The 103,054-nt window shown below is 38.0% G+C and overlaps 3 protein-coding genes across 3 annotated transcripts; 1 reads left to right on the top strand and 2 right to left on the bottom strand.

Moving 5' to 3' along the window:
* Positions 1-30,555: 30,555 nt before the first annotated feature.
* LOC140236369 (protein lin-9 homolog) lies at positions 30,556-69,664 on the bottom strand. The gene is made up of 14 exons (XM_072316325.1): positions 69,617-69,664; positions 66,952-67,067; positions 65,955-66,071; positions 64,345-64,574; positions 63,649-63,774; positions 61,680-61,843; positions 60,782-60,915; positions 60,259-60,341; positions 58,069-58,204; positions 56,862-56,942; positions 54,562-54,687; positions 33,745-33,924; positions 31,881-31,975; positions 30,556-31,101 (listed from the first exon to the last, which is right to left on the bottom strand). Exons 1-14 carry the CDS (start codon positions 69,636-69,638, stop codon positions 30,999-31,001), a joined length of 1,713 nt encoding a protein of 570 aa, XP_072172426.1. The 5' UTR covers positions 69,639-69,664; the 3' UTR covers positions 30,556-30,998.
* Positions 69,665-70,178: 514 nt separating this feature from the next.
* LOC140236141 (uncharacterized) lies at positions 70,179-77,567 on the top strand. Its single transcript, XM_072316111.1, has 6 exons — positions 70,179-70,249; positions 71,446-71,569; positions 73,376-74,632; positions 75,240-75,411; positions 76,207-76,284; positions 77,375-77,567. Exons 1-6 carry the CDS (start codon positions 70,190-70,192, stop codon positions 77,463-77,465), a joined length of 1,782 nt encoding a protein of 593 aa, XP_072172212.1. The 5' UTR covers positions 70,179-70,189; the 3' UTR covers positions 77,466-77,567.
* Positions 77,568-84,174: 6,607 nt separating this feature from the next.
* LOC140235647 (uncharacterized) lies at positions 84,175-93,660 on the bottom strand. The gene is made up of 6 exons (XM_072315657.1): positions 93,548-93,660; positions 91,141-91,577; positions 88,629-88,781; positions 87,744-87,974; positions 86,928-87,002; positions 84,175-86,034 (listed from the first exon to the last, which is right to left on the bottom strand). Exons 1-6 carry the CDS (start codon positions 93,556-93,558, stop codon positions 85,856-85,858), a joined length of 1,086 nt encoding a protein of 361 aa, XP_072171758.1. The 5' UTR covers positions 93,559-93,660; the 3' UTR covers positions 84,175-85,855.
* Between the last annotated feature and the right edge of the window lie 9,394 nt (positions 93,661-103,054).

Below are 103,054 nucleotides of genomic sequence, written 5' to 3' on the forward strand. Positions count from 1 at the left end.
TAAAAGGATATAATCATTCTCAGAAGTTACAGGAGTAAATCATTGTAGTTTGATGGTAAAGGGGTGTGACAGATTTAGAGAAGACCTCAGACTTGTTTCCCCACATATGTCTACGTGATATTGCAGAAATCGAGGACATTTTGATGAAAAAGTGGAGCCTTCAAGACAAAAGTTGGGATGTTGTCAGATTCAGATGTTTGGAAGTCTGGAGTGTAGTAATTGTTTTTTGGAATCCCTCTATAATGGAGAATGGTCCAGTTTTGGTAGGAAGAGTGTCATATAGTACTTCGTGGGTGATGTTTCATTCAGGACGAACTATATAGAAGATTGTGAAACTATTTAAATCGGTAGTCCTATCCTTTCACATGTGAGTCTCCTTTTTAATATTGTGTACTCATGAAATTGTGGACTGTATAATCTTTCTTAGGACTTCGAAGCTTCTGTATGCTTGTAAGTATTAGTTAAACTCAGCTGTCTTAGCCTTTGATCTCTGGCCATGTCTAGGGAATCATGTTTGATCAACAGCAGCTTTTACGGATTCATAAGGCATATGATACGTGTTTCTCTGATGGGTACGTATTGTATTGCACCTCTCTGAAACCTTTTTCAGTGTCTCTCTGGAATGGTTCACTCTCCCACTTCATGCTGCTACATTAGAATTTTCTTACTTTTATTTGGCAGCATTGTAAGAGCAACATCTTGATTAGCTGTAACTAATATATCATACGGTGCATAGTATTGTCCTGATATAAGATATACGAGAACGCGCCTTCAGAACCCTGGCGCCAAAACACGTCTATGGAACTCCATCACCCATGCTACGCATTAAATACAAACAAACAAAACCTCTCCGCTATACTATTCTAAACATTTCAAGAAACAGCACTATTTACTACTCATTTGTTTGATACTGCTAATATTTATGGTTAGTAATATCAGCTAGTGTACTAGTTTAAAGGGGAAGGCTAGTAACTGATCAGTGGGAATCACTGGAAATGCTGGGAGATGATTGTGGCAATCCTTATGGGATTCATTCAAGAGTTCATTGTATATCTATTGTCGTGTGAAAATGATTTGCTTCAGAATGGTCTCATATTCAAGTAATGTGCAGTTTAATGCTTCCAGGTTAGCGTCCCTGGTCAGTGACGGAGCATTAATCTGCACATTACTTGAATATGAGACCGTTCTGAAGCAAATCATTTTCACACAACAATAGATATGCAATGAACTCTTGAATGAATCCCATAATTATTGCCGATATCATCTCCCAGCATTTCCACGGATTCCCACTGATCAGTTACTAGCCTTCCCCTTTAATATTAGTGTAGCTGTAAACACGTGTAAGTATTTCGTGAAGACTTATCCATGTACCGTTGTTATAGAGTCAGGTAATTATGTAAAGAGCATAGAGATTACAAATATTGAGCGTTTAATGTAGTATATCAAAGTGTGATGTCATTGCCATTCATCTACAATAAAATTTGGTTGTAAGCAACCTCACCTGGCCCGAATTTTAATGTCAAAACCGAGCAAAGCATTTGCAAAAGACTGTTACATCATATCTTTGATACTTTAAGACACACCTCGATACGTTGTTATTGCACTTTATTCTTATGTTTATGTTATGATTAAATGAATATCATTATTGAACAGCGCAATATGAAATATCATAGAAGGTGTTAAGGTAATACGAAATGTATTCTACTTTGACTTACCTGTATTATATCTGTATCGTCCTGAAATGACGTATCATCCACAAAGCGTTAGTGAACAGCATCTACAATATATATGTAGCACACCGATCCTAACTCCCTGATAGTAAAGGTGCTATGTGAAATATGAAATCTGGTTTTCTACTAGGACTTTCACGATATCGTCTTCCCAAAATGGCGGATCATCCTCTGCTGCCCTCTACCACATCTTCTACATCACCATCTACAGTAGATGACATCATGTACTTTAATAGTAGACCCTTTGCCAAGTGCGGTCGCGTGACAGATGAACTTCCTGCTTAACATAATGTATGCCTCGCCTGGCTGTGTATAACTCCATGGTGATTGGCCCTACAAACAATGTAATGTTGTGGCCCGATGCATGTCATGACAGCGGCCGCGGCAGCGATTCCATGTGAAGGGGTGCGCGTTTTCAACCCATCACGGGTAATTTTGCCAATAGTATTTTGCCCGCCTGCACTGGATGCATCATTGGCGTCGACGGATGCATGCACGAACACTGATCTCCAGAAATCAGCATGCACGACACGCGCCTCATCCGCTCAGTGCGAAGTCACAATTATTTGATATACACTGATACAAGCAGGTTTATTGCAATTTCTCTAAGAATAACCCCTGCTAGGTTGAAAAACGTAAACGCGCCAGCAGGTCACTCGCATACGCGTTGAAAGTCTCTTCCTTTCACACTTGAAACTGTCTCTTTCTTTTATACAAAAACGCACACACTCAGACGTAGACAAACATACACACATACAGAGTCACACACGTGCACGCAAACACTCCAACAGACACACATATTATGCACTGTGTCCCCGAGCACTTTTTACCCGAACAATGGCGCAGGGCTCCTTCATATCAACAGCGCTGAACTAGCCCTGCTAGAGGGGATGTGTCCAAAAAGTCATTTGTTTGAAGAAAGGAGAGATGCCGATATCTTATTTTCATGATTGCTTTGTTACAATAAAAAACTCAAAGTACATTTTGATCTGTCAAAGTTTTCTAAAGGTCTTGTCTTTGCCAATTTCATGAGAGCTGGCAGCAGTAGCATAGAATTCGATAAATGCTTTAATCCTTTTTTCATCTGTTCTGCTCTTTCCACTTGAAAAAAAAGTTTGATTCTCGAAAAGCTTTTTTTTTTTTTAAGGCAGATCAAATAATTAGAGAATAAGAATCTCTGTTTATGTCTACAAACATAATCATATATATAAACAGGAGTTAAATAAATTTAAAAAGTACGCATATCAAGCACTCGCGTGATATAACTTCACTCTGATCTCACAAGTATTGTCCAACTCGTGTATACACTTTGCAAAAAAAAAAGAAGAAAGAAAACACTTTTTCAAGTTAACATTTCTCATAGGATTTCTGGCTAAAAGTGAATGTATTCATATGAAATGTAAATCCACTTGCTAGCAACCTGGTGTGTCAATAAAAAAGGAAGCTTGTATGCATACGTGAATACCTTTGTTTTTCTCCTCAATGGCCCAGAAGTAAGATCGCAATTAATGCGTAAGTGCGCTTTTATGTAACAATAAAAACAAAATACAAATTCAGGACAACAAATAACCTTTGTTGCAAAAATAAGTGTAGGATCTCTTTAAAACCCAAAAGATCAATTAAGGCTATAATGTAAGAAAATAAAAAATCTTCTGTCAAATCCAAAGTCAGGAAAACTGTAATATGTGTTTCTCTAATTTGTCTCATGAAACACTTAAGAGAATGATATAAAAATATTTTCTTCATTAAATCATCTTTGTGCCCTTACCCTCTCTGTCATTTGAAGTTTTAGCCGTCCCCCCCCCCTCAAAAAAAAAAAAAAAATCTTATTTTCCCCTTTAGTTTCCCACTTTGATTTTGTTTGAGGTTATAAAGAGATAAAGAAAACGAGATTTTTTTTTTGGTTATTTCATTTGCGTTTTTAATTGTTTAAGCTAGTCTTTGTTACCATTGTTATCTTGAAGGGAGATCAAATGAAAGACAACGTGTCAATGTTCACTTTTGTGCCCTGGAGGACAAAAAGAATGTGTTCACTCATGTGTAAAGTTGTTTCCCTTTATATTGACCTGCCAGGTTGATAGCCAATTGAATAATCTTTAAAGGGGTATTTATAATTCAGTGATTTTCATCAAAAGCTCCTACGGAAAAACATGAACTCGAAAAAGTGTTTACTTTCGGGTTTTTTTTTTTTTTTCTAAGCGTACATTGAGAAAGCGAGGAGCACCCACATTGCCATAATCATGTTTGTTTAGGTCATGTTTCATCATTGAAACAAAAACAAAAATGTATTCGTGAACAAAATCGTACAGTGCCCTGTAGTTTTCATTGAATTAGTCATCAATGACAAATTATTAGTAATAATGTTAGGAATGTGTTTTATTGTTGTCGATTGTTGTCGAAATGTTAACATTGACTTGCTCAAAATGCTCCGTATCAGCACTTATTCTCTTATTCAAATTCATGAAATTCTTCGATCGAGATGTTTTTATTGCAACTGATCGACAAATTGCCCTTCACGGACGTAAATAAGCACTGAATTGATCAGTGTTTTCAATTCAATTCAATTCAATTCAATCATAGTTTATTTCCAATCAACGAAAATCCAAAAAAAAAAAAAAAAACATAGTACAAAGTATACATGTGATGAAATATTGTTCAAACGTTTGCAAAAGATTCATGTAATATATATACGAGACAAGTTATAGAACAACATATAACATGTACAATATTTAGGAAAACACTGCATAAATACTTCGTGGGAGAGCGGAAAATTAATTCGATTATGGAAAATAGTGATCCACTAAAAAGCATAGCTTGTCGGACGTGGATCGCTAGACAAATAATGAGTAAATTATATACTATTCTATAACAATATACATGTAATTATTTTGAGATACACCGGTTGGGAAAAAAATATAGAATACCAATGCTAGTGCCCGGACACTGCTCACTGAACCACGTGTACCGGGAAAATATGACAAGGACAACACGTTCGTACACACATTCGATTACCCACACGTATACACTGTTTTAGTAGAAGCCATGATAAAAAATCATGGGCATACATACTCAATCAGGGTTCGAACTTACGACCTCCTGATCTCCGGACAGGCGTCATCTCCACTAGACCACCGAGTTTTCGCCCCACAGCAAAGTAACCCAATTTCTTCATTCATGACTGAAGTTTGCAACTTGTCATAATACTGATCTAACATTAATCATATACAGTCAAACAGTTTTTCCTCTCTCCCACTTTCTCTTCATCAAAGACCATGACATCTTTAAAATTCACCCATTCTACACTGTTTGAGAGAGCTTTTTTATCAGATACAGATCTAAATTTTATTTTTCTATGCTATTATTTGCAATATTACTCACTGTCTTCTTCAATTTTGATAAAATATTGGAGGTGATACATAATTATTCATGCCACTCATACAAAATGAAATAGGAAGTACTTTAAGATTCGTTTAAACAATACAAATCTCGTTACATTTGATTTAAAAATATGCATTTCACTGTTCAGGCGTTCGTAGGTGACATATCAAACATAATCTGTATATAGGCCTTAACTATGAACTCTTTTACGAGTCCTATGATCTCTGAAAATACCAAGGCACTTGGGTTATGGAAAGTTTCATGCCTGCTGTCAGAGAAATTATATCTAAGAGTCCACACAAAACTTCCAAATAATACAAATTGTGTTTGTTAATTCAAAGCAATAAAAACACCTTTGTTCCATACACGGTGAACCTTGCAAACATTGAAACATTACATAACACTGAGGTAAACAAAAGGCTCTCTATTTCATGCCACTTGTTATTTTCTATTAAACTAAAATTTCGATGAAACTATTAGGTCCCAGTAACGTTGACTAAAACAATTTTGCTGGTACATGTTCTTTATCGTTGTGATATACATTGATATACTACAGCGCATATTAACTATAAACGCTATTTAACATGGTAACGAGAAAAAAAATAAGGCACGCTATATCAACTGTATGCAGCCATTCAACATCAATTCAATTGTATGTAGTTAAAACCGATAAGTCCATTTTTGAAGATTTTGAAGTACGGTCTCTGTCATAAAGCACAAAATAATACCTTTTAAATGAGATATTGTTCACTACATATAAAGGTATATTTTTGAAGTTATGGACAAAAGAAGCAAACTTTTCTTATTATTCTCTTTATTTTTCTTGACCTTTAATCGCAAATATCTCCATTTGACAAATATGGACTTATCGGTTTTTACAAACAAACTCTTCATATGTCGATGAAGTTACGTTAAAAAATATGAATTATGGTTTGGTCACTAAGACTGGAAATTTAAAAATAAAAAAGAGAATTTCAGAATAAAATCACAGAAGAAATCAAGAATGCAATCAATTGACATAGCATGGCAGTCTGTTAGCCATATCCTGTTGTACTTACAATGATGTTAACAAATATGCAAAGACAAAAGACAAATTTTACAGAGTGTTGCGTATCATTATTTCGTCTTTATCCCTCCAGTTTTCATAACACCAAGTTATTATTACTACACGGTTCCACGATTATAAAAGATAATCGTTTCAGTTTACCTGGCTAACGAACCCTTATTCTCGGGTACAAAAAAAAAAAAAATTGAAAAGTCTTTGTCCTTTTCGGGAAAAAAAAAATTGTATTGAATTGAATTTGAACTGAAGGTTTGTCAGAGTGTCCTTTAGAAACTTCACTGATGTTATATCATCTTGCTGCATTCATCCGAACCGTAATATAATACAGTTGAGCTTCATTTCCCGTCAGACACAATTCATCATGACAGCATGATTTCTTCCCCTGCTAACAGTCACTAATCCTTTTGTGTCAAATCCAATCTCAAATGGTACGCGAAACGCAACCATAATAATCTCGTAATTCTTCAAAATATAACTAAACTAGGGGGAAAAAAATCAACCACATTTTGCCGCATGTCTCCAGAGTCGGCTCGCCCATTCCGAACATCACCTCATTACAGGAAACTTATATCCCTTCATCTGAAAGGGTATTACTTCTTGTTCATTTGATCAAGTTCTTTTGTATCGTTTTGATAATTTACTTTGCCTTATTTGTATAAAGTATCGTCATGTTTTCATAAATTTATGTATACAACTGAATGCCTTTGGTTAATTCGTTACTTTGCATCTTTAAATCAAACCGTTGCCTTCGTATAAAAGTATCATGTTACATCAGGCTTAACTTTAGCACAATTTATAGAGACTCATTCTCACTAAATTAATACTTCTAACTCACAATACTACATGATATGGACTCCTGTCCCCAGACATTAATTCATGGAAGCATTATTATTAAACAGAATGGATAAAATATGGTGACGATACCAACTGATCTATCTAAAGTACTACGCGGTTCTACACTGGATGAAGACCTGGAAAGCTGCTTGGAGTAAAACAGGCTGACGTTTTAATATTAGCAACGTCAATCATACAGTCTTTTAATGGACCTATCATTTTATAATATAAAATGAAATTTTATGTCATTTCAAATGAAATTTGTTCATACACATAACAAGCCGGATTCCGGCTTTTTACGTGCATTAACAAACATACATTCAATACAATGTGTACAAAGAAAAAAAACTAGGAATAAAATATTTGCCTTAAAAATGCTTCGTGAGAAGACGTCACGTAAGGCTCATTTTCTTTGTTCACGGTCGAGCACAAAGTGCACGTTCTTTTTTACGAGCATGTATTCAGATCACAATTGTGCATTTTTGCAAATTATTGTCTGGAATACTTTGATGGCACTGAGATATTACAGAAGTCCATCTATGTACAATGTATTATAACAGCTTTGCTTGGTTTCTAGACTTTTTCATTTGAAAAACTATACATTGGTTAAAGTAGGTACAGAGTTTTAAATCTTATCATAATTAGGATGAGAAATATGGCATCGCAGTTTTACATAAGTGATAAGAAAGCAAAGTTTGGTACTCAAGGAAACAAAAAAAAAGTATGCATAAAATTTACATGGGTGAACTTATTACGCAACTGGTATTGTGATGGACGGACATTGTTACATTTTTGGAATATGTGAGCCTCCTATGTAATCATCCTTGGTTAGTGTAGTATGTTTTGGATTTACAGAGTGTTGGCTTATCTGGTCAAAGACCATTAATACCCCACAAAGTTATTCATGGCACTATCGATTCATGTCCTACATCATGTGAAATTATACAAATCTCTGAAATGCTCCCTCTAGTTCTACTAAGTTACCTGTTACTATAGTTTTGCACTGTGACAGTTCCGAGGCGATTGTTTTGTACGGCTGTTTGTTTGTTTGTTTGCTTGTTTGTTTGTTTGTTTTGGTTGCATGTTTGTTTGTTTTTTAACTCTATTTATTTTGCTTAAATGAGTAGCACTTACATTTAAAAGTCGTTTTTCGTATATTATTATTTCTGAACTTTCCCAATGCATGATTGCACGTTCTACCAGACCTTTTGGAATGATTTCGAAGATATTTCAATGGACTCGGTATTGGATAGTTTTGATAAAGGAGAAATGTCTACTTCACAAAGGCAAGCAATTCTCATTCTGATTAAAAAGGAAGGTATAGATAAAAGGGAGTTAAAGAATTGAAGACCGATATATCTGTTGAATGTGGATGTGAAAATTGTAACTTAAGTTTTTGCCAAACGAATGTGTAACTTTATAAATGAATTGATCAGTGTTTGTCAGACCTTTTTTTTTGTCAAGGGCAGATATATAGGTGAATCCATTAGAGTTATTATAGACATTATGTTTTATACTTGAATGCATAATATAGCAGGATTATTATTTTTTTTAGACTATGAGAAAGCCTTTGATTCTTTAGAGTGGGATTTTATGATGAAAGTGTTTGGCAGATTTGGGTTTGGACCCAAGTTCCAGAGTTATATCAAACATTCAAGAATATAAGCAGTTGTGTTTGCAGTAATGGTCACACTTCTGGTTATTGATTTTGGTCTGAGTCGAGGAGTAAGACAGGGGGACCCTACATCTCCATACTTGTATATACTTTGTGTAGTAATACTTGCAAGTGCTATACGTCAAAATAAACAAATTAGAGGTATGAAATTGATGGATATGCAGTAAACATAGTACAATACGCAGATGATACCACTTTGGTTTTGGCTGATTTAGAATCCGCAAAGGAAGCGTTTGGTATGATTGAAGATTTTGCTTTTTTTCTCAAGTCTTAGAATTAATAAAAGCAAAACTAATGCTATGTGTTTGGGATCAAGAAGAAATTGTAAACTTAAACCTGTTGATATTGATTTACCATCTGAACCCTTTCGGGTATTGGGCATATTATTGTCTTCCGATATGGAACAGATGATATCATTGAACTTTGAGAAATGTTTAGTAGATGTGAAAGTTATGCTTAATGTTTGGAGAAAAAGGAATTTGAGTGTGATAGGGAAAATACAAATAGTAAAAACATTTGCTATATCAAAATCTGTTTATTGTGGGTCAGTTTTGCCAATACCAAGTTATATACTGAAACAATTAGAGAATGTTATTAAAGATTTTGTATGGAATGGAAAAAATAGATATGTTAAAAAATTAACCCTAATTGGTTCGTATGAACAAGGTGGTTTAAATATGATACATATCCCTTCCTTTTTCAATGCATTGAAGGTAAAATGGATTTCAAGGTTTTTGAATGAAAGTAGCTCTCTGTGGTCAGTTATGTTTAGGTATTTCATGAAGAAATTTGGAGGTCATTTTATCTTATATTGCAATTTGTCCAAAAATAGTTGTAAAACAATGGGCTAGTTCCCAAGTTCTTACAGGGATAGGCCCTATACTGAGTGCCTATTTTGATCTTCGACTTTCAGATTCAAAACATAAAGAAAAAAGTGAGATTATCGTATAGAATAATGAATTTGTTAGAGTAAATAGTAGAACTGTGTTTTTTGCAGAATTTTTTAGGGCTGGTTTATGGTATATTTCAGATTTGTTTGATAGAGAAGGCAGATTGACAGATTTCAACACATGGGTGAGGAGGGGAGTTGGAAAGCAATGTGTATGAAACGGTGCTCAAAACAATTGAAGTTGAGATGCCTTTCCAATCGGGAAACGATACCAGCCTTAAAACTCAGTTGTGTTTTTAAGGGCAAAGATGTAGACTTTGGGAAGCTCACAACGCAGATTATTAATTGTATTTTGAAAGGCAAAAATTTCGAAACTCCAACATCGGAAATCTATAGGAGCAATAGATATGCGGTAGATGATATAACATGGAAGCTTATATACAAAATGCCTTTTGTGTGTTTAGCTGATGCCAAGAGCAGAACATTCCAATATAAAAGTAATACAAAAACACTTCTTTTGAAGAAAAAATTACACAAAATGAAAATTGTTGACTCTGAATTGTGTACCCTTTGTAAGCAAGTGGAGGAAACACCAGAACATATTCGCTGAATGTCAACATGCATGTGATTTTTGGGAAGAGTTTTTGAAATGGTGGCATACAAGGTTTGACATAAATCTACAAGTGAAGGAAGAAGAGATCTTGTTTGGTGTATTTGGTGGAAGCCTGAATAGGCCCCTTTGAATCACTGTATGGTTATAGCCAAACAGATAATATATGCATGTAGACATTTGGGTATTTTGCCATCATTTGAACTCTTCTGGTCAAAGCTAAAAATTATATGTGACTGAGAAGCAAATTAGTTTTCAAAATAGACAACTACGTAAATTTGAAAAGAAGTGGATAAATCTGCATGCCTCCTTGACATGACATTCTGGCTGTTACTTTTCTTTGGTATGTGATATGGATAGCATAATTCAATGTTATATCTGAGATTTAAAAAAGCACAAACTTGTGTGCACCTGCTAATTTTTTTTTCTCCTCTTTTTTTTTGTCTGTTTTTGGTTTTGTTATGTATAATTATGTACAATTATTATTGTTTTTGTGAAAGGATGGAAATAGAAATAATGAAAGATAAATAAAGATGATTGCACGTTCGCAAGTCTGCAATAAACCTAATAAAATAACATTACTTAATACAATCTGAAAGTCAAAGCTTATAAGATCAATGTATCCTCTGATAACATTCAGTAAACTCAATCTTTCCGTTATTAAAGGGCCTAACTATAGTTAAACAATTTGAGTCCAACAAATGTCTTAAATAGGGTTGCCATTTCATGTTTTGCTGTGTTCATTAAGTTTGTATTAACGCTGCTAAATGTTTAACTCTTTATATGCTATTCGGATCATTTCGGGACTATTCGTAAACCTGTCGATTTACCCTGTCCTCATTTGAAAGTGCTCTGGTGTTGACCTCTCGTTTGTTTGGTCATATTTCCGTCCTCTCCGCCCTATGATCCAGAGTTTTTCGTGACCCTGAACATGCTTAAAGACACAGGTGAATCTTTTCTTAAAGCTATAAAACATGACGGCTAATATCACCAAAAAGGCAAAGTTTAATATTGGTGCCAAGACAGATACATATAAATGTTGTCCATTGTTACTAAGGCCTTCTGTGTATGGCAATGTTTGCGGATTGCTTGTAGACTGCTTCAAGTTGTTTCTCCTCCTGTCTGAGAATCATTCATCAGTAGACATCGATGCAGTTCCTCTAGAATATGTCAGTCAGACCGCAGCACGTATGCTAATGAGTCAGTCAGACCGCAGCACGTATGCTAATGAGCCGATCCGGCAAGATTTATTCAGCACTCTCGTTGACGATCTTTGCGTTCGAAAGGTGTCTCGTCGTGCGAGATTTTGCGAGAGTTTGACAGGGCTATGGTTTTCACAGTGTAGCGACTTGTTCATACATTCTTCATGGCTACAAGTTACGGTAAATTGTTCTCCAGACTTTGATCTTTATTTTCATACTAAATTTGCGTATAATATCGGATCTTATCGTGACGATATAATCAGGTGACCGTGCATCACAAAACGAACAAAAAGTCGCACACACTGATTTTGTGTGAGGACTGAAAATAGGTGAAGTGGGTCAACCTAGCCGATCTTGACTTTTTCATATTTTCTGAAAGAGCAAGTCCTCTTCTACATTATGCTAAAATTTGGGATCATAAAACGGGCAGGAAAGTGTGTTTTTAAGCAGTTTATCTCGAACATTTCTTTTTTTTGCAGAATAGTGAAATTAGGTGTCCCCTTTTCATTTCTTAAAAACCTTGTACACACTCTTCACTTTCAACTCTAATAACTTTTTGAAAAGATGATGCTGCTGCTTTGAACGTTGGCATTAATTATGGACAGAATGTGTTAATAGAGCATGCTTAATTTCAGTTTAATCTGATAATTCCTTCATTGTTGCTACTCCAGTGGTTTACATCCTATTTTTTGTCCCATTCATCGCAGCGCCAGCACGACTTGGTAAAGATTAAGCGCTTGAATAGACACTGTACGTCAGAGCCTCTTTTCTCAGTTCACACTTTTCCAGAGTGTGTGCTTTCTTTCCAATATTTAGATAGGTTAGGAGAGTTCATTTCATTTGAGTAATACATTATTTTAAAGCTTAGAGTCTGCTCTTTCAGCATCTGCCCTTAACTAAAAATCCATGTCTGGCGACTTTGTGTTTGCTTTGTGGTACTGGGTCACAATTGTTCTCCAGACTTTGATCTTTATTTTGACACTAAATCTGTGTATAATATCGGATCTTATCATGACGATATAATCAGTTGAATTTGTAAAATTTTACCTGCTTTTCACGGAATATTTTGTCGTCTAAAAACTGTTGTTTCTGATTTTGGCTTTTTCGTACAGAGGAAACTTAGATGCTCATCATATATTGGAGTCAAGGAGACGCAAGCATGATTTATACTAGTTTCTCCGTTTTGAAATGTCTGTAAAATTCACTCCTAAGCCGGAAGTATGCTCCACACAAAGTGTACAGTGGCGCGAAAGAGCTCTCTCAATGGACAGTGCTTGCATTCAGCGCTTGAACTACACGCGTGCCAAGAAACCGCAAGTAGCATGAAACCGTTATGTAGCAGCGTAATGACGTAATGCAAGCGCTGAATGCAAGCGCTGTCCAATGAGAGAGCTTACTTTTAAGATTGCACGATTTCAAGCTGATCAGCACTGACATCGATGTATATTCTACTGGTTCTGACCGGATTAAGCAACAAATTGTCAAGATATTTACATGGATACAAAGATTAAGAGATGGACTACCAAATAATGCATTTTCATTGAGACGCAAGGTGAATTTGGTATTCTTTTGGCGTTTTGAACGTGTACTGCACAAATCACTTTTTTCATCATTTTTCAAGCTCAAATTACGCTATGATATTTTTCATTCACAATAATTTGAGTAACATGTGACGATAGTTTATATATTTTCCTTGAATTTGATACCAAATTTGTGAATATACGGTGTATTTTTGTTGCCGAAAGACAAAGGACAAAATCCCCTTACGCAGCTCATTACGTATGCAAGCCTCGAGCGGGCTTGCATACGAGTTGAATAAATACGAGCGAATTATCGGGTGCTGCGGTCTGACTGATGTGAAGTCGAATGAGTGGACCTATTTCAGGACCACATGCATAATCAAGAATAAAAAATATGAATGACCATAATATTGTCATATTCATAATGCACCATGCATATGTGTTCTGTGGATGTATCATCGCTGCCATTGGGAAATATGATTTTATTTACATCTTGTATTTTTTTTTTATATGATAGACTCATGATACTGATCATTAATGGGAACTTTGACGTATTGTGGTGCTTTTGACTTCTCTCCTTTACTGGGGTTGTTTCCATTCTGCGATTTAGGGTTTTTTGTATGACCCTCACTGGCAAAGTACGATCTCTTCACAAAGATATAAACAATGACAACCAAAAATACAAAGAAGACAGTGATTGATATTGGTGCCAAGACAGCTCTATAGAAATGTTGTCTATTGTTACCAAGGCCTTCTGTGTATATCACCGTGAGCAAACTGGTTGTAGACTGCTGCAAAGTCGTTTCTCCACCCGTCTGAGGGTCATTCTCGCTAGACGACATTGATGCAGTCCCTCTGGCATATGTGAAGTCGAGACATGTTTCAGAAGCTTTCTCACACTGCGGTGAAAATGAACAGCAGCTGATAAAAGAATCAACGTCCATCCAGAAGACAGCTTGGATGTGATCCACCGAGTGCTGAAGTTTACTAAGATATGGCGCCTTTTTGCCATTTTGGAAACAGGCGATAGATCCTTGTGGATCTGAATTCATTCCTAACAAAGCAGAGCAGTGTACCTCGATCCAGTCCGGGGAATATGATGACGTCACATTCTCACACTGAGCCGGTCCAGGTGGAGCGATGACGTTAATGTGAGCATCTATGACGTCATTATGCCTCTCACCGTCTCTGTCTTCTGAGATAAGAAGTATGTATTTTCCTTCATCTTCTTTCCGCACATCTCTTACAGTCAGAGTCACCATCAGCTCATCCTCTGTGTTGTTTGCAGTCACTTTGAAACGATTCGCCTGTCCAGGTTTAAGACAATTTTCCCCGATCGCTTCTCCATTTGTATAGAATAAGCAGACAAAATGCCCAGAGTACAAATCATAACAATAATCTGAATCATTTCGAAATGGGAAGCGGAAAATGATATCATTGTCTGTTTCCAAACAGACGCTGTAAACCTGGGTTGCAGCTGATGGATGGCAACTCAAAACCATCAAGATGATCAACTTCAAACGAAGCAGGCGGACCTTCTTGACGGGAGACATTGTATATCCTTTCGGTAAGCTGTGTCGTTGTGTCTGGCAAATGTAGCAGTCTGTGACAGCTCACTGAATTTAAACAAACAAACACAACAAAAGAAGATATATTTGTTATTATTATTTTTAAACTTAATAACAGGGAGGACAATGTTTTGTTAAAACATTGGTCTAATGCTGGGGTAATATCATTTAACAAGGTGGAAAAGTGGTTGTTGTATCGTTTGTTTAACGTTGTCATAACGTCATAACAAGGTTGAAAAGTGTTTACTAGAATAATTCTCTAACTTTGAGGTAACGTCAAAACGAGTAAGAAAGGTATACTTTTAAATAAACACTGTTTACACGCTTTTCCAATGTCAGTCTTTCACCGTTGAGACAACGTAAGTCCGATAGCCTAAAGGATGTTGTGCTAACGTCATATTTCTGACGTTGACTCAACGTACACACACTATACTGAGACAACGTTGGCCAACGTATATTAAAACTATAACTTCGAAGTTGCATTAACAAATCTTTAGATGTCTTAATCGCCATAAGCTTGATTTGCTTGATTTTGGAAAGCTCATACTGACCATTCATCTAAACTGTTGTTATGAAATACGAGAGAAATAAATTTGATATCACTGTCTGATTGGTACTATGCATTCTGTCCTAATAGAGGTATTCTCTGGTCAGATTCATGATTTTGTCATTCAAGTTCATATTCCGAGCATTCAATTCACGCATTTCACGCTAGCAGCATTTTAGTCAGCTGTGAAAGGGATGGTACAGTATTGGTGGAGGTGAAAATTGGGCTTTTAACTTTTTGCGAGGTACCAAGAAAACACCATTTTAAGAAGAATTCAAAAATTATTTGATGAAAATCGGGTTTGGAATGACTGAAACATCAAAAAACGAAGTAAAACAAAGCGATCGTAATAAAAGGTGGTACCCACACTTTATAAGAATCATTCGGTTTTGGATATCTCAGCCATTTCAAAACTAATTTTCATCAAATAAACGTTGAATGATAATATCATCATGGAATTACATACTCTTTCATATTTCATAAGAGTTTTCTCATTATATCACCAAAAAAAAAAAATGTAAAAAACCTGAAATTAGGTCTCAACCAAAACTATACGATCCCTTTAATACGCTTCTAAACTCAACCACTTAATTCCACTATTCAATCCATCAATAATTAAAAGCATTTAAATTCATCTCAAACCAAAAAGCAATTCTTTATTGATATAGGTCATTTACATTCGCGAAAAGGCAACGGCATGCCCTTATGAGACTTTATATCCAAATATAAAGTCTCATCAGTGCATTCATTTTAAAGGAAATTAACATGAAGCTTGAGGTATTTGCGGGTTGTTGTTTTTTCGCTTTATTTCTAAATAATTTGACATCACCGCCAATACAAATGCATGAGGATATCTCACATCATACACATGATACTGCAATTCATGCATTACATGCATTACAATATAAAACGATAAAGGTCATCGACAGTATAAGGAGTACAGATAGAATAAAACATGTTGAAACAGGTACGAACCCAACGGATATAAAGTTGCCATTAATATCAAAGGCACACACACACACACAAAATAAAACACAGAGTACCTAAGCAAGCACAAAAACAAGTCGAAGAACATCAAAACGAGATATCAAACGAAGCTACATAATACAGGTGTTAAAAGTTTGAAATATAGCATTGCCAGTTGAAGCACATATGGAGGACATAATAACATGATTCAATTTGAATTTGACGGATAACCTTTGATAAATAAAAATGAAGACGATTAAAAAAATTTACTCGAAACTTTGTATAGAGGCAGTTTCTTCAGATTATTAGGTATTCCATCACAGTAAAGGGTTGCAAGTATAAGACTATAATAAATGCTGAGAAACAAGATAGAAAACATTATTATTAAGTTGATGCTGGGTGTTCTTAGTTCTCTTAGAGTAGATGGTCATTGTGACATTTGAAATAATAAGTGGAAGCATGTGGGAGTTTAAAGTGATTGATTTTATGCATGACAATATCTGTCTTATACGAGGGTAAATCAGACAGGCTTTTGGTGATTCAAGGCGTCTACCTATTTCTCTGTTTCGTCTTAGTGCTTTGCTGCATGAATCTCTTTCACTATTCCACCATATTTCTGCTATCTAAGATTTTTTTTCTTTTCCTGGGAAGCATATCATCTAAAACAGTCTATAGAATGATCAATGCAGGATATGATATTATTTCTCACCTTCTCCTTCTTCTAATCATTATTATTATTATTATTTTTATTATTATTATTATCATTATCATTGTTATTATCATTACTCATTCGGCATTTTCAAGTCAACACAAGTTAAAACAGATAAACAAACCAAAAAAGCAAAATACAAGAATACACAATTTCAGGCTTTCCCTCGTGAGTTGCCGGGTTGGGAAAAAAAAAAAAAAAGCAATCAAAATCAATGTGGCCCTTGGGCCTCTCCAACCAATTTTTACTTTAAAAGGGAATGGCTAGTAACTGATCAGTGGGAATTAGTGGGAATGCTGGGGGATGATTGTTCCAATCCTTGTGGGATCATTTAAGAGTACATTATATATCTATTGTTGTGTGAAAATGATTTGCTTCAGTATGGTCTCATATTCAAGTAATGTGCAGTTTAATGTTTCCAGGTTTGCATGCCTGTACAGTGTCGGGGCGATTGTTAACGGCCCGTTAACGATCGCCCCGACACTGTACAGGCATGCTATCCTGGACGCATTGAACTGCACATAACCGTCAACGATAACCGTCAACTCTTAAACGAATCCCACAAGGATTGGAACAATCATCCCCAGCATTCCCACTGATTCCCACTGATCAGGTACTAGCCATCCCCTTTAAGGAAGCACATCAGGGAGTAACTGAACACACATGCACACACATAGATTCCATACAAACAATGCATATAATATGATATGATATAAAATGCAATGACGTAATATGACATTAAAACCAGGCTTACTACTATACGCCTTCTGAGCCATGATGCCAACACTCTGGGAATCCCTGTGAGTTCAGAATAACAAAGCCCCTTCGTTATACTCCAAAGAATATTTTTGGAATCTGCTTTGAATAAAACTGTTACTATAATATATACCATCTTAAGTAGGGAGCACTGGTAATAAGTCGTACACTTTTGTTTATACAACCCTAGTAATTGTGTGTCCATGTACCTCGTATGTAAATCATTGTATAGATTACCAATATTACGCACTATTCATAGAGTATCAATGTGTGATGTCATAGCCATTCATCACCATGGAATTCTGGCCCGAGTGGACATTGTGTCTGCCCTGGGTTCCAACAAAAGATTTGACAACGTAATATGGCATTATCACTTTGATAGAATCTGTAAAATATATACCTCTTTACGTTGCTATAAGATTATATCCCAGTATTCATGTCACATATGAATAGTTTATTCATCATTGAATAGAACAACATGAAGTATAGAAAATGTTATGTTGAGGGTATACTTTATTGACTTACCTGTATCGTTCAAAAATGATGTACCATCCACTCCTGACTAATGCATTTGGCAAGCCGCTGCTTTCAGTACAGCCTCCTGTGTTAATAGTGAACGACTCTGCAGTAGATGTTGACACACCGATCGCTGCCGCCTCTCTCCTGCTGAAGTATTAATGACAGAATGTGCTCTTCAGTGCATACTACCAATCTCAACGGTAACGCACTGTACCTTATTATAATGTGTATGATGCATTGCTTTTGTTGCACGGGGGGGGGGGGGGAGGTGTAGAGCTAACTTCTTATGTCAAAATCTATCACTAATGTCCAAATAACCACAAATGTCATAACACGTCAACCACAAAATGTCAAAATGGAGGTATGTACTACTTGTAATGACTTACCTGTATGACTTACCTGAGGCCTCCATCCATTTCAAGCTTAATCGCTTACGATGGTGGTCTCCTGCATTCAGTGATCTCTGTTGTTTACTGAAAAATACTGTATATCTTATTTTATGTTTCTGTGTCTTTACATTGCTCGATGCAATCACTTATGTGTATCTATTTATGTACTGTTATCGATTTATTTCACTGCACTTGTTATTCTTTATCTTTCTACTTTTTGAAGTTTGTATTCAAATTGTATTTGATTGAATGCAGAAATAAAAACAAACAAACAAACAAACAAACCTGTATTGTTCTAAAATGGCGTATCATCCACTCCTGACTAAAGCCCCGGTCACACAGCACTCCACGTCCAAATCACATATAAAAAGTTATGAAAATCTGGTGGACGTGGTCGTAAGTGGTAATTTTTTGGTTAATTTTGGTTTGTCCGTCCTTTGTACGGGGTATGGCCGTTGGCGGCTGTTCAACTGCTGAACCACTGCCTAAGCACGGCTAACCATGTCCAGCCACGTGTGTGTACGCGGAAAAATCCATTTGTCAGCGATAAGCGGCTAAACACACGCTATTTCCTGTGATACCAACGCGTAATACGCGTCAGATGACCGTGCTCTGCCCGTGACAGACCGCTAAACTTTCGCGTCCTTACTGCGTCTCCCCAAATTTTAATCACCGCCGGAACACGGATTATCACGTGTGTTTCACGTGTGTTGCACGTCTTTACCACGTGTGCCGCCCGTGGTTGTCTGCGGAATAAAATTTTGTTCTGTCACGTCTACAAATCGATCGTAGCTCGTCTTAAACTCGACATCAACCCGAACAACTTCGTCTGCTTCACGGGAGACCACTTTTTGACGTGTTTTGGCCGTGATTAAGCCGTAAAGCGCTATGTGACCGGGGTTTAATATGCATTGGGCAAGCCGCGGCTACTTTCAGCGGGTGAACGGCATCATTCTGTCGTTAAGGTGAATGGCATCTGCAGTATGCCTCATATAAAGGACTTATGGATATGCTGTGCTATTCTATACGTGCATAATGTAAAGTACCAGGGCAGGAAAGTGGTGGCACACGGTCTTGATTCACATTTATTTCCCGAATTACATAATTATTTTACTTTAACAATGTCACAAATGTAATACCAACTGTGTGTTTAGTATACTCCTATACTCATCGCCCGTCTTGATTCTATCAGCTTTTAGATCAACAGATTATATCTTAACAGAATGAAATTCATCTAAAAAACTTTAATCACATTATTGAGAAAATACATCCCGTTCAGAGCTGCTTTTCCACTTTTTCCCTTTGAAGTTCAATTAAAAAAAAAAAGAATTACAACAAGAATGAATACAGAGTATTCGACAAGAATTAACAGAGAGAAAAATGACCCCAAAAATACAGAGAAGGAAAAGCAAAAAAAAAAATAATAACGAGATAAAGCCCATGAGAGAACAAAAAAGGAGAAAATAGAAGAGAGAAAACACCTAGTGAGAATGAAAGAAACATAAAAGAAATGAAGGAAACAGAAAATAAAAAGGGATCGTGTAGAAAGGAAACGAGAGGCAAAGCCTGTCGGAAAGAAAATGGGTTAGGGAAACATAATGGGTAAGGTATATGTATTAACTCTTCCTGTGCCTTGTTGGGTAATTTTGTATTGGTATAGGGGTGCTGTGTCTCTGTGACCCCTCCCCACCATGCTCGATGGATACAGAGCATTGAGGAATGCGAAATATGTTTGAATGCTTATGTCCAATGGCAATCATTCATTCAACATATTGGTCAGCAAGGGATAAGTGGACGTTATAGCTGTGCACATTGGTTTGTTTTTGGCTGATTAATAGGGCAGGGCATTGTCAATTACTTAGACCCCGTTGACCTCGCATCACATCCCCATCAAAACCATTCCTAAAAAAAAAAACAAAAACAAATAAATCCGCGAACATCTCATGACATCAAACGGAATCTATCTCTAGCATGTGAAATTTCGGTTTTAAAAGGTACTACATCCACGAAAATATAAACATTATTAATTCATCATGAAATAAGTATATGAACCTTGATTTGCCTATAGAGAGTGTTTTAGTGTTGTATCATATTGCAGTCACTGGCAGTATAACATGGGAAAATATAATTCCACTCAGAGGTTGCTAAATAGCATCAAGATGTTCACAGAACTTGAAATTATGGATATAGTACCTTTTGAAACCGAACTCTTCATGTAACGTAAGTATCTTGTGTATCCATGTACCTCGTATGTACATCTTTATTATAGACCACCAATTATGACGTGATGTCATAGCCATTTGTCGCATGAAATTCTGGCCAGAGTGCTGCTTATGCCTGCCCTGGGTTCCACTCAAAGTTTGGACAACATAATAAGGCCTTATCAGTCACAGTCAGTTTGCTAATATGTAGTGTAAGATATATACATGAATATGATTATATAAAATAATGTTGAATGTATGATGCGTAAACGGATAGAGTATACTATCCATTTTTTTTTCACTCATCAATCCACAGTCAAAACATATCAGCAGTAATACCGATTCTCTTCCGTATTTGAGATTCATCCTCACATGCTTTTTTTTTGTCATGTCGTAATTTGAGGCCTTGCTGTTATTTAATTTCTTCTTTTGTGTCTAAAACAAGCTTATCACGGTTTGTATACCTTTTCCATGCTCTTTGCATAATCAATGGTATGTATATTTTTAATATTGTATGTACAATGTTTGTATTCTTAACTTGTATGTGTGGACCCCTATGAAAACCAGCCTTTGGCTGAGGAGGGTGTTCCACCCTATGAGTGGAAAATAAAAATTGAATTAATTATATACCTCTATACGTTACTATGAGAATAGGAACAGTATATATGTCACTCATGAATATCATCCTTGAATAGCGCAACATAATATATAGTAAATGCTCTATTGAAAGTACGAATGACTCACCTGTATCTTAAAATGACGTATACCATCCACTTCTGACTATCAAAATAAAAGAATGTGTATTCGGCAAATGCGTTACTGCGCCGCTGCTTTCAGTACAGCATTTGTGAACGGCATCTGTTGTAGATATAGACTCCTCGATCGCTGCCGCCTCTCTCCCTTTGAAGTATTAACATAATGACGTGCTCCTCAATGCATACACCCAATCTCCATGGTAATACATATTACAATGTATGATGCATTAATGTTGCAGCACGGCGGGGGGGGGGGGGGCGTGGAGGAGCATGAACACTGAGAGCGAATTAAATGTACACGTGTACTAGTAATTATACCGTCGCGGAAAGCGCCCGAAGATAAGAATCATACTGGTAGACGCAGGAATATTCTGGTTGCAAGAGTGATGGCGTTCAAGAGGGGAATGGGGGAGGAGGCGGAGACACGCAAACAAAAGAAGCCGCTCCTCCGCCATAACACGAGATGGCATTTGCATAGCATACTTACAAGTTAAGCGATCTGGCGCACATTTTCGATGGAAGTTTTTGGAAATTTTTCAGTCACAAAATAAAAGAAAATTAATAGGACACTATAAGTGGCTGAAACGTGTATCTGTCATTTCTTGACCCGTGTGGTCGTCTTTGAATTTGTTCTTGTAGAGGTCTCTGGAAGTGGACAGAGGGAAAGTCGGGTATGGGAGGGGCCTTCCCTCACCGGGAACGTTCGGCAGATTGTATGATCGCAAATCGGGGGGGGGGGGGGGAGGGGGAAGGGGAACACACAAGCCAGGAAACCCCCCCCCCCCTGCCACACGAGGGAGCATGATTTGCACTCTTAATGGTGAAATTCATCAATCTGTTGCACGCTCTTGATGAACGTTTGTTTTTTTTTTTCCTGTCACAAAAATTACGAAACATGAATGAGACAGGAAACGGCTCAAAAAGTAGAATCTGTCCCCGCTTGATCCGCAATGTGCGTCTTCCTATGTCTGCATGTCTTTATGTACGTAAACTGAGCGAGAGACTGGTATTGGGATTTTGTAGGCCACTATGCCCTCCTATATCATTTCCTCTCTTAGCCTTAATCTAGGCGGAGGATGCAGAAGTTGTCTTTGCTTTTACGAAAGACGCCTGATTAAAAAAATTCAAAATAATGCGCCGAGACTACAAACAAAGGATTCGCAGAAGGTATCTGCCGCGCAAAACGTGCACTGTTCGTAATCTCGCAGAGGCCGCATCATCAGACGTCATCGCTTAGCAAAGACAATACTCACCTCATACATCAGACTTTAGCGTTGCACCTAAAACAACAGCTGCATCTTCCACCTAGAAAGGCAACAACTCTCTCCATCTCCCCCCCCCCCGTCATCTCAGCTTCTTATCTCATCTATTCCCTCTCTTTCGTGCTATCCTCTCCTCTTATCTCTCTCCCTTTCTTTCTCATAATGTGGATATGATTCGATTCTATTTTTTGTTTTGGTTCTTTATGACTTTAGTATAATTCTGTTTATTTTTGTATGTGTCCCATTATGATGTGGTGTGTTTTTTTTTTTCTTTTTTTTTCTGTCTCTTTCGGGGCCCTAGGTTATACAAGCTATATCTTTGATATTGGATCTCCCACGTTGGTTTTTTCGACTACTACCATTTGTTGGAAGTGATGTCATTAGTATTATTGTTTCCGTTATTTTTGTACATAAAAAGAGACAAAATATCATTGCGTAGTAATAATGTTAATCATTATTGTAACTCAGTTATGCTATATCCATGCTTTTATGAACACAAAGCGGAAATAATTCAAATCAGCCATGCAATCCCACACGATGAAGTTCTGGATCTGTAGAGTTACAATTCAACGATCTTGTGCAGACTTTAGGATAAGTATTTGGAAAATGTTTGATCAAAGAACATTTTGTTTCTATCACATTAACATTTTGAATAGGTGACTGTGCAAATAGAATAGTGTTATTGAAGCCACTAATAAACTAATGATTGTGTTCGCCTGTAATAATAGATTTCGGTACACAATTAGAAGCGATTAGTACCTTTAACAATCATCGCCAGCTGGATATATCTATACATGACTATTGTATAATGATTTTATTTTCTTTCTTTCTATAATTTCGCTTTTGGTTTTGTTGTTGCTGTTTCCGTAGTGAAGAACTCCGACGGGATAAGGATTTTCATGGTTGAAGTAGGTCACTTCCAACGCTCTCTAACAATCAATGAACACGAAATTATTTGTAGAGATTATATTCAAAGTTGAATTGAGGTAAAACACGTCATATTTCACCACACACGAAATGATAATAGGCCCTACCTTGTATTTTTCTTTTTCTTTATTTTTTTTCTTTATTTTGCATTTTCCCCTCCAACCTACTAAAGTAAAGGCTGGTAAACAAGTGCAACGCCCCGCAATGTTGATCGCCAACATGTCCAGACCCCTTGCGGCACCCCACTGAACATGCCCACGATGCAGCGCCCTCTAGCGTCGGGGTATTGAATCCTCGACGTAGGCACAGACGTGAGTTAGCCTGATTGTTAATTGTAGGCTGCGGCTGTCGACGTGCAAGTAAGCATTCGCTAATGACTACTGTACATGTTGATAGTTAACCAAATCCCTGCAGGCTGCTGCTCACTGCTTTAGATTTTAACGGATCCCCCGAAGTGTCAGATTTGCTATGATTCCTTTTTCTCGTTTCTCATTCTTCCAAGAGGTTCCCCTCCCCCACGAAACAAACTTGATTGTGTGCGTGTGTGTGTGTGGGGGGGGGGGGGGACAGGGTGGGTGGAGGGCCTCTGCATAATATCATTGCTCCTAATATCAGTTGTTGGGTTTGGGGTTTTTATTTTTTTCAATTGGGGTGAGGGGGTAATTTTTTTTTTTTATTGACCTATTAAAAAGGTTTCCATCGCTCAGTAACTTTCTACTTCCTATTTGATTTTGATGACAGCCATCCATCATCGTTTTAACCGAATATATTTCATTATGCTTATTAACTCCAGCTTGATATACGGGAAGTTCATGCCATTTCAAATGCAGTGGACGGCCTCTTTGTATAAAATTCAGATGACACAATTATACATAAAATGATGACCAATACGATTCATTATCACAAGTTCTCTTTGGGGGTTTTAACTATATAGGCTAAAAATACATCTATTTTTTTTTCACTTTTTTTTTTGTCTCTCTCTCTCTCTCTTCTCTCCCTTCCGTGTACAATCAACTGATTTCCAAGTACATAATACCCGCTACTTTTATACATGACAAGAATTCATTGTTTCTGACATGGAAAGGTCTTTTTGCCTCCTGAAATTTGGCGTACAGTTGACATCAATGTTTGAACAAACCTTCATGATCACTTTTACAACTCAAACATGTACTGCTAAAACTTCAACCTGCATCAGTAGCTTCTACTCACTTTGTCACTGCAGAAAAACAATCAATTAACCTTGGGGGTACTTCATAAAGCTGTTCTTAGTGTTGGGAATGACTTAAGAACGACTGGTGATAGGTTCTTGTGCTGAATTATGGACATTCTGATAAGTATAGCACATACGAACTGATTGCCAGTCATTCTTAAGTCGTTGGTAACTTTAAGAACAGCTTTATGAAACGACCCCATATCTCAATCAAATCACACTTAGGTTTTTCATGTTAGATGTGACTTACCAAATGTAGCCACCCAACATTGCAAATAATCCATGAGGAATGCCAGTCATTCTTAAGTCGTTGGTAACTTTAAGAACAGCTTTATGAAACGACCCCATATCTCAATCAAATCACACTTAGGTTTTTCATGTTAGATGTGACTTACCAAATGTAGCCACCCAACATTGCAAATAATCCATGAGGAATGCGTGTTTCTGGAATTTTTCAGAAATAGTGGATTTATTTTTGTAAGAAACTCCATGAATCATCTTACACTATGTACAAGTTTACATCAAATATACAAACATTTAACATATTATATCACTCATGACAATTCAAAGCAATAAAAAGCATGACATTCATTTCAACAACAAAGATGAAGAAAACTTACCAAAGATATGTATGCAATTAGCAATTTATAATCAAAATAAGCTTGACAGATAGCACAAAATGGCACAATCCCACGTTCAAGTGTTTGATTCCTCATTATCTGCACCCCAAGACATTTTGCACTACATATCTAAATTACTTAACCGAAGATGTGACGTACTAAACATCCTCCCCACAGACACAAACTAATATTGACCTGTCATGCAATATTCACCCTATTGCATCAAAGTTTGCCTCCGTTGGTTTTCTGCACAAAACTGAAACATTGAAATTCTTGTTGAGGGAACAGTATGGGGACAACTGCAACTTGCACATTGTTTAGTATATCCACATGAGGATTGTAACCCCGTGTGCTAGTAAAGTATTCGGACATTGTAAGCAGTTGGTAAATTACAGATCGTGAAGTTTCTTCACTTCTAAACTTTTTGAACACCTTCCGAAATAAGGTGATACAATGTATGCGGCGTCATTTTCTTTTTACAGCCATATGTAATTCGCTGGAGTAGCAGTATGTATGTAAATGCAAGGACTGAACAATAATCACTCATAGGCTATTGATGATAAAATAATTGTATCAACCATTCACAGAAGGCTGTACACAGATTCTCACAAAATTTGTTACATTTCAGACGACTTTCACAAGCTTCATACTGAGGTATAATATCAATCAACAAGAGTGACTCAAAAATGGTGAAAAATGGAAAGAAACATACAAAAATATTTTATTAGACAGATATCATCCAGGTACAAAGTGTCAACCTGCCAGAGTAATTTTAAAAAACTGAAAACAAACTGACTAGCAAATGACTAGTGGACAGACACCTTCAAATGCAAGTACAGTGTCTCCCTCACAAAATTAATTGTCGGAATGAAAGGACTACAAGCCTACTTGAAAATGAAACTTAATGTTCTACTAACTGTCCTGACTTGGGTCTTTCTAAAAGTCTAAACTCCCGAGTCTTTTGTGTATATCTGAGCAAATGTTACTAAGACCCCGTTTACAGTGCGAGGCCGGGCTCGGCCGCGGCTCGGCCGCGGCCGAAACCGGCCTCAATTGCGCGGCCGAGCCTCGCAATTTTGTCCGTTTACACTGCTGGGCTCGGCCGCGCTTTCGATTCAAACCTTTCATTATTTGGTCGTAGTGGCGCTCTGCTTGTAAACTAACGCAATTTGGTATTGTCTGGTTTTCAGACCCTTTGCCAACTGAATTCCGTGGCGACGAAGTCGTCGTTCGGGCAAAGGCCTTTGCCGAAGGAAAAAATCCTTTGCAGGACAAAACCACCTTAAACTATACTAGTTTTCGACGTTGAGGGGGTTAATATCCTGAACAGCGAAAGATACAGGCAGAGGGTTTGGAAGCCAGACTAAAACTGGCCGCGCAATTGGCCGCGCATTTGGCCCAGTTTCCGTTTACACCAAGAGAAGGCCGGGCTCGGCCGCGGCTCGGCCGCGGCCGAGACCACCTCCAGAGCGAGGCCAAATGCGAGGCCAATTTTGGCCTCGCATTTGGCCTTTTGCGCGTTTACACTGAAGCGGGGCTGGACTCGGCCGCGGCCGAGCCGCGGCCGAGCCTCGCACTGTAAACGGGGTCCAAGAATACCATACACAATAGGAGGTTAAAGACATCCATGGTAGCATATTCAAATCACTGCAGGTGACTTCTAAATATATCTTTGTAGCAGAAGTCCGTAACTGCAATACCAATAAAGATTGACCAATTCATAATTTTTTTTGAGCAAGTGAATCCTTTCTCTTGCTTCAGTTCACCAATCAGACTTAAAAAAATGATTCTCAACATCCTAAGCTAATTTTTCCCAACACAAGGTATGATAACATGAGATAATCTCATATTCTTCATCAGTGCTTGATATAACCAAAGAATATAAAATTCATTTTTGTTCTTTCTTTTTTGGGGGGGGGGGGGGGTGGGGGCATTTACCTGTCAGTTTGGCTAGCCAAAGCATCTACTGATCTATGGGTATCAGTGAAATGAGCTTTTCAAACAATATGACGGGCTTAATTATTTTCATATCTAAAGTTACATTAAAATGATATTGGGGACAGGTCAATTTTGGTATAACACACATTTCCCATAGAAGGACATCACACTGTGGTTTATTCCCAAAGGCATTGGTAGGCTTCTACTGAGTATCAAGTATGCTCATTTTTACATTTTTTTTTTTCTGTGCTTTATCTAATTCACAATCTTGCTGGTAATCTCGTATATGTGATGTATTTCCTTCTTTTGATAATATGGCAGAAGATGAACTTTAAAAAAAAGGTAGCTAATACACCATTTATAACTCAATCAAATCCAATAATAGAAATTGTACAGTCATTACTCTATGTAACATATCTTCCTCAATAAGTATAATAAATATTATGTATATATATATCTATATATAGACTCTCTTTCTCGCGTTTTCCCTCTCTCTCTTTTTTCTTGACAGTCGCGTCAACTTTGTTCCTACCAGAGCAGGGCTAATCTATCACTCTAGCCATAACATGGGAGGACTCAAGAAAGTTGGTAAAGATACAGGTTCCTCATTTCATTAAAAAAAAAAAAAGTTATTACAATGTATCTTATAATAGCTAGCTCTTGCTCCGCAGCACAGGCAAGTGTCATGGTAATGACAAAAATTGTGCTGTCGACTGGATGTTGTGACGAGAAGTTGCCATTTTATAAAATGAGGGGGGGGGGGCAGACATCACACTTGTCTAGTCTGACACCTACCAACATAATCTTGTACAAGTAAACCAAAATGACTACAATATGCTGTAGAGATATAAAACTTAGACAGAGCAGAATTATCATGGTCAACCACCAAAATAAACATTGCTGAGACCTCTTGCATACCAGGTTACACTCACATGCAAGTGTAGCAATTGTGAATAAAAATATGAAGCAGAATTCTGACTGGCTGAATGTCAAATAATGTCACATTAAATTTTCGCATTATTTGATTTTGACGGGCCCACTTTCGCCTGACACTACAAGCCATCCCTGATGGGCGCATAAATAGTCAAACTGGTGCAAGTCAAATCAATTTGGATCGGAAAGAAAATTTGATTCATAGGGATTAAAATCAAGAGAATTTAACACAAGAGGACTTGAAAAGACCTTCGACTTAGGCAATTATTTGACTTATGCGAGAAGCATGGTTGACTGCTAAACATTCCTACCTGCTGTCACAGTTTGGAGAAACAGTGGAATCTTGTTATAAAGTGGTCGGATACTGCAGACACCCTGACATGACAAGGTAATTCTGAAGGTCCCATTCCTACTTCTATTCTTTTGTTCCAATCCCTAATATTACAAGATACCCAATATTACAAACTTTTTCAAGCTATTGTCATGGCCTTTATCAAAATGGAAAGTAAACCAAATGAAAGTGAATGAATATCTGCATTTTCAAAGTGTTGTGGAAAAAAAAATGACAGTGCACTGTATTCTATCTAGTATATTTTTGAGGTTTTTATTGCTTTTGTTTTAGTAGGGTTTTGGCAGTTGTCAATCCTCTCTAAGCAGAAAAGGACGCCCTCTATAGTACAATATATATGTCCCAATCACCTTTAAGCATTTGTTGTGTAACTCTACACATAACTCATGTTCAGGACGTTTAACTATCGTATCCCCTCCTTCCCCTTGGAAAATACAAACTATAATCTTACTCAGAAGCCATGTGTAATTGAACTAAGGGTTTAGTACTCTCACTTCGACGACAAAAAGATAAGATCAAATCTCACCGGTATTTAAGCAGAGTTCTGATCCCCATGGAAAATACTTCGAACTGAGTTGGTCTAGCATTTATTTTTTTACACGAGTGATGCTAAACAACTTTTTTTTTCTCTTTTTTTTTGCCAACATACTATGATGCCTTTCCCCAAAAACATAATTTCCTTTGTATGACGTACATTTATCACATGGACTAATTACGAGCACCTCCAGTCGGACTCGTGTCTAGATACAGTAATGTTTTTAAGACCTGGTAGTGTGGGGATTTATGGGTGGTATGCTTGATTTGCTGACCATCAGGGTACATTTAAAAAAAAAACAGGAACAGCACTGGTGAGTGAGTGTATGTGCATGGAGGTGTACACTCATTAGTGGCCAACATTGGTCAAGATTCTTTGGATATGTGTGTGTACTTACACAGAGTACAAGAGGGAAGTCGAGTGTTCTTTTGTTACGCGAGAAAAGTGAAAATATGTTGAATTTTCTTTATTTCGTTGTACTCATGTGGACAAAAGGACAAATCCACCTTCATATAAACGTGGATTGAGTGAATGCAGCAATATTAGTAGAACACATCAGTGAGAGTTTGAGGAAAATCGGACAATCCGTTGAAAAGTTATGAATTTGTGAAGTTTCTGCTCAGCGCGTCACGACGGGATGACAAGACTTCTACAGCTTGTAACGTCACATGAGTACAACAAAATAAAAAAAGTACAAAGAAAATTCAACATATTTCCATTTTTCTCGCATAACAAAAGAACACTCGACTTCTCTCTATCAGAAGGCAGAGGGAATAATATTACCCTTAACATACGTCAGTAACAAGTCAGAGAAATGTGCACTTTATTAAAAAAGTAAAGTTTTGTGAAATTCCCTTTTTATTTTCCTTATATCGTTGTACGCATGTGACATCATACACTGTAGTAGTCTTTTCATCCAGCAGTGACTGCACAGATACTTTAAAAAAAAATCATAACTTTTGAACGGATTGTCCGATTTTCCCCAAACTTGCACTGATGTCTTCTACTACTGTAGTATTGTTGTCTTCACTCGATCCACATGTCTTTGAAGGTGGACTTGTGGGTACACAACACTATAAGACACGATATTCTTGTGCCATTTAAGTTTTCACAAATGTGAACCAACGGCCTTACTTGCACAATGATTTTTTCGCTAGTTGCCTCTAACATTCAACGCACATAGTGTCGACAAGATCTTTAGCGTGCATTCTAATTTCACGAAACTTGGCTCTCGAGAAATTTGCAGAATTAAAATGCACGCATACATTCCTCATTTTACAGTATGTTATCAGGATTCTCAAGTTGGGCTAGTCTTCTCACTCCATGGTGCAGTGCACTCCCGTTATAATGAACATGGTTGTAAAATTCTGGTTACAACAAAGTAAAAATTCGAGCTGCAACATTATCGGCTCTATGTTTTGTATTGTTTATTAATTCGGCTATAACAAAATTTCAATCTAATGAAAGAAAACTGCTGGTCCCGAGGACTTCGTTATATTAACAGGAGTCCACGGTATCCCCATTCTACCAGGTCTTTATGATGTAACAACAAGTCTCCTCCATCGCTGTGAATTCCTCAGGTTCTCCTCTGAAGACTACCGTTCCTGGCCGTCACATTGCAGATGCGGGCATGCCGCCTTTAACCTTTACCGTACCAGCGACTTTGGACAGTGTGTACAGAGCTACGGGGTTTTCTCTGCCAATGGGCACTCAGCGGGTTAATTGAGGCTAGTTGTGCCTCAAAGGAGACAAACCAGCCAATCCCCTTGCCATCCCAGTTTGTACATTGCCAAACAGCCGTGGCTAAGCCATCATTTACATTACAGATGGAGTGCAGCATCCAATAACCAGACTGGTGAATGATCCCATCTCTGCACCAATCCCAGGCAGTCTGTGTACCTTCCATGTGGCATTCAGTACGGTACGTGGCGTTCTGAGAAAGCATGTAGGTTACCCATCTGGCTCATACCACTCTGTATGTGGGCGATGTGTACCTCCACGTTGTTCTGAAAGCACCTATAAGAAGGGGATCCAAGAGACAACATTTCATTAAAGGCACTGTTTCACAATCTACCCAGTCTGGAAAATCTGAGATGAGGGTATGAAGTTGCATGTACGCCAGCAAAGTCTCTGATACTGCATAACTACTATGATCCTTTGATGAAACTAGGGTTGGAAATGAATACTGAAAGGCAAGAGTGACCATATTTGCTGAACTCAATTTTCCCCATTAATAGCAGTGCCAGAAGTAAACTACTCCACAAGCACTTTATTAGCATGATGATGTTTGTTAATATATCCCTTGGGAGTAAACGGCTCAATTCTCAAGAAGGATTATATGATAGCATTCTGATAAGGCATAAATTTACGCATCATAATGCCAGTCAGTCAGTAAAGTTCAATTTTTGTTTTGTTTGTTTTTGTTTAAATAAATTGAACAACCAAAATGTTTGACAATGTCTCTGGCCGTTTTACTATGACTAATGGTTATACATACCGACCTGATTTTTTTCCCTAAGTGTGAATTAATCCTCCTCTGTTCGTAAGCCAAGCAGCTGCTGGTATTTAAATTTAATGAGTTTAGGACCAGTGTCTTTATAATCAAGAATGCTACTGAGTTTGAATTATGTTATGACAGGAATTCTGTTATGCGAAGCAAGTTGTATTTTAACAGATGCTGCACAAACTAAATGTCCTTTTGTTATAATCATAACAGACGAATACATTTTACTATCATCAGAACAAATGAACAGCGTGTCATACTGAGCATGCATGCCTGAATAGCAAACACTCACTTGAGGTTCGAAGGATGAATCTTCCTCTTCAGATCAGCGATGGATTCGTTCAGGGAGCTGTAGCCGACGGAATTCATGTCGCCTTTGGCCAGAGACTGAAAGACAAAAGAAGACGAAAAAAAAGGGAAACTTTTGAATGTTGTTCTCCTTGAGCAATGGACTGAAACAAGCAAAGTTCACGGCGGAGAGAAGACAAACAAGTGTGAAGGTTTCTGGTTGGTTTGCATGCTTTGAAATGTCTTTTTGTCTTTCCTTTCCTCCTCCTCCTCGATATTTGAATCTTTTGAAAAGCCTACAGACTTTCATGTAGCTGGAGCATTAAAAAAAAAAAAAAAAATCTGATAGTTGCATAAACATCAAGCTATTATAATTCAGCAAAAAACAAGCTCAAAGTTTAATAACATGACCTCCAGACATAATATTGTAGATTTCACAAACACCAACATATTCAGTTTTATGCTTTTTTTTGTTGAATATCTTTCTAATTTGAAATAAATTGGCTAGAATGCACTGAATGCTTGGTTGCAATTATGAAAAATGTGGTTATTGCAGGATAATAAATGTTGTACTTGTCTACAGACCTCAACATTAGTAAGATATGAAGAGTTTGTTTGCAAAAACCGATAAGTCCATTTTTGAAGATTTTGAAATATGGTCTCTGTCATAAAGTACAAAATAATACCTTTTAAATGATATATTGGTCACTACATATAAAGGTACATTTTTGAAGTTATGGTCAAAAGAAGCAAAAATTTTCTAATTATTCTCTTTATTTTTCTTGACCTTTAATCGCAAATATCTCCATTTGGCAAATATGGACTTATCGGTTTTTGTAAAAAAACTCTTCATATTTATCTGTCTGAGTTTGGGAAGTGTATAAGAATAGCATCACTGGGATGTGTAGGCCATTGTGCACTCAGTGTTCATGAACACAATCAATGCAAAATTGTGAGGGTGATGACATCCTTAACCCAGGATTTGCAGACTAGTATTCATATTGATGCTTCAAGCATTTCTTCTTTTTTTTTTAACCTGTTCCTTTCACAATTCTCTAAATACCTTCAATGTCCCCAAACGAGATTCTTTTTGCCCGTCGACAGAGAACGGACATGTTGGTAATCCACCTGTGCGAAAGCAGTCAAGCAGTGCATACATCCCCTCCCTACGGTCAACTACATGTGCCCTTGAACAATTGAATTATCGATCGGGTGCGATGTATGAATAGAGCGTGCGCTGATGGGCTCACAAACTCATGTGATGACTGGGGTCAGCAAACACAGATGTCTACTGTGATCAGCTGTGACTGCTAATGTAGATGTTCATACGAGTTTTGTAGCAGAGCAAGGGCAAACTAAATCAGAACAAAGGTAAAAAAAAAAATACTGTGATATACGAATTCTTCCAACAGAAAGAGAACAACTGCTGATAAAATAAACTCTAACTTTTTATCAAACCCATTTTGGGGACTTTATAACACAAAGAGACATGAATTTAGGCCACGAAAGCAGGCACTCTTGTCTTCATCTTGGGAACCTGGTATACCAGGTTCCCGTAAGGAACGGGTTAAATTAGAAAAACTTGACAACTTTATAACTTTCATCAGAACACGCCCGTCATGTCTGACACTGCCTGATAGTAGTTGACTAACACAAGTGAGCTAGATTCATCAGACTGTTTCTGCCACCCTTCGGTGGATGGCCGAAAAAAATTTGCTCCCAACAAGTGACCAGTAAGGAAAAGTCTCTGTGGAATGGTGGTATTATGCTTGTAAAATGTTACTCTTTCTTTTCAGACTAAATTTACACTGGTTCAGAATTTCCCTCTAAAGATTGGTGCGAAATTTCCCTTTACAGTGCACCCATACCTTGATTTGCAGCATGAGTGAGGTAAGGCTAGCAATGAGGTCGTTTAGTCTTGGACTCTTGATGGACCGGTCTCCCAGAACAAGGTTAGCATCGTGCACCATCTGACTGGCCTCCTGCTCGCATCGCATCCTCTCCTCCGAAGGCTGGGTCAGTGGAGGCAGGCCCTGCTCAGGGGCAATCTGGACGGGGAGAACAAGACCAGAGACAGCCTGGAATGAAGACTAGTCCTTACTAAACAACTTGATGCAGAGCCTGCACAACGTACTGAGCTGGGTTGACTTTAAATACAACATAAACGGGACAAGAACTGGCTTGAACACGTCAAGTTGTGTAAAACTAGAAATGTTCGCTTGCTTGAAACTTTCATGAATTTTGCGAGGAGCCAAGATTCACAAAGGTAAACTGCATGCATTGTCTATACAGAATGCATTGAAAGCCAGCCTGACATCTTGCAAAGGTTTCATGGCGCGAAAAATGCCATTGGCTCCAATTCGCAAAATTTTTGTGCCACAAATGTTTCCAGTTTTAAAACAATGACTGCAAAATGGAAATAGAATAACAAAGGCTAATGATATTCTAGATAAGACATCCAAGACAGAGACTGATTTGATGAAATTGTTAAATGTTTATAAAGAAAACAACAACTTCATTCTTATAGGCATCACCTAGGGAATGCAGATTCCTCTTGAACAAAACAGAAAAAACAATGACAAACACTGAAACAACAAAACGAGTCGATATCAGTACTTTTTTAAAAATATGTACAGAATCTTTGGAACTCTTCCTTTCTTCTATTTTAGTTTTTTCATACTTGTCTATATATATATATATTTATATATATACATATATATCTTTCAACACATTTGACAGTGAAGCTATAAAACACTTCAAACAAAAATTGCCAACCTCGTTCCAGACATGTTATTCCTTTTTTTTCTTCTTTTTTTTGCAACTGAAGGTGGTAAACATTGTCCCACTCCCACACAGTTCTAAACGTTAACATCAAGCTCTCTCAGGTAGCAGAAATGGTTGGGAGATTTGCAGATTTGTTTGCTCAGGGTGGCCAATGAATTACAGTAAATGTCAATCTCGACAACAATTTCAAAAAAAAATGTCTAATCAACCATCCATAACATATTCTGAATCAGTCTCTATTGAAATACAATTAAATGTACCCTTTAATCAACAGGTGTGGCAATGACAAGGCAGTACGGCATTCATCCAATCAAATGTGAAATTCCACTGAAGCTGTTTGCCATTGTCGGAGCTCAACTGAACAATCGCAGCTTAGCATTTATTTGTCAAGTGCTACAAGCAGTATTTGAATTAGGCTGTATACATCATAACTCTATAAACTTGGACCTTAACTTTACTAAACTAAATTTTAACCAAAAAAAAAAAAAGAAAAAAAATTAAATAGCTCTCATCTTTTTTTCAAATAACTTACCATTGTTATGTTTTTTTGTTTTTTTTTTCAGGCAGGTATATTTTGATACATATGATATATTCATATTTATTATAGAAGGTTCATTTTTCTTTATAAACTCAGTCAATAAGTTGGATTTTTTTTTCATCCTGGTTGCAAACTGATACATTTAGTCTCATTCCTTATTTTCTCATTTTCATGAACAGTTCTGTTCTGTATGATGTACAACCTACAAATGTATTGTGTAATGGGTCAATCCACGTCAAATCATCCAATTTTCAGAAAAGTTGTCACCCGACCCCTTCCGATTTTCTTAAAAATCGCACCAAATGTTCCCCAAAGTGTCTGACGGAAAATCCCAAAATATTTTGCCCCAAGGTCAATTGGTTGCTAAGATACAGCCTCACATAGCAACCGGTGCGCATTCCAAAAAATTAGTTAAAAGAAAATTAGGCATTTTTGATTGACTGTTTTAGCTTGGATATTTATGCAAAAGTGTTCATTATCTGGAAATTGAGAGAACTTTATAGTCTTTGCAAGAAAAACTGACTGTAACGCAAAATTGACTTTTCGTTAACGTGCACGAGGTCACCAAAAATGGTGTTAAATGTTAATTTTGAAAATTTTATTGCATATTTAGAAGCTAATATCTTCCACATTTCATCACCTTAGGTTCTAAAATATTATGCTGTTGAAGGCTTTGACTTGCTCAGTAATTTTGAAAAAAATCGGCGCATTCATGATCACCGTTTTTATGGAGAGCGCCCTCAAAGTTGACAAAAATGTAAAATGTGCCAAATTCAAGGTCATGGATCACCCTTCGTCCCACCTAGGAATAGCATCAATTTTTGTATGTTGATAGACATTTACCTATATTATCTTGGGTTACCAAAGAAATTTTGCTCCCGAAATGTTCAATGGCAAATTCACCCCACCGAAAATGGTCGTAAACGGCCAAATTCCCACGTAATATCACATATTGGGTTTAGAGGACATTTCAAATATCCACGCTTTCAAAATGAAAAGCACTAGCCCTGTGATATTTGCAGTAGGGATAGTCTGTTATACATATTTTAGTAATGTATACCACAAAACACTTTTATTACATAATAATAACCTTGAAATTTAACCCAAAATTTGATAAAAAACAATAAATCGCTCCATTTTCCTCATTGCACTGCATGTAAATGTGTTTTGAAAGACTTTTCACAGAGCAATATTTCAAGAATTATGAAAGCTGACAGCCTACAATATTAAGGTTCTAAAGTATTTGTGCTCTTCTTTCAGATTTTGTGTCAATTTGATCATGAATATTATACCTTGACCTTGAAGTACTTCTAAAAATAGCTGTAAATTTGTAAACTACAAAGTACACACACGACAGGTGTTTTATGGCATGATACACTTATGATTCTTCCACAAACACAAAAGCTTTTTATAGTGTGAATGTTATATACTGGAATTAATCTATACATGCTTGCAAGATATGTTCCAATCAATTGCTTTGTTCTGACAATGACCCTCAATTTATGACCTTCAAAATCATGAGAAATGCCTATTCCTCTCCATAAAGACCTGTATTAAAGTACGTACGCTGTAATAATAATTGATAATATTATGGACATTAAAAAATTCGTATTCTAGCCTGTGAAACGCACATTAAAAGGACTGAGAGTCTTCTTTTCGGGGAAGTTGTTCTGTCCCTAATGAAAACTTTCAAAATCATTTCAATTTTTATGTATTTTCTTGTTTTTGAAATTTCTTATTTATTTCTTTGTTTTTATTTTCTGCAGCATAACCATGTTTTTTTTATTGGAAATTGTCACAGCCCACTTTTCTACCATAACTAGAATAGAATTAACCAATTAAATTGATAGATAGTAAAAATGGTCAAGTTTTTATGAGTTTCACCACAAAAAGCACTGTTTTCCATAGGAAATGCACACAAAATCACAAAATATTACCATCCCCATTTTTGATTGAAATTGAGGGTCATTGTCAGAACAAAGTAATTAATTGTAACATATCTCGCAAACACGTATAGATTAATTCCAGTATATAACATTTACATCATAAAAAGCTTCTGTGTTTGTGGAAGAATATCAAGTATAATCATGCCATAAAACACCTGTTGTGTGTGTAATTTGTAGTTAACAAATTTACAGCTATTTTTAGAAGCACTTCAAGGTCAAAGATATAACATTCATGATCAAATTGACACTAAATCTGGAAGATGAGCAGAAATAGTTTAGCACCCTAATATGGTAGAATGTCAGCTTTCATAATTCTTGAAATATTGCTCTGTGAAAAGTCTTTCAAAACACATTTACATGCAGTGCAATGAGGAAAATGGAGCGATTTATTGTTTTTTATCAAAGTTTGGATTAAATTTCAAGGTCATTATTATGTAATAAAAGTGTTTTGTGGTATATATTACTAAAATATGTATAACAGACTATCCCTACTGCAAATATCACAGGGCTAGTGCTTTTCATTTTGAAAGCGTGGACATTTGAAATGTCCTCTAAGCCCAATATGTGATATTACGTGGGAATTTGGCCGTTTACGACCATTTTCAGTGGGGTAAATTTGCCATTGAACATTTCGGGAGCAAAATTTCTTTGGTAACCCAAGATAATATAGGTAAATGTCTATCAATATACAAAAATTGATGCTATTCCTAGGTGGGACGAAGGGTGATCCGTGACTTTGAATTTGGCACATTTTTCATTTTTGTCAACTTTGAGGGCGCTCTCCGTAAAAACGGTGATCATGAATGCGCCGATTTTTTTCAAAATTACTGAGCACGTCAAAGCCTTCAACGGCATAATATTTTAGAACCTAAGGTGATGAAATGTGGAAGATATTAGCTTCTAAATATGCATTAAAATTTTCAAAATTAACATTTAACACCATTTTCGGTGACCTTGTGCACGTTAACGAAAAGTCAATTTCGCGTCACAGTCAGTTTTTCTTGCAAAGACTATAAAGTTCTCTCAATTTGCAGATAATGAACACTTTTGCATAAATATACAAGCTAAAACAGTCAATCAAAAATGCCTAATTTTCTTTTAACTAATTTTTTGGAATGCGCACCGGTTGCTATGTGAGGCTGTATCTTAGCAACCAATTGACCTTGGGGCAAAATATTGTGGGATTTTCCGTCAGACACTTTGGGGAACATTTGGTGCGATTTTTAAGAAAATCGGAGGGGGTCGGGTGACAAGCACTGGATGATTTGACATGGATTGACCCTAATATGTTAATATTATTTGTTGTGATTGTTATCTTGCAGAGTATGTGTTTACAGAGCCCCCTGGAAAACAGTACTTGATTACTGACGAGGCCACCCTGTATAATGTATGTATATAAAACGAAATAATAATAATAATAATAATAATTATAATTATAATAATAACTAGACAGGCAAAGAGAAATCTTACATTGTAGGAAGACAACACGGGGGGGGGGGGAATTATTCAAAACATTGAAACAGAAACAAATAAAAAGATAAAGAAAGAAAGCATCTCAGTCAGGCATGTGAACACCTCCACACAAGCACCGCGCGGTACTGAATCAGTTAACTCTTTATGTGCCATGGTGGAAACCCCCTTTGTGCCATGTTATTTTGAGACAGGAAGGTAGTCATGCTTTGAGAAAGAATTCTGTTTTTCCAATTCGTATAACTTCTACAAATTTCTGCTAAGATGGGCATAATAGTAGGCAAAATTAAAGCGGAATGCCAAGCTTTGTTTTTCGATATAAATTGTATGACGAATTATCTATTTTAAATTTTTCTTTTGAATGACCAGTTGCTACATTGTACATTACTGTAAAGGCATGACTTTTGAACATAAAACCGTGACAAAAACTTAGAATGTTCGAGCAAATCTCGTTGGGAACACTGCTTGATAGTCAATCACCACATAGAATGCAAGCCGTATATGAGAGGAACAAAACACGAGAAACGCTTTCATTGTGCCGCCGGATTAGCAGCGATTAGTGATTTATCGATCGGTTTTGGCGGCTTTGTTTGTTGAGCAGAATATGCGAAGTTGGCACGCCGTCGACTGAGTCGGACGTGCGAACGTGGCACATAAAGAGTTAACTGAAGACGATGCTGTTCAAAGCGACTGCTGGGCAATCAAACACAAAAATAAATATTCCCTACGCATGTTGTCTTTAGGACACCATTCAAAAGCAAGCTTCTAAAATGCATGTAGCAATGTACTGTCATTCAATTATATTAAATGGGTTTAAATACCGGTTAGTGATTGGCTAATAGTAAACACAGTCACGTGATGGAGGTACATTCGTTATGTTCGCCCATGGGCGAACATTCTTGTAATGTTTTCCCATGGGAAAACATTTTCACGTAACAAATGACAGAAGGCCTAGGACCACGCGCGCAAAGTGAATTTGGCTCTGCGCGAGCGAGCAATCGAGTGCGTTGTGCATGCTGGTGGTTAAGACGTTGACGTATTTGACGTATTTGACTAACCCATATAATATAACAGATGATGACTTTTATTGTCTGGAACATGTACCAAACGTTCCACCCTCAGGGTTTGAAATGCTATTTCGGGAGGCACCAAGTCCCTCAACTTTGTCTCGGGACTTATAACCTCCCTCAATAGCATTTCAAACCCTTCGGGTGGAACATTCGGTATGTTCCCTCCCCCGCCAGTCATCATCTATATAATGTACCACTTGCATCTGTACTCTCAATGTTTGTGGCATGATTTATGGTTTGGCTTCACCTTGGCTTTCCTTGGATTTAGGCCAGGATGCTGCAGAAATTAACTACAGTCACCTTAGCCCGACCAGACGCCGTGCTAGGCGTCTGACGGTGTGTGATACACATATCTACTAAACCCCTCGAACAAGGCCACACAACAAAACGTGAAAATTTCTACATTCTTATCACAAATTTTACGAATCACTCACATGATTTTGTGCAAGTTGTGAAATATGTATGTCAATATCAATAGCTGAAAACAGTAGCTAAATAGATAAAGTTTACATCTTATGTAGTCTTAGTAACAAATATGGCGCAGTAAATTCAAAATAGAGTCGGCGCCCCAGAATTATAAGATTACGTTGTGTCCACATGGTACAGCCCTGTCGCGACTTACACTTGTGTACAGCGACGGGGCTGTGTATTGTTACAGTCACCTAAACTTTCGTGTTCGTGGCTACTTTCGACCCACACAAATCTATGACTGGATATGAATTGAAATACATTAATCAATGTCAACCGCCTGAATATGATCCAAAGGGATGTTTTTCTGCTTGGCTTGATTTGATATTCACCATCAAACATTGTTTGCAAATATTTTTAAAATACTTGTCGAGCATGTATGCATGCAATCCTCAGAAATGTTCCCACTGCTTAGTGTTGTGCATTGAACAGGCCTGCTGCACACTTAAAGTGTGAAGAACAAGATTTTGTCTACAAAGTAAAGAAAGTCTCTTTGAGAGAAATCGGGTGGATTCACGCAAATTTGGAATTTTGTTTATCTTACAGTAGCATGAGTTTAATCCAGCTAGAATGGTGCTACATAAAGCGTGCTCGATTGCCTGGGGCAAGTGAATTCTAAGTTGGGCAAATGTTTTGAACAATAATGAGGAAGAGTACTTGCCCTAAGCAATCAAAAAGTTTTGAAGTCACTCTGTTTTTCACTTGTCCCGCCTTCAAGCCAATGAAGTCAACCATACATAAGCCCAAAGATAATGACTGCGCAGTGATGCAACACATACTGTATTTTCCCTCAGCAATTTTCCAACACTTACATGAAGATGCCTCAATGCAATACAACAACACTCAATCCCAGCTAACATTTGGACGTTTTCTGAACGTTCTTGAAACGTTATTTGGACGTTTTGTCACGTTTTCAGAACATCATTTTTGTGGAAGGTTTTCGACGTATTAAAACGTTTCAAATGGACGTTATAAAAATGTTTTTTTAACATTAAAAAAAAAGAATATATTAAAAAACCTTTTGGAATTTTTAAGGACCTGCAGAAAACGTTTTGGACGTTATAGACGTCAGTAAAACCTTTTAAGAATATTCAAAACATTCTGTGGACATTCTGCGGACGTCCAGAAAACCTTTGAAAACCAACTAGAATGTTCAAAAAAAAGTTTTAAGAACGTCTAAAAAGTCTTATGACCCGTTCCAGAACGTTAAGAGAACCTTTCATATCCGTCTAGAACGTCCAGAAAACCTTTTAAGAATGTCTAATGTTTATCTTTTATTGGGTATTTAAAAAAATTTAGTTATGAGATTATACAGGCACAATCTGGGATTAATGCACCCTAATCCTAATCCTATATAATCCTATCCTAACCTGTTTCTAATGTCCTACCACCTATACTGTACCTATACTACATTCTATTCCCAATTGATGAATCTGTATCACATTCTTTTATGTAAGGAAAGCAAAATGTTGCAATGCATGAAGACATGGTTACTAAAATTGCCTATTAATGAAAATACCTCTTCATAACACAATTTGAAATTGTGAATAACTGAACAATAACTAAGATAAGTTTATTTTTAAGACAGAAAGTTTGAACCCAGCATAAATCTTTAGATTTCAATGATTTTTATCTATTTCCACTAGTTTTCTAATTTTATTTGAATATTCATAATAGGTATGAATATTCATGATAAAGAAACCAATGACGAACACATAGCACACTAAATAAAAAGGTTTTTTAAACGTTCACTAAAGATGAAGTCGACATAGCAGACCTAATAAAAACGTTTTGTGGACGTTCGTGAAGGACGAAGACGTAGCAGACATAATAAAAACGTTTGTAACGTCCATTGACGTTTTTAAAACGTTTTCCAAAAAACCTGTGCTTTGCAGTAAATGCTAAGTCCCAACTTTGACTTTGTACGTATGTTTAAAAATGTCCATTTTAGAAGACGTACGGAACCTCAAAAAAATGTTTGGGAAACGTTCTGAAAACGTTATGTGCTTGCTGGGATCACCAAGTTTGTTACTCCATTAAGCATGTGTATCAACATAAAGTGTGCTGTTTATTCAAATGATTGTGTTCTATCAAGCCCTTGACATTCAAGCAATTTTCTATAGGATCTGTAATTTTGTAAAATATTTTTGGACCCTGTCTTCCAGCAAAGTTAAATTCAAATTCATGCAGGTACAGCAATTTGAAAATCTGCTTGCCCAACTGGGCACAAGGTAAAAAAAAAAAAAAAAAGTTATGTAGCACCTGGCTAGTATGGAGGGTGCTGTGATTTCATTTCATTATGCAATAAAAATTTACAATCATTATCAACAACAAGTCTTGTAAAAATAGATAAACAAATAAAAAAGAAAAAAAAAAGGCCAACTTCGGGTCTGTGACACCCTCTATTTGTATTAGCCTTTTTTTCGCTAGTCTTCTTTTTTTTTTTTTTTTTTTTTTTTTTGGGGGGGGGGGGGGTAACAAGGACAGTAGGGGTAAATTGACAATGTGTAGACAATATTAAAAAAAAAAATAGGTTCATAGAAAATTATAGTGATCAAATCATTAAAGCTGTCAATATTAAGCTAACAGTACAATGCATTTACAGGCACATTGTGCAGCAGGGATATTACACATAACCTGACAGGCATGCCAAAGAAGCAGGAGAAAAAAAAATAATAATTTGAATGATATGCACTCATTTCCCTAAACAGACCTTGAATTGTGCAAATTTGAAAGAAAAAAAAAATCATCTACAACATGCCTGTTACTAAGTGATTCATCCCATTTTATATCATAATCCATAATGACGCAAGAGCAGGTTTCTTGGCTATTTTCCAAATGAACGAAAGAAACTACATTCCACGACATAAAGGACAAAATAAATATGCAAAGTTGGCTGTCCACGCACGAATGAAGAGATTATTATTTCATGAGTCAATCACATTTGGAGAGCATGACCAATTTTGATTGGCTATCACCCAAATGCACAAATTGTGAATCTGTTTCCTGATTGGCTGATGGGGTTGAGGGCAGCGCAGGTGGCAAAGGGAAACTAATTATGCATCCGATTCTGATTTGACAATACGCGAACGAGCAGCGAGCTTGTTTAATTCTGATTGGTCCAATCCAAAATCACATGACCAACAACAGCTACAATTTTGACATGGAAAATTATGATTGGGCTACTTCAGGGCCGAGAATGATGCTCGCGCCTAATTAGCATTTCTCGGCATAATTCCTGACACAAAGGATCGCGCGGAAGTCGACCGCGCCTTTGCAGTGGTGCCACGTTTTGAATTTAAAGGGCCATTTGCATAAAACATTTGATCGCAAAACCCGACGCCAAGATTTCGAAGGCATCTACTAATCCTTCGCAGTCGACCACAATCCTGACCGAGATATTGGGAGCGAAAGATGTAAATCGAGGGAAAATCCAACGTTTAAATTTGGTATTTAGCTCGTAAAATCGCCGTCCAGGTTTCCGGTTTATTTCGAAGACGTTAGTTCATTGCATTGTTCGTCACATAAACTACACTGCACAGTGCAGTGAATGCCCGACAGCGACAGAAAAAAAAAAATGTCGTTAGTTTACTAATGCCACAGGAATTCGCAGGAGACGGGGTCATTTTATTCATCTGGTGTGAAAATGCGTTTCAAAAATATCTTTAACTATAAAATCACCGAAAAATAACATTATTTTTTTCAACTATCAAAGTTCTCTTCACATAAACAAACATGAAATATAACATATGGGACTACGCTCGACCGACTCGAACAGCAACGAGATGCGGGCTTTGCGTTAATTTGCACAAGCAAATTTGTGATACAAAGAAAATTACGGAACAACTGATATGAAATTTCCGTACAGAATTGAGCATTTTCGTCAGATAATTACCACATTTATGGAATAGTCATCACTTTGATCGGATTCAAAGCCATTTTCGTCGATCTCGAGTTCAGCTCGCGAGATCTTCACGGGCCGGTAGTCCTTGCGCGAGGATTTCCGCGAACGCTTCTTCACTGCCTGGCCCATGGCATATCCACGACAATCGTCGCGCGATATGCTCGTCGACTGCCACGATTTGCCTCCGTTTTCGCACTCAGCTGAAACATTCGCTACCTCGGAATGAAACTGAGACTCAACTTCCATAATACATCCACAGACATGGTCATTATCTCCCGCCAAATTGAAGCTCAAAGCACGAAACGGTCATCATAACATGTACGAATCGCAGACGATGCGGTGGACTCTCGCACGACGGCCCACCACACTGCTGCGGTAAACGCCAAGCTAGCAAAACACAAAGCCAATTTTGATCGATCTGACGGAATAGGGGGCGGGACTTGTACGAAGTCTTATCATCGACTGTAAGCGCGTTATTCAAAAAGGCCTCATACCGAACTAAGCATGTACGTGTTGCAAAAAAGAATACATTTGATCATTCCTTACTTTAAATTCTTCTCATTATTTGCTTGTAAGTACGGCGAATGGCTAATATTCTTATTCTCTACATGCATCCCGAAAGAAACCCCATAGAGCTTGCACATAAAATAACACGTGCAGACCAATTCAGAGACTGAGAAAGTAATATTCAAGGAGGAAAAATAAAAACCAATTACACGTATGACAATGTTCCTTTGTCAAAACAATTAAGAGAATACTTCGTACCTGCAGGTGACCACAATAAAAAGCTGAAACAAAGTACTGAAGGCCTACTGTATGCACTGCATCGTATTTGGTGAATGTGTTTTGGGAAACGATTACGCCTGCTACACATGTATTTAAAAGCGTAGGTTTATGTTATCAGAAAAAAAGTGTACACTGTAGTTTGGTTATATAGTACGATTCTAAGATAAATCTTTGTTTCTCCTATCCTCCCTCCCTCCCCTCCCCCCATAAAAAAACACAACATGGAAATAAAAATCTAAAATGCCTACAGTACATATAAAAACACACAAACACAAACATACTATAAGAACATACAAAAATAGGCCTTGGATATATATTTCCTTGTTACTTTCCCTATTACTAAGTATCTGTTTTGTAGATGGTGTCTTTCATTAAAAAGTTATTTCCAAAAATATTTGAATGTAATTATTATTTTTTTTTTGTGCAACAGTTCAGATGAGCCTGGAATTCATGAAATCTCCTCACCAAAATACATTCTTCTTCTTTCTCTTCAAGTTAATGGGTACAGACCACCATTGGCATATTATCGTACTTGTGCTTGTCAAGTGCCCAGATGTTATCATTTTGCAAAGAACGTTCATCTTCGTCACCATTTGCTCAAATGCAAGCTCACTCCATTTTCACTTTGACTGTCATATTCTTGTAAATAGCAAAACAGTGAGAGTTTAAGTGACATCAAACGCAAATACAATGTGAACAGTTATGGCATCTTTAAAGATTTTTGCACTGTCCACGAACAGTCACACTGGTTCAGCACATGCAGTATGCAAACTAGATTGAGTTAGAATGTAATGGTTTCAAAGAGAATGGAACCTCTACACACATTATGTCACTGGTTTCTAAAAAAAAAAAAAAAACATTCTCAATATGTTTTGTCAGATCTGCATTAAACCTTACTGATCTATTTTTTTATTCCATTTTTTTTTTTTACGTCTCCTCTATACAAGGAAGCTTGAACTTTAAAGTGGATTTAAATTTTGATCACACAGTGGCAATGATTATTCGGGAAAGCACAAGACCATCACACATGACCATCCACTGGTCTGCTCATGCCTGAATTTAAAAAAAAAAAAAAAGAGAAGTCACAGCCTTGAGAAATTACCAGTTTTCTAACTACATGTACACTCACAACTCCAAACTCCATGCATTTCAAGATGTATCAAACCATGTGACATGTTGCCATGAATTGTTACAAAAGGGCAATTCCATGAGATGGGTGTCATGGGGTGAAAAAATAAATCGTTATGTTGAAACTTGTCACATATTTTATTTTGTAGCAAAATATTTTATTTTGTTGAATATACTTCTGGGCATGTGGAACAGCCATTTTTGGAATCTGAATACCTGCAGAATAGCAGATATTACGCTTTGAAGTTAACTTACATTCTCATTGAGAATTACATTGAAAATGCACTTGAATGTTTGAGATGAATCCATAGAATATAAAAGAATGGTAAGTAATTGATTTGTTGTTTTTATGATGTATTGGGTATTAGTTACTGTTGTCAGTACGAAAGAAATGGTCTGCATTCTCATGAATTGATAGAAAGCATGCTGCCAAACCCCTTAAACTAATGTAACGTGAGTAACGAAAATAATGAAATAATTTCATATCTTAATATTCCCTTGGATTTAAAATGTGCCAATGGAAATTCTCTTCTTACTGCCTCTACCCAACATGAAAAATGGTGAAAGAATTGTGTACATGCAATTGTATTATGATGATTGAGGCACAAAAATTGTAACGTGAGTAACAATGTAACGTGACTAACAAGGGTGTAATGTGAGTAACGACCAAAAAAAAAAAAAAAAATCAGGAAATACAAATATATTTTCTAAACTAATGAAAGCAAATAATTTTTTGTGTGACTTGAGTAAACTGAGGGGGCATAAAGAGAGTATGGTCTTTTAGATAACCTTTCATGACCTTGCTTGAATTGGTTGTTATCTAATAGGCTAAACACTTATTGCTATCCAAAGAAAAGCTTGATTGGCAAACTAGACAAACCAGATGTGGCCAATAATAGTGGACATTTGGATTTTTTTTTTTTTTTTGGGGGGGGGGGGGGTTGTTTTGTTAAGTTCTTAGCTGGTTACATTACATATCTTTTCAGTTATCAGCTATGCATAACTTTAAATCCTTTTTATAGCCAGCTTGACTGCTTTTGTTTTTTTTTTTTTACTTGTACAATTTTGGTAATTGGGTAGTGGTGTAATCATAAGACAGATGGAAATATACTGTTGCATCTCGATACAATTTAAAAAAGAAAGCATAATAGATTAACCAAAATCTGTATATATCTCTGATGTAACCTTGAGCAAGAGTTGGCATTTTCTCTTTTTACAATGCCATTTTTTTTAAACAAGTATCATTTCCTGTCAGCTGGTGGTGCACGTACATGTGCCTATAAGAACTGTCAGTGTTACAGTTCTTTATACATTACTCTTTGAGATTATCAACCCAAAATAATAACAAGTGCTTAACTACAATCCAAGCTTACTCAAATTGTTAAAATTCATCATTACCAGAAGATACAAGAATAAGTTAAATTAGGTCGAGAGGTGGATTGCTGTATATGAAGAGTTTGTTTGCAAAAACCGATCAGTCCATTTTTGAAGATTTTGAAGTACGGTCTCTGTCATAAAGTACAAAATAATACCTTTTAAATGATATATTGGTCACTACATATAAAGGTATATTTTTGAAGTTATTGTCAAAAGAAGCAAAAATTTTCTTATTATTCTCCTTAATTTTCTTGACCTTTAATCGCAAATATCTCCATTTGACAAATATGGACTTATCGGTTTTTGCAAACAAACTCTTCATATGTACATAGCAGGGCTGCCAAACTAGAGTGAGAGTTTGGAGTGAAGTGTAAGGGAGCAAGCGACTGATCGAAGTGACAATGGTGGGGAGGGTGGTTGGGGATGATGTGGAAGGGGAGTGTCTCTCCCCCCCCCCCCCCCCCCTTTCCACTGGAGTGAAGTTCATCAATTTTACATTTTAATTGGTGCATACTTTAGTAAAGTTTTCAACACAGGCTGTAGAAAAAGTGTGCCTGTGGGAATATCTCAGAAGTTTGGGCTTGGGCATATTGCACGTTCGGATAATTAGGGATTTTAAGGGTAATTTCTTTTCTTTCTTTTACATACTGTTATTTGGGGATAAGTGTGAGAACTCTTTCATCAGAATAGTTAAAATTTGGTGAATTGTGTGAGTCTCATGCTAATTGCATGAGTAGAGTTGGCAGCCCTGACATAGTGGAAAGTCCACACTAGTAACAGTAGCTGCCTGTAATCCCATGTACATGTACATGTATGTTGTTTTATATGAAAGTAGTTTACAATTTATAAAATCAAGTGTTTCACTCACGATTAAAACCAAGTACATTTAAGTTCCTGTGAAAGGGAATAGACGGAGAATACTTTATTACACTGCATGAACTAGCATCTACAACTTTATATTTCTTGCATTCAGTTTATAGTAGTAGTACTTGGATTCTGGAAAGTAAAATATGTGCCATATGGCCTTATGACAGCACTTGGGGAAAGTATGAAAGAGTGCCAACATTGTTTTATTTTAGGGACAACATATCTATAGAGGTTAAATAGATTTAAGATCATTTAGTTTCCAGCTAATTCCTATGGTCAGTTATGTGATAGTGATTATGAGCTAATATGTAATGTGAGTATGGTGTAACATGAGTAACGACGATTTTGGTGTAGCTATCTAATATTTCCAATGCTCTCAAAATTTTAACCCCCTATGTTTGTGTACCACAATATGAGTTATATAAATCATACAACAGTTGTTTGAAATACTTCCCAGTATGAGGACACTTTTTGAATAAAGGCATGTAGGCTTTTTATGTCGTCCCAAAAAATGGAATATGAGTAACGAAAGTTTTTTGTCTAGATCTATTTCCTATATGGATGTGACTAGTAAAGTTCTATTAATATTACATGGTAGACTAAGGACTTGTAGATCTATTGTAGAACAGAGAGTCTGTCAAACCTTCCAGTACAAAAAATATGGCAATTACAATATGCAGAGACGCCCAAAATGTGTAACGTGAGTAACGTGGAATTGCCCAAATGACTGTGAATTATATATAATCATAACAATTCAAACATAATCATCATACCGTTGGTACCTTCACATTCAAACATCTGACTTTAGCTGACATTATGTATTTTATGATTAAAATGAAATCATATAATTCTATTACTGGAAACTACAATGTACATGAACTGATATTCTATGCAGGCTAGTAAATTTCTGGGGAAAAAAAAAAAAAAAAGAAAAGCTACTCCTATAAATAACGTTGAGATTTTAGTATTTGAATGACTAGCACATTATACCAGGACATTATCATTATGCAACTCAAAGAAGTGAGCAGGAACTCAGTTGATAGATAAATAATTTAAGAAATAATTCAAATAAATTGGTGTCCATCATGTAAACAGATTATATAAACATTTATATTTCAGTCTGTAAAACACTTGACAAAGGACACAGTGCCCCCCCCCCTCCAAAAAAAAATAAAATAAAAAGAATTGTGAATTAAAATAAACTGTTGATGCACAGCATGAAAAATTTCAGGAGTTATTTCTTTCTCCTCTTTGAAGTAATTTAAGTGTATTTTATAAATGTTAAAAAATGACTACTACTATAGCACACTAATTTGAATCAAAAGTGATAAGGCAAAAAAAAAAAAAATCTTGTTTCTCAATCAGATGTAATGGAAATCTTGCACTAAACATGAGCCTGAGCAGAACTTGTGTAGAAATTTTAGATTTTAACAAGAATGGAGTCATTTCTTTGATATTGTGTTCTAGGTCACTCAGCCATTTTATGAAAAAAAAAAAGGAAAAAGGAGAAAAAAATGCTAGAGGTCAATGACTTACTATCCCTACAAAGAAAAGAAATTTGTTGTTATATGAAATACTGTATACACTAGTAAATTCATAGTGAGTCCATGGGGGATTTAGGGTTAAATATGATAATGATGTAAGCACGTGTGGTGGTGGGGGGGGGGGGGGGGGACAGAAAATTATCTCCGAAAGATGTGTTTGAGGTTAGGAATGAGAATAGGAGAAGATAAACTGTGTGTAATTGAACACAAAACAAAACAAAACACTCAATAAAACAATCTTCACACACCACACAAGCCATTACAAGCATACAAATTAAAGGGATCATACAGTTTTGGTTGAGACCTAATTTCAGGTTTCTAACTTTTTTTGGTGTGATAATGAGAAACCTCTTATGAAATACGAAAGAGCATGTAATCCTATGAGGAATTCAACGTTTATTTGATGAAGATTGGTTGTGAAATGGTTGAGATAACCAAAAAAGAACGATTCTAAAAGTGTGGGACCCACACTTCATTACGATTGCTTTGTTTTACTTTGTTTTTGGATGTTTCAGTAATTCCAGACCTGATTTTCATCAAATAAACTTTGAATTCCTCTTAAAATGGTATGCTCTGTACTATATCATAAGTGTTTTCTTGGTATCTCGCAAAAAGTTAAAAGCCCAATTCTCATCTCCACCAATACTGTACCATCCCTTTAACTGTGATTCATGACTCACCTAGGAGCTGACTAATTGCAACATGCAATACCAATAACTCACCCTCAAGCTTCCTTTCAACATCATCACCACACAAATTTCTAAAGAACCTTTAATTTTTCACACTTTTCCCCCTTGATTCTTCACCATCATTTAATGCTCTTTATTTTGCAGACCTTTAAACCCAACACACATCACAGTCTGCCTTAAGACAGACCGAGTGTTGTTCTTCGCTGCTGGCTGGTTTTAAAAGAGACTCCAACACCAAGAATCTCTTCAACTGGAGAATTTCTTGTCTAGATCCCCTAGCAAACTGGAGACTGTGATCACAGGGGTCTAGCAATCCATTGTCCTTGCATCCTTGGTCCAGCTCTTTGGTTTACGAACCTCTCTTTTGCTACCTTAGCCTCATTTTTTATATTCAACTATACGATGACAAAACTAAAGTTAGATGAAGAAAAATCTAAATGTTACGCCAGAGAAAATAATGGCTGGTAGAAATCATCAACTTGACCTTTTTCACTGCAAAATGCAAACACAAGGATTTCTTGTGGCCTAGTAGATAAGACTATAAACTGCCAATTATGAGGCCCCAGGTTAAAGTCTTATAGCTACTTTATCCTCATTGCCTAGGAGACTTAAAGGGGAAGGCTAGTAACTGATCAGTGGGAATCAGTGGAAATGCTGGGAGATGACTGTTCCAATCCTTACGAGATTCATTCAAGAGTTCATTGTATATCTATTGTTGTGTGAAAATGATTTGCTTCAGAATGGTCTCATATTCAAGTAATGTGCAGTTTAATGCTTCCAGGTTAGCGTCCCTGGTCAGTGACGGAGCATTAATCTGCACATTACTTGAATATGAGACCGTTCTGAAGCATATCATTTTCACACAACAATAGATATACAATGAACTCTTGAATGCATCCCATAAGGATTGGAACAATCATCTCCCAGCATTTCCACTGATTCCCACTGATCAGTTACTAGCCTTCCCCTTTAAAGCCATCTGTCACTGTGGTTGCTTGCTTTCATATAAACATTCAATGCTTCATCAGCAGTGAAGTGAAACAAAATCATTTCTGAAGCATTTCAAAGAAAAAAAAAATCAAATATGTGTACATGTACACACACCAACATTCACACACAAACAAATAAATATGAGAGATAGTACAAATGTATGTTACATCTTACCTGTACAGCAGCACATTCTAATCATGTGTAAGGTTTGTTAGCTTCCATACAATGTATTTTTTATTTTCCTCTGACCACACCTGTACGCACTCATCTCGTAAGCACATCAAAATCTTATCTCTGAATATATTGCTTATGTGTTGATTGTAATATGGGTTTAAACATGTAGCCAATTAGAAATGCTCAAGTGAAACATGTGTGCTCAATCTATTTTTTCTATGACGCAGGGGAATGCAAAGAGTATGCTGCAAATATGAATAGCTGCATTGCTTGTTATCCTACAGCAAATTACCAACTGCTCCAGGCAGAAGGCCGTGCTTTCGGTACGAACCAGCAAAATCACTTTGATTCACACAGCTGTCTGCACGGCCTATCACAGAGTGGCCCCATTGCATTAAAATGCAAAGTTTTACAAGCTGATGCCATAGTTGACAGTCCCATTTTATAAAACAAATAATGCACATGTTTAAGGTCGTGATGTTAGATAAGACACAGCCCACTATCAGGTATTGGGTATTCACAATGTTGTGTACATGGCACCATTATACCCTAGAGTGTGCTGCATCTTCATTATAAATGTACTTTCTCTTCTGCATTATTTGCATAATTGTAAATTTCATGAATGCATTGATTCACCCTCTCCAAGCTAAAAGCTGTTCATGATGTGATATTCCACCTGACATCAGCAATACCTTTCTCCTCCCTATTAAAGCAGCTGTTAACCCTTTTGTATGCTTTGTTGAGTGCCATTTAGCACAGACACCCCATAGCATTGTACACACAGTCTTGAGTCCCCAGTGGGAAAAGATCGATATTCATTCAACGTCTCACAGGTATACAGCGACGTATGTTACCTCATAGCTACTGTATGCTATTTAAATACATTTGCCACTTTGTGAGTCGACTTACATTTTCAATATTAGTGAAGTCCTCAAGAGGGTATCTCACTGAGCTGCGAATGTTTACGAGCGCAGCGAATTCTAGGGAATTTCAGGGTTCATTACAGTTGCAATAAGCCAGTTCGGAGTTAGCTCATGGGCACATTGGTACGAATGACCTTTCTTTTTTCTCAGTTGGTTAGGGGCACTTCACTCGTTTTCAAAGCGACATAATGCATAAGCTTTACGTAACAATTTATGGGATTCATCAATCCCGTTCAAACAAAGAATAAACTTGCGTAGACCAGATGAGCAGAATGATCTGTCAATTCACACTTGAGAAAGCATCCATTTCATTATTTTGCATTGGATGTATTGACAATCTCTTTCTATTGATATTGCCGAATACCACTTTTGCTGTCAGGTGGATGTGCTGGCAAGTGGCATTTATAAGGATTACATGAATAACCATTACATGACAGATGCTTATCCCAGTAAATTTAAAAACCAACATGCCTGTTGGTCCGAATGACCTTGTTTCTGCTCATGCGCAAAGTGGAACTCCGAACTGGCTTATTCAAACAAACAGTTCTTCTCATTGCAAAGAAATTTTGAACATGTTCAAAATTCATTGCGATGAGAAAAAACGTTTACAAACCCTGGTGAAATCTAAAATTCCCTAGAATTCGCTATGATCACAAACATTCGCCACTCAGTGAGAAAATCCCTTTAACATTTCCTCCCCACCTTGCAAAGTAGTGTCTCTTGGCTGAGCAAATCAGTGACTTAGTTTCTCAAAAAAGGATTTTTTTTTTCTAATTCTTCCATTGTCATTCTCAATCATAAATTCAACAAATTGCAAAATTGTATAAATAAATCCAAACTGTAAAATAAATGTTGATATAATATCAACAGATATTTTACAATATAGTATTACATGTAGCTGTTTAGAATTTGTTCATGCAATGAGTATTTTGAGATGTTTGTATGTCGAAGTATGGCTATGTTTGTGATACATTAGTACACCTAAGCACAATCTCTCACAATGAAAGCAGTGTGTGTCAGTGTACGTTTACTTTGTGTATGTCTGGAAATGAATTTAACATGTTATCCCGTCATTTGACAAATTTAATTTATAGCATGTCTACCTCTTGTGTGCTGTATTTGAACATCCGGCACCATTCACGGCTTGCCATATTCGTGCATTATGCTCAAATGCACAATTTTGAACAGACCGATCGATAAGTCACATTTTATGCCACATATCACACGGAAAGGGTCATGGGCCATTATAGTCTTCACACCTAAAAGCATTTACGTCACAGAAAAGTATGCAATTTTCTCTACAACTTTGCATTTTGGCATTTCTAGCATGAAAACTTCTATAAACAGTTACATGGCTTTAAAAAAAAAAGAATGTTTTCCAAAAATATTCAAGAGCAGCGTCTCAGAATATTACTGAAAGGGGAGACAAAGTTCTTCAATCTCATTGGTTAAAAGCTGTGTGTGTGTGTGTGTGTGTGTGTTTTCTTGTTCACTGGCCACAAACTGCCTCATTGACAATAGCCTTTGCAAACATGTTACCATGCACTTGCAGCAAGTGTTTGCGCACTCAGTAAGAGATGCCTATTGGCCAGCAAAGCGTGCATCCAGTTACATATCGAATGCACAGCTGGAATTACTGGATGCACGGTACAACTAGCCATGTACCTATGGCAAGCAAAAATGAAATGCATACAGTAAATTTGGCATACGTCAGTAATTATCGGACATATGATTCTACAAATAGATTTCTGTCTAAAATTTGTCTATCATTCTACTAAACAGATGATGCACATGTTTTTTCATGCATGAGGAGATGTAGTGTGCATACATGTGGCAACTGTGGAATCTCGTCTAAACCCTTTGGTTTTGCACTGTGGGTAAAACAATTCCGTGGTCATCTTATGCACACAATTCCATCTAAAGTGCTAAGACCTGTGCATCATTTGCATAATGTGCCTCATAAAAAGTTTACGCCACAGCACACAAAGAGTAAAAGATCTTTTTTTTTTTCCCCTTCCATACAGTACCTCTTGACAGTATTTCTGGACACCCTGTAGATATTTGTTCAAATCCTTGTTGAGGCGGTCGACCTGTAACACGATGACGGCGTATCTCTGCTGGAAATCCTCTGTGAATGGCTGTCCTATCGATTTCTACAGCACAAAGGAAGCATCATTTGCACGCACAATTTAGACGTCCTGGCATCCCCAAATTCCATATTTGATTCAGCAATGAACTGTACTTAATGTTTCTGACGAGTTGCATGTACAGTGAAACTCTTGTTATAATGAAGTCCTCGGGACCAGCAATTTTTCTTTCGTTGTATCAAAATTTTTTGTTATAACTGAACAAAGAAACAATAAAAGACATAGAGCGGATAATGTTGCAGCCTAAATTTATATTTCGTTGTAACCGGAATTTCGTTCTAACCGTGTTCATTATAACAGGAGTGCATCGTAGTAACAAGTGTATAATATTTTCATGCAATCCTAGTTAGAGCACAATTACGGAGCTGTAAACATTCAGACATCAAATTAGGAAGATTCAAAAGCATAATATGGAGATACAATCCACCTCACCCACATTGCATCCAAAGGGATCGCAGGAAATTCTTCCAACTTCCGTTAATGTCAAATCATCCGTACACAATAAACTTTAAACCCTAACTTACCTGGGAGGGGGGGCCATAATGCCCCCCCCCCCTTCGACGAATTCCGCGACCATTCCGCCGTGCAAAATCTTTTGACCCCGCCGCTCGCTGACTTTTTACTTTCAAGTCTCGCGCAACTTTTGAGACCAAATTTGTTGCGCCTGGGCATACTGTTCCGAAGCCACTCCCCTTCAAAAAATTTTTGTCAACCCCAAAATTGCTCAAAAACGTGGTTTTGTGTACAAAGTCAATACAAATTGTGTTTTTTCAATTAATTCATATAAAGATTCATATTTTTTATTTTAATGGCTGAAATAAATTTATTTTAGTATAATTATGCTTCTAAAGATGTGTATGAAAAATTCTGCTGAAAAAAAACAACAAAAACAAAAGTTCGAAAAAAACAACAAAAACAAAAGTTCGAAAAAAACAATGAAATACATTAAAAAATTGATAAAACAATAAAAAACATAAGAAATTAATTTTGATACTGATTTTCTTTTTTACGCACAAATGTTCGGAATGTCACTAAGAATATTTACACAAAAAATCAGCATTCCATAAGCTTTTATAAGCCAATCACAGACGAAAATGAGGTTTTTTGCATATATTTGCATAATTAATTAATTTAAAATAGAAAATGCAAATTTTTTGAAAATTTAACTGAACAGCCTTGTAGATTACTTCCGGTTTTATGTTAATGCAAAATTTTGCGGCGATCGCGCGATCAACAGCCGGGATCTGAAGGGGGGGCCATAATGCCCCCCAGGAATTCAAGCCTGCTAAATAGCCCAGGTACTGTATACGCCATATATTTCGCGAGTCTAAATTTTCGCGAATCGGGAATTCCCAACGATTTCGCGAGTGGTTAAATTCGCGATTGTGAAGTCCTGTACTGAACGCAGAAGTGTACACGCGTACGTCACATTCACAGCGGGATAAGAGTCAATATTTTCGCGTGTCTTTAATTTTGCAAATAGCACCTAACTCGCGAAATTCGTGAAAATAAAAACCTCGCGAAATATGCGGCGTATACAGTAAGTTAGGGTTAACAAATCTCTATATCCATCTGCGGTGGAGGTTTTCTTCAACTTAGTTAATACATCAACTAGTGCAAGCTTGACTTAGGTGAGATTGACTGTGCTTGTGACTTACATGCATCTCAACAGGAAGAAATAAATCCCTAATCAGAGAAGATTTCATATTCCCTTTCCAGGACATGAAAAGATAACTAAATAATTCTGCAGGATACTGTACGAGCTGAAATTTTCGCGTACAGATATTTTCGCGAATTGCTACTTGGAGGACATTTTCGCGTGTTGTTAATTTCGCGGTTTCGAGGGTCTAACTGAACTTACTTATTTGCGCGTTGTTATTTTCGCGTGTTGTTATTTTCGCGGTTCAAAGGCGATTCGCGAAAATCGCGAAAATAAAACCACCGCGAAAATTTCAGCTCGTACAGTACCTCTTGGCAAATCAGGGAGAACTGCCAGCTGTGATCATGGTCGGGTCTTCCCATTGATGCAAGAAGTTTGGGAGAACTTACTAAGAAAATGATAATATACATCGCCTCTAATCTTACATTATAAATGTAGCAAATCTTTTGATGAAGGTATTAAAAGGACAGTTGCTCAAATATTAAGAATAAAAAGAAAAATTGATTACTGATTTGTTTACCATTCTTTCTGCTTCTGTGTTCATCTCCTTCAGTTGTTGAATCAAGTCCTTCTTGTAGCCAAGGATTTTAGACAGCTTCGTCTGCAAAAAAGAAAAAAAAAGAAAAAGCAAAATGAAAAAAAAAAGAAAACAAAAAATGATGAGTGACATATATTTGCTATGAAGTCTTGCAATTTAGAGTTGATACTTCCACACACACTGACACCTGTTTTGAGATTTACACTAACACTCATTGTAACACTAACAGTCACCCTCATCCTTCCCATGATTCTTGACTGACATTGATATTGACACTGACATTGACACTGACACTAACACTAACACTTGTTCCACCACTCACACAACGTTGTACTTTGCAGGACATTCTGGTGTCAAGAAAACGAGCTCTACTCTGTACGAAGTATCACTGATCAGGGGGAAGGGAAGGAGGGGAGAAGGGGGACGAAGGGAAGGAGGAGGGGGAGGAGGAGGGGGAGGAGGAGGAAGAGGGGGAAGAAGAAGAAAAGGAATGGGAGGAGAAAAGAGAAGCAGAGGAGGAGAAGGAGGGGAAAAGGAAGGGGAAGGGCAGGAGGAAAAGGAGGGATAGGAGCAGAAGGAGAAGGGGAAGGAGGGGAAGAGGAGGAGGAGGGGAGGAGATGAAGGAGAATGGGGAGGAGAGGAGGAGGAAGAGGAGAGGAGGAGAAGGAGGAGAAGGGGAATTGAAAGGAGGATGAAGAGAAGGGATAGGAAGAAGGAGAAGGGGAAGGAGGTGAAGGAGGGGAAGAGGGGGAGGAGGAAGAGTAGAAGGGGAAGGGGAAGGAGGAAAGGGGAAGGGCAGGAGACAGAGGAGGAATAGGAGGAGGAGGAGAAAGGGAGAGGAGAAGGAGGAGGAAAAGGGGGGAGAAAGAAAAGGAGGAAAAAAAGGAGAAGGGGAAGAAGAGGAGGAGGAGGAGGAGGAAGAAGAGGAAGTGGGGAGGAGAAGGGGTAGGGCAGGAAGAAGAGAAAGGATAGGAGGAGAGGGGAAAGGAGAGGAAGAGGAGAAAGAGAGAGGAAAGGAGAGGAAGGGGAGGAAGAGGAAGAGGATGGGAAGGACAAGAGGAATGTAAAAATAGGGGTGAAGAAAGAAGGGAGGAGGAGATGAAAAAGGAGAAGGAGGAGGGTGAAAGAGGAAGAGGATAATTTTTGGTCTGGGGAAACGTAAGAAGTATGAAAAATAACTTAAACTTACCACATGGATGAGGAAGGAGACGGGGAATCCCCCAAGGGTCTGCTCCTCCCCACCCTGGAGTTTGCCCCTGAGTGGGGAAAGTCCCAACATGGGGTCGTGCTCCAGGCCCGGTGACAGCATCCCGCCAGGACCGGTTCTGTTGGGAGAGAAGGGGGCACGGGTTGCAGACTTCAGGATTGAAATAGTGGATGTGGATACCCTCATTTGATGTCATTGATATGAAATGAGTATAACTACACTTAACTGAATTGATCTGAATCACACTTCACTGAACTAATTGTGTCTATTGTCCATTTGGAAATCTGCTTCAAACATGTTCTGTTGTGATCTATACAAGATACATACAGGAAACGACAACACACACTTGCATGCAGAACCATGACAGATTCAAGCCAGTATAAAGGCACGACTCATAAACTCATACAATCATTCGATCCTTTACAGTCGGCTTATCGCCCTCACCATAGTGTGGAGACCCTTTTGATAAATGTTTCTAGTTATATTTTAAGGGAAATGGATTCCGGATCCGTCACAGCAATGGTTTTGTTGGATCTGTCTTTGGCCTTCGACACTGTAGATCACAGAATTCTTGTCAATACACTTAGAAGTTTGGGTATCCAGGGACAAGCTCTCGAATGGTTTAAATCATACCTATCACACCATTCACAGTCTGTTCTTTTGAATGGTGTCACATCGTCTTCAAAGCTATTAAGCTGTGGTGTACCTCAAGGCTCTGTTGGCGGGCCCACCCTTTTTTCTATCTATTTGATCGGTCTGCGGAAAATATTTCAAAGGCATTCTGTTTGGTATCATCTATATGCAGACGACATACAAGTTTTTGTATCTTTTCCACCACATCAAATCCAAGCATCTCATGCACTGCGCTGTCTAGAAAATTACATCATTGATATTGATGCTTGGATGAGGTCTAACTCATTGTTTCTAAACCACAGCAAGTGTGAATTTATCCTTTCTGGTTCTAAATCTCACTTGAATAAGTTGGATATTAATTGTATTTCGATTGTAGGTAATGATATTCCTCTGTCAAAGTCATGTCGCAATCTGAGTGTTATGTTTGACTCTCACATGGCTATGTCCGATCAAATCACCAACATTTCTAAATCAGTCTGTTATCAATTGCGCAATATTGGTTTTATTCGCAAGTATTTGACTCGCTCTGCCACGGAAAAACTTGTTCATGCACTTATTTCTTCACACCTTGATTTCGGTAATGGTTTGTTTTTCAATCTACCAAACTCGCAAATTGCCCAATTACAAAAGCTACAAAATGCCGCTGCACGTATTGTTTCTTTGTCAAGTAAACGCAGTCATATCACACCTATCCTGAAGAGTCTTCATTGGTTGCCTGTACAGGAGCGTATTCGGTTTAAGATACTTCTTTTGGTTTATCATGTTATTGAGGGAACAGCTCCTGATTACAATGTTTGTTTGTTTCGTCAATACCAACCTTCACGAACTCTTCGATCCTCAACTTCAGGTCTCTTACATATTCCGTTTTCTAGGAAATCTTGGGGGGAACGAGCTTTCGCTCACGCTGGACCAACACTGTGGAATTCACTTCCTCGTGAGCTGAAAGACTCAAGCTCTATAACATCTTTCAGGAGTAATTTAAAATCCTATCTGCTTAGCAGTGCATTTTGAAGACCAGTGTCTTTTGAAGACAGACTTTCATGTCTTTTTTTTTTCTGCTTCTTCATCTTCTTCTATTACTGTGATGTACTTGTATTTTCAATCTGTTTGCTTTGATGTACAATTGTAAAGCGCCTTGAGCATTTAATCAAAGTGGAGAACGGCGCTATAGAAATTGTATGTATTATTATTATTATTAAGACAATAAATATCAGATTTATAATAAATGTCCCTCACTAGCTCACGAGTGCAGGAGGGGCATTGTAAAATATTGCAATTTTTGTTGCTGTTATCAAATGGGTAGAATGTACATTAACACATTAAAGAACACTTTGTATGGTTTCTTTTGAATTTTTTTTTAATTTCATTTCTCAATAATTGAAACAAATTTTCAAGCAATATGTTCTTGAAAAGTTCTTTGTACAACATGAAGCAATACCGTCATTGCTACATATGTTTACATACTGAAATCGAATGCACAGCTGATCTAATGATGTAACAATACCATTTTCATTTTGGTGGCAAAAAGCAGTAACTCACCTGCGAGGGGTGAAGAATGTGGGTCTGGGTCTGTGTTTCTGCAAGAAGGACGATAGTGGCACTGTCTCCTGTACTTCGGTGCTCTGTATGAAAAATATTACAAACAAAAAAAACCAGAAAGAATAGTAAGAACACTGCTCAGCATCTCAAATATTTTTTTCTTCTTCATTACGGTTAACACTAAGTCTCTGCAATATATTTTTTTTTACTCTGTATGTATTACATATTATAAATATGGACATTTTTGCATATTTTGTGCTCCAAAGGACTAGCATGAAATTAAGAATATTCAGATATATATTTGTTGGATATATCAGAATATTTACAACAATATTTTCATCTACAAAGCTGTAAACAAGTGATGCTCTAATATTGAAAGTGGTCCAACATAAAAAATGATATATCTACAAAACCTCCCATTTTTTTAAAATGCAGTTGAATGGGCATCAAGCACTGAAAAAAAAAACAAAATGTGTACATAGTTTTCACTGCCAATCATTTCATATTTAAAATGAATACTCACAAGTACTTCAGTGTCCGGGACAGATTTTGTGCCAAACTGCTGCCGGTCAAAGGTCACTCGATAGGATGCGTCCACAGGGTCCAAAGCATCAATTTGACCAGTAAACAGACCGTCAGTGGGGCTTCGAACTCGGGCTGTTGATAAAAACACGAAATACATCCATCAGTATTCATATTTTTCTGAGTTTAAACAAAAAATGCGGCATATTAGAGCTCCAACAAAATGTAACATTCTTCAAAACATAAGCCATTAACCCGTTGAAGATTAGCCCAGAGTATACTCGAGCAGGTGTCAATAGGTTCTGTGGCTGTATAGCTGATGAAGTAAAACAGATTAACCCCATTCTAGGGCGGAGGGAGGGAAGCACTCAGAGGCCCCCCCCCCCCCCCTTGACATTCTGTGCTTAGTTACTCAATTAGTAATGGTGGACCTTGCGCTCAACTGACATTTTTTCAATGGGTATTTGAACTTTTGAACTTATGCAAGATTACGCCTTCTTGGATTTGACTGCTCCTCAGTTGCTCGTATGTTAACATAATATTACTGTAAAACAAGATATTTTCGCAGCATGAAATTTTCGCCAACTGGAGCCTACGGCCTTTTTCCTGGCATGAAATTTTTGCAAGTGCATCTAACATTCAATGCATATTGTGTAGACAAGAACTTTCGCATGCATTTTAATTTCGCGAATCTTGGCCCTCGCGAAATTAAAATGCACACAAACATTCCTCGTTTTACAGTACATTGTTATCATATATTGAAGTTCTTTGGTGACTGAGGGGAGGCGTGGGGAGGAAGTGTTACCTGTGACCCTTGTCCGAATACAGAGTGGGATGGGGAGGAAGTGTTACCTGTGACCTTTGTCCCAGTACAGAGTGAAATTGGAAGGAAGTGTTACCTGTGACCTTTGTTCCAATACAGAGCGGGATGGGGATCTCGTCCGGCAGGTCCTTGACCTCACTCTCGTCCAGCTCTTGACCCTTCCGGTGCTGCAGCATCCGAACCTTCTGACGACGGTCCTCAAGCGCGGCCCGCTCCTCCTCAAAGAACGCTGGTGAACACCTGACCCGTGAAAGACGAGGCAAAACAAGAAGTCTTTACGTCTGGAAACTTACTGACATATATTCGCCGATCATTGACATAAATAAGCGCTGCATGAGTTGTAGATGAAGGGCATTTTGTCAATCATTTGCAATAAAAATATCTGAAATCAAAGTACAGTTCAACCTCAATTATCCGGCCATGTCAGGACCGGCGCTCATCTGGATAAGCTAATTGGCTGGATATCTACTTGCACTAGTCGTCACTGAGTGAACTCCACATGTGCCTAGATCTTGATAAGGCTGGGATGTATATCTTTAAAACTCTGGTCCCCTACAGTGCGAATTCTATCTGAAATCAAAGTACAGTTCGACCTCGATTATCCGGCCATGTCGGGACCGGCGCTCATCCGGATAAGCGAATTGGCCGGATATCTACTCGCACTAGACGTCACTGAGTGAACTCCACATGTGCCTAGATCTTGATAAGGCTGGGATGTATATCTTTAAAACTCTGGTCCCCTACAGTGCAAATTCTATCTGAAATCAAAGTACAGTTCGACCTCGATTATCCAGCCATGTTGGGACCGGCGCTCATCCGGATAAGCGAATTGGCCGGATATCTACTCGCACTAGTCGTCACTGAGTGAACTCCACATGTGCCTAGATCTTGATAAGGCTGGGATGTATATCTTTAAAACTCTGGTCCCCTACAGTGCGAATTCTATCTGAAATCAAAGTACAGTTCGACCTCGATTATCCAGCCATGTCGGGACCGGCGCTCATCCGGATAAGCGAATTGGCCGGATATGGGAGACAAAATGTTAATGTATATAGCTGCCGTCCAAGTGCACTGGCAGCTAGGCAAGTAGCGTACCCCGCAACTGTGGTGTAATCTATGCTAGCCTGCGCAAAATTGTAGTCCCTTCTTCAGAAAAATAAAGTATATGTTTATGTGAAAATCATACATGTTTTACCTCATTAGATATTGGCAAACCTATCATGCACATCTTATGAAATTAGTGAATAGATTTATGAAAGTCACTGTTTTTTCTCAATTTTTGGATGAAAAAAAGAAGTCCTTCACTGCGTGAACGCGTCCGGATAATAGACATTTCCAGATAGAAGGAGGCCGGATAATCGAGGTCGATCCCTGTAGATGCATTGAAGCTGACTATATGAAATTCTAGATACGATAAGTCAAAAGCTGCTGTAATAACAGAAACATGTGCAGCATGAAACTTTCACAAATTGGAGACCAAAGCCTTTTTCATGGCATGAAACTATCATGAATTGCCACTGGCATTTAGTGCACTGTGGAGACACAAACCTTTGCAAGCATTTTACTTTAAAGGTTGTGTACAGTTCTGGTTGAGGTGAGGATTTAGCTTTTAACGTTTTGCGATATATTCAGAAACCACTCTATGAGATGTCAAAGAGCATGCAATTCTAAGGGGTATCAAAAGTCTTATTTGATGGAAATCGGTTCTGAAATGGCTGAGATATCCAAAAACAAGGTGAAACAAAGAGATCCTAATAGAAGGCATGGCCTGTCGCCTTTTATTATTATCACTTTTTTTTTATATCTCAGCCACTTGAAAACCAATTTTCATCAAATAAATGTTGAATCCTTCTTAAAATTACAAGCTCTTTCATATTTCATAAGAGGTTTCTCATTATCTCACTTAGAAAAGTTCAAAACATAAATCCCCACCTCAACCAGTACTGTACAGTCCCTTTAACGCATCTTGGCTCCTCACAAAATTCTCGAAAGTTTCATGCACTGGAAAGGTTCTGGTTGTACAGTGTGTTACATGGAAAACAAACCTGCGGGGTTTTCCCATCAGCCTCCGGATGATGCACCATTCAACCCTGGTCAAGCGTCGCTGCTTCAGCTGGGGAAATGACTCACGGAGACAGATGTTGAAGTCGTTCTCGCCTTCAAATAATGCTCTGCAGAAACACAGCATGGCCATAAGATTACATTTCAGAATACCTGCAAGCTTGAAGTAAACAGACTCACATATAAGGGACAGAAGATCCATGTTGAATATCAAGTCAAATCCTAGAGCCACTTTAGAACCCAACCATTGTAGATTAATATACATACTGATACACAGTAAAAACCCAAAAATGAAACAAAACAAAACAAAAACAAACATTGTTCTAAGGCAAAAATCATATTCTGGTTTGAAAATGGACCAAGTGCATAAACAATGCATCCCAAATCACAATTTCTTGAAGAAAAAAAACATACACATATTTCTTTTTAAATAAAAAAAAGACTTACTTTCTAAATTTTGTTGAAAAAAAAACAACAAATAATATAAATTATGCATATTAGATGGCAGCTCAGTTTTTGTAAGGTTAACAAGTAAATCTGACGATTTGGACTGATATTCGATTAAAGGGGAACTTTTATGAGGCAAGAATTATTCTCCAATGTCTTGACAAGATCTCGGTCAAGTGATCCTTAGACGTTGTAGAAATATTAATTTTTAGAGAAAGTTACAGAAAACTTACTTGTCAATGTTGGAGTAAAACCACTCATAAGTGCACCATTTGTAGGCTTTGGGTAGTTTGAGGAGGTTCTTGAGCCGAACACCAAGCTTCTGAGACGACTTCTTGACAGGCGTCGGCCACGAGGAGCTCGACTTGGAAGAGTGGGGCGAGGCGTGGGAGGATGTGGATTTGGAGCTGCTGGCCCGGGGTGAGGAAACCAGGGTGGATGTGGAGATATTCAACTTGGTTGGCTGCGGCAGAATGGACAAATGGTTACCATGGGAACAGATGAGTAAACACAGGAATGTCAACCTTGTAAAGAGCATTGCAGTATTTCGAGTGCTGGAAAGCCATATATTTGGTGGAAAAGTAAATTTTATCCTTTCATGCAATAGACATGTATAGTATTAAATTTGGCTGGCTGGCTGTGGAAAATGCACAAATAGTTACCATGGGGACAGATAGGTAATCACAGGAATTGCAATCTTGTGAAGAGCACTGCTGCATTCTCTGTTTAGCCATTAGGCATAATCTTCGTGGAGACGCATTTTTACCTTTCCTGCTATAGACATGTATAGTATAAAATCTGGAAAAAACAGTATTTTTCATGAAACCTGCAGTATTTTTGGCAAAAAAGAAATTATACAAAAACAAAACAAAACAAAAACAGATATTGTACGAGCTGAAATTTTCGCGGTGGTTTTATTTTCGCAAATTTCGCGAATCGCCTTTGAACCGCGAAAATAACAACACGCAAAAAAAACAACGCGCCAATATTTACCTTCAGTTAGACCGTTGCAACCGCGAAATGAACAACACGCGCAAATGTCCTCCAAGTAGCAATTCGCGAAAATATCTGTACGCGAAAATTTCAGCTCGTACAGTAAAATACTACAAAAAAAGAAGCAACAGTTGGCATCTCTGTGTATAGTAAGGAAGTCAAAGAAATGAGACTTTTGGGGGAAATAGCCATGATAACTTGCAGAACGGTTCTCTGTGTGACATGTCATGCCAGCATAGTTGTTTTGATGGAATAACTCTCATGGGTTATTTTGATATCGAAATGAATCATAATCGACATCAATGATATTGCCTATTATCATGGTGACTTTATTGATAAATCACTCAATGACTGCATACAGAATGTAGCTCAGAGCTGTGAGCCTCATTTCTTAGAAAAATACAGGGATTATGTTACACATATATTTCTTTTTTCATAGTGGTCATTTAACCATCCCCCCCCCCCCATTCAAACCAACCAACCAACCAAACAGACAAGCAATGATACTTTTTTTAGAACTCGCTCATACTCAATATGACATAACTTAGCTAATGGAAAGCACCAAATTATATCTCTATATAAAAACTTCTTCAACAATGCTTTGACGCACATTCAGGCATGAGAATAAACTTCAGGGCTAAGATTGTGAAATTTAATGTTGTACATTTCACTTTACATTCATCTAGTATAAGGAAAGAGTAACTGACTTGCCCCTTTACTAAAAGCAGGGGGAATAGCAACACTTGTGGAATATGTTCATGACAAGTCTGAGGAATGTGTACTTTTCATAAAATATCTTCACTCATTCTTATCAAGGGACACTTCCCCTTCAGGAAAAATATGAACTTACAGTTCTTGTTGATGGTGACATCTTGACCTTTTTACTTGGAGATGAACGAATGGGAGACATTGACGTATCCTCATCATCATTGAATATCCTGCGGTTTTTCTTTCTGATTCGTGTCGGCTGTCACAAGATAAATGTACACAAGAAATATTTTTTAAAAATCAATTCCTTCCTGGAAAGCTACATGTACGATTTACCTTTCAGTTTAATCGTACTGGTTTGGAATATGCTCCCTGAAATATCTTCAGGCACAATTCCATGCTATATTGGCCTTAACATCCACTTTGATTCTAAGTTTTATGTGGGAACTATTGCTCAGCAAACAATAAATGTGGCTATTTAAAAAAAAAAAAAAATGACAACAACACCATGTTGCCATTTGTTTGTTGATTTGAAGGGAGAAAGTTCAGAAACTTTCTACTCACTGATATTCATTAAAAATCGTAGAATAATCAACTTTATCATGTCTACATTCTTTCCCTTCATGGTACTCCATTTGCCACAGTTTATCAAATATTGTACATGCTTCACATCTCTAGGAACAGATAGATGTACAATTTGTATGGTTTTAATAATAAGCATTTCTTTTACTTTCCCAATATGAACATTTGGAAAAGGTCCTATACATTTCAAGTAGCCATTCATATGACTTGCCTCCTTTTTTTAGTTCTCCAGGTTAGGCCAGCAAGCAGACATGCGGGATTGTTTCATCCTAGATTATATGAATACCACTTGAGAATACTGGAATGAGATGCACACTGTACAGTCGACATCCGATATAATGAAGTCCTCGGGACCGGCAGTTTTCTTTCGTTTTAATTAAAGCGAACAAATAAACAATAAAAAACATACAGTGGATGATGTTGGAGCCTAAATTTTTACTTTCTTTTAACCTGAACTCCATTATAATCGTGTTCATCATAACAGAAGTGCACTGCATATTGAATCAAGTACTAGTCCCAATTAGTGACACGGTCTTGGTGCGCCAGTTTGTACTCACATGACCCCTGCGAGGTACAGAGGGGGTGGTGCGGGACGGAGACGCCTTGCTGGGGGACGGAGTTCCCTGGATCTTCTTCCCCGCACTCCTCAAGCTCATCAGCGCCTCCGCAGAACCTGTAACCATGGAAACGAAAGACAGAGAGATAAAAAGAGACAGGTGAAAATAGTGAGAGAGACAGAGAGATAGAAAGAGATGGAGATAGATAAAAACAAAGAGAGAAAGAGATAGAGGAATAGATAAACAAAGAAAAATGTCAATGAAACATTAAGATATGGATGTAACAACTGCAGCATTGAAAACAATACAATTGTAAATAAACCTTCCCATTATCACATCTTCTAATATGCCAAGAGAAAGAGACAGGAAACAGAGACATAAAACTCTATGACAGCTTTTTGTGGGAAATCTCCCACAAAGAGGCCTTTTACGCAAAATCTCTCACTCTACCGCTTGAGTTTGAATTTCTCCCTCTCTCGCTGCGTGTCTCACTTTAAAGACATATTTTCTCCCAATCCAAATGTAACTATTCCCCATCCATCTTCAGTTTTGTCATATTCAATAATTAGGGTATGATCAGCACCAGAGAGCCACGGGGATGTTACGCTACACACTCATAATATTGTGCACTATGCGCTTATAATATTGCCCACAGGTTCGTGGGATCAAAGTCCTCAGTTGCAAGGAGGTCCAGAAAAGCGAATTCCTAATGTACTTGATTTAAATGTATAGATGTTTTGGGTTGGAGTCTGACTCTGAGGACAGAGCGACAGATGGAAAACTAGAAAAGCACTCACAGAGCGCAGACCTCTGCCAAGCCAGGAGCTCATTTCCACCAAAACACGCATGCAATTTCCCAATATAGAAGTATTTTGTTAAGTACATTGTCAGCTTCCAGCTGCACGGCGCCTTGTCCAAGCAGCTTTAGTGCACGTACAGTATGCAAACCTCCACTCCAGTCTGAGCAGCTTGGACTCCAAATTCATTGACCCTAGATTTCTACATCATACATGCCAAAAGATCAAGAATCCTTTAAAAATCTAAACAATTCTGAAATCACTACTAAACTTTAATCATCTGTTGTGTCATTATCAACTTTCCCTGCAAGTTTCATTCAAATCTGATAACAACTTTTTGATTTACTTTGCAAACAGACATTAACAAACCAACATTGATGAAAACTTCTCCCTACATTGATGGCAGAGGTATTGTAGTTTCTAATGTCTGTGCATGTGAGACAGTACTGGTAACATCTCTTCTAATAAGTTCTACATGTCATAAAATGATCTTTCTAGAAGTCTAAATTTCACTACACATTTTTCTGGATACTTTTTTTTTTTTTTTGGATAGATACTTGATTTTCTGCAAATCAATGTACATACCCGTACATAAGTTACTACACAAACTTATGACAAAGTATCGATACTTTAACACAAGAGTTGTTTGACTTGCATAAACAACAATATAAAAGAAAATTAATGATATAATATACATTGTACAGTATGCATGTCTCTTCAGCAGGGATTACAATTTCAATTGTAGTTAAGAAGCGATTATGCAGCTCAGAGGGCCGCCATAAAAGCATTGTCTAAAAGGCATAGAACTTAAGAGAAGGAAGAGAAGGAAAAAATACTAGAACTTAAGAGAAGGAAGTTAAAAAAGACCATAAAATAAACACTTCACAATCTGTTCTAAATGTGTAAATTTTCAGGCACCCTTTTGATCACTGATTAAAAAAAAAAAAAAAAAAAAAACAACCAAAAAAGAAAACAACACTAGACCATGTAGACAGACACCACATCAGGCAGATGATTCAACAAAGATTTTTTTTTTTTTTTTTTGTAGCAAGCTCCTTAAGTCATTAGAATTTACATAGGCCTACTACCGACTACACATGGCCATATTTATAACACCGTTAACAGCCTCATCCCATCCATGCCATCCATGTTTCTAACGTTATTGTCGTTACTCAGTCATACTGCTCATGTTACTTGTATGAGCTCGCATGTCATGTGTCCACTTGACTTGTCCTGTAAAGTGTAAATTGTAGACGGTCTAGTCAGTCTAGTGTAAACGTTTAAGTGTAACATTATTATTTTGTAAAACCTTCATCGTTCAACAGAACGATTGACCAGCCCGGCAGCCGTCAGCATGAAACTGAAAAGTGATCAAGACAATGCCACATAAAAATAGATCTCGATCTACCACAAGGCCAGGTAAATGTGGATCTTTACAAGTAAAATACATGATAAATGCAAGTTCAGTGCACTTGCTGTGAGAGTACTGATGCCTGGCTGCAGAAATAGTAGGCCTACGGATTACGCGCGCGTAACACTGCTACTCAACGCAGATGTTTCTTGTAGACCTACGCTGCGAGCTACGTGCGTGTGGCTGTAGGGTAGACTCTACTCTACGCGAAAACTAGCTGCACACAACTTATTTTCTCACACATGGGACTAATAGAAAACTAACCAACCGGGGAATGTTGGAAAAATGCGTGTCACTATGTGCTGACATTTGGCATAACCAAGGCAAAAATTGTGGTAACACTTCTTTTATTAGGTAGATTCATGTTACTTTACTCTACACACTTAACAAAAAATGGCTTTAGAAAGATATATCTGCATCACGAGCTTGTACAAAGTTGCCGAAGTTTCATACGTACTTTCAAGTGCAGTGTCCGCCATCTTGACGCGCCTCTTTTTGAAGAAACGAGCTGCATTGTGGGATATGAAAGTTTACGACTGACGACATAACACGAGAAACGCGAACAAGCTAGCTACACACTGCGACACTCTACACAAGCTGGAGTAGGCCTACAGGGCTGGCATACATAAAACATAGAGCTAATTATTTCTTCAAAAGACAAACTTCCTCGCACACCTTTACCAATTGCATAGAATTTAAGGAAAAACAGTGATTGTATCATAAGTTTCTATCAATCAGTGTGATGAACTGGAAGAAATCTACGGAATAATATTTGTTTTTCATGCTGTGGTGCGTGGGAAAGACAACATTTCCGGAATTTCCCGAAGACCGACGATCCTTCCACTACACACACATGAGTCAAGTGGTACACACAATACAAGTAGCACCGTGCATAGTGTAATGGCATTTTGTAATTAATTATTTTTAGATCAGCGATCGCGATCCGGAATGTTCCTGTGAGTGGACACTCGGCAGAATGGTTTTCTGTTACGCTCTTAAGTGACTACGTCTACAAAAGGAGGCACGGAAAATGGACTTCCAGAATATTCTTCAACTTGCTGCCAAGAACCAGAAAGTGGCAGAAAAGAAGGTTCGTTGAAGGAATATAATGGGAAGTGAAGAGCTGTAGGCCTGATTTGATGTGATGCTGACAAGAGTAATTTAACAGTCCCATATGCTGATTTCCACGTTTGTGAATTTTAAATTGTACTGAGGCTTTACAAACCCTTCTTAGCTTATTAGGCATGTTAGGCCTTTCTTTACCATGTTTACTATGATATAAAATATGTAACTAACTGTGTCTTGAACTGACGTGAGGAGTGGTGAGCGATTAGCGAATCAGTATCAATGCAATGTAGGCTACCCTACATAGAAATAAGCGTAAACATTAGTTTAGTCTAGATAAACATCTAATAGGTATCTATTTTAAGTCAATTCTAACTCGGTCCTCCTGGTAAACATTAATTATTTATTCATTATCCTCGTCCACAATTTACCTGTTTTAATTACCTTTTGTCCTTGCATCAGTTCTTCATCATGTTTTGCAAACATACTTTTCACTTTCTGGTTTTCAATTATCCAGGACTGCAACAGTATGGAAAGCATTCTACTTTCATATTGATTACTGTGCAGCTGTGTGGTGTGTTTTTTCCTGTTGCTCTTTTTTTTTTTTCTTTTTTTTTAATGCAGAATACATGATGGATGAGACATGCAACATTCTTCCTGGAGCTGGGCTTGTAACGATTGATTTGTTCCTTGTTTGTAGGAGCCTATAATCTTTGTGCCAAGAGTGTGCTAGCCCTAACACACTCTTGCCACAAAGATAACAAAACCCACAAGCTGTTTTGCCATAGATAAATTTCTACTCATAGTCTCTGTACCAAGTAACACTGTACAGTACTGGTTGAGGTGAGGATTCAGCTTACAACATTTTGCGAGTCATTTAGAAACCACTCCATGAAGAAATGTTGAGAATAAAGAGCGTTCGATTCTAAGGGGAATCAAAAGTTTATTTGATGAAAATCTGTTTTGAAATGACTGAGATCTCTAAAAACAAGGTGAAACAAAGAGATCCCAATGAAAGTCATGGTCTCCCAATCTTATTTCAAGGCCAATTTTCATCAAATAAAGGTTGAATCCTTGAAATTTTAATGCTCTTTCATATTTCATAAGAGGTTTCTCATCATCTCACCAAAAATGTTATAAACTTGAATCCTCACCTCAACCTGTGCTGTGCAGTCCCTTTAAGTTCATATCTCTGTATTATATCTGATTTCTACTTGACAGCTGACTGTAACAAAGCGATACAGCACCAAGGTTCCCCCGGCCAAGAAGGAACCCCGCCCCCAAGTCGACCCCAATGCCATCCGTGCCAGAGTGGAACAGAAGGAGAGGGAGAAGCAGCAACGAGGTGGGTGTGGATCAGAGCACCTGAGATGGGTTGGGGAGGGGATGGGGGAGAGAGGGTGAGTGGGGGAGGGGTTGGCTAGGGTAGGGGATGAGTCAGGAAGGGGGTGGCTGGGGTAGGGGGAGAATGGGGGTGGCTGGGATAGGGGTTGGGTCAAAGCACCTGAGATGGGTTTTGGGAGGGGATGGGAGAGAGGGTGATTTGGGGAGGGGTACAATCGGGTGTCCAGTTTTTGTTTGTTTGGGGGGGGGGGGGGGGGGTTTCCGAGCGCTGTAGCTGGGGGAGGGAGTGAGTGAGGAAGGGATTGACTGGGAGAGGGGGTGGCTGGTGGAGGGTTGGTTGAGGGGGTGAGTGGGAGGGGGGATGGCTAGGGGAGAAGTGGCTCGGGGAAGGGGTGGCTGGGGAGGGGTTGAGTAAAAGAGGGGATGGCTAGGGTAGGGAATGAGTTGGGGAGGGGTTGGCTGGGGTGGGGAGAATGGGGAAGGGGTGGCTGGGATAGGGGTTAGTTGGGTAGGGGATGAGTGAGAGAGGGGATGGCTGGAGGAGGAGTGGCTCGGGGAAGGGGTGACAGGGGAGGGGTAGCTGGGGAGTGGTACCTGAGAGAGGTTTTGGGTGGGTCTGGCGTATGGATAGTGGAAGTCGGCAGTTCTGTGCATTGTGCAAAATATGTATGTATTTTACATGTAGTATGATCTCTGATAATAAAGATCATGAAATCAATTGTTAAGGGGGGAAGTATATTTATGAATTGTAGAATTTTTTTACTGGATTGCAAGGGCTCCTTTATGCTGTTTTGCTGCACTGTACTACATGTAAATATAAATAATTTGCATTTATGCAAGTGTGTATACCATGTTCATTCAAATAATTTGCATTTTGATACCTCTATAAGTCACATATAAACAACTGTAGATTTGTAGCAGGATTAAATTAAGATACAAAGTAGGAAGCAAATATTTTATGTCAAAAAGACAAGTTGAAGGCGTGCTGGTAATATTGAATTAAAAAAAAAAATGCTGTTATACTATTAAATGTATGCACATCATAAAGAATGTTGAAGAGAAACAAAATTCTCAAAATTTCTGTCACCGATCAGTCATGATGCAGTGCAATCTTACATACTATGATTATATGAGCTATTTGACAAGGCTCGGCAGGGTGTAAGATAAATGTTGTGTGCATTTGTGTACATTTGTGAGTATAGTAGCTGCGCTATACAAATTTGTCTTATTATTATTTTTTTTTAAATCCTTTTTTTGCTGGTCACAATATCGGAACAAACACTTTAAACAGCTCACTGCTGCTACAGCGTCTAAGTGTTGTGGCAGCACATGCATCGGTAGAAGGGACGTAGTCCACATTACATAATCAAATTGACTCATACACTGTACTACGACAGTAGTGAAAATGGAGAAACCTACATTGTATGAATAGCATTCTATGAAGAAAACTGCAATGTACAAATAACACAGCAGTTATAACCCTGCAATATACAATGTACCTTCCTTCATTATAAATCCATTTATAAACACATAAAATATATTATGTACCAAACAGAAAATTTGTGCACTTTAATTTTTGCACTACCTTCATGTTGCATGAAATACACAAAACAAATATCCACCCTGAACCTTGATGGGATACTCCCCTAAGCAGTTCTTTTCAAGTTTAACTGGAATGGGATATGATGTGCCAGTAGGTGATGGTGCAGTCTATATTGTAGCCCTGCAAATTTGTCTACTTTTACAGTAAATATCAACTTATCTTTTTTTTCTTCTTCTTCTTCTTCTTTTCTTTTCTGTCTTTCAGAGGTAGAAGAAGAGCGTAAAAGGAAAGAAGCCTTGAAGAGACTGGAGGAGGCTGAGAAGCAGAAGAAGATTAGATCAACCTCCAAGTCGGCCAAGTCCCCCGCCCAGAGATCAAAAGTTGCTGAACAATGCCCAAATGAGAAGTCAGAACCAAAGGAGACGTCGCAATCAAAAGATGGAAGCCGACAATACAAAGACAGAGACCATGAGAAGGTCCACAAAGCCTTCATGCATAAAGTAGAAAAGCAGGCGGAGAAGGTCAGGAATAAAGAGAGAAGGGAGGAGGAGCGGAAGCCAGCCAAGGCGAAGCCCGGTAAGAAAGCGGCGCCCGCCCCCAAGAAGCCCATGAGCTACGAGGAACTCCTGAAGTTTGCGGAGCAACAGAAGAAGGGCATCGTGCCGAAGATGGATGACAGGAGGTCTGCAGCAGAGAAGGAGGAGGAGGAGGAGGATGATGAGGATGACTATGATGAGGAAGATGATTATGACGATCGTCGGAAAGCGAGAGATAGGATGCACAACGACAGAATTCATGTGGGCAAAAACCACGCAAGGTTAAAAGATAACAGACATGGGAGGCCCGAGATTGGGAACCATGTCAAAGATAGAACTCAAGTTGCAAAACATTCTGTTCCCAGGTTGCACACTCAAGAAAGAGCTCACAGCAAACCTGTTTCCTCATCCCACCCTAAAGATTACAGGAATGCGAGGCCGGATGACAAACGGAAAGTGCAAGAGGGGAATGTGATACATAGAAGTAGCAATGGTAAAAGTCCCTCTGCCCAGGTATCCAAAGATAAGTCATCTATGAAGCAGGCTGAAAAAAGGAGAATGCCAAATGGCAGTGCGGGGAAAGTCTCCGATCAGCGTGCAGAGATGAAGAAGGGCAGTATGCCATGCACCAGTGCACACAGGAGTAATGAAAAGCTGAAGAGTGGTGGTATCCGCCCAGAGAATGGGAGAGTGGTTGCATCCAGCAGTGGTAGAACCGAGAGTCAGCCAAAACATAGACCGGACAAACCCAGCGTCAAACAGCCGACTAGACCCAGTGACAGACCAGTTATAAGGCCAGGTGATAGACCCCAGAGTAAACCCATGGACAAGTCCCAGAATAGACCAATGAATAGACCAGCTGCTAGACCAGTCAGTGGACCAAGTGACAGGCCTAGACCAAGACCGCAGGACCATGACAGGGAAAGGGCCAGGTCTTCACAAATGGGTCCGCCGCAGAGCGCACATGTCGTCAGAAAAAGACCAGGTATGAAGAGACTTCTTGTGGACTCAACCATTTTGATTACAACTTAAATTTATCATCAGTCATTGGTCATTTTAAATACAAAATTTAGCAATATTTTGCAACTTTTTGAATAAGAATCATTTTGATATCTTAAATTAAATGGTTACTTGAAGAAAGATGGCTCATTCTATTTCTCAAAAGAACTTTGTTTTACTGTTTCTTCAGGCCTCCGCCTGTGATAGTAATCCTCTTCTCATACATCTGCTCTGCTGCAATGATCTTGTGGTCTATAGGAGATGTAACACACGAAAACATGAATACATTAGGACTGCCCAGATAGATTTGCACATCATCTTTATCTTTTCTCGTCATTCCTTGTTTGATTCCTTGTTTTCATTTTGCTACAACACGCATTTCCCATTGACACTTGCCCGGATATACTCAGGACTCGTCCTCTTTGGGTTACGGCAACAATTGAGGTTTTGTCAGAAATAATTTTCTTTGCTCTAATTGATCATATTTACTGTAAAATTTAAAAAGAAAAAATGACACTTAACCTACACTTACAATCAAAGTCTTAATTTAGTGATGATGTTTCTGACGAAGGTGTACCCTTTCATTTTCGCAGCACCCAGACCTCCGAACATGAAGCTCAAGAGAGGGCGCCTTCTCAGCAGCGACAGCGAGGAGAGCGACTATGACGACGGTGACGGATTCATCGACGACAGCCCGCTGGAGGAGATGGAGTGCAGCGATGTCTCCAGCTACATCAAGGAGATCTTTGGATACGACAAGTCTAAGTGAGTCATCGAGAAATGGGGGAAAGTGGGGGGGGGGAAGGGGAGGTGGTGTGGGGAGTGAAAAGTGGGGGTGAGGAAGTAAGAAGTGGGGATAGGAAGGCGAGAAGCAGGGGTGGGAAGTGGGGACAGGGAAGGTAGAATTAGGGGTGGGGTGAGGAAGTGGTATCGGGAGTGAGGAGGGGGAGTGATGTGGGGAAAAGATGAGGATAGGGAGTCAGAAATGATTACAGGGATGCGAGAAGCGGGAATGGGGTGGTGAGAAATGGATGGGAAGTAAGGGGTGGGGAAGTATGGAGTGGGGTTAGGGATGTGAGATCTGGGAACGGGTAAGTGAATAATGGGGGTGGGAAGGTGACAGAAATTCCTGCTGTTGCCAGTAGGTTAAACAAAAATGCCTGGATACTACTTTCTGGCGAACATTTTCAGAACACTTACCAAGAACACCATGCTCATGATTCTAGTGTGATGATGGTGATGGTAGTGGTAGTGGTGATGATGATGATGATGGTGATGATGTTGATGAAAGTGATGATGATGATGATGATGATGATGGGGATGGTGGTGGTGTTGATGATGATGGTATTGATCATCATCATCACTGTACTCCTAATGCCATCTAAATGATTGTCTTCTTTTTTCTTTTATCATCATTATCTTTATTTGTCTCAAGACACTAGATATTTAACGGCCATGCTATTCTATCAGAGACTAACTGTTACAGTGTTGTAGTTTCATCAAAATGATTTTCATATCTATTTTATACATCTTCTTGTTATGTTTTTGTGTTTTGAACAGATACGGCTACGAAAGTGAATACGCTCTTCGCAACATGGATGCAAGTTACAGGGATGTACAGAAGGAAGAGGCAAGAAGGTAAGATGAGAATGTCTGACATCTGACTTTAGAAGATGCTTCTTCAATATTTAAGTTGAAATGACTAAAAAAACAGCTCCAGTATTTTTATTAAAATCATAACCAAGTAAAGGAAATTGAATATGCCTATAAAGTCAGGTTATAATGATCACTTGGGATTTTTGGATAGAGGACTTTTTTTTATTATTTCTCCATGAGCATCCCTTAATTTCCTGTTAGTTCCTGTCAATTGCGATGGCATTGTGCAAGCTCAAAAGACAAAACGGAATTCTTTTCAATGTTAATTTAACTAGTGACCTATTTGACGTTTGAGATCCCAAGTGGAACTGTCAAAAATCTATAGAGATACTTTGCATTTTCTGTACTGCACTTTTGCAAAATGTGTGTTCTCTTATATCTACTTTCGCAAGGAAAAACAAATAAATCAAATCTTGTGGTATAAAGAATGAGTGGAAGTTTAAGATTTTTTTAGACAAGAGAATGCATAGTATCTCAAGTAAATTGTGCTAATTCTGATAAATGTGGCACTAAGTTTCATTCCATATGCTTGGCTAAGTTCTCTTTTTCTTGGCTGCCTTGCAATATTTTGTATTTCATTGAAAACATCACCTGTGAAGCACAGGGAATTTGAAGTTTCCCTCAAGGTTACAATTTGTATTATAAAGTCAGTTTTCAGATTTCACTTTCATGGAACAAGAAGTGAAGAATTTAATGGCTAAGCAATCTAATTCATTCTTGTATGAGACATATGCAATTAACGCTAAAAAGGTTAGAAAATATGAAGAGAATATGGGCGTATCAGGGCAATAACCCCCCCCCCCCCCCTCCCCCCGGCTAAATTCATCCTAAGGTCAGAGTAAAGATTAGGGTTGGGGTTACGATTAGGTTCAGGATTAGGATTAGGGTTAGTGTCAGGAGAAGGGTCTGGGGTAATTGACCAGGGGATTATCGCCCTAGACCTGAATATGATACATTTTTCATCAGAACTTCAAAAACATATTCTTCGACAAGGGATGCTGATTTTTTGAGCAAACTTGAGTAATGTCAGACTTTCCTCGTTGATTCTCTCTTTCCCCTTCACTCCATGCAGCACTCGTCTCGGCATGCTGGAGGACTTGGAGGACATACGCAGAGAGAAGGAAGAACTGAAGCGGAAGAGCATGAAGAAGAAGAAGAGGTGATACCAGCTGCCGAATGTTGATTGATTGATTGATTCATGGACTCATCGACAGGTGCTACTACATACTCAGGATTGTTGTGGGTGTAGATTCTCTATACAGAGCAACAATCCTAAATCCTAAATTGTATTTATAGTGTATTGCATAACATTGGTTATCTATCCCACACTGTGGTGTACCATCTTTGTTTTTTATTTCTTTTTGTTTGTTTCTTTGTTTGGTTTTTCATAGAGGACAGCTGATTTTGTTTTTATCCTCTAAATTTCTGTACATGTATTTCTTTTTACTTTAAGCCATTCACAAGCGATCCATACATGTGTGATGCCTTTATACTGCACCAAACATTTTTCAATATACACACCTCTGCAAAGTATTACAGCAAAATGGTATTCACCATTTTGTCCTGTGGAAGAGTGGATCATTATTTTTTTTTTTTTTTTTTTTTTTGTCATTTAGAAATACAATTGCTTGTCATTCCATACATGTAACCTTGTTCATTTTTTGCTGACGTCAAAGATAGACTATTGCCTTGAGTTGTCACATTATGTGCTGTGGAGAAAACGTGACAAAAAGGAAATGTTTTAATACAATGACCTTTTATTTTGCTGTGTCTGCAATGTTGCTGACATCAGATACATTTACCATGTGTCAGTCGACACATGGAACTGGACGAAATCTGCACAAGTTTCATTGTAGGACAAACAGAAAAAAGAGAAAATGTATACTTATGTGCTTGCACTGAATTAGAGGAGTCCAGAGTCACCTGAAGTTGTTGATAAAAATGCATAAGGTTATAGGAATGATGATGTTAAATGAACTGCTGATGGTACAATGTATGAGCTTTTGAAGTTTATTGAGCTGAACTTTTTACTCTTTCTCTTATGAGGAGACCTCTGGAATAATGTGAAAGGCAAGTGCAGCCATAAGCACTTGTATGTTAATGTACTAACAGGCCCAAATGTTCGATCACTATATTTTTTTTTTCCAGTTTCATAAATCATTGAACTGACATTGCTATGTTTGACTTTGTTCTTTGATAAAACCAACTTTGGTGGAGTTTCCCTTTTATTGCATGAGTCTATTTTTCCAAACTGCAATGGCTTGTTTGTAGCTCACCTGAGTGAGTTTTTTGTAATTGCTCACCATCCAGTATCCATTATGCATCACTCGTTGTGGGCCAACTTGTTCACTTTTCATCTTCATCTTCGTCTTAATGGTGGTATTGTCCCGAGGGGGGGGGGGGGGCCCATTTTGGCGGAGCCCAATTGTGCAAAATTAGCAGAGTTTCTTGATTTTTAACATTCTCAGCATCTTCATGAAAACTGGTGGCCGAATTTTAACCAAACATGGCAGGGATCATCAGTTACGAGAACTAGTTTGTACAAATGGTGATGGTGCCCCAAAAGAGGCCCATAGGACAGGGCCCAAATGACCCAATTTAGGAGAGTGTTACCCAAAGGGGCCTGCAGCAATTGTAATATCTTAAGGATATATGAAATAGTTTGCCTCTTGAAGAGTGCAAAGTTTGAACTTTCGAATATCCAGCAAGAAAAAGCAAACTTTTGTTTATAGATGTTGACTGGTCAACTAGATTTATTGCATTTCTATCATACACATCAGAAAAGAAAATAACAAGTTTTACAGATATTTTGTGTGAATGTCATTACAGTCGATAAAAATACCAATTTGAATTTTTCCTTTTGTTAGTGAGTATTTAGTATAGCTGTATCTGTTCCGCCATGTGAGATTCATTGTTTCATGAATGCAGAAAGCCATCTTGTTATCTAATACACTGGCTTGAGTCTGCTGTTGTTGTAGGTCAAAATTGATTGACCATTGCTGGACAAACAGTGGGGCTGTTGTCAACGTTAGACAGGTGATCTGGGTTGTGAAGTGACCCTATAGACCAGATGACTATTTGTAACAGGTGGTCACTCTGGCAAGTTGGATTGCTATGCCATTTTGATTGTGTAGGGATTGTCGAGGTCAATGCAAAGCTATGTTGTGCCTGAATGCATGTTGTTATGGGCCCCATTTCATTTAAAAAAAAAGTGTATGACAGCAATTCTTAGTGGAATGGCAATTGTCATGGTAACCACAGGATCCAGCTCCCTAATTGGCTGTTGCTATGGAAAGTTGCCATTCCAGCAAGAGTTGCTAACCTATCATCTTTTATGAAATTTGGCCCCGGTGTTAGAAATGCACCAAAATCTGGATTAAGACACATCTGTGCTTGCGTGAAGTGTTCATATGTCTTGCACAGAAGGAAGAAAAGACTGCATCAATATATTTTTGATTTTGTTGTGAATGTGTATAGATTGATATTATCCCCATATTAGAGATGACAGAAGTTAACTGGAATGCATTTTATTTTAGCGCCAATCAAAATCAATTATTCATTTTTTGTGATTGAAAAAAAAAATAGTGCGGAATAGTAACCTGGATTGAATGCAGAGAGTATTTGTGTACATGTAGGAAACACTTATTTTAACTTTTACAAATTATAAAGTTTAGAAATATTTATGAATTCTACAGAAACTTGTCACTTATGCTTCACTTTTTTGCTATATCGTGATAATTTTTTTTTGCAGGTTTTGATTCTTGAGACATATTATTGATACCACCTCTTGTTGCCACTATATTTTGATTCCATGTCAAAGCTGTGGGTATTTTTGTTCAGACATGAAACCATTACTAGATAGGCTGCATTTGAGCGCTCTTTATACCATACTGTCCCATACCTGCGCCAGTGGAGTGCTCAAATGCTCCTTAAGTGTCCCACATTACGGAGCCAAAAGTGGACCACTACCAAAAGCATACCATAAGCCTACCAGACACTGTCATGAGAAATGAGCAAAGCAGACGCTGTGTCATAATACCTTGTATATAGTAAGATTTGATTTTCTCTTTAATAGCCAGGGACACCTGCATGTAAGGTAAACATGCCAGCTGTGTGACTCTGTTGCTACAAAACATGTGACCCCACTGACTTGAGTCCAAAAATAACTCAAGAGGTACGTTGTCTGCACAGAACGTTCAAACAATCCCACATGGTATGCAAGGGCGGATCCAAGAATATTCCATGAAGGGGAGGGGCCTCTACAAAATTAAAGGGGTGCGCACCTACCCCCCCCCCCCATTTTTTTTTTAATTTTTTTAACTAAAAATAAAGAGGGGGTGTGCGCCTGGTGTGTCCCCTCTGGATCCGCCACTGGTATGATACCATACGCATTAGATTGGACCAATTCAATTCACTTTGAGTGCTTGAACTCAACATAACCATTAATGCCCCGGCTAATATGACTGCCCTATTGTTGTAATAAAAGTATGATGTGTGGTCCATCTAGCTGCATTCTTTGTCCTTGACAGAAAAATCAATCTGTCCAGAGGAGTTTTTTATCATTTTTTTTTTTTTTTTTACTTTTATGGCTGTCCTTGTGGAGATTGCGTGAAGCCAGATGTAGTTTCAGCGGAACATATCCGCAAGGATAAGATACAGACCGATTTTTTGGTCAACCTTTGTCCCTGTTTTGCATGTGTGTCAGTTTAAAGTATATTGGTTTTATATCAGAAAATAGGTATGAAGTTATTTGTGGATACAGACTGTAGATATATGTACTGAGATAGATTGATAGATGATAGATATATAATTTTCTTTTTCCACTTTGTAGGGCTTGACAATTTTATGTTAGTAAGTGCAATTTTTAAGTTCAAAGAGAATATCTCTATTGAAAAGGGCAAACAGTATGGAAACAAAATGTTTGTGTGTGTTTTATCTTTATTTTTGTCTGTCATGCCCTTGCAAGGTTTCATGTTTTAGAGTGCTAGTTCTCTTTCCCCAAGACTTGGTATCATTACATGCCTTCAATTTACTGCCGCAATGTCTAGAAAGTTTTTTGTTGTACGGGGCAATGCCCAAGTCAATTCCCATGCGGTTAAGGTGAACACGTTCAATATAAAAAAATAAAAGATAAAAAACTTGAACGGATTCTCTCTTTATCCAATTTCATTCCTACATTGAGATATAGACTACAGTGGACTCCCGTTACAACAAAGTCCTCGGGACCAGCAGTTTTCTTTTGTTATATCGAAATTTCATTAGAACCGAACAAATAAACAATACAAAACATAGAGCAGATAATGTTGTGTTCTGAATTTTTCCTTTTGTTGCAACCGGAAATTTGTTATAACCATGTTCATTATAATGGGAGTGCACTATAATAGGTATGGACTGACAAGTGCAATATGTCCTCAATGTATAGGGTCAAAGTTCAACTTGGGCTTACCAGAGGGTTTGTAATATTTTGATAATGGTATCATTATTACGTATTTCCTGTGTTGTGCTTTAAAGGAATGGTGTGTTTTTGTTGTACTTTAAAAAGTTCTTCTGGAGTACAAACTGAAATAGAATAAAGGTGATAGTTTGAGATGGATAACTGATTTCACCACTCCACAATTAGATATGTCTGGGCAAACTGATGTGATTTTAAGCCAGTGATGAGGCAATGGAATGCTAAATGCAAAACATATGTTGTATAAAGAAAAAAAGGCTGATGAAAAAATATAACATTTGCCAGATTTATCATACATTATTTATCTGGCCATTTTCATATTTTGAAGTGCCATATTTTCACTTTGTTCAAGGTTCGTCATATCAGCATTTGCCTTTGGAAAAAGTGAGAAAATCCTCTTTAATCTCAGAAAACACTTTGAATTGATTGTGTGTGGACCAAGATGGAATTAAGTTGCTTCATTGTGAGCTCCATGTATTTTTGCCATAATATTTAATAATATCCAATTTATTTAATTGCAATCAAATTAGAGAATGCATGTTTGTCTGTTTTGCTATGTTTTTGTTATGTTTTTTTTTTTTTTTAATTGGCTGTAATACAACAGCCTTGATGGCCTGAATTCACAAAGGTGGTACAATCTTGTCCATGGTTTAAACCATGGACAAGATTGTACCACCTTCGTGAATTTGGGCCGATGTATACAGGATAAACTCTATTTGTGATTTATAATGACAATCATGACAAAAGGGACAAAAAGTGTGTATGATTTTATCACTCTGTTACTGTCAGCTCTCTTGTTGTACTTTCAACTTTCAATGAAACATAAGATGCACATTTAAGTGTCTGTAATGAAGCTGCTATGGAATACCAAAGTGATGATAGCTCAGTGCTGGTCCCAAACAGGATCTCTGCACATTGCATTAAGTTAGAGCGAGGATGGAACTGACTGAGCATTGCTAGCAGCCGTTGTGTTCACAGATATTCCAGCAATGCTGGTTGTTTCGAATCAGTTTCCGAGGGGAATCTAGGAATTCGGTAAAGGGGGAGGCGCCTTTGCAAAATTAAAGTGGGGCAGACGCACCCCCCCCCCCCCATTTGTTTCTTTTTATTTCTTTTGTTTTAACCAAAAATAGAGAGGATGTGCACACCCAGTGCGCCCCTCTCTGGATCCACCACTGGTTTCCACAGCAATGGATGGATGAACACTATTGTGTGATCAAATGCTTTGGTGTACAGTATTACTTCAGTATGATAACTGACTACTCAAGTATACAGAAGCATTCATTTTAGCTTAAGGTGGCATTCAAACAGTTCTTGAGCATACCTTTACTTTTTTGTGCAATTACTGTGCTGGATATCAGAATAAAGATATAGACATGAAATTACACACTCCATGGTGTTTCAGTTGTGTTTGTATGGTGTACTTGGGGGAGGAATAGCAGTGGTCAGTCCTAAGTACAGTGATACTTTCAGTCTGTATGTAAAATATTAATATGAAAAGTTTGAATGAATAAACAAATAGGCCTATATCCATTTTCTATCAGCCTGAAATTTCCGAGATTAAAGCTGCTGGAAAAAAAATAATGAGAAAATATGTTAAAAACTTTAATGATATCTTATTTTTTTTTTGTTATGAAACAAGCGTAGTACCATTAAAAACATTTTTTTTTCTCTGTTTCATGATGACCTTTTACAAACTTTGAAAACAGTAAATATCTGTTTTTGCAGTCAAACACTTCAAATATACACTTATTATGTGTAAGTGCGATATGTAAATGTGCACACATTATGTACTCTGTATGCACGTATGTATACATGTATACTGTATGATCAAAGAGTTTACATCTACATTGTACATAATGAATGCTACACTATGTATGATATATATATATATATGAAGAGTTTGTTTGCAAAAACCGATAAGTCCATTTCTGAAGATTTTGAAGTACGGTCTCTGTCATAAAGTGCAAAATAATACCTTTTGAATGATATATTGGTCACTACGTTAAAGGTACATTTTTAAAGTTATGGTCAAAAGAAGCAAAAATTTTCTTATTATTCTCTTTATTTTTCTTGACCTTTAATCGCAAATATCTCCACTTGGCAAATATGGACTTATCGGTTTTTGCGAACAAACTCTTCATATATATATATATATATATATATATATATATATATATATATATATATATATAATATGTAATTATACTTGATTATATGAATGTATTTAATGTGTGTGACTGCATTTATATAACTATATAAATGTGAATTATTATCATTGTTATTATCATTGTTGGCAAAAAATGGAATTGTATTATGACGTCTCAAGAACACATCTAACAACAAAGAAATGTGACTAGTTCACAAATCAGGACAAAATAAAATTGTCATTTTTGCTTTGGATCAGGAAGACAGCGTAAATGTAAATTTAATACATATTTGAGGAAATGTTACATGTGATGAATCAAGAGTCTTGTTATGCGACCACAAGTCATGAATTCAGTCCCCATGATAATTCAATTTAATGCTTTAAAGGGCACAGGGTGTGGCCTTTTGATTATCTCTTTCTGTGCCAGAAACTTCGGACAATCTTACAGCTATGAGGTTCATTCTGAATGCCAATCCCTGATACCAATCAGCACTCGTAAAGCAGACCTACTGCCTCAGCTGACCCATTCTCACAAAGGTCATGACACTGCCCTCTACGTTATACTACAAGTGTACCTCGTCGAGCAGAAGGGCCCGAACAAACCAGTGTACAACGTGGGGCCCTTCTGCCGGGCAAGCAACGACCTGTACTTTGCGAACCTGTTATGGTTGTAACCGTAACCACATAACACATTACTTTGAGTTCGATATTTTTTTATATATTTTTAACGAACGTCCTTTAACAGTCGAACTGTTTTGAGTCGAGTAAGCAGTTACTTGGAGCGTCGGGAAGAATGGTAATCTGATAAAGTCGTTTTACCTTTGGCGTCTCATTAGTATTATTACTAGGCCGGTTTCATAAAGATTGATCGTAAGGCTGATCTAACGATTGATGTGATTTAAAAAACGTTACACTCGATCTGCTATTAAATCTCTGCGTCACATCAAGCATTAGTATTTCTATGAAACAGACTTATGATCATGGTTGATCTTACACTCGATTTACCGAGTAAGGCAAAATAAATCGAATATAAGATCAATCGTAAGTCTTTATGAAACAGGCATCAATTTCATTGCAAGATATCAATTGATACACTAGAATCAAGAAGAACTCTTTGGAGTTAAAGGGATCGTATAGTTTTGGTTGAGACCTAATTTCGGATTTCTAACATTTTTTGGTGAGTTAATGAGAAACCTCTTATGAAATATGAAAGAGCACGTAATTCTATGAGGAATTCAACATTTACTTGATGAAAATTGGTTTTGAAATGGCCGAGATATCCACAACAGAGCGATTCTAATAAGTGTGGGACCCACACTTTTTTACGATCGCTTTGTTTTACTTTGTTTTTGGATGTTTCAGTAATGCCAAACCCGATTTTCATCAAATCAAACTTTGAATTCCTCTTAAAATGGTATGCTCTGTACTATTTCATAAGTGTTTCCTTGTTATCTCGCAAAAGTTAAAAGCCAAATTCTCATCCCCACCAATACTGTACTATCCCTTTAACATCTCGCTTACGGATGATCGCTTAGGGCAAGATTCGAATTCTCAAGCTAACGTTTGTGGGTCCAGCCCCTATACGCCTCATCCACTACGCCACAATGTGCCTAATAAAAATGTTTACTACTATACCTTCTGTTGAGATTTCACCACCGATATCCTTCTTTGACAGACACGATATGGACACATTACTTCGGACAGTCCTTGAAAAGAAAGTAAAATTTCTTGGGACTGGAATATTATGTGGATGATATTGGTATTTTCACTTACAAGTCAACACTAAAAATCGCAGAAATATGGGGATTCTGTTTTATCTATTGGACATGATTATAACATCTCTCGCAAAATGAAAATAGACTGTATTGCCGAGGGGGGAGATGACGCGTTTGTGGTATTATGACATGATAATCTTGCTTTACAGATGAGATGGCAGGCTAGTCAATCGGCCGCTAGCCGATTCGGAAGCCAGAGAAAGTGGTGAAGCGATGATGACTGCTGTACAGCTCACGACCGTCGTACAGCTGCAACCAGACCATGTCCCCGATGTTGAGACTGAGAACGACGCTGTTCGACGCCGAGTCGTCGGCGTCCGAGCTGCCGTAATCGATCACGGTGGCGACGTGTTCGTCTGTAGATGGTGAACGATTGTAATCTCTCCACTTATGTCGTTTTATACTTATTTTCATCGGAATTTATGTTATATTATTATTCTTATTGTCAGGATTGCAACTGTTTTGGCCAAGTTTAAGGGTAAAGTGTTGGCACTCATTTAGCTACCATTGCTATCACCACAATAGTTTGGTTTTTGTAGAGGCGACTTGGTGAAAGTCTATCCTCTATGGGAGACTCGTGAAATATTATAGAACTTGCCAGAAAGTGACATCATTGTTGCAGGAATGAACATAATCATGAAACATTGCGATATTTAAATTTTTGCAAGCTTTATCATTTTCCGGGATTAATTGAAACTCTCCTAAATCGTTTAATTTGATTTCAACCTATCTCTTGTTTTCCATTTGAACGAGGACTGACCATTAAACACTTATGTTTCAGGGAGGGAGGAGGGGCAGCCCCCCTCCCCCCCCCCCTCACTTTTACCCCAGAAGTGCGTTCGCGGTGGCACTAGAAAGAAATAGATTGAAACCTTGAAGTGTGAACGCGGTGAAACTTTGTTTTTGCGCTAAAGATATATATATATATATATATATATATATATATATATTTTTTTTTTTTTTTTTTTTTTTGCTTGTTAGGTGATGAAACCCGGAAGTGGCGCCGCCGCCAGACTTGGAAGTCTGAAGTGCCCTCCCCCCCCCCCCCCCCTCACTTTTAAAAACGTGTCGTCGGCCATGCCTTTTGCTAATCAGAAACTAATCATCACTAAGACAAGAAAAGAAAAAGAGATACAAGGTGGAGAAAACAACAGTGGTGGAGGGAAAGTCAAACAGGAAAGTTGAAAGAAAGAGCTTAAGGCAAAAAGAGGAATTTAGAAATCGAATTTTAAAAAGAATTTTGACTTACTATTCAACATGATTTGCACGAGGGGAAAGTTTGTTGTCGATGACTTGTAGATGTTGACGGTGAAGAAGTAAGTACCTATGGAGAAACAACGAAGAGTATTTTGAAACTTTGAGACGATGTCTAGCCTGTTGTATACAATTATTCTATACTCTGTCGAGTGTCTATTCAAGTTGACTTGATATCAAAACATAGAGTACATGCCAAAAATGTTAACAAATATCAGTCATCAAAGAAGAAACCAATTGGACGATAAAGATTCGCATGTTTGCTAAAGCTGTAGTGAAAGTTGTAGTCATGAAAGCAGACGACGGAATATGATGAAGGTGTATATCCTTCGCTTCACGTCAATATTGCGTTGTAATAACCTCTTTCACTGATCTTTGTAACAACTTACTCTGTTTTTCCTTCACATGCTACGAACGGTGTAAAATAATCATCTTTCTCAAAATAACAGAATGTGTTTGCCATTTTTGAACCGTTACTTTCAGTTATTGTAATTGAAAACAAGTTTCATGTGTGCTATCAGAAGTCTGAAAAGGCACGCATCAAAATTTTAAGTTATTCTTAGGTTATTTATCAACTGGTAATAGTTGTTTTTTGTGGGGGTTTTTTGTCAATATCTATATGAAGTTTAATAACTACGCGCCGCAACCACGACATGATACTCTAGAATTGTTGAAGCTCAAGGCTTGATAGCAGAAATCTAGTGTGAAGTATTATAGTTGCGTTGTTATACCCTGAATTAAAGCCCGAGTAATGATAGGAGAAATAGACTGAATATTAGTTATGGATTATGTATTCCCGAGTTTCACGTACCAGGAATGGAGCAATTAAATTTCCCCGTGTTCGTGTCGAAGTCGTCGCCGACGTTCGTTATCACGTGCTGGAATGTGATGGTGATCGGACCCGCCGTAGCGGTCAGGCCGGACGTTCGGGCGACGGAAAAGGCCGAAGTCCTGGTGCTGAATCGCTGTTGGTCGCAGTTACACACACCTTCGGCTCCTCGATCTCCTGGCATGCCTACGTCACCCTTCTGACCTTTAAGCCCTGAAACCGGATGATTTCAAATCATTCAGTTCAGAGCAATTCAATTCAAAACGATTTAGTTCACCTTCAGTACAGTTCGAGTCAGTTCAATGCATTGAATGTAATTCGGTATGGCTCCATTGTCATATTTCAGTTCTATGAACCTAACAAAGGCATTGCCATGTATTTCGCTTCAATTTATTTCAGTACAATTCATCAAAACCGACTCCACAAAACGGAAGCTTCATCGATGCGACTCTAACGTTTGGAATGCTAGCTAGGAAGCCCCGGGGCACCTAGCGCTTTGCCAAAGCTGTATGGAAGTGAGCGAATGGGGGATGGGGCGGGGGAGGCGGCGTTATAGCCGTACATCATACAGCGAGAGGGCTTTGACAAAAGGCTACAGGGCACTACAGTATACATACTCAGTAATCTGGGGGTAAATACTTACTCCTGAGCGATACACGCCACTGAAACCAAAACAACAACAACACAGTGGCGGATCCAGACGGGGGCCCACCGGGCGCGCACCCCCTCCCCTTTATTTTTCGTTAAAAACAGAAGAAATGAAAAAAAAAATGAAATGAAACCCGGAAGTGACACCAGAAATATAAGTCCCCCCCCCCCCCCCTTCACACTATTCCTGGATCCGCCTCTGCAACAACCACCACCTACCATCCCTCCCTGGATACCCTTGGTCTCCAGGTGGACCGGCGATGCCCGGCAGTCCATGCTTCCCTGTTGATCCAGGGGGACCCGCAGCCCCGTCGAAGCCATTCGGGCCCCTCAGACCTGCTGGACCTTGTATCCCCGGAACGCCTTGTACTCCTGGAATCAAAACGTAAGAATTTGCAGCATAGGCAGACGAGAAGGTTCACAATCCACACGCTAACATTATGTATTTTTCCGTCAAGTAACCATGTACATCCCTTTGTTCATAGTGATCAAGCACATCATAAAGAACTATTTCTTTTTTTCTTTTTTTTTCTTTTTTTTTTTAACTGTGAAATATAGTGTAGCCTTCTTAACAGCCCTGCTCAAGGTCACCAATGCCGGGAACCCCGTGTATCTTTTCATTGACTATTAACATTCCCGACCAATACGGATGATTCCAACAAAAAATCTGGGGCCTGTTTCATAAAGAGTTGCAACTGATCTCACGCACGATCTATTGAGCGTAACTCCTTGATTCGAGCGCAAGTTTATGTTGAGCGTAAGTCCTCTTTCATGAAGACACACACGCTTGATTTCAATAAAAATCAAGAGCTTTCACTAGATTGAGCGTTGTTTGAAATCAATTTCAAAGTTGTTTATGAAATTCAAATCTTTATCATTTGTTTATGAAACATGCCCCTGATTAACAATAATTAGGCCCACTAGTAGGATTGACAGGGTCAGTTTAATAGCTGGGGCCAACCAGCGGCGTAGTGGTGGTAATACTCTCGACTTTCAATCGGAGGTCCCGAGTTCGAATCCCGTCAAGTGCGTGCGTCCTTGAACGAGATTATTATTATATCATTTTTTTTTTTTTTTTTTTTTTTTTTTTTTTTTTACTCGCCATGTCCCTCTCGGCCCATCAGGGGTATACATGAATAGGAAATCTGGGAACGCTATAGGTTAACAATACTGGCAGGGCCATCTGGTAAGAGCAGGGATAACACTGAAGAGGCTACATTGGCTAAAAAAGACGATAAATTACTATTATTGTCCTTAAAAACTGGAGTATTGGAACACTCGGATGTAATACTCCCGGATCTGAAAAAGAAGGAGATTTTTGATCAATAATGGTATACTTATTCACTTTCGTGCCTCGTGTGCCCAGGTTTGTCGCTGGGCATCATAACGATGGAGAACGAGGAAATTATTATTTTTAGGCTGATGTGTTTGAACTTTGAACCTAAAAGCGAAAGTTTTCTTTTTTCTTTTTCCTTTTTTTTTCGCTCCAGCGAAATTTTGACGTCTTCTTTTTTTAAGTTGTTAACCTTAGTATATCAACAGTGTTGTCTGACACTAGAAAAAGCGGAAGTGACACATTCTTGTTTTTTTTTTTCTCTCTCTCTCTCTCGTTATGAATCATCTTACTTACAAATATGGCCAGACTGTTTCCAAATATGGTTAGTGTGAGCAGGGAATGTTTTGACAGTATAGGTGGAAATGTTCAAAGGAGACACTAGCTCGGGATCCGAAAGTTAGCATGTCGTTTTGTTATTTTCACACTCGATCGTGTTAAAACACGCAGAAAGGACAATGCAACATTATAACCAGCAGGGCCCCCATTTCATAAAAGATGTTAGGATGGCAACTCTTGCTGGAATGACAACTTCCAGTGGCAACAGCCAATCAGGAAGCTGGATTCTTGTTGTTACCATGACAATTGCCATTCCAGCAGGACTTGTTATCGTCTTCTGAAGTGTTAGACTTCCAGCAATTGAATGGCATGTACATCTTTGTGTGTCTCTGTGTGTGTGCGCGTGTGTGTGAAAGACGGATCTAGAGGGGGCGGGGGACACAAAATGTACTTTCTTTATTGTCTCGTCCTTCAAGTTGTTCAAGTTCAAGTTGATTTATTTCATTTCCAACAAACAAAATAATTGGAAGTACAATGAAATATTCGTATACACAGATGTCAGAAAATCAGTACCACAATGCGATGAACAGAAATAACATTGTAAAAAAGATACAGGTAAATTATCAACAGAGATACAAAAAAAAATAACTGTTATGTCACTGTGGTAAACGCATAAACAATATTGCTGGAAATGGAGGGGACTGCTAAAAAGCAGAGCTTGTAGAATGCAGTCCCCTTGTAGAATGCAAAGTCCTTTCTTTCTTCCCGATGATGATTGTATAAAGTAATGATTACATAATTGCGTAAACCGTTTTTCCCAGACACAACCACACATTATATTGAGTATGTTGTCCACGTGTTGGTGTAATGATAACATCAAAAACCAAAACAAAACTGATTCCAAGTTCATGCTGTAATCACCAACAGGATCGGCACACACATATTCGAGCGAGTCGCTATTTTTCAAGTGTTTGTTTAGTTTTCGTGTATTCTTACAAATAGTATGAAACCTTATCATCACTACGACACTGAAAACTCGCTTTTCAGTGTCGATAAAAGTTGTTAGATAAGTTTTGATAAAACTAAGTAAAGGGATATCAATGTCTCCGTTCCACGCACCTGGAATACCCGGGAATCCTTGTTCTCCTTTCTGACCAGGAAGGCCGGAGACACCAGGGGGACCTGGTAAACCATTATTCCCGTTGTTACCGTGGTTCCCGGGCATTCCCGGTGGACCTGTTGGTCCGCCGGGCCCCGGATGTCCGGGGCTTCCTGGAGAACCTGCCACGTGAACGACGATCGGCTTACACCTGCCCTGCGCGTCGCCATAGTAATGGTGATCGTACACGTCTGATGGCGTTTCCCCAGCGGGTCTTTCTGGCGGGGTACCGCTCTGGCCCGACGTGGTGTTGACGGGAGGATCGACTAACGGTTCACCCCCGACTTCCTTGCCCACTAGAGATGGGATGTCCTGATCGGATGCTGCATGGTGGAAGACCGAAGCCAAGACTAGCGCGATCACGAGCGGGATTAGAATCCTCGACATTCTGGTATACCTGCAGTTAAAGGGTGTGTACAGTTCTGGTCGAGGTAAGGATTTAGCTTTTAATGTTTTGCGAGAAAATACTGTATTCAGAAACCACTCTATGAGATGTCAAAGAGCATGCAGTTCTAAGTGGTATCAAAAGTTTATTCAATGAAAATCGGTTTTGAAATGGCTGACATATCCAAAAATAAGGTGAAACAAAGAGATCCTAATAAAGTTGTGGCATGTCGCCTTTTATTATTAGCATTTTTTTTTTTTTTGGATATCTCAGCCATTATTTTGAAAACCAATTTTCATCAAATAAACGTTGAATCCTTCTTAAAATCAGTGGCGGATCCAGAGGGGGGCGCAACCGGCGCACGCACCCCCCCCCCTTTAATTTTCGTTAAAAACAAAGAAAATAAAAAGAAAATACTGCAATGAAATCCGGAAGTGGCACCAGAAATATTAGTCACGCCCCCCCCCCTTTACAGAATTCCTGAATCCGCCCCTGTTGAAATTACATGCTCTTTCATATTTCATAAGAGGCTTTTCATTATCTCACTTAGGAATGTTCAAAACATGAATCCCCACCTCAACCAGTACCGTACAGTCCCTTTAAAGTTGTTCGAGCGTTCAATAACAACCACAAAGAATAATTCGTCTCTGTTTGTAGTGAGGGGTGAGAGGCATCTAGTTTGTTATAGATACAGAAAGCTATTATCATTTTCAATCATTTTTTTTTTTTTTTGGGGGGGGGGGGGGGAGGGGTGATTAATTTCATAGCTTTTCTTATGTTTATTTTCTTTGTCCGACATAAAAGAAACTTCATTTTTGCAAAAGCTACAAGCACCTTCATATTTTGCCCAGTTTGGACATTTTTGTCACATTAGAAATGTTTATTCGAATCGATCTGAATTCATTCGATTGCAAACGGCACAAACTGAGCTTGAAGAGTTCGTCAGTAAACATGTATCTGCTAGATTTTTGTAATGCAATATTATTGTCAATGTTTCTCATCAGAGGACAAAGGAATAAAGAGAGAACAAAAATGTTCAGATGTAAGTGGTATCAAAATTTTCCGTAACCGCGTTAACAGCGCATCTTAAAAAAGGGACGAATCAAACACAAAAGCCTCAATCAGAGAGAATGAAGTATTATCTCAAACCATAGAGTTGAATTAGAAACGTTACGTGTTATGAAGAAAAGCATGCAATGTGAAATCCATAATGTACACGTGAATTCGACAGTATTGTGATGAATGAATTTATCATGCCATATTATCATTCAGAGTATCCCCAATGGTCTCTTTAATATTTACTGAAATTTCTGTTTTCGTGGCAGTTGGTTTTGATAGAAGTGATAAAAAAGCAATACGCGGAATGAGTAATTATTATTACATCAACACATTTCAAAATGACAAGGCAAAAGAAAGCACATGAACGTTAAGATATCAGAGGTAATCATGGTTAAAGATGCCCTTTTATCAAATAATGCTTAAGTATATCATAGCATAATCGTAGGACATGTATATAGGAGCAAGAATTAGTATAAATTTCCAGCCGCATCCATAAAAGAGAACCATGTAATACGCACAATCTCTGACAAGATTTAGGGATAATTTCGCATAAACTTAAATATGTAGGCCTACTATTACATTATATGATATACAAATACATGATTATATATTATCATAATGATTATAATGTATAATTATGATTATATTATTACATGATTATATATAGCAGGGCTCGACACTAAACTTGTTTGTCTAGTGGCTCAGTCGGGCCACTAAAATCTTAAAACCTGACATTTCGGTGGCCCGAAGAAAAAGAGAAAAAAATTATCAATCCATTTTGAATCTTAGTTGCCAGATTGCGATTGGATCACACCAAATTTTAGTGGCCAGGATCACCACCAATGTCGAGCCCTGTTGATAATAACGATAGCCTTTATTTATGAATCATGTATACACAAAAGGTTGTATGTGAGTATCCCTACCTGATGGCCATCTGCAGCGGTTTCCACAGAGATTGGAAGTCAAATGGAGACTTTTGTCGCCACAGACTTGTCAGGGCAGTGTTGAGAAGCCGAGGGAAGGTAAGTTTTAAATATTTTGTCAGACACCCTCCCAGACTATTGCACAGAAGAGAAGGAAATGACCACATCAGGGGAAGGTAATCCCAAACCCACTTCCTTTTCAGTTGGCTGCAGTCAAGGCTCTTGTGTTTGTTTTAGTATTCCTTCTATATTTTTTTTTCATCAAAATTCTCCCAGCAAAGAACCCTGGCACGCTCTTGCTGATATTATTGTTAACAAAAATGTATCTGTTCTCTGATGTTTCGCTTGCAGTGACAATTCAATTTCTGAGGCCATCGAGTTATTTGTAGAGACCTGACGCGAAAGAACCACACGAAAGTTGACGAAGAATCAGGGTACACATGAATCAAGAACATTGTGGACTGAGAGCAATGGGAAAGCCGTAAATCAAATTGGGTGCACTTAGCTCACGAGACCGACATCCACGAGTCTTGCCCAAGAGTCATGGAGCCCACGACGGGTCATACAGTAGGCCTGGAGCCCACGGGTCATAGAGTAGGCCTATACAGCCCACGAGTCATACAGCCAGCGAGTTCCACAATAAGCAGACAAGGCTCAGGAAACCGACATTATTATTATGCCCCGTGTTATACAATACAGGCAACGACAGGTGTAGAACTCGTGGGCTGCATTCTACTATTAGTGTCGAACTCGTGGGCTGTATGACTCATGGACCATTTTTCAATGTCGAACTCGTGGGCCGTATGACTCGTGGGTGTCGGTATCGGGGGACGACCCCGTCAAATTAAAAACGATTTGAAAGAACCATACACTGTGAAAAAGTCATGTTCCAAACTTCTTCTTTTTTTAATTATTGTGATTCAAGCACTCATGAACAGACATCTCATTTCCGTCATTTAAGGACAAAACATAAGGACGCAATGTTAGTAATAAAAAAGTCCGATATCACACATAATTGTTCAAGACTGGCCAGTGATATACAGTATTTTCCTTTTTTATCATTAATACTATAATATACGTGTAGCAGATGCAGAAACGAACTACACCTGTAGGCCCCAACTTCCTTTTAGCACGTGACAAGAAAGTAAAGCTTGTATCCACAGAGAGATAAAAATACAAAAAGTGAAACTTTAAACTAGTTTCAACGACAAACCAAGCTCCTTGGCATATAGGCCTACAAAGAGAGAGGGGGGATGGGGGAATACGACTGATCACATTTACTGGTAATTTACCGAATTCTACGTAGTTTGTTTGTTTGTTTGGTTGGTTGGTTGGTTGTTGTTGGTTTTTTGTTTTTTTTGGTGGTTTGTTTGTTTTGTTTTGGTTTTTTTCTACACGGGAATACGTTGTGGCCGATATGAACTGTACTTTCAACAATTACCATGGCGATTAGATTCGTATTAGGAATAGTATCGCATGGAATAAGCAAACAGATAACAAAAGAATGTGGCTCAATGAAATGTGGAATTGTATTTTCAAGCGTCACCAGAGAAAACACACATACTGATTAATTGATAAATTACCAAAACAAAACAAAAAACTTGTTAAATTTAAGGAAATTAACTGTTTTGTTATCCCGCCCTTACTATGTTGGATGGGAAAAGAGAAGGGTGGGTATATAGGGAACAGGGAAGGGATTGGCCCGGGTCATCGTTTATGTCAATCCAGGACAGGAAATGGAGAAGACATCGGCTGGTTTCCTGTTTTGTTCTTGATTGTTTCTTTTTTTTTTCTTTCTTCGTTTTCTTCTTCTTAATCTATTATTCTAAGAATGGGAGTCAAAAACCGTTTAGAATCATATACGTGACCTTTCAGCGGATCTGGGTAAGGCATTTACAGAGCGACCAGCTAGATTCCATCACTTTGCCACAAACGAAGAGATGAGTTAAAATCTAGCGCACATGTACACGTAGCTTGTTCTTTCAGTATTGTGGGGGCGATGTGGCATAGTGGATAAGACTCCCGACTCCCGATCGGAGGACCCGAGTTGGAATCCCACCCAGTGCCTACGTCCTTGGACAAGATGTTTTTACTAACCATGTCCCTCTCGACCCAGGTATATAAATGGGTACCTGGCAACGCTAGGGTAATAATTATGATAGCAGGGCCCTCTGGTAGAGCAGTGGCAACACTGAAGACTCCCGACTCCCGATCGGAGGACCCGAGTTCGAATCCCACCCAGTGCTTACGTCCTTGGACAAGATGTTTTTACTAACCATGTCCCCTCGACCCAGGTATATAAATGGGTACCTGGCAACGCTAGGGTAATAATGATAATAGCAGGGCCCTCTCATACCTGCCAACATTTCAAGATGAAATATCTTACTCATGGATTGCAAAAATCTTATTTTATATGCAAACTGAAGTTAAAAATCTTACTTTCGGTCAAATCTTCAGAAAATACACATGAAAGGTATATCTAAATATTTGTTAAAAATCTGATTTCTCTGACAGAAAATCTGATTTTGCTATTTTTAACGTAAAAAATCTTACTGAATCTGATAAAATCTTACTAGTTGGCAAGTATGCCCTCTGGTAGAGCAGTGGCAACACTGAAGAGGCTACCCTGGGTAAATAAGACCACATCGTGTTAACCGGTAATAGATAAGCAGGTAGAAACAAGTGAAAGAAACGTCATCACTCGCCTATAGACCGCTGTTTGTATTGGAGGAAATTACTCAGGTACATTCATGAAACATTGACATGACTAATTATAATATGTACTACGATTGTATACTACTGAAATCTGACACACACGGGAATACATGAAATGAAATGAGTAGGGACCTGTAACAGAACATAAAACAATAGAAAATGTAAGTCCTTAAATACCCAGCAAAAAAAAAAAAAGTCTGGCTAGTGTTTACTTAGCCAGCTTCCTGTCTGTATTCAGCAATGAATGGAAAGGAATTGTGGTGTGATTCACACGGTGACACAACATTTTGGTTCTGCGACAGTTGCTCCTGTTTTATTTCCTCCAATGGCTTAGGGGAAAGGTTAGAAGTGTGATTAGATTAGGATTAAGCATAGGGTTATGTTTGTAAGTATAATTTCTGTTTGGCTTTAGCGTACAGATATTTCATGGGAGCAACTGACGCAGGAGCAAATGTCATGGAAACGATTTAACCAGCGTAGCCTCTTGCTAAAGTTGCCTCTTTCTTTATTTTCTCCAATGACTTAGGGTAAAGGTTAGAAGTGTGATAGAGTTTTAGGTTTAGTTTGATGTGAGGATTAGGAATAAGGTTAGAGTTAGGTTTGTAAATAGAATTTATGTTTGGCTTTAGCGTACAGATATTTCATGGGAACAATCGACGCAGGAGTAAATGTCATGAAACCGATTTACCCAGGGTAGCCTTTTCAGTGTTGCAACTGCTCTACCAGGATTGCCAGGTACCCATTTATATACCTGGATTGAAAGGGACATTGTATGGGAAAACATATTGTCCAAGGACGTAGGCAACAGGTAGGAATCAAACTCAGAACCTCCTTTTCATAGGCAGTAGTCTTAATGGGCCGAATTCACGGAGGTGGTACAATCTTGTCCATGGTTTAAACCATGGACAAAGACCATGGAGGCCAAGTGTCGCATGGAATATTTCATTATGAAATCAGTCATTTCGTCAACAAAATGATTATTTTGTAACGAAATGACAACATTTTGTAATGAAATGAACATTTTGTCGATGAAATAATTTCATTAATGAAATGACTGATTTCGTTACGAAATATTCTGTGCGACACTTGGCGCCCCATGGTCTTGGTGAATGGTTTAAACCATGGACAAGATTGTACCATTGTACCATCGTGAAATCGGCCCTTGAGATTAATACTTGATAAGGCTACTCAGGGGGCGTTGTGGTATACATATAGCAGATATAATGTATACGGGTATCTACAGTACTATACCACAGCACCCCCAACAAGTAGCGAGGTTAAACTCTAAATTCCTTAGATTGAAAAAGATTGTAGTCAGGGACCAATCCAAATGTTGGATTGAAGTTTTCAATCTAATAGAGTTAGAATTCAATCTTATTCATTTGAAACTTTCAATCCAATTTTAGATTGGTCCCTGACTACAATCTATTAGATTGAGTTTCAATCTACCAAATTTAAGAGTAACTGCCACAGTAAATGCACCCCTTTTCACGTTGCCAACATGAATATGGCTGCAGCGCTAACAAAAGACCAATCAAGTAAGCAAACAAACAAACAAAACAAAAGCTCAGGTGTTTCTATAATGATACCACGTTTTGCTTACCCCCTATAAACTCCTGATGCAGGTTATGACCTACTATACATAGGATCTACAAAACTGAAAAAAAAAATGGGAGGGAGAGAGAGAGAGAGACAGAAAGAGAGTTTGAGGGAGAGAGGAGTGCAAGAGAGAGACATAAACATACATTACAGACAGACAGACATACATGCAGACAGACTTGGAGAGAAAAAAAGAGGATTGGACAAGTACACAAGAAGGTCATGGCCAGATATATTATTTGATAAAATTCTGTCCAGTACACAGATTTATCTAGTACATTATATAGTCTCTTCCTACAAAAAGTATACAAATACAATTCACATGACTGAAACTTTTGCTACACAAGGGGATTTCAAGATGGTAAATTCAACACAATACAAAATCTTGTTGAGGTTTGTTCGGCATTGTAGAATGAAAATAGCCTCAACTCACAAAATAAGTTAAAACTGTATGTACATTTCTTAAAAACACATGAGCATACAAAATACTGAATGGATGAATTCTTTTGTAAGTCATTAACATTTAGGCAGCAAGCATATTTGGTTTCCAGCCAAAGCAAACAGTGAAAAACGCATTGGTAACATACGTAAGGCAGGATATTGATAAATACTGAATAACTCTTTTACAGACACAAAAGCATTTGTACCCTATAAACAGCAACTTTTACAAATAATATAAAAGCATATGCATAATCATTCATAAACATATGCAGTAAAGGTGTTTATTGTTCAAAGAAATTTGTCTCCTTTAAATTAGAAGAATTTTCTGTTACAAATAGTATTTCATTCCTTCCGAGAGACGTGAATTTCACAGGATTTTGATGAATTCCTATGGAGATTCCACCAGGAGTAAGAGACATTTGTGACCCTGCACCACAAAACCAACAAAAAGTCTCCAGTCATGGATTTTTATTTAGGAGCAGATTCTGAAAGAGCAGACTCTAAACTTTAAAATGATGTATAACTCAGTTCAAATGGACTCCCCAAACCTACCTAAATACTGGAAAGAAAGCACACACTCTGGAAAAGTGTGAACTGAGAAAAGAGGCTCTGAAGTACATGGTCTATTCAAGAGCTTATCTTTCACCAAGCTGCACTAGCTGTGCGATGAAAGAGACAAAACACACGATGTAAACCACTAGAGCAACAACAATGAAGGGATTATCAGATTAAGCTCAAATTGAGCATGTTCCGTTAACACATTCTGTCCATGATTAATGCCAACTTACAACACAGTAGGATTATCCTTTAAAAAGTTATTAAACTTGAAAGTGAAGAGTGTACAAACAATTTCAAGAAATGAAAAGGGGCCTCTAATACATACCTGATCATTCCTAAACTCTCCCCCCAAAAAGGGGTTGTAGAAAAACTGCTGAAAACACACTTTTCCATTCATGTAATGATCCCAAACTTACAAATAATGTAGAAAGATAGCTCTTTCAGAAAATGTGAAAAACTCAAGATTGACTTGGTTGACCCATTTCACCTGTTTTGATCCCTTATGTAAAATCAAGGAGTGCGACTTTTTGTTTTGTGGTGCACAGCCACATTTATGGTTTCAAACCCAACCAAGGCAGTCATTCGAAACCACAGTAACATTCATTTTCAGATTGCTCATTCTGCCAAAGGAGTGTAGAAATGGCATTTAATACACCTTCTTTACTGCATTAGTCCTGTTACGCAATGTATGAGGAGTGTGAATGCACACACATTATCTAAGTTCATTATCATAATATCAAATAGACAAAAATTAAATCTTTACAATACATGTATGATACTGCACTCTTTACATAACAAGAAATATTTCTGAAGATATTATTAATACTATCACTTATATCTTAATTTCTTTGTTTTTTCAGTAGCTCTGATCTCAAATATTGTTCATAAATATGGATAACATATTGGTCTTCTCATTAAAACGCTTCAATATAATTATGCAGTAAACCATTTTTGATTAATTCAGACTTGTAGGACGATGTTCAACTCATTGAGGATGGGCTGATATTGCTATGACACGCATTTCCCACAGACACCTGCCCAAGTATACTCGGGACTCATTTTCAAGGGGTTAAAGTCAGAAATCTTAACAAGTACCACAGCAACAAAGTGACAAGAAACCTTTCCCTCATAAGGAAGCAAATTCTGCAACCCCCCCCCCCCCCGTGTTCTGTATATGTATATTTTGATTGATTGTCTCTCTGTAGGTTTACAACTGAATTTGTGGAAATAAACTTGAATTGAATTGAATAGAATAGAACTGAATTGAATTGAATTGAATTGAATTGAATAAAATAAATTGCATTTGCATTCATAGAAGGTAATGATTACACGGACATGCTGTTAATTTCGCGACTATCAAAATTAGTGAGAAAAATAATTCATAAAAGTTTGACGCACAGAAAAGTTTATCACATCACATCTCTAAAAACGACAAATAGCAAAATAAGGGACACATCTGTGAGAAATAGTATTGCTCAGAGTGCAGATAATTTTTCTCCTCTTGCTTTAAAACAACAACGACAGATAATTTCAGGAGAGATATTATTAGCATTAGATTCACGTTAAGTAGATAAGAATTATCTACTGCGTTATATACATCAACTAACGTACTACATTTAACAGGCGAGTGACGGTACATACTGGAAGCAAACCCCGATGAGACAAAATAATTTCAAGAACTGGATGTAACTAAACAAAAATAAAGAAATAGAAATAAGTGTATCAAGATTACACTGTAACAGTGTGGAAAAACTGGCATGTAGGAGCTTAAAGTTAAAAAGTCATAAACAGTTTCTGTGTGACACGTTTCTGCATCATAACACAAACACTCTGCACTGCTTTGTTTTTGTTTTGTTTTGTTTTTGTTTTTGTTTTTTTAAAGACAAATTATTTACATAGTGAGAACTTGGGTCACAATAGCTTTTTTCCGCTATATCAGATTGAATGCCTTACACTTCCTTGCTATTTTAAATTCATTTTGAGAAGACTCCTGCAGACCTAAATCTTGATGCTGGTTTGCATTGAAGCACAGAGCTACATGTAGCTGATCAACGGCATAATGAAAATCAAAAGAAACAATCAGCATCATTACAAGGGATCTTTTACCATCTGATTTCTATCGCAATAGAATTTTCCAAAACAATTACTGTAAAAGTGGAAGTCTTCACATTGTTGAAAGTTTTGTGCATTTCCCTTAATCAAAAACTAGCGCAAAAATAAAAGCACACAAATATTTTTGCTTACCATATGTTGCACTAGTTAATGTCTTGATTTCTTGGAATTAAAAACACGTGAAACTCTTTTTATCCAGTCGAACTCGAAAAATAAGTCATACAAAATTATCCACCATTACAGTACGCTATCTTTTCACACTTTTGAATTAATGATTGGGCAGCATCAGGAGACCGCGTAATAGGAAGGCTGGCCTGACTCGGATATATGCGGGAATCCCTGTACATAACAAATTATGTACAGCTTTATAAGCAGCACTTGACTGGAGTCAACAGTTACCTATTGACCGATTCGGGTTCGTTGAGGGCAGCAGACAATATGTGGCACTGGGCGCAGCCATGAGCGCGTTTTGCGGTGTCCCAGCCGACCCCCCCTCCTCTCCCCCACCCCCCCGGGCAATATGTTTATCGCGCACTTGTAACAAAGGTTCGCGCACTAAGCAAGCATTCGCGCACTCAGTACGACATGCCCATTGGCTAAATCAACCACGCATCAGTTTTTCATTCCGTACGCGGAAGGGGGTGGGGGAGAGGGGAGGGGGGGGGGGGGTCGGCTGAGACACCGCGTAATGGCGCTGCCCATGCCAAAAACACACATAGCGCGTCACAGAATCGGTCAATAGCACTATCAAATACAGTCAATGTTACACAAAAAAATTACAACAGGAACCTCCGCAACGATATCTCTATGCCCACATCTTACAGAAAACTCCATTCGATTTGCTTCAGTGGTCAAAGAGAAATGAGGAATTTTGTAGAGGATGTCAGGAATCTCTTCTCTTGAAGTTCTATTGTATTCACACACAAGAGCATCGAAGTGCTACACTTTGAAGAATCAGACTCATGACATGATTTACAACATCCACACAGGGTTCATACACTTTCACATTTTCAAAATTCCCTGACTTTCCATGACTTTCCAGAGCAGAAAATGTAAATTTCCATGACCATTTTCCACGATGTACACATGTTATTCTAAAGTGTGTAAAAATACATTATCATAATACTAGGAAGCAAAATAAGTGTGTATACAGGGCTGTACACTAACCCATTTTTTCTGCCGGTCGAACCTGTCTCTGTCGAACCAGTATATGCCCCGTTTTACAATTTTTTACTGGTCCGAGCAGAAAATTTACTGGTCAAAAACAACAACCTAAAAAAACATTAAATGACTTGCGAACTTATTTTGTTTTTAATGGACTACTATTATTCCCCCCCCCCCCAAAAAAAAAGTACATTTTACAGATTAGTATTCTGTAAACTTGCATTGTTTATTGCACAAGAAATTGAAAAAGAATAAGAAAAAAAAATGAATGTTTGTTTGTGAATTATAGTGTAAAATCAGATCGTATCAAATGCGTTTGTCACTTTTTCTAAACATCAGCGCACGTATGCGTTTCTTAACTTGCTGCGTAATTCACACTCTTGGTGCTCAGTTGGATTGCGATGATTTTATGAATTATTTTAGCTGTGATATTTTCTGATGCACGCGCCACAAGGGGTTCTTTATTTTTCTCCCGATAATCCCTTCGCATTTGTGCATGCGTTCTTGAAAGGTACACGGCATGCAGGGCCGAATTCGCAATCCTCTTTGCGCCTATTTCTACCTCAAATATCAGCGGGATTGTGACGATTTCATGAATTACTTCGGCTGTAATCTTTTATAATGCACGCGCCAAATGGGGTTGAAAATGTGTCCTTTATTTTTCCCGATAACTCTTCGAATTTCGTAAATGCGTTCTTAAAAGATGTACGACATGGCCGAATTCATGATACTTTTTGCGTCTATTTCTACCTCAAATATCAGCGGGATTGTGGCGATTTCATGAATTACTTCGGATGAATCTTTTGTGATGCACGCACTAGCTAGAATGGTTGAAAATGCGTTCTTTATTTTTCTCCCGATAATCTCTTCGCATTCCGTATATATGCGTTCTTAAAAAGTATACGACACGGCCGAATT

This window comes from Diadema setosum, chromosome 12 (assembly GCF_964275005.1).
Source record: "Diadema setosum chromosome 12, eeDiaSeto1, whole genome shotgun sequence".
Lineage (NCBI taxonomy): Eukaryota > Metazoa > Echinodermata > Echinoidea > Diadematoida > Diadematidae > Diadema > Diadema setosum.

Coding starts and splice junctions, on each gene's coding strand:
- LOC140236369 (XM_072316325.1), bottom strand. CDS start 69,638: ATGGCGGACACTGCACTTGAAA. Junction 66,072..66,951: donor CTGTACCTCGCAGGGGTCAT/GTGAGTACAAAC, acceptor ATCTTGTGACAG/CCGACACGAATCAGAAAGAA. Junction 31,976..33,744: donor CACTCATGCTGCAAATCAAG/GTATGGGTGCAC, acceptor TTTGTCTTTCAG/TCTCTGGCCAAAGGCGACAT.
- LOC140236141 (XM_072316111.1), top strand. CDS start 70,190: ATGGACTTCCAGAATATTCTTCAACTTGCTGCCAAGAACCAGAAAGTG. Junction 75,412..76,206: donor TTTGGATACGACAAGTCTAA/GTGAGTCATCGA, acceptor TGTTTTGAACAG/ATACGGCTACGAAAGTGAAT. Junction 76,285..77,374: donor CAGAAGGAAGAGGCAAGAAG/GTAAGATGAGAA, acceptor CACTCCATGCAG/CACTCGTCTCGGCATGCTGG.
- LOC140235647 (XM_072315657.1), bottom strand. Junction 88,782..91,140: donor AGGATTCCCGGGTATTCCAG/GTGCGTGGAACG, acceptor TTTTGATTCCAG/GAGTACAAGGCGTTCCGGGG. Junction 87,003..87,743: donor ATTTAATTGCTCCATTCCTG/GTACGTGAAACT, acceptor GTTTCTCCATAG/GTACTTACTTCTTCACCGTC.